At 42.0% G+C, this 118,479-nt stretch overlaps 2 protein-coding genes across 6 annotated transcripts; both read right to left on the bottom strand.

Annotated features, from left to right (window-relative positions):
* Positions 1-2,495: 2,495 nt before the first annotated feature.
* On the bottom strand, positions 2,496-65,086 carry loxl2b (lysyl oxidase-like 2b). Of its 2 annotated transcripts, none has more exons than XM_029511186.1 (14): positions 64,981-65,086; positions 61,637-61,996; positions 61,173-61,348; positions 44,084-44,295; positions 42,580-42,796; positions 39,573-39,756; positions 35,002-35,153; positions 34,723-34,890; positions 7,236-7,401; positions 6,696-6,936; positions 5,807-5,922; positions 5,354-5,490; positions 5,125-5,236; positions 2,496-3,995 (listed from the first exon to the last, which is right to left on the bottom strand). In XM_029511186.1, exons 2-14 carry the CDS (start codon positions 61,983-61,985, stop codon positions 3,925-3,927), a joined length of 2,301 nt encoding a protein of 766 aa, XP_029367046.1. In that variant the 5' UTR covers positions 61,986-61,996; positions 64,981-65,086; the 3' UTR covers positions 2,496-3,924. The 2 variants fall into 2 exon arrangements, with proteins under 2 accessions (XP_029367046.1, XP_029367045.1); XM_029511185.1 differs by lacking the exon at positions 64,981-65,086 and adding an exon at positions 63,292-63,305.
* An 11,590-nt stretch (positions 65,087-76,676) lies between these two features.
* On the bottom strand, positions 76,677-80,023 carry cyb561a3a (cytochrome b561 family, member A3a). 4 transcript variants are annotated; one of them, XM_029510821.1, is made up of 6 exons: positions 79,955-80,023; positions 79,461-79,665; positions 77,473-77,681; positions 77,199-77,353; positions 76,949-77,117; positions 76,677-76,850 (listed from the first exon to the last, which is right to left on the bottom strand). In XM_029510821.1, exons 2-6 carry the CDS (start codon positions 79,645-79,647, stop codon positions 76,824-76,826), a joined length of 747 nt encoding a protein of 248 aa, XP_029366681.1. In that variant the 5' UTR covers positions 79,648-79,665; positions 79,955-80,023; the 3' UTR covers positions 76,677-76,823. The 4 variants fall into 4 exon arrangements, with proteins under 4 accessions (XP_029366681.1, XP_029366678.1, XP_029366677.1 ...); XM_029510818.1 differs by lacking the exon at positions 79,955-80,023 and adding an exon at positions 77,801-79,319 and having other exon boundaries at positions 79,461-79,590; XM_029510817.1 differs by lacking the exon at positions 79,955-80,023 and having other exon boundaries at positions 77,801-79,594.
* Positions 80,024-118,479: the final 38,456 nt, after the last annotated feature.

The following is a 118,479-nucleotide window of genomic DNA, read 5'->3' as shown; positions in this document are numbered from 1 at the left end:
ACTAATAAATCCTCCCGGAAACACATCCATTTTACAGCTATTCAGTTGCAGTTTTTAGCTTGTCTCTTGTGTATTTCAGCCGTGATGAGAAGCAAAACATGATGGAAGAATAACTTTTTAGGATATGGAGGAGCATTTAGTTACTTTAAAAAACTCAAAAATCTCTGTCAACAACAAATACGTAATACAATCATAGCTCTGACTACGAAGTATAGGATGTGACGTTTGGTGAAGCGCATCTGGGAGTCTTCTGGGCCTGAAGAAACAAGGATGGGCTGGATGCGTCTTCCTAAATAAAATTGTATTTATATAAATGTTTAGGACCAAGAACTGTATACCTGCTTGTGAGCAACGGATTAACGGATTAATGAGTCAATTGTATATTTTACTGAATTTATATTTTTTCTTTCTTTGGGTGCTTAATTCAAACACAGAGTGCACCATACAGACTTGATCTTATCAGATTTTTTTCTTATCCATACACAAAGTGATGTGTGAATGCACCTTTTTAATTCTCACAGATAATCAATCAGTGATAAAAACAAATGTCAAGCCAATCCCTGTTTCATGAGCTGATCAGCACAAAATATTTTATAACTGTGTGATTGTCTGAACACACGTCACACACACACACCACAGCAACCCGGGCTCCTCCCATTGTGTGAATAAGCTCACTTTAAACTGCAGAACAACAGATTTCACAAACATTGAGCATCTTGCCAAGCCCCAACATCCACAGTTAGTGTTCTCCTACGGAGAGCATAGCTCTAATTTAAAGACCACATTAAGACTTCAGGCAGCTTACAGCCTTAGTTCTATATGACCCCACTTATGAAAACTGTAATTCATCGACTTTATGGGTTATTGGCTGTACTCTGGCAGAAAAAATATAATTGCACTTTACTGTAAATATCCCTCCCTTGACCAGTTTCTTTGAAAGAAGATCTGTCTGAGGCTGATGTAGAAACAGTATTTGGTATGTTGAGGTACCACTCCTACTGTTTAGGCGAGCCATCTTTGGCTGAACTTTTTGTGTGTGTGCACGTGTGTGGAGGTCTTTCTTCCATAATAAATGCCGGTTTGTGAATCTAAATCTCCAAACAGATAAAGGAGACCCTGAATGTACATTTATCTCCAAGCGCTGTGACTAACCCACTGTGACTAACCGCTCCAGCGGCTTTTCACTGAGACCAAGACAAAGGTTCAGAGACTGGAGAGACAGCTCGACATAAATTGTTACTCACCTTATCTCTGTTAGCTTCTTTGTGACCAATCAATCAATCAATCAATCAATAAATAAATAAATAAATAAATGGAAGCCACAAGAGGTCATTGTTGTATCATTTTAAACTCTTGTTGTTTAACAGAAAACTCCTGGACTTGTATTTTTATTTGAGGGTTAATTTCCATGTACAGTCGCGTTTCTTTTATCCAAAGTGACCCATGCTGATGGACATTATCACTGAAGAAGTCTAGAGTTTTACATGAAACAAATGCAAGAAGAAAATCTGACCAAAGTGGATTATTTGCGTGTGTGAGTCAAAGCCCCGCCAGGATGCCAGCATCAGCTTGGAAGAAATGTTGAAGTCATTCACCTGTAAAACATAGAAATCAGCCAGATAAATAATTATGATTATATTATATTAATATTATGAACATTGCTGCAGATTCCTCAGTGAGTCCCTTTATATAAATGTGGTTTGCAGATACCAGGTAAGTCTGTATAATACACTTTGTTGTTTATATCATAAACTGCTCTCATATTGCTATGCTTTAGTTGCTATGGTTGAGCTTGTTTTAGCTTGTTTGCTACTTAATTCCGAAAAGCACATTTGGTAGAGAATGTTGATCTACAATAAACTCTTTTTATATCAACTCTTTGCAGATATTACACCTTCCCAGATTTGATCTGTATACAAATTCTCATCTTGGGGAAATAATGAAAGAGGGGGTCAAAAATCACGTCTGTTTCAGCGTAGATGCTGTCAAAGATGACTGGTTGTTCTCCTGGGATGAACACATGAGGGAGAAGAGGCTCATTGGAAAGCCACTGTAAAGGCAGTGTTTTAACACAGGACAAATTCAGAGATATCAGCTGATGCCAGCAACGGTCACTCTGTGCACCTTCAAATTGCTAATATTTAACACAACGCTAAATGCAATTTTGGATGAATTTCAACACATTTATCTGAGAAAGCTGTTAAAGAGATTTCAAGTGAAGATTATTCATCCATTTAAAATAACACACACACAAAAAAGAGAAACATTTTTGTAACTATTAAAGAAAAATGATGACCACTGACCATCACAGACTGGCTGCTCTATAACTCTGACCTTTATTATAGTTGAACACACAAAGCACATTATTTCTTACACCTAGTTCAAGTATACTGTTTGTATACATAATGCAGCTTTTCAACATAAACTGCACCCTCAGAAAACAGAGGGCCAGTTCCATTGCACCATTGCAAAAGGACAATAAAATAGGATTCATATACAATATTGTACATTTATTTAAACTGAGAATAAACAAATAAAATGTGACAGAAACTTTTGAACATGTTTATATTTTTAAGTTGTGCAGTTGGAGAAATTATGCTCAGTGTGATGAGAAGGTTTCTTTGTAAAGATGACATGAGTGGGAGGAAATGGCTAAAACACTTACTGCCTTGAGAGCACGATAATCAGATCCACAGGCTTCAGAAATTAGATTCACAGCACCATCCAGTCTGAAGATTCATGATGCACAAAACAAAGGCATTTTCACAGGTTCAAAGAATCCTGTTATTATTAAAGAAGGCAGGCTCTTTAGAGCAGCATCAAAAAAGCCCCCGAACGAGTTGGACTAGTCCACATCACAGGATGGATTGCATTTTATTATCAGTGGCACTACATATGTTTTTATGTCCCACAAATGACATCTATATCTGCCCCACAAACTCCCCTGATGGTTGGTAGCTTATGTAGCTACACTAAGGTTCATGTTAGCAGTGGATTGTAGGTTAGAGTGTGTGTAGTCTATCCTGAAACGGCCAAGGCATCTTTTACTCTTTTGAATATGAATTTTATTCCACAGAAGTTTGATGTTTGGAAAACATCCCATGAATTGGAACTTTTAATCTGTGACATCATCATAATGCATCATCTGGGCAAATGCAGTCACACAACACAGGCACAAACCTGGACGCTCGGAAACGGATGATGATGTTGTGATCACTGGCACTTCCTGGGGCCACTTTTACATCACTAAACATGATAAGATGTTAAAACTCTGAGAAAAAAACTAAATATTCAGTTGCTTTAAGTTCCTCTTTGAAGTTGGATAGTGAACTGAGGGAAAAAAAATGAGGTCCATTATTATTAGCTTGAGAAACAAAATAGTGCTACAAATAATCAAAAGGAAAGTTCATATCAAGACAATAATACAATATCTGCAAGTTAACTTGGCACTTTTTGCTTTTTGAGGATACATTTACATCACAGCTTCACTTTAAGAAGCTGAGAGGGAGAATACTGTTTTGTTTTGTTTTGTTGTTTGTTTTTTTCATAACACAGACCACTGCTGTTATTGATGATTGGTCTTGATCCTCAGGCGATCTGCTGGTGACATCCAGACTCTACAGGATGAACAGTAGGCCTTTGTTAAGGTGCTGCACTTCAAAGAAAATACCTTGTGTAAATTTCCTGCTGCTTCCCAGCAGCTTTATTTCATCTGTCAAAATGTACGAACAGAGAGCTGGGCTACAACAGGAGCCAAGGAGGTCAGGTCATCTGTGGGACCGGGGGGGGGGGTAAGGTTGGGTAAGGAAGTCAGATTGAGCAGGGGGGGGATCCACCACAGATGGAGCAATGTAGTGGTTGTCAAGCTGCAGACGTCTCACAGCAGGAGGGAGCGGCCGGTCAACTGCTCCCTCCTGTTGGTCTTTACCTGTGGGTGACCTGGTTGTTGTGGAGGCCTGGGAACATCTGCTCAGTTTCTGTGCTCAAGGAGCCACCTAGCACAGAATAAGAGACACACAGTTAGCTCTGACACCAGATCAACTAAAAAAGAGAGCTCCATCCTGTTTTCAGGTCTTCAACTGAAACAGAGTGATTTTTGATCTGGGCTGATGGCAGGTATGGATATAATTTCACCTCCTAATGACCTTTAGTTGCAGCTGTAAGCCCAATAAAAAGATAGCAAGGGGACTTAAATTAATTATTTTTAAATTAATGAAATACAGTATTATACTCCCTGTTTATGATAACTTGAGGTAATTTTCTTTGTCATCTTTCAACCAGGCAGCACGGTGGCATAGTGGTTAGCATGTTGCCCTGGCAAGAAATTCAACGTTTCAGTTTCGGGATTTGTGGCCTTTCTGTGTGGAGTTTGCACATTCCCCATGCCTGCATGGGTTTCCTCCTGGTACTCTGATTTCTTCCCAAACTCAGAAGACATGTATGCAGGTTAACTAGTGACTTTAAAATTGAATGTAGGTCTACGTTCAAATGTGAGTAGTTGTTTGTCTGTCTCTGTAAGCTAGCCCTGTGATGGACTGGTGGCCTGTCCAGGGTGTACCCCGCCCTCACTCAATGTGAGCCGGGATTGGCTCCAGCATCAACCGTGAGGGATAAAGTGGAAGAAAGTGAATAAATGAATTATTTCAATCAGTTGTGATAACATTTTACTTCTCAGGGTAATTGTAGAGATAACAAAATTTGCCTGATCAGGTTGACAGGCGTTTAATTCTTTATGCCATCCTGTTCCCTGGGGGGGACACAGCTAGACAAGTTTAGTGATGTTAGCTTGGATAAAATATACCATCTGTGATGTCAATTTTCTTTTCCACATAGAGGTACCTCCCACATCTGACGTAAACAATTCTTAGATTTTATCTAATAAACTGAACAAGAGAATATTATTTCCACTGATGGAGAACAATGCCAAAAGTAATAGAAATTTTAATGAGATGTAGTTTTTCCTTCACAATGTAGTTGGATCACTTAATTCAGACAAAATATGTTTTGCATTAATGTGTATTGTGAATTTCATTGTTTGTTATTCCATTCCACTGCATTAATATTCAGCAGATCCGAATTAGCATCATCAGCAGAAACAAAGAAAACACGCACTTCAGGTCTCACCGTTATGGCAGCTGTACATCCATACACGATGGCCGTCGTATCGACATCTGCATTTCATGACGTTATTGGTGTAGTCAGATTCTGGCACTTCATAGTTTGGATTAATGTTTATCTGGAAGAGGGAGAGCATGGAGAAGCTCAGTGAAAGCCCGTGCTGATGACAGCTGTGATCATTTTATTATCTTAATTTTCTGAAGGAGATGGATGGCTGAAACATGCAAAACCTTACCCGGAAGATGTAATCTCCAGGTTTGATATCAGTTATGTCAACCCACTGGCAGTCAATGTCATGTCTGTAGGTATCCCAGCAGCCCACAGTGATGCCCTGGTCACCAAAGTTAGCACACTCGTACCTCTTCTCAATACCTGCAGTAAGACATTACACAAAATCACTGTAACATTTGTAATATGCAAAACTGATATGTTCTTATCTATATATTGATCAAATAAATTTGTGGTTAATGACTGAGATTGTATTATTCTTTCATCTGAAAAGATCTGAAGATAGAGGGTGGGATTTAATTTTCTTTACTTATTTTTTCAAGCCTGTCGGCTTTTTGTTTCACATTTCCTAAAGTAATTTGAATCTTTGCTAAAATTACATTATTAGTGATGCAGCGTTTTTTTTGTCTTTTTTTTTTTTATATAAATGAAAAGCAGAATATCTTCTTGTGGTTCTGACCTTCATCACACTCTGAGTCCTCCAGGCAAAAACTTGCTTTGTGTCCTTCTGCCACTTTAGTGCCATTGAGACTGAATAGGTCATAGTGTGTAAACACTTCCATGCTGTGATAATGCCTACGCACAGAGACAGAAAAATTGTTTCACAAACTTGTTCAGGCTGAAAATATCACACAACAGAATGTCAAGGCACCCAGAGCCGGTTTTTGTTTACCAGGCTGAGGATCAGAACTAATAGTCTGTCAATTTAAAAAAGAAAATCACAAAGTCAACAGCTTGGTTTTGTCCAGAATGATCTGTGGCTCTGTGAATTCTGCCAAAGGGTTATTGAGCCTTGAAGCCACCAATCGTGAACTGCTCTTTCAGCCAATAAAGGAGCCATGAAAATGGCAAGGTAACAAGGTATCTTGTCCAACTTTGTTTAATTGTTTATTTGTGAAGTGAAGGAATCTATCAGGGACATTCTTCAGTATCACAGCAAATAAATATAAAACCAAATTCATTCACAGATTATTCACTAAAATCATGTTACATACACACACACCTCTCTTACACATAGCCCTCACACAGACACACCTGACCCCCTATTTGTAGAGAAGCAGAAGTGCAATAAGAGGACCAGTAAAAAGTGGGTGAATCTGGCTTCCATCATAAATTAAATAGACTTTGAAATTACAGTAAAATCAATCATTCAGCGCTAAAAAGCTAGCTGAGCCACTGTAACCCATCTGACTAATGAACTGGTGAAAGATATTTAAAGTAAGTCAACCAACCAGCTGCATATTTATCAGAATCATTTCTGCAGCTTAAACAAGGAAACACATGCTTTTTGGTAAATGATTTTTGCTGTGAAAGGACCAGGTGATAAATTCAGCAGCATGAACTCTGACCTGTGACAGTCGTGCCACACCCAAGAGTGTCTGCTGGCTTTTGGCCTGAAGTCCGACTGCCCATTGTTGTGGATCTGGGAGGAAAAGCGTAGGAGGCGGCGGTAGGAGTTGGCAGGAACCTGGTTGGATGTGGAGGCCAGACAGTTCTCCTCATAGGCGCACTGCAGCATGAACATGGGCCTGTCCTCCATGTAGGTGGTCTGCTCTACCACCTGAGGGTTTAACACCAGATCAGGAGCCGCTGAGGACAGAAGCACCAAAGAATAAAAAACAGAACCAAAACAAATTTATACTGTGAAAAAAACAGCCATTTTCCAGGGCAGAGATTCTCAGTTGGCAAAAATAATTAATTTGTATATAGAGTAAGAGTAAAAGCTTCTCAGTGTGAACTTTAAAACCTACCTAAGGAAAGGGTTCTGGTCGAGGTGGAATTAAAAGTGTAAATGTCAGTTCTTCCCTTTACTTTCAGCTATTAAACTGCAGGAGTTTCACCTACATCAACAAATAGGCCAAAACATTGACTGAGCTTTAGCATCTTACTCTCAGAGCAGGAGACTCCGGCAGCATTGCGTCCCCCTCCTCTGGGGCAGCTGAGGTGGGCTCCATGGTGTAGGCAGTGGGACAGAGACATCTCAGTCCCAGAACAGCGAACACCACTCATCACTACGGTGTCTGCACTCACCTCCCCGGGCCAATACCAGGTCTCCTGTGTCACAAAACAGGAGGATGAGTTCACAGCTGACATCATACACCTGCACCTTGCTTGGACGTTTCACTCTATTGGTAATCCCAGTTGACATAATCCACTACAGATATCAAGATACCTGTTATTTTCACTCCACAGTTAGCATAGCCCATAGTTTGCATAGTTTGCAGAGAAAACTTTAGTTTGTCCTCAGTTTTATGTTTTCGTGTAATTATTTTATCGCTTTTTTACTTTTAATTTCACTGCAAACAAAACTCTATGATGAATAAAAAATATACAATCCCATTTTCCTATCTATCCTGATAGATAGAAATTGCTTTTAAATGGATCTGACCATTTTTTCAGCCCAAACATTTTTTTCAACACATAAGATTGAAATGATTGATGGTTCTACCAGGTGCTTATGTCCAGTATTATGCCCTTTTAGGGATGTTTCCCTCCAGGAGCCGAGTGTTTGAAAAGTGTAGGGGAAAGACAGGGTCCAGAGGCTTTGTGTCTGTTCATGCGTCAATATGAAACAAGTCAAAACAATAAGGAGAAGGCACCTGGCTGCCAGGACAGAGAACTACACCACACACACACACACACACACACACACACACAGACACACACACACACACACACACACACACACACACACACACACACACACACACACACACACACACAGTGCTGCACAATCATTATGGTTGAGTGTTCAAGATAAGGGTTAAGGCTATCCACGCAACACACACACGTAACCTGTCTTAGGTATAAGAAGCATGTCACATGTTTTTCTGGTTGATTCTGTCTCTGACTACATTGTTAGTAGGGCTGAAGTGAATAAAGAGATTCACCATCTGACACCTGTGTATAGACAACCTGATTTCCTCTATTCTACCTCTTTTCGCCACAACAGAAGCCAGAGGACACTGATTAATGGTTGCAGTACTGGAGCCACAGGGTGTGATTCTGGGTGTTAGACCCCTTGAAGAAGATCACCCTCTACAACAAAGGCCAGGCTCGCTGGCTGCTATTTAGAACAGGCTATGAACTGATGTTGGCAGGAATTTCACCCTTTAGGATACCAGTGGCTGAAGTCAGTAGGAAAGAGACCAAAGAAAGAGAAAAGTGAAGGGAACACAAGGAAAATCAGAAATTTGTCTGATATGAAGAAGGGGGACTATGGCTGGTTTAATAGTACCTTGGGGCCCTGCACAGATGTACTATTGTTAATGGCCATGTTTCGTATACTTAGCAGTTAGCAGGAATTCTGAGTGAGGGGCATTCCCACTATCGTTTTCAAATCTTTCTTCTGATTATTATTATCATTAGTGGACATGATGAGTAAGAAGCTCTGCCCCGAGTCACTATTGTTATTACTCAAGTTTTTTATTCGGGCCTTGGGCCTGCACAGTCACTGGATCTCTATAGCTAGAATAGTTACTTATTAACCGTGTTTCTTATTAGTGTCTCAGGGCCCTGCGAAGAGCCTATTCCTATTTCACATATTACTATTTATCACGTTTCTTATTCTTCTAATTTTTTTCTTCTTTCACCCCGAGGCACCCTCAAAATTTCTGTGAGGATATTTTCTAGTCATGGCCTCAGGGCCCTTCAAGGAGTCACTGGCCTTTATAACTACCAGGTCCAGTGACTAGGGTGGAGCCCTGAGTCACTATAATTATTGATTGTGTTTCTTACTCTTCTTATTAGTGTCTTGGGCCCCTGCACAGAGTCACAATTGTTATTGGTTGCGTTTCTTTTTCTACTTCTTATTCCTCTTACGTCAAAATTTCAGCTTGCTTTTCCTAGGGTTTTGAAAAAAACCCAGTGAATTATATATAAAAATGTGCAGCTTTGTCTCATCACTGTGCTATGCACATTTCTGTAACAAATACACATTTTTGGTGGTGTAAACATTCAAAAAGCAGAAAATAAATGGGTGTCTATATTCTGTGTATTTGTGTGTAGTTCAACACTCAAAATTTCAGGCTTTCTCAAAACCTTTAATACTTCCCCATACTTTTAGCTACACAACTCCATTCACATTGTTGACAAAATTGACAACAGGGCAAAATTTTCTTCTATTCATCACAGTTTTCATCAATTTCATATTTTTAATGCTTTTTGTGCATCAGCACAGCCATATCTCCATGAAATCCATACAGCATCACTTCTATGACCTCCACGCACCATCATATGTTCCTGCCTGCACCTGTTTTGAATATCCCCTCCGAGCCTGGTGCTGCTCGAGGTTTCTGCCTCTTAAAGGAAGTTTTTCCTTGTCACTATCACCAAGTGCTTGCTCATTGGGGGATCTGTTGAGTCTCTTTAAATAAGTTTATAAAGAGTTTGGTCTAGACCTGCTCTGTATGTAAAGTACTTTGATGTACATTGTTATGATTTGGCGATATACAAATAAATCTGATTTGATTTGATTTGATTTGACACACACACACATTCAGATAACCTGTTTTTAATCCAGGACATGATGAAAACCTGGATGAGGGGCTGTTCTCCATTTCCCAGGAAAAAGCCTTTGATTGAGTGGTTTATGACTATCTTTTTAAACCACTTGATGCCTTTGGTTTTAGCAGTAGTTTTATCTCCTGGATCAAATTTCTATACACTGGGGCCACGGTCTTATTGAAAATGGGGGTGGGCTGAGCAGGCCAGTCGCAGCGGGAAGAGGCATCAGGCAAGGATGTCCCCTCCCTGGAATGCTATATGCCCTGGACACCGAGCCCTTGCTGAGCCAGCTCTGGAGAGGCCTGGTCGGGTCGTTGCTTGCAGAAGACACTGAAAATGCCATTGGCCTGTCAACATATGTAGATCACTGTATTTATAACAAATTACCCTTGGAGAAGACGCTCTTTCATAGAGTGTTACTTTGTTAAACTCCGAAAAGTGTGAGGGGCTTCTGCTGGCAGTGCAGCAGGGAGGACCCCATGCTGCCAGTGGGGCTGCAGTGGAACAGGGAGGAGATAAGGTGTCTGGAGGTCTTAGGAACAGTGACATCCAGCAGAAACACTGTTTTCTCAGTGGATATGGATCTAGCCACAGTTGTCCTAGAAAAGGGTGGTCTTGGTTATCAATAACCTGGCTGCGTTGAAATTCTGGCACCAGTTTACTGTGTTTAAACCTCCTGGTGGAGGGAATTCAAAAAAGACTGGTGTACCTCTACTGGGGAGGACACAATTGGCTTAGGGCTACTGTGTTGTTCCTGCTGGTGCTGGACGGAGATCAAGGGCTGCCTGACCTCTGGAACTACCTGTGGACCTTTCACTTCCAGATCACACAGCTCTTCCTATACTGGAGGAAGCAGGCATGGACACAGATGACATCAGTGCTGCTTCAGAGAGTGGGAGGGTGGAATTCCAACACCTGTTCCTTCTGAACCTCAACAGTGACACCTCAAACCGTTTTTAGCAATCTGTCCATGAAACTGCTGCCATATTTATGGAGACAATGTTGAGGAGCCACTTTTTAATAATCCAATGATGAGCAGCAGGACACTCTGCTCTGCCAGTGTGCAGAGGATCCTGGTAAGGGCAGGCATCACCAAACTCTCTGTCCTGAGGAAGGCAAGGCAGTGGAAGTTTGCTGCTAGGCTGAGCCAAGACACTGACTGCAAATCCCTGTGCCTGCTTGAGAAACTGTTGGAGGAGGTGGCAGGAGGACTCCCAGGTTTCTGTAGGGAGGCCCGGGTATGGAGAGTATGTGTGTATCCAACCAACTCTCCGCGATCACGGCGGAACTCTCCCTGCTCACCACCAGCCTGTCTCTCCAGTCACCCAGCACTACGGTTGCCACAGCATCCCCTCCTGCGCAGTCCTTCAATTTCACCCCCAGTAAGGAGCCCCATATTCCAGAGCCCAAGCCTTTTTCAGGGGACCCTCTAAAATGTAAGTCTTTCTTGATACAATGCATTCTATTTTTAGGACAGAAGCCCTTCACTTACTCCAATAACGAGTCCCAGATATGGTGGGGTGATTACAGGGCAGCGCATTAGATTGTGCCACGGCTTTGTGGGAGGGCTCCCCGTATATCTTCAAATTATTCCCCTTATTTGTCAAAAAATTTAAGAAAGTGTTTGAATATTCTGTTCAGAGTCAGGAGTCAGCAAGTCAGCTGTTGTCTTTGAAACAGGTAATTGCAGTGTAGCAGATTTTTCCATTGACTTCAGGGTGTTAGCAGCTAGTTTGGGGTATAATGATGCCGCCTTACCGGGTGGGTGTCTCTTTAAATGGGCTCAGTGCATTAATCTCACTAGCCATCAGATTAGATAATCGCCTCCAAGAGTGCAGGAGAGACTGTAGTTTCACTGAGTTCACTGTAGTTTCTGCCTCTTGTCCACCTGCTCCTCTGCCCCCAAACTTAATATGCCCCATCAGTCTCCCTCAACTATCAACAACTCTGAGCACGAACCTATGCAGTTGGGGCGTACCCAATTGTCAACGGAGGAGCGAGCCAGGTGAATGTCATCCCAGGAGTGTCTGTACTTGGGCCAAAAGGGGCATTTAATTGCGGCATGTCCCTCACTCCCAAAAGCCTCCTCCACAGCAGGTGAGCACAACCCACTCCTCTACCAACGCTTCCAAGCGTTTCGCCATGTCTACCACTCTCTGCTCCTCCGAGCCCCATCCCCTGTCTGCCTTGGTGGATTCTAGAGCAGAGGACAATTTTATTGACATGATAGTGGCACAACAAGCTGGATTCCCCCTAAAGGCCCTGGAAGAGTCTTGAACTGTCAAAGCCATGGATGGAAAAATACTCACCCGGATCACTCATCAGACCACCCCACTCCAATTAATCCTCTCTGGTAATCATCAAGAATTTATCTCCCTTAAACTGACTCACTCTCCCTCTGCACCCATTGTATTGGGTCTCCCCTGGTTAGTTTTGCATAACCCCCACATTGATTGGTCTGCTGGAAAAATTATCAACTGGAGCAAATTTTGTCATAACCTCTGTCTGCAATCTGCCTTACCACCCACAGAGGGCACCCACACCATGCCACCTCATCTGTCCCGGACCTCTCATTTTAACCATTTATCATGACCTGGCCGGGGTTTTCTGTAAAGATAGTGCCCTCTCACTGCCACCACACCGCCCATACGACTATGCAATAGATCGTCTCTATAACCTATCCCACCCCGAAAGGGAGGCCATAGAAAAATACATTGCCGAGGCTCTAGCAGCCGGATTCATTCAGCCCTCTACTTCCTCCTTGAGAGCTGGTTTCTTTTTTGTTTCCAAGAAAGACAAAACACTCAGACCTTGCATTGACTTCTTTGGGTTAAATCACATCACTGTTAAGAAGAAGTATCCTCTGCCTCTCCTTTCCTCTGCCTTTGAGCCCTTACAAGGAGTCACAATCTTTACCAAACTCGACCTCCAAAACGCCTACCACCTGGTTTGTATCTGAGAAGGGGACAGATGGAAGATGGCTTTTAACACCCTGCTTGGCCACTTTGAGTATCTATTTATGGCCTTTGGGTAGAGCAAGGCGCCGGACGTCTTCCAGGCGCTGATCAATGATGTGCTCAGGGACTTCCTGAACCATTTGGTGTTCGTCTACAGAGATGATATTTTGATCTTTTCTCACAGTAGGGAGGAGCATATCTCCCATGGAGAACCGACTTTATGTCAAAGCGGAGAAATGTGAGTTTCATGCCGAGTCAGTGGTGTTTTTGGGTCACATCATTAAGAGAGGGCAAGTGGAGGCAGAAGATCAGAGAGGTAGCAGAGTGGCCAGTTCCCACCTCAATCAAACAGTTGCAAAGGTTTCTGGGGTTTGCCAACATTTAGCCCTGATTTGTCAGGAACTACAGTACCATCGCAGCCCCACTCACCAGACTCACTTCCCCCAAAAACCACTTCTCCTGGTCCCCTCAAGCTGAGGCCGCCTTCAACCTCCTCAGGGAACGGTTAACCACAGCAACCATCCTCATCCAACCCGTCCTCTCTCGGCAGATTATTCAGGAGGTGGATGCTTCTGATGTCGGTATGGGGGCGGTCCTGTCCCAGCGATGTGATTCCACTCTAAAGCTGCATTCTCCAGCACTTTCTTTTCCCTGTGACTCACTCCCACGGGGCAGAACTATGATGTAGGTAATCTGGAACTGCTAGCGGTTAAGCTTGCCCAGGAAGAATGATGACACTGGCTCGAGGGGGGAGAGACCCCCTTTCTGGTGTGGACTGATCATAAAAATCTGGCATACATCCAATCCACCAAGTACCTCAACTCTCGCCAGGCTCGGTGGGCGTTTTTTTTCGACCGGTTCAACTTCTCCATTACCTGCTGTCCTGGGTCCAAGAACATCAAGCCGGATGCCCTTTCACGACAGTACTCTGCCCAGGAATCCCCCTCGAGCCCTGATACCAACATGCCATAATGTAACTAATTATTATCTAGATGTCCAAACAAATCTCTAAAAGGCCTTCAGTTGATTCAAAATGCTGCTGCACGAATATTAACAGGAACTAGGAAAAGAGATCATATCTCTCCTGTGTTAGCTGCTCTTCGTTGGCTGCCAGTAAAATATAAAGTAGAATTCAAAATCCTTCTTTTAACTTATAAAGCTCTTAATGGCCAAGCTCCATCATATCTCAGAGAGCTCATAGTTCCTTACTGTACCAGTAGGCCACTCCGCTCTCTAGATGGAGGTTTACTTGTGGTTCCTAGAGTCTCCAAGAGTAAATCTGGAGGCAGTTATTTCAGTTATCAGGCTCCTCTTCTATGGAACCAACTTCCAGTATTGGTCTGGGGGGGGCGGACTCTTTAGTAATTTTTAAGACCAGGCTTAAAACTTTCCTGTATGACAGAGCTTATAGTTGAAAAGTTAAAGTCCTGTACTCTTTAGCTATGCTGCTGTAGGCCTAGGCTACTGGGGTAAGGACTGAGCTTCTCTCTCTCTCTCTCTCTCTCTGTCTCTCCCTGTCACCCTCTCTCCCCCTCTCCCTCTTTCTCTCCCTCCCTCTCGCTCGCTCTCCCTTCCTCCCCCCTTGCATGTGCTGAAGAACCATCATTCTTAAAAAACACCCAGTTCTACACATTTATACTGCATTTACTAACCATGTTCTGCCAAAGTCTCTGTCTTTCCCAGTTCCTCTCCTCTCTCCTCCTGTCCTCATCCTGCAGGTGGTAACTCATCACCATCCCATGTTCTTGCAACACTTGCTGGTCTTCATATCTTCATGAATTCTGTACTACAGCTCAACTCCATGACCCTCATGCAGCAACGTGTTCATGCCTATAACCTCCCCCCCAATGCCTATCTCACTCTCTCTTTCTTTCTCTCGCTCTCTCCCACTCTCAACCCAACTGGTCGAGGCAGATGGCCACCCCTCCGAGCCTGGTTCTGCTCGAGGTTTCTGCCTCTTAAAGGAAGTTTTTCCTTGTCACTGTCGCCAAGTGCTTGCTCATCGGGGGATCTGTTGGGTCTCTTTAAATAATTTCATAAATAGTTTGGTCTAGACCTGCTCTATATGTAAAGTGCCTTGATGTAATGTTGTTATGATTTGGTGCTATACAAATAAATCTGATTTGATTTGATTCCTCCCTCCTGTGTATTGGGGGCAGTCACTTGGGAGGTTGAGACCAGAGTGAAAGAGGCCCAACATAACCACCCGGACCCTGTTATTGGCCCACCTGACAGGCTCTTCGTCCCTGACTCCGTTAGGACCCCGGTGCAGTAGGGACACAACTTCCAGATAGCCTGTCATTCTGGGCAAAATCGCACCCTCAAAGTCCTTCGGCGTCACTTATGGTGGCCCGATATGGATGACAGACTCAGCAGATGACCCTTTACATACTGCCATTGCTGCACAAGGCAGATGACTACAAGACCATCAACAAGCTCTAACGAGGCAACTTGCAGGAGTTCAGGGTCTGCAGGAACAACAGAATTCTTTCTGAACCTCTGTGAGAGAGGAGCTCCAAACCCTGTTGCATCGGAACCTGCTGAACCTCCACCAACAGAGCAGCCTCACCCTAACCCACCTGCTCGATATGTACCTCAGTCTCCTCCCATCAAGAAATATGATGGATCCCTAGGTACCTGCCGATCTTTCTTGACCTGAAGACTAAAGATTTAATGGTTTTGTAGGGTTGGAATCCAAGGGTTAAGCCCTAAAAGTCCTGTAACTTATTATTGGCAAAGAGTAGTGAAGTTTGTAGGTCATTTAAAGGATCAGAGGCGCAAACGTGTCAGTAAATCCAGGATAGTTTTACTGCAGAGTGTTTTATTTTTTACTCCGAGAGAGGGATCAGTTTATAGCCTCAAGCTATAAACACATGTAGTGGAAACCTAACGGTGCTAACACAAGCTACACAGCTCACTGAAAAGTGAGTGCAGCTCATTGGGTCAGTGGCTCGGGTGAACTCCATACACACTGACTGGCTCAAGGCTGTACACAACTGAAGGGTAAGTTCATTGGGTGTATGCCATACAAACAAAAAATAATAATAATAATAAAAAGAAGAGGGGGCCAAATTAGATAAAATTTGTTTTTTATAAGGAAGTGCAGGAGATCCCGTAAATACGGAGTGTAAGTGAACAAAAGTGAGAGTGAGAGTGTGAAGAGTTTGGTGATAATTATTCTAGACTCATGATGTCACCGACAATAGGTGAGCAATGGAAACAAGTGAAAAAAAAAAAAAACAACTGATCAGCAGACAGGCAGAAACTAAATAATAAAATTGATGCTTTGTGGGAGGAATGGAAACAGGAGGGGAGAGGTCCAGTAGAGGACAGTAGTGGTAGCTTATTGCAGTTTTTAATACAACTTGAGGCGACTGCGAAACAAGAGCTAGATAAACATAAGAAAAAGCAACCAAAGTTGTTTCAAAAGAAATCTTGGATGAAAGAACTTCTCAAGAAAGATAAAATATGGGCACTGATTCATCAATTAACTCTAGCCTGCATTGTGCTTTATGCAGAAAAAAGGGGCCAAACATATAAATATAAAAAACAGGAGGCCCAAGCCCCTCCGCCCCTCCCACTGCATCTCTCTACCCACTGCTGCCCTGCTCTGCTCCACCACCTTATCAAATGTCATTAGTACCAGTGAAGGGATTGCTTGAGATGGAGGAAATGAATGGGTATTTAAAAGAAAAATATCTCCAGGAATTAACCGAAGCCCAGCTTAAAGAGTTATTTCTTATAAAGGAAAAAACTGTTGAATCACAACAACGTACACAAGAGTTAATTAATAGGTCCAGTGCTATTCAAAGACAACATGGTCAATACATGTATGAAGGTGATAAACTATAGAAAAAAGAAAGAGGACCGTCAACTAGCACTCTACACACAGGATATGTGGCAAACACACTTACGGTGAGAGAGACCATATCTATAACACCTGTAGGCACACAAAAACCTTTCTCAACTAGAATAGGAAGAGAGGGATCTCCTGTGACTCAGACATCGGAGGAAAGTGTAGGCAATGTGGAGGGAGAGATACGAAACCTGGAAGGCCAGATACAAGCACTGCATAAAATTCTATTCTACAAACCATCATGGATAAAAAAGGACCATCTAATAGTAATGAGGGGTGTGATATAGATGTAAGCCAAATTCAGAGTGAATCAGACTCGCAGGAAGATGATAGAGATTCTCCAGACTCTGAAGAAACTAAAAGAATAAGTTTAAAAGGTACAATTCTGATCAAGAAATTGTCTAACCCCCCCCCCCAGAATACACACTTATCCTCTTAGGAACAGGAGAGAGCAGCTCCAAGGATATTGTGGGAAGTCATATAATATGTTTGAATCATAATCTGGTAGTGTAACAGTAAAGCAGAACAGCTTACGCAATCATGGCCTTGAGGAACTGCTCGAGCAAAGCAGAACAGCCTATGTAATCATGGCCTTGAGAAAACTGCTCTGAACGAGAAAAAGGGGGGGGGGCCCGAGAACTGCAAAGACTCACTGTCATTCGAACACAGAAAAAAAACTCCATAATAGGATAATAAACCAGAGCATAGGGGGATCCAGGGGGTACAAAAGACGGGGACCTCTCTTTGTTGTTCAGAGCATTTTCACACATGGCGCTTGCATGTAATGCTCTCCAACGATCATTGAATAAATAAGTGTTTATCCTCACCCGGTTTACTTGTCTTCGCATTAATTCAGACTTTGGGACAGCAACCATGAGAGGAGCATAGCAAGCAGCAATATATGACCCACATGCAGATGCCACTGATGAAGGGAGGCAATGGAGGTAAAGGTTATCAACCCTTCACATTTATTGACAAACTGTTTGCTTGACAAAATGCCGCCTCTCACAGAAGGAGGGGGACCATGGATGAATAAAGTTGACAGTGGGGCAAACATTAGCCATGGGAGATTGGGAAGCACTATTAGGCAGACAAGTTGGTGTATCTAGTTGAAGCTATATCTATACTTTCATGCCCCCTACCCAAACCAGGGTCTGTATCCCATCCCTACTTTTCTCTCCACCTCTTCTATTTCTCCCCCCTACCCAAACCAGGGTCTGTATCCCCACCCCGCTTTCACTGGTGCAGTTGGTGAGAGGTTAGAGTAGTTGACAGTGGTGCTGCTTGAGATAGTTCCTTTTGTGTTTGTGCCTCTTTGACACCATGCGGTTAGTCCAGGTGAGTTGGCCTGTGTTGGAGTGTTGGTTTTGTTTGAGTATAGGACTGTTTAGGTGAGTTTAGTTGCTGAATCTACTAGTGCAGCTTGTATTGCCTCCACCTCCTGCACCCTCTATACTTTCATGCCCCCTACCTGAACCAGGGTCTGTATCCCCACCCCGCTTTCACTGGTGCAGTTGGTGAGACGTCAGAGTAGTTGATAGTTGTGCTTTTTGAGATAGTTGTCTTTGTGTGAGGAGTGGTGGTGGCTGGCATTAGGGGGTGACTCTGGGACGCCAGTGTTCACAGTCTAGCCTTCTGGAGGTGTTGCGGGCCTAACTAGACGAAACACCGGTGAAAGGAGTTTCCCACCTGATGACCCCTAAGACATGATAGCTATCACTGCTCACTGGCCTAGTTGGATATTATCTGTAGGGAACATAGAGCAGGGTGAAAGTTTGCTGCTAGGAAGCTGATCACTGAGTCTGGTCCATTTTTTGTCGCACAAGTTTCTTGTGTTTTTCTAAATAAAATTGACCACTATAAGCAAGAAGAGCCATTTGTTAGATATACCACACAAATAGGGAATACCATGCGTCAGAAATATCCAGTCCCACATGGTGCAGTACACTCTCTGGTGTTTCACATAGATGAGAAAGATGTCCCTTCCTTTTTGATTAGATGCAAAGCTCGGTGGGCTGATGCTACAGGCTCATATCCTGGTTCAGATCCACTGTGGGAGTCTATGTTTAGAAAAGCTGTTATGGACGGTATGCCCAGATCAGTCAAGACAGCCATGGAAGACAATCCTGAGATACCCGGTTGTGACTGTGAGAAGTGGGAGAAGTATCTGCCTCACCATTTAAGACTTCATCGTCTTAAAGTTGCAGTAGGAAATACAGAAATTCAAGTACAATAGGCTCAGTTGTTGAAATTGCCATTGGATTCAACGCGTAAACAGATGGTGCAGCAGCAAGACACGTCTAATGACTCACCAGATCTCTATCCTATTCCTAATTGGTCAACTTGGTCAAATCAAAATCAAATCAAATCAGATTTATTTTTGTAGCGCCAAATCATAACAAAGTTACATCAAGGCACTTTACATGAAGAGCAGGTCTAGACCAAACGCTTTATAAAATTATTTAAAGAGACCCAACAGATCCCCTGATGAGCAAATACTTGGCGACAGTGGCAAGGAAAAACTTCCTTTAAGAGGCAGAAACCTAGGGCAGAACATCAATATTCTCAAATGATAGGAATGCCAAGAGGTTATGTGGGGGAACGGGGGAGGTCAGGCTGGTTCCATGGAGGTTGCAGGGGGATAAGGGGAGGCAACTGGTCAAGGCGTTACGACCCACAGGATTACTGTTACTGCTGTGGACATCCTGGACACTGGGCTAATAGGTGCCCTAATGGATCCAGAGGTCAGCCGAAAGAACCGCCATTCCATCAGGCACCTAATGTTAACTCAGCCCCGGGGTGTCAGTTTCCCACCATGCAAACTTTGGATCGAAACTGAAGGGACCCAAGAGTACCTGCTCATGTAGGCTTGGCAGATCCATACATGAATATGACAGTGAATGATGAAGACATGCCCTTTCTTGTTGATACAGGGGCGAGATACTTCACCATTGCTGCTGAGATGCCATCTGCAGTTTTGTCAAAAGACTCTGTGCATGTTGTTGGATTTTCGGGACAGAATGAAGCTCTGCCTCTCACAAAACCAGTCAGTGGCCAGTCAGAATTTCTATCACCAGTTTGTGAATTCTGAGAACTGTACCGTCAACTTAATAGGCAGGGACATGTTGGTGAATACTGGTGCTTCTGTGCTCTGTAGTCCGGACGGACTATTTGTGGCATTTCCTTATGGTTTTACAACACACTGTTCTATTCCATCCCTTTCCACCACCTCACACATGATGTTGGCTGCCGACAACACTCCTCGAGCAACTTCCTGGGTTGACATTTATTGTGGATTGATCACTGCTGAGGGCGTCCCTGGTTACAGGCTCTCTATCCCCACTCTCCTGTCGCTGACCCCAAACATATCACATTGTTTTACGATAGCGATACCGATGATGTTTACCAGCACACCTTATATAGTGAAGTGGAGGGCATGAGTTGGCATATTCAAGCTGACTTGATCCTGGTTGGGCCTGAGGGCATGGCTTCTGCTGTACATGACACCTGATCAAAATCTATGTTACGAAATGAGTGCTGAGACAGTTCCTCATGTCATTCTTCTTGTGCATGCAGAATCATCAAGTTAAGAATTGGGCCCCATGTGTAAACGTCTCATGTCAGTGTCTGATTGGTCTCCTACAGAAATTCCTGGTCTGCTTTACTCCCCATCTGAGAAGTCATATAAAATAGTGCATGCTACCTGTGACGTTGCTTTGCTCGAACATAGACATATTGAGATTTCATGGCCGAGAGAAAACTGATCATGAGTCATGCCGAGCCCATGTTGTGCCGTCTTGCCTGTGGTCAGGGCCTGACAGATGTTGGTTTCTGTTCATCATTCTCATCCATCACATTTCAACACAGTGCACTTTGACCTATTTGACAGACTCATTATCAGCATAAACCTGAGGCTGCACTGGGCATACAATACACAGTTGAAGGTTTTTTGAAAGTAGGAGTTTTAGAAAAATCTGATTCCAGCTGCAATACACCTATTTTGCCTGTCGAAAAGATAGATGGCACATGACCTCAGTGTCATAAATGCTATCACCACTGCCCCCACAGCTGCTGTTCCTAATCCCTACACAGCCATGTCCTACCGTACTCCAAGTCATCAGTGGTTCTCATGCATTGACCTTGCTAATGCTTTCTTTTGTTTCCCACTAGCAGAAGAAGTGAGGGATGCCTTCTCCATCACTTATCGGGGTCAGAAGCTCAGATACACACAGCTACCACAAGGCTTTATTTTATCTCCAGGCATTTTTGATCAGGCTTTGAAGCAGAAGCTACATCTCAAACAAACATTTGCATATGCTTCAGGCTGTGTTGGCTGTTCCACATTACAAAGAATTGTTTTATTTGGATGTTTCTGTAAAAGCGCAGACAACTAATGCTGTGCTTTTTCAGAAAAAAGGGGGAGGTAGACAGGTCTTGACATATGTTAGTGTTGCACTTGAGCCCACAGAAGAAAGACATCCACCATGCACACGACATGTAGCAGGAGTAGCAAAACTGCTCCAAAAGACTGCTCACATTGTAATGGGACATGCATTGACAGTTATAACAACGTCCAGCATAGTGGTTTATGTGAACCCAGTACCATTCACCATGACATCTCTTAGACAGAAGAGACTCGAAAAAATCCTAGGAGCAGCTCACATCACCTACACACACAAAGATATCAATATGGCAGACAACATGAAAGAAGGACCACCACATTGCTGCGAGGAAAAGGTAGAAAAAGATAACAGAATAAGAGTAGATTTGTCATGCACACCATGGCCAGACACTCAAGTAGAACTGTACACAGATGGTTGTTGTTTCAGGCACCCAGACAAAGGTTTACAGGCAGCTTATGCAGTGATCAGACAGTCAGAAGATGGCAGCACAGAAAAAGTAAAGAACAAGAGGGAAAAGTGTCAAATAGCAGAACTCGAAGCAGTGATCACAGCATTAGAAAAAGGAACAGGAGAAATAGTAAACATTTACACAGATTCGGCCTGGAGCACCGATTAAACATGAAACAGAAATGCAACAGTTGGCAGAAGTCCTGATGAAACTAGACAAGGTAGCAGTAATAAAGTGCAAAGGATACGACAAAGCAGATACACATATAGCCAGTGAGGATTAGATCAGATAATGGCACACACTTCAAAAGTAAAAATTGTAATACAGATAATTGCAATTTGAAGCACAATGTAACTTATCTCACACAAAAACCCCACCATATATCTTAATAAAATGTTTATATACAATTAATTACTTCGGAAAATAGGAGCACCGCACTATAATCGATTTATTGTTCTGAATTAAGTTTATGCGACCAAAGATGAATGTTCTGTACGGAGTTGCGTTTTCAGAAGTAGGAGGAGTGAAGGTTTCCAGTGTTCTCAGTTTGAAGGTTTCTTCCAGATACAAGTTGAGTGACAAGACTTTGAAAACAGAAAGATTTTCTTTTTTGCTTTTCTTTTTCCATTTTGTATAAAAATGGGAGATGTAATATGGAAACAACAGCTGGGATTTACCTGTATTGTTGTGTCTATTGTTCTGCCTTTGTTGTTTTGGGAGGAGGCAGAGAAAAAAGGGGGTGTCTGTCACATGTCCAGAGATCAATGTTGTACAGTGATACTAGCACCGGATGGCTCAGTAATCCGATCCTTACAGGCCATTAGAGCTTTGAATGATGCAATGGCCGCACACACTGGAATAAATAACCCACTCATTGATATTTTTGATTCCTGGTTTGGTAAGTGGCGAAACTTGGTGATCTGTTATCTCCTCCATCATTGCTGTTACAGGATTATTGGTACTTGGTATGTTGTTGTATACCTTGTATTCATTTCTCTATGTCTCTGTCTCATCACTGCCACCATTGAGGGGAAGGAACCTCAGATTCAGCCTCCTCCAAATTAGATGCCCCTTCTCACGAGAGAGATAGTAAGAGAGTAATATGTACACCTTCTTGTCAAATTTGACAGGTCCTTTGATCTTAGTTGACCTTTTGACCCCTCCGGTCTCGACCAATGAGATCGTTTACCGCTCGTAACCACTCCCCCGGTGTTTTCCACGCCCCAGGCGATGAGGTCACAACCAATCAGATCATTCGCGGGCGGAGCCGAGTAAAATGGCGGCAAATTCATTTCGAGGTTGACGGTCAAAGGGGGAGGACGTGTTTTGCTAGAGTGAAAGTGTGAGTATGTATTTAAAAAAAAAATATTCAGACAGAGTGTTTCTTTTCAAAACAATCATCATGTGTTTTATCCGTGTGAAGGGGTTACTTACTAGGGTCTTTTGTAATTTTCGTCCGTTGTTCAAACTTCGGTTGTAATGAAAGGAGAGGAGGACACAGAGTGTTTCTCTTTCTGTACTCAGGATTGACTGGAGAGGAGGTAAGTTTTCACCCACTGATCGGTCCGTAGCCAGCCCTCTAGTGTGTCCACACCCCTGAGGTTAAAACCAATCAGATCATTCGAGGGCGGGATCGAGCAGAATGGCAAATTCATTTCGAGGGTGATGGGCAAAGAGGGAGGATGTGTTTTACTAGAGTGAAAGGAGCACAGTGAGTCAAGGGACAAGAAAGTTTTGGTTATCTATCAGCTTGAGTCTGGAGTCTTGTTTATTACATATCATAAAAAACAGTGTGAATGAAAGGTTAAGGGACTCTGTCTTCACATTACAAGATAGACAGAGTATGTTAAATTAATCTGAAATTTTTGTTTCTCTTTAGGCAAAACTTTCAAAAACATAAAAGTAAGAATAAAAGGTCTTGACATGACAAGATAGAGTGTTTCTCTCCAAAGAAGGCAGTACAAAACAATAGTGTTAAATCATCTGAAAATTTAAGAATCAAAGTTCTGAAGAAGCTTTTTTTCACACGACAAGATAGACAGAGTGTGTTGAATAAGAGTCATTTTTAGATTAATCTGAAAGTTGTTATTCTCTTGATGCAAATCTTATAAAGAACAAGTCCATCTTCTCATTCCAAGAAAGGACAAGACCCTGATTCTAAGGTGTTCACACCTGATAAAACAAAACACAGGGACGGTGAGTCTAGGGACAAGAAAGTTTTGCTTATCTATCAGCTTGAGTCTGGAGTCTTGTTTATTACATATCGTAAAAACAGCGTGAATCAAAGGCTAAGGGAATCTGCGTTTACCATAAAAAAAAAAAAAACACTCGATTGACCATCAATCACGGATGACTTACACCGACGTGACAGGGAGGGTTTTAAAAACCCAAGAAGCACCCAGAGGGCCACAGCAAGCACGGCCTGTATATTGACAAAGCGATCGATTGACAAGTTGTGATCAGCTGACCGCTCGGAGCAACGAAGAAAAGAAATGGTAAGTAATTTTAAGACAACGCAGTTAATTGATTGTTTCTGAAAAGTGTTTTTTTGTGATGTGTATATTTTCTTAAAAGACTTGTTTTTACAGGCGGCTTTTTAGAGGGCGAGTTGGAGTGTGTGACTTTTGATGATTTTCCTGAGGGTAAGTGTGCATTTTTATCGAGATTATATTCACATTATTATTTTTATCTTTACGGTATTTATTCCCGGTAGTTTGTGCGTTAGATCTGGACGAAATCGAGAGAGTTTTCAGAGAAAGTTCTCCCGCACCAGCAACCGCTACAGCCGTGACCGGGCCCGTACCAGAGACAGTTCCAGAGGCCGGAGGGTCCCGGAAAGCCACGGCTGAAGAACCGCAACCGTACGGGGATAAACGGCTATTCCAGGACCCGGAGGTCTCAAGAAGGGAGGAAGCTCGAGGAAAATCTAGGAAAAGATCCAAGGAGACTTCGAGCAGCTCTTCTTCTTCTTCATCTTCTTCCTCTGCCGCTAGCAGAAGAAAATGTACGTTTATTTTTTTCACATCAGCCTGTACTTCAAACTGTGTACCTGCATGAACAGCGAAGCTGTTTCAACCATGTATAGCTCCGTGGGAAATAATTTTATTTATTTTTTCAGACTATAGGAAGGAGAGGAGGAGGAGGAATTTGTGCTCCAGAAGAAGCAGGTCCCCATTCAGGAGACCAAGATCCCCCTCATTCAGGAGACCGAGGTCCTACGAGAGAAAGAGGTCCTCGTCCTATAGCTCAACAAGAAGAATTAGATTGCCGTCGCCAAACTGCAGGAGGATACCGTGCAGACACCTCGATAGATTCCTTGACAGGTTGTATGAACTGGCGTACGAGGTTTGAATTAAAAAAAAAGTGTGACATGGAGGAAAAAGGGAATGCCGATTGTAGGAGTTTTTCAGAGGACCCTTTTCTGTAGATAAACCTAGCTATAGAGGAGTTGAATCGCCCTGAAACTCTGACCAATGTTGTAAATGAACTTCGTTCTATAATAAACAATTTGACTATCGAAAATTATTCTACGACCGAGCCCCCCATCTCTCCTCTTTTCTCTGGGCATGATTCACCTTCTCCACCGGTTGTTTCACACACAGTGTTTGAATGCCATAGACAGGGCCGTACACCTGTTAGAGATTCATGAGGGGGGAAACGCGGGTCTAGTTTCAGGGGTTGAGGAGAGGGAGGGGGACAGAGGGGTTGAGCTAGAGGAGAGGGAGGGGGAGGGAGGGTTGTGATTAGAAACAGATTCAATAATATAGAAATTAGGCAAATTTTTAATTTTCCGACTCCGACAGGCGTAGCCGATTATGGAGAATTTTACGGTACTGTGATGGGAGCCGCTCATGACCTGTTTGAAAGAGCATTCTCGCAAGCGCAGCCTCATGACGTTGTACAGATGGAGTTGAGGGGGGACAGACTGAGTAGGAGCATGTCCTCAATAGTCAGAGCTGAGAACGCTGACGGGGACCTGTCAAATTTGACGAGAAGGTGTACATATTACTCTCTATAGTAAATGATGGCTTCGAGGACCAAACAGTGACGGCATCACAGAGTCTTACGTAATGTATCTTTTTGGTTGATCTCAGAAATGTCTGAGATCAAAAGGGGTATTGTTGGGATGTCTGACCTTATGCTACTTACACACTTTTGTACGATTGATAGGCTGTTTTAACCGAATTAATCACTTGTTGTTTTAATATCTGAGTTATACCTCTTACATGTTTTTATACTTCAGTTATGTTGTTTGGATTTAACTAACTACTTATGATAGAGTAGAGAGTGACACCCACACGAATGAAGTAGCTACTACACAATATAATAAGGATAGCATATAGACATGATTGAAAAACACTTATGAAATATATATATACAGTATATTATAGTTATGGCCTTTTTATTACTGAATGAAGGAGATACACTGGGATTGTGTACTTTTTGTTTTGTGTCTGTTCTCCTTTCTCATCCACAGAAAACAGGGACCTACAACAGACACTAGGCGCTGATCGCGGGAATGGAGCCAGATAATACGAAGAGGAAGTCATACCCACATTCCTCAGTTCCTTTGTATAATCATAACATAAGCTGGACCAGGGAAAGACAGAGCATCAGAATTCGCAAACTGATGCTAGAGTTGTCTCCTGGTTAGGGAAACATAGTCTGGTCCAGAGCTCTGTAAATGATCTCTTTTTATAGTATATTTTACTATTAGTTGTTCAAATAAAATATATGAAATTGATTTGGACGTCTCCTGCATCCTTCATCAAACGAATGTGAGTTAACTTTTGGAACTCAACAAACCCTACTACGTCCCTTCTGAGCATTCTCGGGTGGTGTTTCCTCATAATGTTGCCTAGAGGAAGCAGATAAAGCGTAAAGAGGATTGGTCCAAGTACCAAAACCTGTGGGACTCCATAACTGAGTACAGTGCATGAGGAGGAGCTATTGTTAACATGAACAAACTATCTGATAAATAGGATTTGAACCACTTTAGTGCAGTTCCTTTAATCCCAATTTCATGTTCCAGTCTCTGTAGTAAAATTTGTAGAGGACCCAAGCTATTGTGTCAAATGCAGCACTAATATCTAAGAGGAGAAGTATGGAGGCTGATCCATTGTCTGAGGCCATTAGAATATCATTGGAGAATTTAACCAGTGCTGTTTCTGTGCTATGATGGGCTCTAAATTCTGACTGAAACTCTTCAAGAAAACCATTCCAATTATGTGGTCGTGTAATTGGTTTGCTACTGCTTTCTCAATGATTTTAGAAATGAATGGAAGGTTTGATATGGGTTTATAGTTGGCCAAAACATCTGGATCAACATTCTGTTTTTTAAGATGGGGTTTGATGACTGCTGTCTTAAGAGTCTGAGGTACATAACCCAAATATATGGTAAAATTAATCAGATCTAGAATGAACGACTCAATTAAGTAAAACATCTCTTTAAAGAGGCTAGTTGGTCTAATAGGCAGGTTGATGATCTGGATGATGAGACTATAGTAGCTAGCTCTGAGAGATTCAGAGGTGAGAATGATTCCAGATGTACAATAGGCATTGCAGTTGATTACTGCCACATTGTCCTGGTCATTTCCTGTTTTATTTTGAAAGAACTAACTCTCCTCTCATTTCAGAGCACTTGCCCTTCCTCATGTGTCACTCGTGTGTCTACCCTGATTACCGATTGTCTCCACCTGCGCCCCTATTCCCTCCATGTGGTTAAATAGTCTGTGTTCCCCTTGTCTTGTGCCAGAGTATCTTTGTCCTTCGACCAGCACCTGAGCCCTTATCCCACCAGATGGATCAAAAGCCCGAGGCTCAGCTTCCAAATTACCTCCACTTGGTGCCACGGCAGAGAAGACCAAGCCCATGCAACTCCGTAGGACCCGGCTGATGCCGGAGGAGTGGCGGTGACGACAGCAGGAGGGCCAATGCTTCTACTACAGGGAGTCTGATCACCTTGTCGCTGCCTGTCCTGCCAGAGGACCCAAGCTGGTGAGTCCACCCTCAGCGCCCAACCACGATTTGCAGGCCCTTACATCCGTTGAGGTAACTCACCACACCACAAATTAACTTTTACCTATTTCAGTCACCTTCCCAGACACTGATTCTTGGCCATCCCTGGCTGTGCAGACACAATCCTCTCCTGGAAAACCGGAGAGATCTTAAGATGGGGAGGGGGGACTGTATTGTGAGTACAACCCAAACCAGGGCAATAACGTATCCACTATTAACCAGATTTCTCTCCATGTTGCTACAGACTCAGAGACTGATCTGAAATCCATGCCCCCCTGTTACCACCACCTCTGTGAGGTTTTTAGCAAATTCAAAGCCATGTCACTACCCCCACATAGACCATATGAGTGTGCCATAGACCTGATCTCTGGTACCGCCATCCCCAAGGACCACCTATATTCGGTCTCCAGGCCGGAGAGAGCAGCCATGTCCGAATACATCCAGACCTCACTGAAGGTCGCCCCTCTTGGTCAGCTGCTGGAGCCGGGTTTTTCGTCGTCACCAAAAAGGATGGATCCCTCAGACTATGTATTGACTACAGCCCCCTCAATGACAAAACCATCAAAACCCATCAAAAACCCACTATCCCTCATGTCATCGGTATTTGACAAGATATTCACCAAGCTAGATCTCTTAAACGCATACCATCTTGTCAGAATCAGGGAGGGGGATGAATGGAAAACGGGTTTCAACACCCCTAGCGGACATTATGAATATTTAGTCATGCTGTTTGGGCTCTCTAACGCCCCTGCGGTCTACAGGCCATGATAAATGATGTATTAAGGGACTTTCTTGATCATTTCAAGTATGTTTACCTTGACGACATATTCATCTGCTTGCCCGACCTAGACACTCATAAGAGACACGTAGCAACAGTATTACGTTTGTTAGCTCATAAACTTTATGTAAAAGCCAAAAAAAAAAAAAAAAAAAAAGAGTTTCAAGCCAAAACCTTTATGGGCGGTTCATCAGAGGCTTCAGTGCAATAGCAGCCACACTGCATGCACTCACCTCCTTGAAGGTACGGTTCCCCTGGTCAACACAGGCAGAGGCTGCTTTCCAGAACCTGAAGGCTCGCTTCACCACAGCACCTATCCTTACAATGCTGGACTGCTGCTTTCCTGGTCCGGGGCTCCCGGTCTCTCAAGGTAACACCACAGTCCTCACTGTGGTGGACAGATTTTCCAGGATGGCCAGATTTATTGCCTTGCCCAAACTGCCTTCAGCCAAGGAAATGGCTTAAGTTATGATCAACCGTGTGTTTAAAATTCATGATTTTCTCAAGGACATTGTCTTGGACCAGGGGCCCCAGTTCGTGTCGCATTTCTAGAGGGAGTTCTGTTGGCTCATCAGAGCCAAAGCCAGTCTGTCTTTGGCCTGCCACCCAGAGGCCAACGGCCAGACCGAACGCTTTAACCAGCAGTTGGAGAGTGGCCTCCAATATCTTGTGTTCCAGAACCCGTCAACATGGAGCAAACACCTGGTCTGGGTTGAGTACGTTGACAACTCTTTACCCACCTCTGCCACAGGTTTTTCGCCATTCAAGTGCATCTGTGGTTATGACACACCTGTGTTCGCTGCCCAGGAACCCGAAGTGACTGTCCTGTCCGCGCATGCCATGATCTGCCGTTGCCGACGCATCTGTGCTGCTGCCCAGCAGGTGCTAACCTGCCAAGATGAAAGCAGCGGACCACAAGAGGCAGCCTGCACCTACCTACCAGCCAGGTCAGAGAGTGTCGCTCTCTGCCAAAAACCTTCATTTTCGGGTCCCCTCCAAGAAACTAGCCCCACGGTTTGTGGGTCCCTTCCCCATCACCAAGGTAATAGGCCCTGCAGCTGTCCGTCTCCGCCTGCCTCGTTCCCTCCGTGTCCATCCCACCTTCCACGTCAGTCGAATCAAGCTGGCCAAGGAGAGTCCCTTGTTTCAACCCCTCCCGCCCCCTCCTTCTACTGAGGGTATAGACGGTGGTCTCGTCTACAAAGTCAAACAGTTGTTGGCTGTTTGCAACAGGGGCCGCGGCAAACAGTACTTGTTGGACAGGGAGGGATACGGCCCGGAGGAGAGATAGTGGATACCCACACGATTCATTATGGACCAAAGCCTCATTAAAGACCGTGACCTCCCTGAACAGCCTGGACCATCTGGTAGTTGGTCCTAGAAAAGGGCCTTCTGTCACACCGTGGTGAGGTTGTCTTGTCCTGGTTTTGTTTTGTCCCATCATTTCCTATTTTACTTTGAAAGTTCTAACTCATCTCTTTTCAGAGCATTTGCCCTTCCTCATGTGTCACTCGTGTATCTACCCTGATTATTGATTGTCTCCACCTGTGCCCCAATTCCCTCCATGTGGTTAAATAGTCTGTGTTCCCCTTCATGAGTGATTTAGATTTTGAGCAGTACGTTTAATAGATCATCCGCTTTGTGGTGTGAGTTGTTTGTTTATTTTTATTTATTATTTTTTTTATTTCTTTATTAAATAAAGAAATTAAATGTTCTTTATTAAGTCATTAAGTCCTCACGGAGTGTTTTATGTTAGCCCTGTGCCTTTTGTTTATTAGTCTTTTTCCCTCTGCCTGGAGTGATATATATATATATATATATATATATATATAAAAAATAAAATACATAATTTTTTTTTATTTTTTTTTTTGGGTTTTGCCTTGACCTCAGGATAGGGCTAGTAATTTTCTCAGCCTTTTGTTTTGTCACTCTGTTTTGAGCTCTTGTGTGAGTCCTGCCTGGAGTCCCTGCCTGACAATTCCACACCCTGACCTCCTCCTTCGTCAAGTTTTCCTGGTCACCAGAAGCAGATAAAGCATTCCAGGACCCACGCTGGAGGCTCTCTTCCTCCCCCATTCTCCACATGCCTGACCCCAAGCTCCAGTTCATTGTTGAGGTGGACGCCTCTGACATAGGGGCGGGGTGGTACAGTCCTGTCACAGTGCTCTCCCGTGTGTAACAAGGTACACCCATGCGCCTATTTCCCTAAGAAACTGTCTTCTGCTGAACACAATTATGATGTAGGGAACAGAGAACTCCTACCCATGAAACTGGCTCTGAAAGAATGGTGACACTGGCTGGAGGGGGCTGAGCAGCCCATTGTGGTCTGGACAGATCACAAATATCTGGAGAACATAAGAGGGCCTAAAAGACTCAATACTAAGCAGTCCAGGTGGGCCTTGTTTTTCACCCGCTGGAACTTCACTTTATCCTTCCGCCTTGGTTCTAGGAATATCAAGGTTGATGCGCTCTCTCTCTCAACAGTTTGACTCACCTGAATGTTCCCCTCAGCAAGCTGCAATCCTGCCCCCAACCTGTGTGGTAGGAGCAGTCACCTGGGGTATTGAGGAGCGGGTCTGATGGGCGCTAGAGGGGGTCCAGGTTCCCGAGGGTTGTCCACCCAACCATCTCTTTATCCCTGGTGCTCTCCAGCCCTAGTTCCTGCAGTGGAGGCACTCTTCACAGCTCCAATGCCATCCAGAGGGGAGACGAACCACAAGTCTGCTGAGACAACGTTTCTGGTGGCCCTCCTTAACGGAGGATGTGGGGAACTTTTGTTGCGGCTTGCACTATATGTGCCAGCTGCAAGAGGTCCAGGTGCCCTCCATCTGGTCTGCTGCACCCGCTTCCTCATAATTTCCCTGGACTTTGTGACCGGATTTCCCCCTTCTGAGGGCAACACAGTGGTGCTCACTGTGATTGACGGGTTTTCTAAAATGGCTTGCTATATCCCTCTGCCAAAACGCCCTTCAGCCAAGGAGACGGCAGAGGTTGTTTGGTCATGTTTTCTGTCTGTATGGTCTCCCCCAGGACATCTGGCTCCCAATTTACCTATCTGTTTCTGGAAAGAGTTCTGCTGCCTCATTGGTGCCACTGCTAGCCTGTCCTCCGGTTTCCACCCTCAGTCAAATGGCCAGACACAGGAGATGGAAACCTGTCAGATCCAGCCTGCTGGTTCCTTCCATGTACCTGCTCTTCAGTAAAGTTTTTGGATCTTGGACTACTTTGTGTTTGGCGTGCTCATTCTGCAACTGAGTCTTTGAGTGTCACACCGTGGTGAGGTTGTCTTGTCTGGGCTCACTGTCTCGTCATTTCCTGTCTTATTTTGAAATGCCTAACTCTCCTCTCGTTTCAGAACACTTGCCCTTCCTCATGTCTCCGGTGTGTCCTCCTGATTACCAATTGTCTCCACCTGTTCCCCATTTTCCCCCACAGTTCAAATAGTCTGTCTTCCCCTTGTCTTGTGCCAGTGTGTCGTCGTTTCATGTCCCACACCAGCGTTACGTCCATGCCACAGCCCTCGTCTCTTTGTGTAAGCCTTTTTGATCCTCTACTGAGTGAATTTTCGTTTGTAATTTCTATATCAGTTAGCTCTTTTTCAACATAGCCTTTTGTTTTTTCCTCTATATGAGTGACTTTTTCTTTATAAATTCTGTTGTATAGATTAATGTTCATAGCTTTTGTGTTTTCCTCCTTGAGAGTGATTTTGAGTTTCATAACATTTTCATAGAATTACCTTGATCCTCCGCTTAGTAGCGTGAGTGAGTTTTCTTTTGTTTTATTAGTCAGATTTTTCCTCCCTACGGAGTGTTTTGTGTTGTCCCCCTTTTTCCCTCGTGACTCCCCGTTAAAGTTAATGTTTCATAGCCCTGTTTTCTTTATTCACTTGGTTCTGAGGTCATTGCTGCCGAGAATAAAGTCTGTGACTTACAAAGCCTCTGCTCCTGAGTCCTGTTTGAGTCCTGGCCTGACAGTACACACTGGCCAGTATGGACTCAGCAGAGGCGGCCCAGCTGAGGGCCACACTACGTTCCCAGGAAGCGTGACTGACGCACCAGGAGGCGTTCCAGGGGGCGCTGTTTGCGCGGCTGGACCAACTGTCAACCCAGGTGCAGACCCTGGCCGGACATCCGTGGCAAGCCGTTGCTGGGATCGGCATCAGACTGGCGTCCCTAGAACGATTCTCCGGGGATCCCGGACTTTGCAAGGCGATTTTTAATAGACTGCTCTATTCACTTCGAGCATTCCCCCCGTGCCTTTTCCACTGACCGAGCCAAGATTGCATTTATGGTGTCCCATCTGACCGGGAGAGCAAGGGCATGGGCCACGGCTGAATGGGGTACTATACGACGTATTCCTCTAGGGACTGTCCACACCCATACGGGAACGGCTGGCTCCAGTAGACTTACCCGGGGATCTGGACTCACTCATCGCCCTAGCCATCCGGACGGACAACCGGATGAAGGAGCTCCGCCAACATCGAGAACAGTGGCCGTCGTCGGGGAGGTTCCGACATTTCCAGGGACCAGATATCCCGGCGGCCCAGGGTTCAACCTCGGAAAGACCAGCGGGAGAGTCCGAACCCATGGAACTTGGCAGAGCACGCTTGACACCCGAGGAACGGCAGCAACGACAGCAGGAGGGCAGATGTTTCCCACCTGCGTGTCCCACCAAAGGGACCAAACGGCTGAGTGCGCCCGCAGTTCAGGGCCGCGTCTCACGCGCCCTCACAGCAGCGAAGGTTTTGCACCACGACATTCACACGAACCTTAAAGTACTCATAGACTCAGGGGCGGATGAGAGCCTGATGGACTGGGGGGCTGGTGACCAAATTGGGGCTCAATTCCGAGGTGTTGGCCAAGCCCATTAGAGCTCGTGCCCTTAACGGCAAGGAACTATTCACGATAACCCATGTCACTGAAACCATTAAGCTATACATCCACGGACATCAAGAGCACCTGCAGTTTTTTCTCTGCCACTCCCCATCACAGAAACTAATCCTGGGTTACCCCTGGTTGTGTACCCATAGCCCCCACATTGACTGGAAGACCGGAAAGGTCATAGGGTGGGGGGGGGGTGTGTGGAGCAAACTAGATGTGTCCAGAACTCTGAAATGGTCTTGTCGAATATTAACCATGTTTCTCTCCATGTCATTACAGACTCAGAAATACACCGTACATCCGCCCTGCCCTGTTATCACCACCTGCGGGAAGTGTTCAGCAAAGCCAAGGCCTTTTCGCTGCCTCCCCATAGACCCGATGGGTCTATAAAAAGACCCACCATGAGCAATAAAAAACCGTTACCCGTTATGTCCTCAGTTTTCGACCAGATCCAACAGCCCAAAATATTTACCAAATTAGACCTCCGAAACGCTTATCACCTTGTAAGAATCAGGGAGTGGGATGAATGGAAGACTGGGTTCAACACTCCGAGCGGCCACTATGAATACCTGGTCATGCCCTTCGGACTCACTAATGCACCGGCAGTATTTCAGGCCATGATTAATGATGTGCTCAGGGACTTCCTCAACCAATTTGTATATGTTTACTTAGATGACATTCTTATCTACTCTCCAGATATAGACTCCCACCGAAAGCATGTAACCGCAGTCCTTCATCGACTATTAACTCATAAGTTATATGTTAAGGCTGAAAAAAGCGAGTTCCATGCCGACACCATCTCCTTCCTGGGCTTCATCGTAGCCCCTGGGATAGTACAGATGGACCCGGCTAAAGTTAGCGCTGTGACCAACTGGCCCACACCTGATAGCCGCAAGAAAGTTCAGCAGTTCCTCGGATTTGCATCCTGTTTGAGTCCCGGCCTGACATTCAGTAGCCATAGGCCTTGTCAAGTATACCATAGTTATTGTCTATTTATAGTTTTTACTATCTTGTTCATATTGTAAATAATACTTTTTTTTTTATTCTTTAATATAATTATTATTATTATTATTATTATTATTATTATGATTATTATTATTATCCTGATGTACAGTGTGTCTGCCTGCTGTGATATGAGAATGTCCCAGTTCGGGATTAATAAAGTAAGTCTATCTATTTTGAATTTGGTTTCATGGACAAAAATGGCTTTTTCCTCTTCACCTTGTACATAAACAGTTTACTTCAACCTCCGTTCAAAAAAAAATTCATTTAATTTTATTCACTTCCAAACTAAGCAAAACTCAAAAAATTTAAGCCTCTTCAAAACTTTACTCAAATTAAAGTCTCAAAAATGTGTCACACTTGCTCTCTCATATTTATAAGCTACTTAAACCTGTCAATAAATCTTTAAAGACTTTGAAGATCTAAAGCATTTGCCAAGCATGTGGTCTTTTGTTGAAGGGTTAGGGTTAAATAGAGTTCTCTGCCATGAGCCCTTGTCAGCTGACTCCACAACACCCTCTTCTCTACCTGGAAAGCATTGTTGGCAAAGCCTAGGCCCAGCTGCCTGCAGACCACCATGGCCTCCATGGTTCCCCATCCTTCACTGCAGATGGTCCCCCACACCAGAGAGCCATTCCTCTCTACAAGCACCTCCACACGGCCCTCGTAGGGGTTTCGACCTCCATTCAGGCGGAGCTGCAGGGATGAAAAAGACTTGCAGGTGAAATCCATGGGAAAAAAAGACTCACTTTGAACTGGTTTAGAGAAGTCATTGTCGGGTGTAATTAAACCAGAGCAGAGACTGACCCGCTCCTGGAAGCCCATAGCAGGGACATTACATCTGATTGCTGCATCCTCCTCGTGGCTGCAGCCCAGAGCTTCCTTGTTGAAGTAACACTCTGTGATGGACTTCTCAAATCCAGAGCACTCCACCTCATTCATGTGCACTGGGCCCATACCTGAAACACACAGGCACACTCACATGAAACTATATTTTGGGACATACACTGATTTGATATCATTACTGAATAATCTGAATAATAGCACCGTGAGCAGAAACGAGAGGAATCAGCCTGCTTGACTATGCCCAATATAAAAAGAATAAAAAATCAAATTTTTACCAATGTTTCCCTTCTCCACTCTAAGCTAAGCTAATCTGCTACTAGCTAAACATGTCACATTACCAGAGAGCATTGAAAGAGAGGCACTTGAACAGCAAATGTTCAATAATTCTACCAAACAAGTATAATAACAACATTATATCAGAAAATGTTATGATTAATAAACCTGTTCAGAGCTCATTCTGGTCTGAAGACACAGAGATTTGTGTTGTCACCCGAGCCTGGCTTACAATAAAACTAAGTACTTTAGCTAAAGAGACTTTATTGATCCTTCACAGGAAATTAGATAATTCTACTGAATACAGCAACTCCTGAATCAACTGCAACGCCTATTGTAGATCTGGAATCATTCTCATCTCTTAATCTCTCAGAGCTAGTGTAGTTTCATCTAAATCATCAACCTGTCTTTTAGACCCAGTACCAACTACCCACTTTAAAAACATTTTCTATTTAATTGAGCCATTCATCTTATATCTGATTAATTTGACCTTATCTTTGGGTTATGTACCTCGGACGCTTAAGACCACAGTCATCAAACCCAAGCTTAAAAGTCTGAATCTTGATCCAGATGTTTTGGCCGACTAAAGACCTATACCAAACCTTCCATTCATTTCTAAAATCATTGAGAAAGCAGTAGCAAACCAATTACACGACCATCTGCATAAGAACAGTTTGCTCAAGAATCAGGATTTAGATCACATCAAAGCACAAAAACAGTCCTTTATAAAGTCTCCAATGATATTCTAATGGAGTCAGACAATGGATCAGCCTCCATACTTTTCTTAGATCTCAGTGCTGCATTCAACACCATTGATCATAATATTTTATTACAGAGACTAGTGAAGTTCTTTTAATGCCAATTTCATTTACCAAAGTGGTTCAAATCCTATTTATCAGATAGACATTAGTTTGTTCATGTTAACAATAGTTCATCCTCACATACTGTAGCCAGTTATTGGGTTCCATAGGGTTTGGTACCTGGACCAATCCTCTTCACGCTTTATCTGCTTCCTTTAGGCAACATTATCAGGAAACACAGCATCAATTTTCACTATTAAGTCTGGATGACCCAAAAATTTTTATTCCTAAATTTATTTAGTTTGTGTAATTAGCCCTAAGCACCTCAGAGAAACTGTATCTGATCATCTAATCAGTCTGGATGGCATTAGTTTGGCTTCCAGCTCCCACTGTAAGAAACCAGGACATGTCCTTTGTCAAACAAGGCACTTTTCTTACATCTGAGAAGCATTAGGAAAATTAGAAACATCCGCTCTCAAGACAATGCAGAAAAACTAGTCCATGCATTCATAACTTCTAGGCTGGATTCCTGTAACTCATTACTATCTGGATGTCCAAACAAATCTCTGAAAACCCCTCAGTTGATTCATAATGCTGCTGCACAAATATTAATAGAAAAAGGGATTACATTTCTCCTCTGTTAGTTGTTCTTCATTGACTGCCAGTAAAATTCTGAATAGAATTTAAAATCCTCCTGTTAACATATAGAGCTCTTAATGGACAAGCTCTATCATATCTCAGAGAGCTCATAGTTACTTACTGTCCCAGTAGGCCACTTTGCTCTCCTGATGGAGGTTTACTTGTGGTTCCTAGAGTCTCCAAGTGTAAATTGGGAGGCAGATCTTTCAGTTATCAGGCTCCTCTTCTATGGAACCAACTTCCAGTATCTTTCTGGGGGGGCGGACTCCAGGTTTAAAACTTTTCTGTATGACAGAACTTATAGTTAAAGTTAATTTAGTTCTTAGCTATGCTGATATAGGCTGAGACTGCTGGGGGAAGGACTGAGCACCTTTCTCTCTCCCTCTCCCCCCCTTGCATGCACTGACATATTGGTGACTGGTGACTACTGGTGACTACACATCTACTCTATGTGTAGAGTAGATGTTAATGTGACTTTGCTATGATTTGGCGCTATATAAATAAATCTGATTCGATTTTGATTTGATTTACTGCAGCAGCAAAAATAACACACTGAGCCACACACAGGCATCAAACTCAAGTACAAATCTGATTTTATGCAGTTCAAACCTTCTGGTCCACTGTAATTATATTTTTTCATTCTCTTACTTTGAAGAAAACCCTGAATCTCCTAATGAGGTAAATGTTTCTGATAAACTTCTGATTGTTGTTTCAGAACTTGCACTTCTGAAGCTAAAGAAATGATTTAAAATCCTTTGAAGTCAATCACAGCGGAGGAGTGCGGGGTACCCCCTGGACAGGTCAGCAGTCCATCACAGGTCCAACATACAGAAGCAGATAAAGACAAACAACAAATGACACAGAAAATTTAGAGTCACCAATTAACCTAAACATGCATGTCTTTGAACTGCGTGAGAAAATTGGAATATCCAGAGGAAACCCATGCAAGCACAGGTTAGAACATCCAAACTCTGGCTCAGAAAGGCCCTGGGCCTGGGAACTGAACAACCTTCTTATTTTGAAGCAGCAGTGCTAACTACTATGCAACTGTGCTGCCCGATTTTAAATATCTTACTGATAATTCTTGTAATGTTTTAAACATTTGGTTTAAAAACCTGATTCAAGGTTTTAAGGCGTTCCACTGCAGTCTGAATTTCCCTAATTATTTCCATCTTGAGTTTGCTTTCCTCCAATGATGAAAAAGTATGAGGGGAAATGCTTGTAGAAAGGAAAAAGTGCTCTAGTTTAAATTTTTTTTTATGTTACTCTGGTCAGTGAAATGGGCAGTGATGCACAACGATGTCTTTGTTTTTGTTCATGAGATAGAATATTCCTGTTCAGGGGAATAATGATGTGTATGATTATTGTGGCCCCACCTTAAGATTAAAATGTACTTTTCTATGTAGTTGAGCCTACTAATGGTAAGCTGGGGCATTAAACAGAGGGTGTGTGTAAAAACCTTGGTTTTACAAAAGCCATGCCCCTAAGTTCTGTCACCCCATAAAGTGACTGCTCAGACTGAAGGCCTCCATTCAAAAGAAAGGCGCCAATATAAGGAGGATGTCGTCCTCTGGTCCCATCCCAAACCCCTCAGGAAAGAAAAAACCTGCCCAACGCATTTCAAATGGCAGCTGCCTGTTTCAAAAGTGACCCCACACCCCAACTGGTAAATGGTGGGGGATAATGGTGGTTCATTTAAGTTGGAGTCTTAGTTTTGTCCTTGTAATAAACTGTTATGATGACCTTACAAACCAAAGTAGCTGCTAATGTTTGATTAAACGTCAATGCAGTTATAATGAAAAGATGGGAAGACAAGAGGTTAAAAAAAAGAGGAACAATTGTGAAACTCTGTAAATCTTGGAACTGGACTGTGATCCAGGTCCATATAGCTAGAGTCTCAACAAGATGTCCTCTTTCACTACACTACAACATCATTTACGTATATGGCTATTTGTTCATTTATTGGCTCAATTATATATTTATATTTACATTCATTTATATTTTACTGTACGTGTCACCTAGTTTATTTATTTCATAGCTGTATTCCATATAGTTGGAATTCCAAGAAACAGGATGTCACAATGTCGACCATATGGTGTCTGAACATTGAATTGCATGCTGCGTCAGAGCTTTGTGTTTCAATACAAACGGGTTTCCCCGTTCACACTCCAGCTGAGCGTCGTCTGTTTGTTTTCTCCATCTTTGTACGACACTTCCGAATCACTTCAGAGATCAGTGGAGTGAAATCAGATCAGGACCAAATTCCATTCTCGCTGACCTGGATGGTGTCACTAATTCTGTTTCACCGAGCTAAGTCACTTTCCCCCTCAGGTTTGTGAGCTCATGGTATTCTGCTTAGTGGTACAAAGGGCTGATATGTGGAGGAGGGACTTAAAGCATAAGATTACTGCCTGAAATGTTTGGGACATGCGGTCTTGCAACACAGTCCTAAGCTTCCATCACATGCAATGTAGGCAGGATACATAGATGTTCAAGCATTTAAGGCTGTCTATGTACCAAGCACTATGTACTTAGCCTGGACTGTTTTTAGGTTTTCTCTACATGGCTGTGTTACTCACATTTCTCCCCACGATACAACTGATTGCCACAAAAGAAGAGGAGTGCTGTGCAGACAGTAAAAAGGGACAGCAAAGCACTCCAGCATAGATTTCAGGCTTCAATGAAAAAATTTGCTCAGGTTTAATTCAAAAAGATCCCAAAACCCTTAAAATATATCTTTCCTCTAAGCTTAATGTGCAGCTGGTTTTGAAAAAAGACTTTTTTTGCACATCTAAAATTAAAAATGAAAGCCCAGTATACCTTGTCCCAGGCGTCCTCCAGACAAGGCCTCTTTGGCTGTTCCGAAACCCAGCTCTCGACACACCACTGTGGCAGACAGCAGGTTCCAGTTATCATCACATATGGTGCCCCACTCGCCGTTTTTCAGTACTTCCACCCGACCCTCGCCTACAATGGCCCCACCACGAAGACGGACCAAGGCTTGCTGAGGAGGTAGAACAGAAACGCTGTTAACAGAAGACCATCTTATTGTAAAACCACAGACTTAGCTTCTGTTTTTTTGAAGAAAAAAAAAAAATCTCAGCTGGCGTTTTGGCATCACCTTCTGCGTAATGAGGAAGCTGAGGCCACAGATTGGGTGGCTTCATAACATGCTATTAATGGGGTTCTCACATTAACTGTTCAGATAAACTGGAAATGGTTAATTTTACAAACAAACACATTAGTAGCACAGCTGAATCTGATTTACTGCTTTGTAGCTACACAGTGAAACCTGATGTGTTAATTTGTGGGCTCTGGGTTACCTCCTCATTCACAGTCTACATGGGCAACAGTTCCATCAGAAATATACAAGACATTCATATAAAATGTGTATAGTAAAAACACAAAAAAATGTATTAATTATCGTGTGCCATCAAGTGCCTTGATGTAACTTTGTTATGATTTTGGTGCTATATAAATAAATCTGATTTGATTTGATTTATACAAAATAATATACAGTTGAAGATATTAGCAGATGAACTGGTGAATCTGTTGGTTTCTAATTCACCATAGATGTTTTCTTGAATTTAAAAAACCTCCAGGCTTGTAATCTTGAATATAATGCAAAGGTGCTGTACTCATTTGTTTATGGTGTTTTGGAATAATAATGATAATAATTGACTTAAAGTTTGTGTCCAAAAAGCTTTGTCTCCTGTTTGGCCTCCATTCAGTCTAATCAACAGTGAAAAACGGCAGAGTCATCATTTAATTTTATCATTTCAGTCACTACAATTGCAGGATTCAAGGACAAAGGGGATTATTGGACGGCTCATCCATTCTTTGTCGCATTTTAACTCATTGCTGGTTTTACTCCCCTACTGGTTTCCTGTTCTGGCTCAGAATTTAATAAATAAAATTAAACTGCTCAAATGTTTCAAATATGGTCAATCACTGAGCAACACAAATAATGTTTTACTCATTCACCCCGTTAATTAAACATTGATTTGATTTGAATTGTTTAACGAATCAACAAATACTGAAAATAATCTTTAGTTACAAGCCTGATGTTAAGCTCAATGTAACAATATAAGAATGACAACTATGATGATATTCCAGATTCAGAATCAGGGAAGCTGATAAAAGAAAATAATTATCCTGAGTCACAAACACAAATCTGCATCAGCTTTATTCTGCTGCTCCAAGTGTTTTTTTGTCTTTGGTTTTTTTTCCTTGAATTGGTCATTTACAGACATGATCTTTAGGAAATGTGAAAAATATTGTTTTTCATCTGGTGTTAGTGTCAGTTAAAAAATCCCTTCTAAACACAGTTGAAGTTTGGACAGGAATAGATCTAGAGGGGAATCAAGTGAAAACTTAATTGTGCTTTGCAAAACTCACAAAGATAGTTATCTTCTCTTTGATGGAAAGTCTGAGTATGTGTCTGTCCTGGGTGACACAGTGAAGATATTTACATATTGTACACATGACTATGCATTTATACAATACATGCAGATCCCAGAGCAGGAACCCTGTAACTGATGAACATGTTATTCCAAAATTATGGGGAATTATGTAAATCAAGGTCTTCTGAATTCAGGTTTTGTACCAGAGATGGAGTAGTTGTCAGTCTCTGCAGGCCAATCATGTTCTTTACCAAACTGGGAGACCATGTCTTCTGCTGCCAACGTTTTAGTTTAAATTATTCATTCATTCATACTTCTTCGACTGCTTATCTGTTTCCAGGGGTGCTGGAGCCGATCCCAGCGAACATTCCGATCAAGGGAACAGGGCGCCAGTCAGAGGGGAGTCAGAGAGGAACAACCGCTCATACGCCTGTAGGTATGAGTATACCTACGGGCAATTTAGAGTCACCAATAAATCTAGACTTGCATGTTTTTGGACTGCAGGAGGAAACCGGAGCACTTGGAGGAAACCAACAGAAGCACAGATAAAGAGAACTCCAAGAGAACTCCGCACAGAAAGGCCCCAAGCCTTGGAATCTAACTCATGACCTTTTTGCTGTGAGGCAACAGCGCTAACCACTACGCTACTGTGCTGGTGGTAGTTTAATTTTTCCCAAACTAAGTTAACTCTCAACTACTGGGAACCAGCTGGAAATATGAGGGCTCATAATTTTTCTCCCAGTGTACGAGAATCACACATATTTGTGTTGAGTTGCAGGACACAAAATGTTTTCACATTGCATATTCCAGATCTTTTTTAGGCTCTGTTGAGCTTTGAAGACACATCCCTTCAGCTGTCACTACAATGATGAAAACGCTATTGAAAACATGTCATGACGAAAGAGAGAGAATATTTTCCCCTTGGATTGTAAGATCAAAGTAGGGACTTTAAACCTGCTCTACATGTGAAGTGCCATGAAATGAACTTGGTTTAAAGTCCATAATCTAAACTATCACCTTGACTGTCTTTGTGCAAAATATGACCTAATGAAGCATTTGGTCTCCTGCTCAGGAACACTGCAGGAGAAGAAGCGTGAGCTGACTTTGGTTCAACTCTGTGGAGCAACATGTTTTTCTTCTGCCTGTCCCAGGACTTTTACGACATTATGTCATCTCTGAAATGGGCCAATAATGATAACTCACTGTAAAATGTGTAAAACAGCCACAGCTGCAATTCACAAGTATCACTATTCCTGAGCATTTGTAAACCTACCCTCCACATGTGACCCAGTGAACTGAGCTGAACCATTATTCCAGGGATTTGGTAAATCTTTAGTTGAAACAATGGTGACACAATTAAGGCAAAAAATTATTTTTGTCAGTTACAGTATAAACAAGTGCAAACAGATTTCTGGGGTATTCACCTCTTGTCGGAAGGCTTTCCGAAATCCCACCATGGGGGTCAAGGCGAAGGCTCTGCCGGGAACACAGCTCACCACCACAGGCAGACCCTCAGCACAGGTGCTGTTGGACTTCAGAGACGTATCCTGGCCCAGTTTGCAGCTGGACAAATGGGCTTCGTTGCCCGTGCAGTTGACAGAGAAGTCCCAGTATGAGGGTTTTCTCCTGCGAGCAAACATTCTGCACAGATGGAGAGAGAGGGAAATGAATCATTCATTTGATTAATTAATCATTAATCAGCAAAAAATCACATTTAATAACTTCATTTAATTTAAATGTGCCTCCTCTAGAATCACTCTGGTGAAATCTACACAAGAGCACCACAAACCAGATTATGGAAAACGTGCCAGCTCTTGGCTCCATCTCCATGTTTTGTTTTTTTTTTTGTTTTGTTTTCAAGGGGCTTCTAAAAAAAGCTCAATGCAAGTTTCACAAGTTGAAGGAGGAGCAGGCTGGCACGTAGATGGAAAGTTACTGAGCTGTCATTCTCTTCTGTGGTTACATCATGCCGAGTGAACTTCCTCCTCAAGTAAATCCAAGGTTAACTGGAGAGCTGTAACTTTTATGGCACACCATGATTAACCTGTGGTTGCTTGACAGCAAGCTTGGTATAAGCAAGATTCAGGTCTGTCAGCAGTCACCCACACATTACTTCAGCCTTGTGGAATGTACTGATGTCAGATATACATGTGTCAGTCTGGGTTTCAGTCTTTTAGGACGTGGTGTCAAACTTGTATGATTCAGGTTCATTCCTGAGCTGTATTTCATGTATTTTACTTCTTTGTTGTTTTAATCTTAACTTTAATAGATTCAGTCTACTTTTGGTTTAAGAGAAAAGACTTAAGCTGCTTACCTTCCTTGCAAATTCTCAATTATTTTAGGAAATGGTCTCTTTATAAGACCTTTGGCCTTTTCAAGTCTCAGGTTGAAGTTGAAAACATAAGTTGCTGTATTTTGAGATAATTTCGAGTATGAAACCTGACATCCTCAGTGTTTCTCACAGTTCACGTGTCAGGTGACATGACCCGGCAGGAGCTATGTAGAAAAAATTTATTTCTTATTATTTGGTTGTTAAATGTGGGGTATGCACCACAACACAGGATGAAATTAAATCATTTAGGCTGAGAGCTTAATTATACCTCAATAAATATTGAAAAGAAAAAAAAAACCACTTGATTTTAACATCATTTAGAAAGTAAATGGCATTATTATATCAATTGAATGATAGTAATAGTAATGTCCACAGTAGGTTTTAATCTATTTGAGAGCATTCGTCACACTGAAGGCCTCACATGTTTTGCTATGCATGTTACGTTGATAATTCACATGGTGGTTTTGTAAAGTGATAGAAAATAACAAATCAAAATTGCTCATCCCTACGAAGACCAACAAGATAGCCTCTGAGCCTTCATTTGGCCATATGGGAGTTACCTAGGGCCACATGTACTGAGCTGGTGGAACACTCACTTGTATACTCTGGCGTTGTACTTCTTCTCCCCGGGGAAGCCAAACATGCCACAGATGACTCTGCTGTTAAACACACTCCACTCAGTGTTACAGATTTGCTTCCATTTGCCCCCATCCTTGACCTCTACGTAGCCCTCTGTCACAGGGATCCTCTTACGGTAAGAAGACAGGATGGGACGTATTCGCACGTCCTCCACTTGAATGTCAAGGTTCTGTGGACAATGTAAAGAGAAATTGGCACATTGGTCAAGAAACTTGCTCCACCCAAAGGAAGAGCAACATGTCTAAGCAGTGGACACACTTGAATTTACTGTGTATTAGTTTTAAATTAGACACTTCACATTTGTCCAGCACATCCTGTGTTACATAACATGCAGAACAACTGCCTCTCCCCACCACTTCGAAACTGCAACTAAATTTTTAAACATTTTTAAAGTGCATCCCCTATTAACGCTAAACTACCTTGCAAAGGTTTCTCCCTCTTAAAAGCCAAAGGTACAAAAAGGGTTTCCATGGTGAAATGAGGAACACACAATCGTGTCTTGTTGGTGAGCACTCAATTGAGGAAAAATTGCAGGAACAGAGACAGTGAGCATATAAATGTGAGATAATTAAGACGTTGCCTCATGTTGACATCAACCACAAGCTGGAGTAGGACAAGGTGTCATTTTACATCCAAGGAGTTTTTTTTAATGCAGACTTTACATTACTAGGATTTTCCCTCTGTGTGGGGTCTTGTTATTCTAAATCTCAGAAATGTAACATGGCTAAAACTCCACAAATGACACTAAAGCTGTCAAACATTGCTAGACCTGAACAATATGCGAAAAAAAGAAAAAAATATTACAATGAACAGTTTTCTTGAAATGAGCTTGAAATGAGCAGATGTTAGTCATTAGCTATTCTGTCAGCAAAGCCCAGAGCCTTTCCCCTTTGACTTTTTGCAAGGGTTGAATAAATATTTCTCTTCTTCTCCCGCATTCTTGGTCTACGTGACAGTGCAGGGAAGAGGGAAGGGAGCGGAGTCTGGCTGGGGGGGTTGCGTCACTTCTCTTCACAGATCGACTTGTACAAACCGCTCTTATAAACAGCCAAGAAAAACATACACATCAAATAATAAGAAAGAGGTGTTTCCTGAATTGGCATTTGCATCTAGGGAATGATCGATGCTTCCAGAGTGAAAACTTTCTAACTTTTGTTATTTTCGCTCGTCAAAGGCAACCACGTCTGGACTGTAGAGAACATAAAAGCATACACAGACTGAAATCATGGAATATTATAATGACTGGAAATGTGGGGACGTGACCTTGTCTGGGTTTATTTTATTTACAGTACCTGACTCTGTGAATGTCTGCAGACCAGCTAGAGATTCAACCTAACAGGACACCGAGGCAACAAGAGACATCTCTGTGCTACAACACACACAGACATAATACTCTCTAACGCTTTCCCATTCACAGACCAACACATTACCTCCCCCATTCATTTCAATCCCATTAATTAATTTCCTGTTTAGAGTTTACATCAGTTCAGTCATCATGTATTAGTTTTAAATATAAAATGTCAATTTACTTCATCAGAAAAAGACATTTCTACCATGTGTGCTTTGTTCAGCTCACTCTTGGGAAGGGGAGGCTTTCCTCTGACTCTGCCTGAGCAGGAGGAGAGCTTGCACAGATGGAAAAGCCATTAGTGGGTTGAGTTGAAGAGGAGAAGTGAAGGGACCTCATTCTGTTGCAGCTCAGTCGCAGTGGCTACATCAAGGTTTTTTTTTCCACTCTCTTTTTGAAAACTTCCATTTGCCTATTTCTTGAAACCACAATGTTCAATGTATAAAAAAACAGTAATGTTTTTTCACTAAACACTGAATTTCCTTTGAGAGCAGGAGGCCACAGATGTAAGCAGAGAACTATTCTCCCATAAAATAGCTGTCAAAGTACAAATGGAAAGAAAACAGGAGGAATCAAAATTAAGTAGTTAACTAAAGCATTACAATCACTGTGCAGCTGCACTCACTGTATCAATATAAAGTAAAGGTTAGCCTATAAAGTAGCTGTGTATGTCAGTTAACATTCAGCAGAAACAGAATAACATTCAAATCACTACACAACAGAGATCAGAACATGGCAGGTAATGAATATGACAGTATTATCTGAATCTCTGATGGACCTACCAGAGTGAATTAATGTCAGCTTGTCCTGGACCACAGGACGTAAATATAAAGGGTAATTCACCTAGGAATAATTACGTGTCTTAGTAATAAGTAATAAGACAGTCAGGAGTATTTTCAGTTTCATAGAGCCAAATGATGTTATCCAAATAATGCTATCTTTGATTAAAGAGTAAAAACAGCTTAATTGATGAATCTGCACAGTAATCATCCTCACATTCTCAGGGTGTCATTATATTTGTCATCAAAGCAGAGCAAGACTGTTTCTGTTCCCATCGCTGATGATAGGATGTCTGCTCCTCTGATGAGAACCAAGGAAAAGCTCCCTGTGTTTGGACTCAGTTGACATGCACAACCAAGTCTGAACCCTAAGCGGCCATTTAGCTAAGATAAAACCAGTGAAAATTCTGTTTTCAGGTCTGCTAGTAACAGTATATCATCCACCTGCTCCTTACTCAGAGTTTCTATCTGAGTATTTTGACTTTCTATCAGAGTTACTACTAAGTACAGATAAAATCATGATAGAGTGTGATTTCAATATTCACGCAGATTCCAGTGACATTCTTAGTTCTGCATTTAAGTCATTATTAGACTCAACTGACCTTTTCCAGCATGTGAACATACTCAGTGTCACACCGTTGATCTTGTCTTTTACATGAGGCATTGAAATTTGCCAATTAATATTTCCACACAACCCCTTCTCCCTGACCATTACTCAAGACATTTGAACTTACAGCAATTGGCTGCACAGCATCTGGGAATAAATTCAGCCATAGTAGATGTTTATCTGAAAATGCTGTGGCCAAACTTAAGGAGAGTATTCAGTGGTCATTTGCTAAATTACCATGTCTAAAGTCAACAGACGACTTCCCCCTACGCAGACTGATGACCTTGTGAATAGCTCTATGGCCTCACTGTGTTCAAATCTTCAATCTGTGGCCCCTCTGAAAAAGAAAGTAATGAAACAGAGGAAACTGGCACCTTCGTATAGCCCTCAAATTCATGGCTTAAAGCAAACGTCACAGATATCAGAAAGGAAGTGGCAGTAATCGTATAAAAAAGCTGACAGTGACAGAAGGTCCTACTGTTCAGCTTTCATAGAAGAAAAAAAGAACAGTCCCAGGTTTCTCTTCAGTCCTGTAGCCAGGCTGACAGAGAGTCGTAGCTCAGTGGAACTGTTGTTTCCTTAACGTGCCTTCTGGCTCAGCTCCCTCTTCATCACAACAGTGCAGTAGAGCAAATGCAACACCACCCCTGCTGCTCCGATTCTCTGGCCAATCTCATGCTCCATCTTACCCTCACTTGTGAAGAAGACCCTGAGATACTTAAACTCCTTCACTTGGGGTAAGGAGTCAGCCATTTCACACTCGGCTGCAAACTTGTCCAGTGAGCACTGGAGGTCACAGACCGATGGCGCCAAAAGGACCACATTATCCGCAGAAAGCAGGGATGTAACCCTCAGCTCCCTGAACTGAACTCCTCCGCCACACCTATGCCTCAATATCCTGTCCATGAAAATCACAAACAGGATTGGTGACAAAAAGCACAGCCCTGACAGAGGCCAACCCCCACCAAATTTTACCAGCTCTTAGCTACAATTGGCAGCAGGCACAAATGCAGCAGCTTCTGAGTCAATCGTAACACCTGCTTTGCATTTGGAATCTTTTTCACCTTTAAATCTCTCCGAGCTAGTGTCAGGGTTTGAGTTTATGTCAGGGATTTAGTCCTTATGTTTGTATTCGTCACTTCTTTTGAAAGTCTTAATTCGTCACACTATTTTGAAAGTCTTGTCTCCCCTTTGTGTTATCTATTTACTTCCTAATCTTGTTCTGTTTCCCTCTTGTTGATTGCGTTCCTTGCCCTAATGTGATTCACCCGTGTCTTGTTCAGTTCACTGTATATGCAAGTCCTGATTTCTGTTTAGTCCTTGTCAGATCCTTGTTGTCTTCTGCATTGTCTTTTGTCTCCTGGTCATGTGTCCTCTGATCCATGTCCTCAGCCTCCGACACATTTTCTTGTTTTGGGGTATTTTCATTAAAAATATTCACTTCTCACCTTAACCTGATTCTGCATTTGGGTCCTCACTCCTGCACCCCGTGACAGTTAATCAGTGTCTTTGACACCTGGTACCGACCAGGCTATATAAACATGTTTTCATTACTGTTTTTCTTTTAGTTCTGCTGCCATAGACCTGCACTGCTGGGGGTTGTACTGAGCACCTCTCTCTTCCTCTCTTTTTCTCCTACCCTTCCTCTCTCTGTCTCTTGGTGTCTCTCGCTCTCTCTCTCTCTCTCTCTCCTATGCACATACACAATAGCCTGACTTGTCTCTAACTTTGTTTCTTCCTGTAGTATGTGTTTTGTCCCTCCTGTCCTCATCCTCCAGGGGCTGGATCACCTCTGCTCCATCTTCCCACTCAGTACCTGCTGCTACAATAGTTAGCTGGTACCATAGTTAGTAGTTATTTTCCATGGCATCTTCTCTCCTCCTGCTCTTATTCTTTTTCCATCGCCGCATAAGTTAACAGAAGCTTATAGTTTGTTTTATGTCATTTGTTGCTATTTTGAAATGTAATTTTGATTGACAATACAAGATTAATTGGATGGATTAATTAACAACCTAATTTCGCCATACTGTACATTACATTGTTTTTTTAATTAGCATGATAGACTTTTAACATTAGCTAGCATTAGCTATCACTTGCCAGAACTAGCTATTTCTGGTTGGAGCCATATTTGGGTACCATTTTAGACACATAACAGATTGTAGTACACAACTGCCTTTCCAGTGCACTTTCATGAGTTACAGGTTGCCTGGAACGCAGCATCAGTATCCCCAGTACCCATAATGCATTAAAACAAGACCGATTTGGTCTAATTTGTTTTGGTTGCTTTCACACCAGAGGAACCGCACCAAAGTTAGGGAGATGGAGCGGTCTGTGACCTCCCTTATTTGGTGTGCACCAAAGTGTGGTGGTGTCATTCACACCAATGCAAACGTACTGAACCAAGGGACCAAACTTGTTTAGTGCACACTAAATGCTGTTGGTGTGAAAGCACCCTAAAATTAAGTTTTTCCTTGCCACAGTCACCAAGTGTTTACACATGAAGCAGGTCTAGACCAAACTGTTCAAAGTGCCTGGATGTAACTTTGTTACAATTTGGAACTAAATAAATTGATTTGATGTGAGTGTTGGGGGATGCACTGAGCACCTCTCTCTCACGTGGTCTCTCATTCTTTTTCCCTCCCTCTCTCTCTCTCTCTCTCTCTCTCTCTGAGTGAGTGGAGCGTGCTGATGGTGGCCAGAGCAAATTTCAATTTTTTTGTGTTTTCTTAAAATGTAATTTAATGTAGTTGTTTGTTCAGTGTCCGTGTTTATTGCTGGGTTTTTTGTTTGCCTTCTGTTTGTTTTTTAAAGTTTTCCTGTCAAGCTTTGTCTGGCCGGTTGGCATCCCTCCGCCATGGCAGATGTCGCAGAGACATGGCAATAACATGGTCAGTTGTCCGTACACCATGGAGGGGGTGGCCCTAGCTGTGGGAGAAGTGGTCAGCTTCAAGAGAGTGAAGCTGGCCTCCTGGATGATCACAGTGATCAAGTTTCTCGATGAGGTCAGGAAGGTGGCATAGATGGTGGAGAAAGGAATGTGAAGGGAATGTTCACTTGCTGCAACTTGCAACTCGAGCAAAGAAAATTATGATCAGTAACATCCCTAATTTGGGCAAGACTCCCAAATTCTATTATGTAATATTTATGTCACAAGAGACAAGTTAACATGAACTTGAAAGACACAAGCTATTTTTATATGTGCAAAAACTTCAAATTCGAGCTATTGACATGGAACCTAAAACAATGTATCCGATCAATAAATTTGTCTTGGCGTTTGTAAAAGTGTTTTATGTTTTGTTAATTTGTTTTCCAAACTATTAATTTGTCTCAGATTTTGTAATGTTGGTTTGCACTTCTCAGCCACCATTTTGTCCAGACATTATCACTCACAAATTCAGATGTCAATTTTGATTAACAGATAATGCGTTGCAAAACATAAAATACATATCTAAACAAAAACTAGTTTCACAGGTCTGAAAGCTGGCTAAAAAGTTACTAGCCGGAAACGATGATCAGTGATCATGCCACCAAAGTGTTTGTCAACAGACTCTTATTTCAGTGGTTGCACAATAAATGGGAACATTCAGATAAATGGAAATGATACAAAGTAGCAGTAATATGCAGAAACAGTAGCAAGCTTGTGTATAGGAAGTGTTGCCTGGCAACAGCCGTGTCTCCCTTCCAATTGTGGAACTATTTGTATTGGCCACAAATAAAAAGAAAAGAAAAATCATAATCTCTTGTTGCTTATTACTGTCAACTAATAAAATGCACTTGTAGGACTTTTGTATAAAAGCCATATCACACGAGAGGTTGTGCTGTTGTGATTATCTGTGGCCTCGTGCCTACAACCGAATCACACCAGCATCAACACAACAGCACTCCCTCTTGTGTGATATTGCATAAGTGTCCTCTTCTAATTTTACTCATTGTTACCACTAGTCTTCTATTTCTTCCTCTGTATCTCCCAATAGCCAATCTATTTTGTATTGTAAAAAGTGCACATGTTCCTATTGAAAGTTTTGTAAACATTTTTTAAAAAATTTGATGGAATGCTTGAATAACAATGGATAGTGAACGAGTGCTGTTTCGCCTGTTTTGTTGAAAACTACTAACTACTAAAGCAATAATTGCCCTTCCTAATGATGATGATGATGATAATGAAATCCATCCTTGCCTTAACTACTTGTGCTTTGAGTGCCTATTAGAGTGTTTTTCACCTCCATCATGGCCAACGTCAATATTGAATCTTTTAAAAACAGAAGCCCTCACTCCAAGGTCCTTTCATGTTCATTTATTCACTCATCTTCTACTGGTTATCTTCCATGTCATGGGGGTGCTGGAGCCAATCCCCCCTTTCCACTCCTTCACACTCACTATCACTATATCTTTCTCACTGTCTTTGTTTCTCTTTCTGTCTCTCCCCCTCTCTCGTTTTATGTCTCTCTCTGTCAACATAATTAATCGAGGCAGATGGCTCAGCAAGGTTCAGCTTGCTCTAGACTTGTTCTGCAAAGTGCCTGGATTTAATTCTGTTATGAATTGGGGCTATATAAATCAAATTAATTTGATTAACAGCTTACCCAGCTTCACGTTAAAATTTGATTAAGGAGGTTGTTTCCTCCGGTTACGGTAAGACAGATGACAAGAATTTCCCCTCTAGTTATCCCAGTCAGACAGAGGGGAGGATGTAGCAGTCGTAATGAACAGAAGACAGGTAGGCACAAGGGACAGGGAGGAAAGCCAAACCAGCACTTTCAGGAGCTGAGCTTGAGGAAGGAGTAATTTCTACAGGAAAGAAGAGTTTTAGTAGTTAATAGTCAGTAGTTTAATAGTCAGATAATGAGTATGTTACAACAAGTAAGCGTCCTGATGAGGTACGCTGTGCTGTTGACACAATTTAGTCTAACAGTAAAAGAAGTGACATTAGCACATTCTCTTTTTTCTCAACAACAATCTCAATTTATAACGTGAACACTTTAAATAACCAGGACCAGCTACGTACCAGTGGACACAACACAATTTCAGTGGAATGGATGTGGAACAAAACTGCTCTAGTAGTCTGACACAATACAGTTTTTTTAGTTTGTGAAATGGAAAGAATTATTTCCCCAGAATTACTGTTTTATTTTAAGTCTATTAGGTCTTGTCTGAGTTGCAATAATAACTCTTTCAGATTAGAATCCCCACTGAAGTTCCCTTTTCTCGCATTCAAGGTCATATTATTAGGGTTAGGGGTGTCCTGGAAAAAGCTTTTAAAATGAGCACCCCAAAGGACAGGGTCCTGCTTGTTTTTTTGGATAAGACGTCTCTGAGGGGACAGTCAATGACCAGAGGACAAATTCTTGGCCACATCACAAGTCACTGGATGCAGCTTTCATTAACTACTGTTCACAACATATGTCCCGTACTGTACACAGTAAAGACTTTGCTTGCCAGAAAAAACAAAGTGCATTAATCTCAGAAACACATGGTTCTAATCGAGCTGGTTCTTAAACAACTCTCAGCCAGAAACCACCTCACATCTGCAGCAGAGCAAGACTCTAGTTTCATATACAGTGTGGTATTTAGTAACAAGTCTTTTCCTGAGAATCTGAGTGAGCCCACAATCAGTTTCAGCTCTGTTGTTCTCTCTTCTCTACATTCCACATCCTGAGGAATACATCTAATACAAAGTCCATTGCAGTAGTAGACTGTTCTACCAGCTGTAGCACACATTGGAGATGATGTGCTAACACAGGGTTAAGAGAATGCAGGAAATTTTGTGTGTGCATTTTCTCTTCTAGCATTGATAAAAGAGCCTTTGTAAACAAAGTGAAAACAGATGTTTTACAAAATCATGACAAACCCTGAGCTGAGGAGCAACTCCTGAAGACTATGGTTTACTCAGACAGACTGGGTCCTTTTATAGGAAATTAAGGATAAAGCAACATTAAAACTTATCTGCCAATAAAGACACAATGGGGAAAAACTGGAGATCTGGTTTATGGTGCCATTTGTCTGATTTAGTATATCAAATTAAGTAAATCACAAACTATTGAGCTGATAGAGTTTACAGAGGGAAGCCAGCAGCTTCAATTGATTTAGTAATATACAGAATGCACCACAACAGAATAATCCACTGAATTAGATATCTGTTTAAACACAGCTAAGGCCTTGAAATTATATTTTTTTTTACAAAAATTAGAAGAGCAAATGAAAGTTCTTACCTGAGTGTGATCCTCCATTCACACGGATGTCAGACTTAATTTTAGATTTTACAAAGGGAATAGATCTGCCTGTGTTGTGTTGTGGGAATGTGAGGCCTCTGGCTGAAATCTTTTATATATGCACAGAAACATTTTACAGCTATATGTGAAAAATAATTAACTAGTTGAAACCATGTTTAAGCCTGTGGCACAGTATCATTCCAAGTTCCAAGTAGAACAAATGTGCTGAAAGGCTGAGAAAGTTTCAGGTTTAGAGTGGAGGAAGTGGAAGATTTGACTTTAAGGCCTCAAAGGGGAAAAATTTATTTCAGAGGGAAAAATGGGAGCTCTAAAGTCTGCTTGTGGAGAATTCATGGCTGGTTCTAACACCATGGAGAAAGCAAGCAGGGGAGAAAGAGAGGATGGAGGGAAAATGAGAGAAAAGCTGCAGTACTGTAAAAAGAAAAGACAAAGTGGAGATCTTCAGTTCTCTTAATCTGCATAGTCAGATTTAATTTCTACCTGTTCAAACATGCTGCCCGCTGGATTTTTCATAACAGGAGGAAATCAGAGGGAAACTGGGAAAAGCACCATGGGATGTGGCCTGTTGGCATCTGTTATTATCAAGGTCATAAATTTTGCTCTGCTGGTTCTCTTCAATACCAAGGCTTCGCTGTAGATTCAGTTTGAGTCTATAATTTTACAAGCTTATAAAAAGCACATTCTCATGACACTGAAGATATCTTGAAGTATTAACACTTGAAATATGGACTATAGTATTGATTAAAATAATTTTTTTCCATCTTCACCTGAGCAGCTGTGTCCCTTCCTGGCTCAGTTTTGATTGAATACCTCTGGAAACTTGACTTTTCACCAGAACCAAACAATCCTGCACACATCTGCCATTTCCACGTTATGTTTTAGAGCAATATTTTAATATCTGGATCGTCCAAATTCGGAGCCCTACGCATCATTATATGGTATTATTTCCCTCCTGAAGTTCATGACCGTATAAAAGACATTTTCACAATCATTTTTTACCATAGTTGAACCTTCCCAGGGTTAAGAATGAACAAGCTAAACATTTCCAAGTATCATTTTAAGAATTGGGAGAAGTAGAAAGGATTTTAATTTTGGACATTTCTATTTGCCCTTCTGCAACATGATGCCAAATATTCCTCTTTGTTAATTTTTCCTCAGCTGTTTCTGGCTTCTTTTTTCTATCCCTACTCCTTACTTCACTGTTCACATTATTTGGAGAGAGGTTGGGCCACTGTGGAAATGGCCACTGCCAAACATCACATTTCACAAAGCCCAGACTTTCTCTTTGTTGATGTTGGTATAAACTGGAATGTCATGCACCCCAGAAATTCTCTGTATAGACCAAAATGCTAAGGCAAGGCAGCAAATCTTCTCAAAGCACAACAGGAAGCTATAAATAAACACAGGCACGATGCCACACTAAATGCCCAGATACCAAACACTGGGAGTCAATCTGCAAGAAACTTTCCTGACAACATGATCACTGACTAACAGATTCATAGATGTTTGTTTTCTGGGTTTTTTTCTAGGCATTTTGTAAATAAACAGGGTGAAAATGCAACACCTCTCCTTTTATCTCAACAATATGAGAAGAAGCAGCTTAAGCTCTGAAGGACATGAGCTCACATGTCAACAACACATGTCTGTAAAGCTTCATATTTGCCCTCTCTTAGCTCACGCTCTGGGCATTTCCTCTATGTGCGACTGGCTGGGCATTGCACCAAGGCTATGATCACCTGAGAAAGTAGAGCTGCCTCTGCATGCAGGCTCCCCAGCAGCCTACTAATCATTCCGGACCACAGAAACCCCAGCAACATGTCGTCATGGCACATATTATACACCAGATTGTGCCTGAATCACCATATTACCACTTCCAGATGATATAGCCAGGGCCCAGCTGTGCAGCAGCAGGAACTGGTTGGCTGTTTAACATAAGTTAATAACAAAGATGAATGGAAACACTGAGTTTTTTGTTTTTTCCCAGGCACTACTCCAGCTTGACTCCAGACATCTAAAGGTAAAGGTAAACTTCACCAATCAAACAAGGATCTGTCTATGAGCTGAGAGGACTTCTGCATGTTGGGTCTCTTTAACGACTCCATAAAAAGTTTGGTCTACACCTGCTCTATGTAACTTTGTTATGATTTGACGCTATATAAGTAAATTAAATTTGATTTGATTTAATGTGCGACCAAAGCTTCAAGATTATGAAAGTGAAATAACTTGAAAAAGGAAATCTTGTCCCTGATTTAAGGTCAGTGCTGCATTTCTAGATTAACACACTCAAAAAACCTTTTCAGTTAATAACCATAGTAACACCGTAATAACACCAGAGTGTTGCTTTTTGTTTCTTTCTTTGAGCCTTCTTGTCCTAAGGAAACACAGGACTGCATTTACCAGCTGGTTTACAAAACAGCCTGGCACTAAGAGAGCAAAGACACAAAAGCAAAACTCTGACCTCTCAAGCTAGACTGCAAAACAAAAAGAGGAAACTCAATGGACAGCTCCAGAAAGTGCAAATTCTCTGTCAGGGTACCATTAAGATCAACATCTTTCACATCAGGTGAGTGAAAATAGAAAGATTAGAGAAAGATTAATCAGAAAAGGATTCTGCTCTTTGTGGAAGTCCAAAAGTCATTCAATTGTTTTAACCCTATAATGCCGTGTATACCATGTTTAATACATACATTTATGAGACCATGCCTTTGGCAAAGTTAAAGAAAAATAGAAAAAGACAGCTGTTTGGAAAAAAAATTATTATGCAGATATAAAGATACAGATGTTACAGATGGGAAAGAGAAAAGGTTTTGTTATTGCCTGAATTGGGTGTGCTGCCCAATGTATGATATAAACTAAAAATATAAACTATATATATTGTTAAAGGGCCAAATGAAGACTTCAGATTAAAAAAAAATATTTCCTGTCCATTATTTCTCTGGTCATTATAGGGCTACATGCAGCAAACTGGCACTGAAACAGACTTTTTGAATCATGCTCTCCTCACTTTGACACTAGAAATACAGACATAGTTTTTCTGTGTTTTGTGTGATTGATGCTCTTTTCAGTGTGCCATCTTGCTGCCACTTCTTCTTCTTCTTCTAGAGTCAGAGGAGGACACAAGATGAGCTCAGGAACTGTTTCTGTCCAAGCTAATCAAAAAAACCACTAAATCTTATCTCTAGACTTGAGTAAAGTAAAGAAAACCTCTACTGAGCTGTCCGCATGTTTTGAGGGTTCTATTAAAATGCTATAAAAGTTTTTAGGCTGCCAAAAGAGGAAGAGGAAGTGAAGTGAGAAAAGGAGAGTTTTATCTGTGCAGTTTGCGTATAACGTTGGAATGTGGATTCATGAGGCCCTTGCAGCAAGCACAAAGATAACATGCAGCTTTTGGTGGTTCTTAAAGGTCTTTCAGCTACAGACAACTCTGGTAATTATTAGGTGTTGTTGTGTAACTGTCAGTTTGACTTCACATTCCCTGACACACTTGCACTGTAGGCTGTTTAGAGATTGGTATTGGTCAAACAAAGAGTGGGAGGGGTTATTCTTACTGCCAAGAAGAGATTTATTATTTTTAAGACCTGCTGAGCCTATGCAGATGATGTGTGAAGAGGCTCAGCTCTTCCATAAAAGTCATGTCTTCGAGGTTATCTCTTGCAGTCCATTAAGGTCTGTGAGATTGCATCATGGAGAAAAAAAAAACCCAAAACATTCAGCAGTTGCCCGAGAGCTTCCCAGCTACTGCAGCAGCAGGAGCAATGGAGTTGACTGACTCTGATGGTACTGACTGAAACTCCCCAAAAGAGGGTTAATTAAAATTAATTAAGTAATTAAAAATTACTTCATCTTTACTTTTTCAAGTCTTTTAATTTTTCTATATTTTCTATATTTAAAGAAGGGGATTGACTTGAATTCAATTATTTATTATTATTTATTTATATATAACAAGCAAGAGGTCAGGCAACAAGAAAAATTAAATAACAATAAGATAAAATAAGATAAAATAAGATAAAAACTGCTACAACTATGACTTAATACAGTGAGTCACAGATCAAGGTAATAATTTCAGTCATGTGCTCTATACTGTGAAAAAAAAAGAAAAAAAAAGAAGTTCTTTCACACAAATTTACTGTATTATCTTCTTCATCTTCATCCGCTTATACGAGGCTGGGGTCGCGGGGGTAGCAGCTCCAGCAGACCCAGCCACATTTGCCAGCTCTTACTGGGGGATCCCAAGGCGCTCCCAGGCCAGTGTAGAGACATAATCTCCCCACCTGGTCCTCGGCCTGCCCCGTGGCCTCCTCCCAGCTGGACAGGTCAGCAACACCTCCCGTCCCGGTGGCATCCTTATCAGATGTCCAAACCACCTCAACTGGCTCCTTTCCACGCAAAAGAGCAGTGGCTCTACTCCTAGTCCCTCCTGGATGGCCGAACCTCTCATCCCATCTCTAAAGGAGACTCCAGCCACCCTCCTGAGGAAACCCATTTCGGACACTTGTATCCGCGATCTCGTTCTTTCAGTCATGACCCATCGCTCATGACCATAGGTGAGGGTAGGAACAAAGACTGAGCAGTAGATAGAGCGCTTTGCCTTCTGGCTCAGCTTCCTCTTCGTCCCAACAGTGCGGTAGAGCGAATGCAACACCACCCCTGCTGCTCCGATTCTGCGGCCAATTTCATGCTCCATCCTACCCTCACTTGTGAACAAGACCTCGAGATACTTACACTCCTTCACTTGGGGTAAGGACTAATTTCCTACCCGGAGTACGCATGCCACCGGTTTCCTGCTAAGAACCATGGCCTCCGATTTAGAGGTGCTGAACCTCATCCCAGCCGCTTCACCCTCGGCTGTGAACTTGTCCAGTGAGCACTGGAGGCCACAGACCGATGGAGCCAATAGGACCACATTATCCGTAACCCTCACCTCCGCCACAACTACACCTCGATATCCTGTCCATGAAAAGCACAAAAAGGATTGGTGACAAAGTGCAACCCTGGTGGAGGCCAACCCCCACCTGAAACAAGTCCGACTTATTGTCAAGAACCCGGACACAGCTCTCGCTTTGGGAATACAGAGACTGGATGGCCCTCAGGCTTTGGGCTTTGCCACTGTGGAGTTGTTCAACTACCTCAGTGACCTCATCCCGGGAGATCCAACTACCTCCTCAGTCGAGGTCAACAGTGAACCATCTTTGTCATAAATGGCTTGGATGTTCCCCGCTTTCCACTCCTGAGATGCCGAATGGTTTTCCAGAAACACCTTGGTGCCTCCCGAATATCCTTCTCCATGTGTCCTCCAAACTCCTCTCTCACCACTGAGGCTACAGCTCTTCGGGCCTGTCGGTACCTTGCAACCGCCTCAGGAATCCCCCGGGCTAACATATCCCAGAAGGCCTCCTTCATCAGTCGGACGGCTTCCCTGACCACTGGTGTCCACCACAGTGTCCGAGGGTTACCGCCCCTTGAGGCACCTAAAGCCTTGAGGACACAGTCCCCACGGCAGCTTCGGCAATAGAAGTTTTGAACATTGACCACTCAAGTTCAATGTCCCCAACCTCCACAGGGATGCTAGAAAAGCTCCGCCGGAGGTGGGAGTTGAAGGTCTGTTGGACAGAGGCCTCCCTCACTACCAAGTGGTGATCATTTACACAGCTCCGCCCCTCTCTTCACCCGAGTGTTCAACACATGAGGCCTCAGATCAGATGACAAAATCACAAATTCGATCATTGACCTTCGGCCTAGAGTACTCTGGTACCAAGTACAGTTATGAGCATCCTTATGCTTGAACATGGTGTTCGTTATGGACAAACCACCGCTTGGGTTGAGATCAGGAAGGCTGTTCCTCCTAATCACGCCTCTCCAGGTGTCTCCATCATTGCCCACATGCACATTTAAGTCCCCCAATAGGACTATGAAGTCCCCTACCGGAGCCCCATTCAGGACCCAATTCAGGGTCTCCAAGAAGGTCGAATACTCCAAACTGCTGTTTGGTGCGTACGCACAAACAACAGTCAAAGCCCCCCCCCCACAACCCTGAGGCAGAGGGAGGGGACCCTCTCGTCCACCGGGGAAAACTCCAACGTAGTGGCGCGCACCCAGGGGCTTGTGAGTATAGGTGATATAAGGTGATGGCGGTGATGGTTCTCCGGGGGGTTTACTGTATTATTTACAGTTTATTGACGTTTTTTCTACATTAAGTATCAATGCGATAAAATACTGTAAATTATTTCTATTACAAATATTTTAAATAAAGGCTGTAATCTGTATATTCATATAATCGAATATTATTAATTTTTTAACATAATCATTCAATATTTTTATGGTCTTGAATGTTAAATTACATTGAATTCAATGTAGGAATACAACAAATACACATCCTATTGCTGAATGTAAAATTAAGGCAAGTTTATGTTATTTCATAGCAAAACATTACATTTAATAAAAAAATTAAATAAATAAAGTGTAAAAACTCTGGCAGCAAAAGTTCCCAAACAGTTACTGTTAAATATCAGTAAAGAAAAACTTTATTCTACAAAGAATTGTTTTCTAAATCCAGATTTTTATTGTTTTTATTTTTATTGTAATGGAGACTGCTCGGTCTAATTGTACTCCATGTTTACTGAGTGTTTTCTGAATGGACCAAAACAGTATTTCTCCTACAATAACAATGAGTACCCCTGCCAGGCCAAAATATGTTTTTTAATGCAAAAATAGTGCCAAATATGCAATAATTCTGTTCTGATAAATGAGTGGGAAACTCTTGGTAGCGTAGCTCCGTTAAGGAGTATGTTCATGTAGCAAGTGGGAAAGAGACTAGCAGGAAGGTGACAGTAGATGTGATCAGAGCAGCGGACAAGGTTAGCAGTAAGTTGTCAGTCTGGCAGTAAATGTACAGTACAGACTACAGTGTGTTTGTTGTTTCCCCAAGTGCTGGAAAAGTAAAGGGGGTTAGCAACAATCAGTTAGCCCTGGGGTCTCCAAATCCAGGCCTGGAGGGTTACTGCCTGCATGTTTTAGATGTTTTCCTGCTCCAACATACCTGATTCAAATGATAAGCTAGTCATCAAGCTCTGCTGAGGTCTGATAAGGAGCCACTCATTTGAATTAGGTGTGTTGGAGCAGGGAAACATTTAAACTTTCAGGGCAGTAGCCCTCCAGTTGCTTGCAATTACTATCACAACTTTCTCAGTTCATTGCTTAAGAAAAGCTGCAGACATTATCAGATGACATTACTAAGCAAAGCACATACATTACTTGGAAATGTGTGTAGAAAGTTGCTTTTAAATCACTATAAAATAATGTTTAAATAAAGAAAACCCTGTAAACCCTGTAAAAAAAAAAAAAAAAAAACGCATGTAAATATATTGGAATGCTTGAAGTGAAAAAAACATTTACCAAGGATTTACCTTAAATAGATTGGATAATCATGATAAACAAAAACCTAAAGCTCTCAAGATACCATTGATGGGCATTAAAGTTTAAAGTTTAAATGTAACTTTACAGAATTTTTCTGAGCTTTACATCCACAGGTCTGTCCTTTGATGGGGGGTTCTTGTGGATGGATTGGATAACCATATGAATTTACCAAAGATTACTGTATAAAAACAACAGTCTTGATTTAAATGAGCTTATTTCAATTTATTTCCACAATGTTTTTCATTTTTTGGGCAGATTTACACATTTATTTAACATTATAGCAATGTTTTAAAATTAGATTGCTTTTTAATCTTAGTTCGACCACAAAAGCGAAGACAATGCTCACAGTAAGTATAATAATATATTTTTAAAAGATGTCACTGTAGAATAACAGAGTTTTTTCACAGTTATTTCACAGTTTGGCAACTTTTGCTGCCATACTTTTTACAAATGTTTTCAGGCTTTTTTTTTTTACAGCGTACCTGATAGATGAAAGCAACAGTGTTATTAACTCCATAGTTTGAACAGAACTTCTGTTGTGTTTGAACAGACTTTTTAAATCTGAACAGATCGTAAAGTCCAGCTGTCAGTAGCTGGTAAAGTGTCGGCTAACAAATGGACAGAGAAAGATGGCCTAAAGCTCAAAAGGTGTTAAAACTGCAGGTTTACCTCAACATGGTTGGGGAGGGTGTTGACAAATTTAAATCCTGGTATCCTCTTGTCGCTGCACACTACGCCAACATCTTCACTGTGCTTGCAGTCTGAAATACCAATCCCATTGGATGGACAGAGCGACAGTGTCTTTTCTCTGCCAGTGCAGTGGAGATTGTCGAACCAGATGGGTCCTGATGAGACAAGAGATTCATCAGAGCTTCAGTGGAGTTAATTTTCTCTTCATAATGGAAACAAATGACAAAAAGAAGGTGAAGCTGCTTCCAAGAACTGTTTAGTTCAATCAATAATATTACAAATACCTCATGAATTGATTGATAAAAAGACGTTGCACAAAGCCAACATTAATGTGTTAATTTATACCTTGATGATACCTTGCTGGATCATTATTTGTTATATTTTCACGTTTCCTCCCAGACAATAGGAATGACATGGAGCTAACGCTGCTTCACTTTACCAACCTTGTCCTCTTCCATATTTTGAGGATGGAGACCATGAGACAGCCTCCACATACCCCAGCTCACGGCACACCACCTGTGCGGAGTGGAGAGTGAAGTCGTCATCACAAACAGTTCCCCACTCGCCGTTATAAAAAACCTCAACGCGGCCCTCATTGTGTTTCCTCTTATCTCCTGCCAGTCTGAGTTGAACCCTGGGCGTGTCTGGCATCAGCTGTGGGGCGGTGTACTGCTCCAGCTCAGGGTCAGGGTAACCCGGCGGGTACCCCATGTGGTCATATTGGGCCAAGGTCAACTTCAACAGCACTAACAGAGTGACAGTGCATTGGGGCAGGTAGTTGGTGGCCAGCATTTTGGTAGGTGCTGGTGAAAAGATGAAAAGACAAGTCATTAAAATTTCTTGGCAACCGCATCTCACAATGACATTTTTACAAAGGAATCAAACTGAAAATGGAGAAGAAGAAGGACTGTTTGAGCGAAAGTTCATAACAATCTGTGTTTGAAACTACGACATGACAGTTAAAAATGGGCACATAATGACACTATGAGGTCTATCAAAATACATTCTCAAGCTGCATGATGGGAAATGTAGGAGACTGTCGTTTTGATCCATTTTAGGGAGTAAAAGTCAACACATTTCTTCTTTTTTCTTGGTTCTTGACATTTTTTTGTCTTAACTTGTCTCCTGTCAGGAGACTTCAATAGAGAGACAGAGAGAGAGTACCCCTTCAGATGGATATATGTTAATAATATTATAGACTCTCTCCAAGTCTGAACCTGGACTCTCTGGGGAAGGGGTACACCCTGGACAGGACGTCAGTCCATCACAGGGCCAACACACAGGGACAGACAGAGACAAACAACTCAGATCTACAGGAAATTTAGAGTCACCAATTAACCTAAGCATGCATGTCTTTGGCTAGCACTGAAGTCCAACGGCGGAGGGAGGAAATGGAGTACCTGGAGGAAACCCTCACAGGCACGGGGAGAACATGCAAACTCTGCATAGAAAGGACCCAGTCCAGGAACCGAATCCACAATCTTCTGATTGTGGGGCAACAGTGCTAACTACAATGCTGCCATGGTGCTCATGATGCTCATGCTGCCATGAGCACACCAGACCATTTGAAATGGCTTGTGATCCAGTAGAGGGAGCTTTAAAGGTTTTCTATCAATCAATCTATTTAACTGTCAATAAATCAAGATAATGTTACTGTTTTAATTACAGCTCATTCAAAATTTGTTTGACCATGACTTTTTGAAAAAATAATAGTTGCAGTATTTAATGACCATCAGGCGGGTGATAGAACTGAAGAAGTCAGACTGTATTGAAGTCTATGGGAAAATGCTCCTTTTTCTTCCCAGGTTGATTACCTTCTTAAGCATTTTCCTGATGAGTTTATGGTCTCAGTCTCTAGTTTCAAGTCTTCAATACAACATGCTTTTCATTTTTTAAATGATGCTCCCATTTAGAGTAAAATAATCTTGGTTTTTAAGGAAAAACAAGATTGAAACTTGTTTTATAAACTGGAGGTTTCGGACCAGCAACTGACAGACCTGATGACGTGATGTCATAGGTGGTTGATACTCAATATCAAGTCAATGTCAGTGAAACCTTTCAGAGAGGGAGAATAACAGCTGAGTGGTAGGGCAAATACTTTGCATGCAGAGGCCCGGGTTCAAACCGCAGCCACAGGAAAAACCAGTGGTAGGCTTGTGCCGGTCCCAAGCCTGGATGAATGGGGAGGTTTGCAGCAGTAAGGGCATCTGGCGTAAAAACTGCAGCCAAATCAAAAGCAGAAAGGAGGGGGGAGTGAAGGTGTTGCATCAGTCAGTATCTTTAAATTCCAGTGGATTTATTTACTTTTTAAAAACCTTTTCTTCATTTCTGAGGTCACAAGCTAAATTATATAAAAAAGCTTAAAGTACATTTTCATGAAGCAGTGGTGCAGTTATTCAAAATGAGAAGAGAACATTTCAGTCCAAAAAAAACTGGACTTGAGATTGAAACAGATACCTGCAGGCTGACAAGCCCCAACCCCCTACAAGTAAATACTGATCTACATCCCAACAACTTTTCCCAGCTTTAAGGAGGATGATAAATCACAGCTAAAACTACATAGTCTCAGACTCAGAAATATGCTCACAACAAAAATCCCTCCTCAAACAGTTGTACTTCAACAAATCAAAATGTTTAAAGGTCATTTTTGGTTTGGTTGTAAAGATCTGGCTGATGATTCATCTACTTTCCCCTTTGTAACGTGGCAGTGGCTACACAAGCTAGGAACACACTCATTATACAAGGAGCGGGGGGGACGAAGCCCACAAACCCTGGTCTGTGCTCAGTGTGTCAGGACCAAAAGCTATGTTGTCATTAGCCCAAGAGTCACATGGACAGAAACAATGTGGTTGTGCCGAGGGGCAAAGTGAGAGAGGAACTGACTGTTCAGAAAAACAGGCAAGCTTGAAACTAAATGTCAAGAACTTTCCTGAATCCCTGAACCCTTGAAATCTAAGTCATATGCTATCCACATCCACAATAATTGTGTCCCCCTGTCTGCAATACTGATAATAAGGAGATCTTTTGTGGGCCACATTGAGCAGATTTCATCTTCATGGCAGTCAGGCGGTTACCACCTGCTGGTGTAGGGAATCTATGCACTGCTCAAAAAGGTCAAAATGTCACTTGGGAGAATGACTGCTGCTTCTTTGGCCCTTTTCTGACACACTCATACAGCAGCATGCACACAGTGCTAAGCTTTACATCTAAAAGCAACTGGATATTGTTTCAAAATCATTCCACCAACAAAAGAATACCAAAGGGCCTTGTTTAAACTATGTTGTAGCTACATAAAGACACAATCAAATAAAAAGACATTTATGCAGCTTTGTTCTGATGATGTAACAGAAGTGTTTGCTAATCAATTAAACCCTCCTTTATGTTTCACATACATTTATTCATCTATAATCAATCAAATGACAGAAATAAACACTGTGGAAAATATTCAGATTAAATCTGTCACTTTGTTGCTTTGACCAACGGTTTAGGACAAAACATATTTTACCTACCACCCAATAAGACTAAATCAGCAGAGCAGAAAAGTTGGAATCTGCAAATGTTGCATCTTGATAAATGACGATTAATTGATTATGAAAGTTAGTGATTACTTACTTTCTAATGATAAACTAATATATGAAGTTCTTAATGTACTCTCTTCTTGGTCATGTAAAGAACGAAACAGACCATCAGCTGAAGGAAATTACTGCAGCAACCTCTCTGCACATCAACACACACTGTACTCCAGCAACAGCTCAATAACCAGACCACAGATTTGCAGCTCACTTACTTGTGTGGTCTGCTGGGGACGGTCCTGGTTATCCTTTTCTCAGAGCTGCAAACAGTCTGAATGCAGACGATGAGTCCAGATCAGATCCCCGACTCAGCTGTTTTTCCTACTTCTCTCAAAACTTTCACTCCCTACCATGCAAATCCGAGCTGCGCTGGCCCCGCCCACTGCCACCTACCTTTACGATGACCTCAGCGGAGATGGCCGGGGAATTGGAAAGAGCAGAAGGTGCTGCTTTCAAAGAGTGTGGGAAAAACTGAAGTTAGTTGGATTATTAACGCCCCTTGAAGAACAGACGTAGAGAGTAGTAGAAAATCTATTTAATTATATTTTTTTACTATTGGGATGGAAAAAACTCAGTTCTCTGAGTTAGTCTTTTAACAAATTAAAATGAAAAATTCAAAGTGAGCTACAGCACTAATGCGACAAAACTCAGTTTTGGAAGTTATAGATTTCCCATTACCCCCCAGGAGCAACAAAAATTACTTGCTATAATTTTTGTGTGAGCTATGAGTTTATACTTCACGATGGACCAAGGCTAAAACAACATTGGTCTAGAAACAAAATGCCAACTTCATTTATAAAGAACAATAAGAGCTTGGCCATACCATTATTTAATTAGAAACAGTTAAAGCCCCAGGCAGGTGCCAGTCAGCACTGAAGTCAGTGCTGAGCATCAGTCAGCAGCTAGAAACAGATCATACCTGTTTATGTATCATTAAAACATGACATGAAAAAAAAAAGACCACCAAACCATCTGGAGACAGAGGGACAGCAACATTTTAATGTTGTATTCAAATGCATTTGTTTTATGATACAATATCCAACATTTTTATTAAAACACTAGATACATCATCTGTCTACATCTGTCTTTTGTCTACAGCAGCTAGAGAGGTGGAGAGAATATTGGATTTCCATATTCATAACAGCAGCAAAATGAACCCAAAATTTGATCCAACCTCTCTGACTATGTTAAGAGGCACCAGTTTTGATATATGGTAAAAAAGAAAATAAATGTTTTGTTTACAACAAATTTCTAAAAATCTATAAATTTCTGTTTCATGAGGTTTAACGCAATTTTAGATTGTAATTACTGATGATTTATTCCTCACTCACAAATTCTTTCACAAATTACAAAACAGTCTTCCGATGAATCACTGATAAAAATAAATGTGATATAATGTCCCAAAGCAATAAAACGTTTGCAAATTCCTTTCCTCGTTGGATTTTTTTTACTCTTCATTATAATCTGCCAAGTTCCAGTATTCCAGTATTCATATACCAGTATTCACGTACAGGAACTAATATTTAGGCAGCATGTTTTGAATGCCTTGAATACAATAATATAGATTTTAGTTTCTGTGGTGGTAAAATGGAGGGAAAACAAGGAAAGATCTTTTTTTTTGTGTCACTCTCAAAACTTATTAACAAGAAGACATTATAAAAAATATGGTTTGTCAAACTTTCAAGTGCTTTTAGTTGGAAGATGAAAATCAAGCTGGAGTACAATATATAAGTGTATTTCATGTTAATATAATGAAGTGATAGCTACAAGACGTACAAAGGCAACACCGAAGTGTGGTGGGAAGACATTTGTTTGCAAAGCTTTTTTTCTGTGACAGTGAATATGTGCTGTACTCTCCTTATTATTTAATATGATAGGAACCCATCCATCGCTAAGTGTGCCAATTGGACCTGACATGGCTCTGCTGCCACCTGGTGTGAGAAGCAGGCAGACCGTCAACCTGTCTATTAGACCCCAGTACCTACGAGCCTAAGAGATCTTTTATTTAATTGAGCCGTTCATTCTAGATTTGATTAATCTGACTTTATTTCTGGGTTATGTACCTCAGGCACTTAAGACTGCAGTCATCAAACCCCAGCTTAAAAAGCCTAATCTTGATCCAAATGTTTTGGCAAACTATAGACCCATATCGAACCTTCCATTTATTTCTAAAATCATTGAGATAGCTGTAGCAAAACAACTACACGAGCATCTGGATGGGAACAGTTTGTTTGAAGAGTTTCAGTCAGGATTTAGAGCCCATCATAGCACAGAAACAGCGCTGGTTAAAGTCTCCAATGACATTCTAATGGCCTCAGACAATGGATCAGCCTCCATACTTCTCCTTCTAGATCTTAGTGCTGCATTCGACACCATAGATCATAATATACGATACTCAGCTGTACCTATCAATGAAGCCAAATGAAGCCACTCAGATAGTCAGACTGCAGGCATGTCTTGAAGACATAAAAGTCTGGATGACTGGAAATTTTTTACTTCTCAACTCTGACAAAACAGAAGTTATTGTACTCGGTCCTAAGCACCTCAGAAAAATACTATCTAATCATCTCATCAGTCTGGACGGCATTACTTTGGCTTCCAGCTCCACTGTAAGAAACCTTGGAGTAATTTTTGACCAGGACATGTCCTTTGTCCCTCACATAAAACAAGTTAGTCGGGCAGCTTTCTTCATTAGGAAAATCAGAAACATCCTTTCTCAGGATGATGCAGAAAAACTAGTCCATGCATTTGTAACTTCTAGGCTGGACTACTGTAACTCATTACTATCTGGATGTCTAAGCAAATCTATGAAAGTTTTTCAGTTAATTCAGAACGCTGCTGCACGAATATTAACAGGAACTAGGAAAAGAGATCATATCTCTCCTGTGTTTGCTTCTATGGAACCAACTTCCAGCATCGGTCCGGGGGGCGGACTCTTTAGTAATTTTCAAGACCAGGCTTAAAACTTTCCTGTATGACAGAGCTTATAGTTAAAAAGTTAAAGTCCTCTACTCTTTAGCTATGCTGCTATAGGCCTAGGCTGCTGGGGGAAGGACTGAGCTTCTCTCTCTCTCTCTCTCTTTGTCTCTCTCTGTCTCTCCCTGTTACCCTCTCTCCCCCTCTCCCTCTTTCTCTCTCCCTCCGTCTCGCTCGCTCTCCTTTCCTCCCCCCTTGCATGCGTTGATCAGAACCATCCTTCTTAAAAAAACACAGTTTCACCCAGTTCTAAGCATTTATACTGCATTTACTAACCATGTTCTGCCAAAGTCTCTGTCTCTCCCAGTTCCTCTCCTCTCTCTCCCTGTCCTCATCCTGCAGGTGGTGACTCATCGCCATCCCATGTTCCTGCAACACCTGCTGGTCCCATATTTCATGAATTCTGTATTACAGCTCAGCTCCATGAACTTCATGCAGCAACATGTTCCTGCCTACACCTACCCCCCTCCAATGCCTGTCTCACTCTCTCTCTCTCTCCCACTCTCAACCCAACCGGTCGAGGCAGACCTGAGCCTGGTTCTGCTCGAGGTTTCTGCCTCTTAAAGGAAGTTTTTCCTTGCCACTGATTTGATTTGATTTGATTTGAATAATGTGGCAGCTGGGAACTGAAGGATGACAAGCAGAACCATCATTTAACAAAATCATCATAGGTATACAAGGGAGGGTTTTGCCAACAATAACAGACAACAGAGATAAAACTGATTGCCAAAATCAAATCAAATCAAATCAGATTTATTTGTATAGCGCCAAATCATAACAAAGTTAAATCAAGGCACTTTACATATAAAGCAAGTCTAGACCAAACTCTTTATAAAATGATTTAAAGAGACCCAACAGATGCCCCGATGAGCAAGCACTTCATGACATGGCAAGGAAAAACTTCCTTTAAGAGGCAGAAGCCTTGGGCAGAACCAGGCTCGGGGGGTTCAGCAGTTGGGTTGAGAGTGGGAGAGAGAGATACTCAGTCCTTCCCCCAGTAGCCTAGGCATATAGCAGCATAGCTAAAGAGTAGATGGACTTTAACTTTTTAACTATAAGCTCTGTCATACAAAAACGTTTTAAGCTTGGTCTCGAAAATTGCTAAAGAATTCGCCCCCTGGACCAATACTGGAAGTTGGTTCCATGGATGAGGAGCCTGATAACTGAAAGATCTGCCTCCAGATTCACTCTTGGAGTCTCTAGGAACGACAAGTAAACCTCCATCTAGAGAGCAGAGTGGCCTACTAGGACAGTAAGGAACTATGAGCTCTCTGAGATATGATGGAGCTTGGCCATTAAGAGCTTTAAATGTTAACAGAAGGATTTTAAGTTCTACTCTGTATTTTACCGGCAGCCAATGAAGAGCAGAGATGTGATCTACTGTTTCTCCCTAAATGATTTTTTTGAAGTTCACCCAAATTTTCCCACAGAGGTATTCCTGATATAAAAACTTTCAATCCAAACTCTCCAAACATCCAAACCTCACAAACTTCTTTCTTACAAATTGTTTGAATTTTCAGCGCCTTGTCCCGTTGCCCATTGTCTTGACACTTAATCAACAGTCTTCCATCCCACAGTACCTTTTGCTATATGTACCTCTGCTATAGTCCATTTGTCAATACAAACCAAACCAAACCAATATTATGATTGAATTCTTCTTTAAGACAACAATGTAAGGTTTGTGTTTTACCATGACATATTTTGGCTGCATCTGCAGTCTTCCTTACGTGTGATGGTGATGTGTGTCTTCTGACGTGTGATGGACGTCTGATCAGCTGATTTTATGCAGCTTGGCCGTCCCAGCAAAACTGTCAAGTCTGCTGGGACGGCGACGCCCCCGCCGTATGTTGGTCTCTGGAGGAGCGAATCCCAGGTGTATTGAGCATGTATGTGCCCTCGTCACGGTTGATGGTGTTGCCATTTAAGTAGGTTATCTCGTGGCCAAGTGTTCTCTTTTTTGGAAATCAAAATATGTCCACCCTACCCTAAAACTACCCTACCCTACAAATCAGCAATAAAATAACACAAGTTACCTCGTAAGGAGGAGAAAGACAAACTAAGCACTGTAGTAGTGATGTGTCGTTCATGAACAATTTGTTCATTTTGAAAGAATCTTTTGTATGACTCGAGAGTCAGGTAGTATTGACAGTGATCCCTCGATCACTTTCTCTCGTGCAGGGGAGGAGAAATATGGCACTGGTTATTGCGACATGCAGCCGCAGTGTGTGAGGTGTTCATTTGTTTGGCTGTGTTAAGTGTGTTTTAAGTGTTTTACTCTTTTAACCACTTGTGGAAGAAAATGGCGGCAGGGAATAACATTAGTTTGGGGGCCATTCTCTTATTTTTAACACTTTTATGCCATCTTTTACTGGGAGTATGTGAGAGTGGAAACCCTCACCAGTATAGCCTTGACTTCTTACATCTGCTCCATGACTCCAGGATTGGCTGTGTGGATCCCTTGGCTGCGGTTCCCCCAGAGATCAACTGGCTGAATCCCTTCGCAGAGAACTGGGGCCGGTGTGTCAACCAATTTGGTTCCCCATTGGAATTGCTGTTCCCCCTTGAAAAGCCATGTTAACTGATGCCGCCACAGGACAATTGGTTTTACGGAACGCAAAGTGGTACAAAATAATTGATGATTTGTGTGAGATTGCAGCGAAAATGAGATTTCCCCCTTTTAAGTGCTCAGTGAATGGATCAATGATCTTCGTATAAATCATGCACTTACTTGGAACTAATGTAGAGCATAACCTAATTCCCAGCCCAGTTTCCCAAGGAAGCAAAGTTGATACATTTGGGTGGCCAGGGTGCACGTTTGTAACGTGAATGTATGTTCATGCCAGTAAAATGGAACAAGCTCATGAATTATAAAAAAAAATATTGACACTATCCAGTGGGTATTTCCGAGGAGCAGAAATATGTAATTCGCAGGCGCTCAGTCCGTTTCCAAATGAATGGTAAGTAATAGTAACGTTATACATCAAATATAATATAATCAGTTCATCAGTTGAGCATGCTAACTAGTAAGCCAGCAGCCCATTTCGAATCGACTAATTAGTGTAAGTGATCTGGCAGTGAGGTTTACTTAGCGTAGGCTACTCTCGCACAGCTAGGCTAGCTGGCATCCATTTACACAAACATTGACAATGATGGCCTAACAAAGGCATTCTCAATTTATTGTTCTAATGTAATAAATAACACATCAGTTACACATTGGTTTGTCCCATTTCGCTTTCCATACACCCAGCTGTGTTTCTACTTGCGTTTCTTCATTAAGTACGTACAGTAACATAGCAACGACACACGACTCAGCAATACATCAGCGTAAAGGGGAACAGGAAATCGGGGGAACCAAATCGGTTGACGCAACCAGCAAGTCACTTGGCAGGGGTGTGTGTTTCTACGTCAATAAAAACTGGTGTAATACAGTAATTGCCAGGGAGATACTGTGCACCAAAGACATTGAACTATTGTCTGTATCCCTGCAACCATTATCCTCATTCATTCCGTACTACAGCATCATTTCCATGAACTTCCTGCAGCATCATGTTCCTGCCTCCACCTGTTTGAATATCCCCCTCTCCTGCTCTCATTCTCACCCTACACTACACCCCCTGCTTTCAACCCAACCAGCCAGCCCCCCCTAGCCTGGCTCTGCCTGAGGTTTCTGCCTCTTAAAGGAAGGTTTTCCTTGCCACTGTAGCCAAGTGCTTGCTCATTGGGGGATCTGTTGGGTCTCTTTAAATAATTTTATAAAGAGTTTGGTCTAGACCTGCTTTATATGTAAAGTGCCTTGATTTAACTTTGTTATGATTTGGCGCTATACAAATAAATCTGATTTGATTTTGATTTGATTTGAGGAATAAGAAATAAGGAATAAGGTTTGCAAGACATCGGAAGGTGCAAGCTGGTCAGCACAGTTCCTAAGAACACAGAGATATTTACTTTTATTTTTCTATGTCACTCCTGCTTCACAAGGTCCCCTCACTTTGGAAGTATTCCATTATTGTTCCAGTCATTCGAGAAAATTGTTAAGGAAACACTTCTGACCTGTGTTCGAGATAACCTGGACCCACTGCAGTTTGCTTATAGGTCAGGCGGTGGTGTCGAAGATGCTTTAGCCACTCTTTTAAATCTTGTCTTGACTCATCTTGAGGGAACCAAGACTTTTGCCTGTCTTTTATTAAATGATTTTTCCTCTGCATTTAACTGCAAACAGCCATTCATTCTAGCAGAAAGATTAAGGGACTTCCACATCGATCCTGGTCTGATAGTCTGGCTTATGGACAGAAATACCACGTGTAAGGATCAATGGTGTTCTATGAGACACTCTTTTCTCCTCCACTGGATCACCTCAGGTCTTTGTTCTCTCACTGTTACTGTTTGTTTTATACACAAACGAGTGCTGTAGCCAACATGTGGGGCGTCACATCTTGAAATTTGCAGATGACTCAGTAATCGTGTCCATGCTGAGCAGTGACGACCCTGACCATGGCCCTGTAGTGAAGGAATTCACAGACTGGTGCTTGTCATCCTTTGTGTCCATCAACAGGTCAAAGACTAAAGAAATGCTGATAGACCTTCGTAAACATCTGTCAGTCTCCCTTCCTCTTCTCATTGAGGATCAAGCTGTTGAGCTGGTCAACAATTATAAATATCTTGGCACTAACATTGATGACAAGCTATCTTTTGATTTCCACTTTAATGCTGTTTGCAAAAAGGCATATCAATGAATGCATTTTTATCGTAAACTGCTGAATTTTAATGTTAACAGCATTTTTATGTTAATTAACCTGAATGACCTTACAGGTATGTACAAGCTCAGAACCCTAAGTAAGGCCTGCTCACTCCTCACTGACCAGAGCCATCCCTTGGCTGCTGAGTTCAAGTTGCTCCCATCAGGCCGCAGGTATGTCTTGCCAAGCTGCAGGACAAATAGACTAAAGAATTCTTTTGTCCCTGCTGCCATAGGTCACCTAAACAAGTGATTGATTCATCTGTTTGTTCTATTTATTGTTTATAATAAAGAAACCTTGAACCTTGAGGGTAACAAGTCATCCCAATGAGTGATTCTTTTTTTTTTTCCCTGGTCCAGACATGCGCACCACAGGCTCAGATTCATTCACAAATGGGTCTTTCCGCCGCATGTTCTCAGTGCAAGAATGACTGATTTGTTCACAACTTATAAAATAGGGTCTTCAGGTCTGAGTCTCTCTTTCACATGTTACATGATCTCAGCGCATTTTCAGTGAAGGTGCAACTGATTCGTTCACGACTCAAAAATACGGGTCTTCAGGTCTGAACTATGTGAGGAAATGGCATATCACAGGAATTCTGTTACACAGAAAGATTTTGCCTTTCGCCAGATCAATCAACTTTAACTTTAAAGCTGCATCATATGCGTTGCTTTGTTTGTTTTCCATGATAAGGGTGTGTGCATGAAGCATAAAATAAATGACTGATCTGAAGAATTTAGTGTGGGTGCATTTAATTTGATTCAAACAACTTCATTGGTCCACTGTGACCTGTAAATTCATTGGTCTGATGTGGCGCTTAATGTATTGGCAGCATGAAGCTCGTTAACTGTAAAAATCCATAAATTAGCCACATAGTTGTTTAAGCCACAGGGTTCAAAGCATGTGAAAAAAGTAGCAGCATACAATCCGGAAATTACGGTAGCTCCAGGCACACCAAACACCTTGAAATGTATACATTAACACTCTAAGTTTGCAGATCTGTGATTGTCCTGAAACACGGGGCAAAAAAACCCAAACAAAGGTCATTTGTAAAATCTTGTATTGACCAAAGTTTACAATTTTCTCATATCTCACCATTTATAAGTGGATGGCTCACTTATTGGACTTAATTCTGTCTTTACAAGTAAGTGAAACATGTGAATCATAATTGGAATCTTTTGTGTGATTACTAATCATCTTGAAGAGATCTCGTCTACATTACATGGAAAGCACCAAATACACTGTAATTTAAATGTTAGCTATGAAGCTATGGGATGGATGTTTAATTTGCCTTTCCATTGGAATGAATTCCTACACTAAAGGTCTTCAGTGACCAGGTAGGCGAAAGTGAACAGCCATCATAGAATAAATTTTTTTTTAATGATAGGTGGAGCGCTCTCCTACTGGGAAATTAAATAACCGGTAATTTCAACTTCAGTTAGCTATGGCCCAAAAGGGTGCTCTATAGTTCAACAAAAGCAAGCCTGTGCATTATTTGCCAAGTAAAGTAAACCATATTGCTCTTCAGTGTTTGAAAGCTGTACTTTTTCAGTCATGAGCCAAATGACAGCGACAGCACAACACTGGTTCCAATGAACGAATGAATTGAAAAAAAAAAAGACTCATTCATTTTACTGAACCATATTAAAAGAGATCCGAATTTGCCATCACTACACTGGTTGGGACTTCCACATGCTTCGCGCTGTGAAGGCGAAATCTGTCCAACTTGTCCTTTCCAATGTAATCCCAATTTGAGCGATGCGGGACTCCACAATGTTGTTGCGTCCTCCTGACTCCCATTCCGTCTGCACAGGTTCTTCTCAGGTTGAAGCTGGTGGCGTCGGTGCGGTGTGCAAACACGTAGGGACAGAGTGAAAAAACTAAAGCTGAAAAAAATAAAACTGCCCTGTAGAAATAGTGTATCTAGTTGTGGTGGGCAATTTTGGATATTTCTGCAAATTTCTTAAAATTTAATTATTTCACAAAGAAAAAAAAATTGATCTTGAAATTCTTTTTTGATGCATTCTTTGGTTTACTTGTTAACCATATACTGATTTCTATGGTGGTATAAATTACTTAGTGGAACGAATTGGAATGACATCACCAACACAGCACTAAATGCTCCAAAACTTTAAGTACACTCAAAACAACTGAGTTATTACATCAACAATCAATTTAATTTTGAGTTAGTTCATGGGAATGAGTGACTTTCTTCTTTTATTAACATGTACTGTTACTTTTTAGAGTATATCAAATGTTGTGTTTAGTTCTCAGGTGTGTTCAGCTGCCTGGTCTTCCCAGATTTCTTGCTCCTAACGTGGACCAGACAGCTCCTTAGTGAGTCTGTGGTCCAGATTTGGCAGTGTTTTTTTGTTTTGTTTTGTTTTTGGAATCAGGAGGAGGAACTCAGACCACCACAGCTGTTTTTATAACATACACAGATAAAAAAAACAAAGTAGTTTGACTTGTGGTGTTAAAATGTCCAAGAGATTATGTTGACAACACTGTGTGTGAAGGATGGACTAGAGGGAGCCTGGTTTGTGTTTGTTTTTTGCTTCTGTTGTGTTACCCCTCATGTTCCATAAGACAGGTGTCTCAGTACTTTTAGCTTTGTGTTTTATCTGGTATCTGATCACATATTCAAGGACCTTCACCCACCACTGACCCACCAATATCCCTCTTTTCTTTTCTCTACAGATGAGTGATAACCTTGGTTCTGACGATTTCTGTCATCATGAACATCACACCTTAGATCAGTTTTCATTGAACTGTATCTTTCATTAATGTGTACATATATCTCAAATCAAATCAAATCAGATTTATTTGTATAGCGCCAAATCATAACAAAGTTACATCAAGGCACTTTACATATAGAGCAGGTCTAGACCAAACTCTTTATAAATTTATTTAAAGAGACCCAACAGACCCCCCGATGAGCAAGCACTTGGCAACAGTGGCAAGGAAAAACTTCCTTTAAGAGGCAGAAACCTCGAGCAGAACCAGGCATATCTAGATATTTTTATGCAAAGTACAATATTTTTATTTGAGTTAGATATTAGTTATTCGTTGAATTCACAAGAGTTTTAAGAGGAGATGCGAAACTACTCTTGTGTTTCTTAAAACTGCAGATATATCTTTTTATGGATATCAACACAGATAAAACTGTAAAATATTGGACCTGAAAGTTTTACCATCACATGATTTATCCTCATGTCCTCCCTGGTTCCTTCTATCTGTGAGCTATTTTCTGTGTTTCAGTGGTTTTATCTTCACAATGTTTTATTGAACCATACGTTCACTGCAGAGTTCCCCTAGATTCTTCTCTACTTCTGTGTTTTGTGGCTTTGGAAAAACCTACTACGTACTTCAGCAATATTTTGTGACTGCCTGGGCCATAAAGTGTGTTAGGAGGAAGTCTAATCACAGATAAGCATTCATGTTCTCTGTTACCACTCATTGCTCAAGCTCCAAGAGAAATCTGCAGTTAACTATAAAGTGGAAACCTTTTCACAGTGTGACAACATAAATGTGTAATTACTAAGCATACGACCCCAAATTTCCTTTTCCCCAGCCACATTGGCCAGCTCTGACTGGGGGATCCCAAGGAGCTCCCAGGCCAGTGTGGAGATATAATCTCCCCACCGTGGCCTCCTCCCAGCTGGACATGCCAGGAACACCTCCCTTGGGATGCGTCCTGGTGGCATTCTTATCAGATGCGCGAACCACCTTGGCTGTCTAAGGGAGACTCCAGCCACCCTCCTGAGGAAACCCATTTTGGCCACTTGTACCACTTGTACCACTTGTATCCAGCTTTCCAGCATCTTGGAGTAGACTTTCCCAGGGAGGCTTCCACTTCCACACAATATTGAAAAGGCGTTTCAATCACGACAGCCCCTCAACACCCAGAGCTTTCAACATTTCCGGATGGATCTCATCAATCCCTGGGGCTTTACCACTGTGGAGTTGTTCAACTACCTCAGTGACCTCCATCAGATCAACGCTGATCCTCCATCATCCTCCAGCTCTGCCTCCACCCCAGAGGACGCGCAAGTTGGATAATAGGATAATACCAAACTTTGTATTTAGGCCCAGGTACGGCGTGACTGCACCTTTTTAAGAACAACAGTGCATGATTGGAGATCTTACATACTGCAAGGAAATGCCAAATTTCTCATGAAAAACATTGTTTATTCTTTTGGAAAAATAATCTTAAATAAAATTTCAAAAAATATTTTCAGATGCAGATAAATTTCCTAGTCAGTTTCCTGGCAGAGATTCTGCATTCAGAGGAGAAATTTCTTGTGATGTTGAACTGATATTGCATGTCATGCAGTGAGCCACTTCCTTCAGTCATTTTCTTCTTGAGGCAAAGGCTATGGAAGAGAGCAGATATGGATTTTAACAAAATACTTGGTAAATTTAAATCCTCCTTTTTCTTTGAACACATATTGACCACACTGATGAGTCTCACTGTGTAAGCCGAATCCTCTGGTCGAGAGTCCTGTCTCTGCCAGTTTTGGTTGGATAAGATCCTTAGGACAACCAAACCAAAGGCTACAATCAAAACTCCTAATGAATTTCCCAACAAAGCCTCAAGTGGAAGTTTAGAGTAGGGTTGTGTTCCATTGATGGTTCCTTTACTGTAGAAAAAAAAAAATCTGAAAATGTTTTGACATTTGATCTGACATAAGAGAATAAAATAGACAGAAAAACAGACTTACAGGACAAAGAAGAGTTTTTCATTAATCCCAGAGATGCAGGCGACAATGCTGAGGGACAGGATGCTGCCTCCCATCCACACGTGGACAGGTTTCAGAAGTTTACGTAGTGATACGGGGGAGCAGGGCAGAAGGAAGCCAGCCACACCCACCACCCACTAGACCAACCAATGAATGAACATTCACAGATAGAGAGAACGTAAAGGAATAATTTGCACTGAAGGAAAGGAATCCGGCTCATTTTACTGCTGCTGTCTCAGTGTTTAAACTTGTATACCTGCAGGGCAAAAAGAGCTGTAGCAGCAATTCCAATCCAACTGTGCAAAGAATATAGGTTGGAAATGTTGTTTGCATTGTGGAAGTCAAACACAGCACAGAGTCCCACGATAGACAGAACCAGGGTGATGAACATCAGGGCAGCATGAAGCAGCTTCCAGGGCAATTTATTCTGCCCCCAGGTCAGGGGGATACGGTACAAGACGGCTGCTGCACAGGGAGAGGCAACAACCAAAAAGATTTATTGATGTTTCTGCCTTTTAGTTTTGTATATGTATTTTGTATATCTACATATCTTGTTTGGCTTTAGGGGTAGATGAGAAAATTACCCTGTTGTACTGAGGACTTATTGGAAATTGGGCACATGGAGGAAAATGAGCTGCTAGTCTGAAGGCTCCAGTTTGAAACTTCTTTGGAGGAGAAGGTCGAGCTGAGAAGAAGTGAGGGCTGGATCTGACCTGCTTTGTACTCTATGCTGATTAGATGGTGCAATCTGTCAGTCAACCAGTGACCACACCACTTAATGGGCCTCCTCATTATGACTTTGACTAGAGTTGTTTATTGAGTCAAATAATGAAAGGAGGAGGAACATTTTCCCATCAACTTCAATACAATCTTCCTCCTTTTAGAAGAGTTCCTTTTACAACAGTCGCCCCCTGATGGCCATTAGATAGAATGCAGGTGACTAGGCTTTTAGTAATTGCTATGTGTTTCAGACCAACAGTCCAGTCAAGGTATTTTTGGTGATCTCTTCAACTTATTTGATCCATGTCCTTTATCCAGTGTGGGTCAGGATCAATGTTCATGTGCATGTCTGACTGTGAGGATTTTAAATGAACACTAAGTGTCTGTTGTAACTGCCTGTGTGGAAGACACAACTCCATAAATATAATTTTTTTCTTTCATTTTTTAACGTTTTTTTTCCTTGTAAATATATTTTGGTGTTTTACCTGCCTAAATGGTAGGTGTACCACTGCTCAGTGGTAAAGCGTATGCTTTGCATGCAGAGGAACCAGGTTAAAACCCCAGCCACAAGAAAAAAATCTGTGGTAGGCTTGCACTGGTCTCAGCCCCACATAAATGGGAAGGGTTGCAACAGGAAGGGCATCCGGCATAGAAACTGTAGCCAAATCAATCATGCAAGTCAGAGATGGAGCTGACTTGTCAAATAAAGAAAAGGCCGAAAGAGGGGGGAAAAAATGCCTGCGTAAATGCTGGAGTTGTATTTTGAGCTCTGAGCTATCTCTGAAAGCAGTTAGCCAATGCTCAGTCCTGTACCCTGAAAACATTCTGTGCAGACACAGATGGAGAAGTAACACTGAAGCTGCTGCTCTTAGATCGAATCAATGACATTTCCATTGAGCTTCAGTGACTTCACAACAATCTGAACAAGCACCACTCACTATGAATCAGATAAATGATGAATATGAAATCAGTATGTGCTTCTGCCAGTCATGTCCAATTCAAATCAACTTTGTCATATCATTATCACAGAAGCCTAATTTACAAAGATTTAAAAACACCAATAATTCATAGACACTTGTCACCATACACTATATATAAACCTAAAGAGATGGGGAATTAACAAATCTAACTTCTTTGCTCAGGTTTCACACGTTCAAATGTAAATTCTATCAGCAAAACCTGAGCTGATCTTCTCACAGGTGAATTGGCAGAAATGTGAAGTTCCCATCACTGTATATTGACATGAATGCATGGAAAGAGAACAGTCAAAAGCGTCATGATATTATAAAATAATATGCTCTATGAAGATGACACATTACAGCTCCTCCCTGAAGAGCTTTTACTTCATTCAGTTTTTACTTAACACCAGATGAAATGCTGTGCCTGTAATCACAGAAGAGAATCACGTCACCTCATGTTTAAGTCACTGAACTGATCTGTCAAAATATACTGTGTGACAGCTGGAGGAAAGAACAGAAGTGAGAAACAGAAATGAAACTTGTCAAAATATGAAAAGTCACTCACCAATTCCATACACCACCACCAGCCCTGTGACCATCAGTACTGGGTGCCAGTTGAACTGCTGTGCCGTCCCATCCCAGGCAAACCCACCTCGCCAATGGCTGTTCCAGACACACACACAAATAATACAGGCTAGGCCCAGGCCCACGCACAGCAGGAAACACAGGTAGAAGACCACCACGGACCTCATCTTGGACAGATCTGTGGGCTGAACACAGGAGAAATGGAATGGCAGCTGGATGGTGAGACAGGCAGAGACAGAGTCATGTTGTGGTTCCCAGGGTCACATTCTGCTGCCAGATAAGAGCAGAGCTGGTCACCCCTCCCTTTTTAATGTAAAATAAACTAAATTAATACAAAAAGGAGAAAAAGGCTCAAACTGGACAGAGTTAATGTCAATTATTTTTAAAAACCTTTTTACCTATCACTGTTTTTTTCAATTAACAATTTTCCATTAACTGGAGTTCTGTCTGTGAGAACTGCTCAGTGTGTCTTACCTCATGCACAGCAGCTGTCCAACTGACTGCACTTCCTATTCTACAACACTGAGCCAAAACGGTCTCATGATTTCCCTGTAAACCACTGACTGAAATAACTGAGTTGTATTTGCTTTAACTTCTTGTTTCTGTGGTTGAGCAGAGTTATTACTTCTATATACAGCTGTGTTGGTGTGTCTGAGGGAAAAACAATGTGAGGAGGTGGGGGAGTAGCTGGGAGGCCCTGCCCCCCTCCCCCCCGCTGCCTCCGCTGCCTGGAGATAACATGGACAACAATCTTCAGGAACATCAACTTTCTACTGCCAAATAAAAGCACCACAACTTTGTCTGTCCTAACACAAAGATTTTAGGTTTTGTGTTCTGTTTCCAGGTAAAGTATATGTTGGAAGACCAGCAGAAAAAAGCAAGCCCAGGAGTGATCAGTCTGATCTAATCATTCATCATTATTGAAAGATTCTCTGTGTCACTAAAAGGAATAAGTCTCTGTCGAGAAAATCTGATAATATGCACTACGACATTTATCTGGACAAACGAGTAATATTAAAACATACAAACAGCTCATTTAATCATAGAATCATCTTCTAATTAATTCACAGGTTGGGGGGGGCGCTGGAGGCAATCCCAGCTTATGTTGGGCGGGGTACACCGTGGACAGTTTGCCAGTCTATTGCAGGGCCAACACATAGAGACAGTATTGCTGGGTGGTGGAGTGGTGTAGTGGGTGCATGTTTTTCCTCACAATCAGAGGGTTCTGAGATTGAACTCTTCATGGGTTCCTGTCAGATACCTTCCACAGTCCAAAGGTATGCATTTTATGATATCTGCTGGCACTACAACTGCATGTGTCTTCTTTCAGCTCATCCCTATTTGGAGTTGCCTCAGCAAGACTTGCATAATTAGATTTGGCTACAGTGCCCTTCCTGACGCAATCCTCCCGATTTATGGCCAAAAGTACCACTGATTTTATGTGCGCCTTTTTGCTGGGGTTTGGTTCCTCGTTATAGAATCGGACCCCTGTTTGCCATGTAACAGGCGGAGATACTATCGAGCACCACATAACACTGCAACTATAAATGTAATTTGAAAATTATAAGAACCAGCTGAAAATTTGAGTGTTTCATTTGACAGTAAGACACAGATGATCCCAGTGGTAACTGCAGCAAGAGCAAACCCAATCTGACCATTTCAGACAATTAGATCATACATAAAGATCTACTTTTCTTTTCTTTTTTAATTTGTATTTTTTGTTGTATCTGTTCTCACTGAATAGATGTTGCAGTCACAAAAAATGGTTGTAACTCAGAAATCAATAAGAAGAAGAGGAACATTATAAGGGCAGCACAATTTGGATGTTCTCCCTTTGCCTGTGTGGATTTCCTCTGGGTACTCTGGTTTCCTCCCACTGTCCCAAGACATGCATGTTTAGGTTAACTGGTGACTCTAAATTGTACGTACAGTCAAGCCCGAAATTATTCATACCCCTTGCAAATATTGACTAAAAGTTACTTTTATTCAACCACAAAGTTTTTTCTTGATTGAAAATGAAAAGGCATCTCCCAGAAGAATGCACAAGAGCCATGATTGTGGAAAAGAAAATCACAGCTAGTATTTACATTTTAACAAAAAGTGACAAAAGTGTGAGGAGAGAGAAGAGCATGCATGCACAAATAAGCTGTGATTCCTAAAGAACCATCATTTGCAAAAGCCCTCCTAGTATGGTTTTGCTTTTTTGAAACTATTACATAGTTCACTGTCCTAAACATAGATGACAGAGACCCCATGATTGGTACATACATGAACCGATTGACAGAAACTTGTATGTGCCTGTTCTCTCCCTCACAATCCCAGGTTTCTCTTCAATACTATACCCAACCTGACAGAGTCATAGCTGAGTTGAACCATTGATTCCTTTAGCTCTTAGTAGCGATGAATTGCTGGGCCAAGTCAAAGCCAAAATCCACTAACTCTTATGTAAAACTATATATAATATTTCTGTCGCGTAAATAAAATAAATATTACTTTTTTTTTTTTTATAAAAGCACAAGGTAGCTATAGACATGTTCTATCGGAAAATTAACCTTAAATGACGTCTGTTATGATCTGGCGCTGTATAGAAAATTAAATGAACTTGACCTTCTAGTGGACGGGAGGTGCAGTTGGGAGGGCAGGGCGCCCCTCTAATATGATCAGAGGTGATCCTGGCTAGTTTAGCACCCTGGGTGAAACATCCAACAGCGCCCCTCACCCCTTAACCCATTCCCCCCAACATACAAATACAGGAATATATTATATTATTTATGCTATTTTATTACATATGTTAAGTACAAAAGTTAACAAGAATAGAGAAACAAATACTAAAATAAGATAAATTAATTAAATAGAGTATGTAAACACCAATATAACCAACAGATCCTTCATCACCCAAATACACATGAATAAAATATAATATAAAAAAACACTACTACTACCACCACCGTAAGAATAACTACTGCTACAAATGAATAAAATAAATAAATAATACTAAAAATATAATAATGAATTTTTTTTTTTAGAGTAAACACAAAAACTTGTGCAACAAAAAATGGACCAGACTCAGTGATTAACTCCCTTACAACAAACTTTGCCCTGCCTATGTGCCCTACAGACAATATCTAACTAGGCCAGTGAGCAGTGATAGCTAACATGTCTTTAGGGTTATCAGGTGGGAACCTCCTTTCACCTGTGTTTCGTCTAATTATGCCCACGACACCTCCAGGAGGCTAAACAGTAATCACTGGCGTCCCAGAGTCACTCCCCTAATGCCAGCCATCACCGCTCCTCACACAAAGACAACTATCTCAAGCAGCACTACTGTCAACTAATCTGACCTTTCACCAACTGCACCAGTGAAAGCGGGGTGGGGATACCCTGGTTCGAGTAGGGGAGAGAAATAGAAGAGGTGGAGCCAAAGTAGGGATGGGATACAGACCCTGGTTCGGGTAGGGGACATGAAAGTATAGACGGTGCAGGAGGTGGAGGACAAGCTACACTAGCAGATTCAGCAAACAAACTCACCTGGACAGTCCTATAATCAAACCAAATCATAAACAAACATAATCTAAATTCAGAATTCAGATTGTAGCAGATTTTTCAACCTGGGTCTTTCTTTTCAGGTAGTGCTTGACCACATGAAAGTACAGGAGGAAAGTGCAATCTAAAACCTGATGTTTCTAGCCTTCTTTGATGCAAAATCATCAATTACATCATCATACAAAATCTGTTGTGCAATTGTATGATTGATGCTGATGATTGCAAGCCCAGAGAGACGCTCCCTCTGACATTGTGGACCTCAGGTATGTTTTTATAAACTACAGCTTGGAAAAACTCCTCTCTGCTTCAGCTACTGTCTCTGGAAGGGTCAAGCCAATTCTGAGTGCAGTCCACAGATTAGGGTAGATTTCTGCAAGCTCTTTCTTGTGGATGATTTTTACATTTTCACATAACCCAATACATTACATGTAGCTATAAATCCTCTATAATAATTTTAGGAATTAAATATAATTTATTTGGAAGCAGAAATTTGTGTTGTGTGGCCTGGGATCATAATAATGCAGAGGTCATCTACCCCCCATCCCCTCCCTCCCCCTTCCTTCCTTTTCCTCTGCGAGTGAGACTGTTCACAGCCTCTGCAGCGGCAAGTTGATCCCCCACACCCACCTCACCCTTGCCTTTTGCCTCTTCTGACACGGACACACACAACTCGTATGATTCTCAGCAACAAGTCGATGTGATAGTAGGGGCATAGCAGCGCACACTGCACCAACTTGACGTGGAAATGAGCGGCATTATTCGAGAAATCTGGCTACTTTTTGCGCCCCCAAAATGACTGCGCCCTGGGCGGTCGCCCACATTGGCATAGCAAGAACCGGCTCCGAAGATAATAGCAAGGGAAACACTGTTCTCCATAGCCTGGCGTCTTGGCATCTGAGCGTTTGTGGCGGTTTGGCGTGTTACTTGAGTGTGCTGATCTCTCTGTAAGCGCAAGGTAGGGACTTGTGCTATTGCAGGTGTACATATTTTGGCTCTGAATGCCGAGCTATATTGTTGCAGCTTTCGCTCCAAACCTGCACTCCACAAAACCCTGTGTTGAGGTAGGCTGGCATGACTCTGTTTAATGCATAGCTGGTTTCTCCCTTGGCTTTAAGTGAATGTGTGTAGCGGCCGTGAGTCTTTCCTCCCCTCATCCAAGCGAGTGGAATCCGTGCTCGCTTTGTGGTACGTATACCTGCGGTTTATTTCAGTACTTTATCTCCCCCCCCCCCTTGCATGCGCTGACATATCAATAACCATGTTTTTCCCAAATCCCTGTCTCTCCCAGTTCTAAGCATGCGTGCTGTATTTACTAATACATGTTTTCCCGAGGCCACTGTCTCTCCCTCTCTTCATCGTGCAAGTGATGAATTATCATCATCCCATGTTCCTGCAACGCTTGCTGCTCCCTATCCTCATGAATTCCATACAGCATAATTTCTATGAACTTCATGCAGCATCGCATGTTCCTGCCTACACTTTTTCTGAATATCGAATATCACCTCCTCCTGCTCTCGTTCTCTCCCTACTCTACCCACCTTTGCCTCCCCAGGTGCCACCCCCCCAGCCTGGTTCTACCCGAAGTTTCTGCCTCTTAAAGGAAGTTTTTCCTTCCTACTGTCACCAATTTATTGGGTCTCTTTAAATAATTTTTAAAATAATTTGTCCTAGACCTGCTCTATATGTAAAGTGCCTTGATCTAACTTTGATTTGGTGCTATACTAATTGTTAGTAATTTTCGATTTAATTCTGTAGGATGTAAGGCCAAGCAGCACACCAAGTGTAGGGCATGTGCTTGCGTGTCAGCGTTATCAGCCACTGGCGCAGGCTGCTGTTCCATATATTGATCCTGTTTGATCCATATTGAACAATTTGACTGCTCCGGACCCCTTGGCTGGAACAGGACTGTTCTGTTCAAACTAAACTTTTTTCAATGCCTATAGCGTGTGATTCTACATCAGGCTGACCATATTTTATCATACACATTTACTCGAGCTTGAGTGTTAATTCACATTGTCTATTGTGTTAAGTTTATTTTCTGTTAACTTGCTGGTTTTATTTAATTTTCTTTTCCTCATTTCAGAGTGGTTAGTTTGGCATACAGGCCACCCACCCTTTGTAAAGAGCCTTTTGGTTGTAGATTTAATCTGATTGTTTCCTTTGCAATTGTTTGTATTTTTTCACTTTATCTAGGGGACTTAGTTCAGATTTTTCGGCACTTAAGGTGCCTGTATTGACTCTCTCTCTGGGTAGGAGCGGTGGGGTGTGAGCTGACTCCTGATGGTGGTGACCCCTTACTCATCCCTCTGTGTGCTATGGTGTGGTCTTTCTTACTTCACATGTGATGTATATTTGCTTTGTTTTGGACCCCTCTCTGCTTCCTTTTTGGATTATTAAACAGTGAATTTTAACGTTAGTTGCTTGTATTTTTATAATTGTCATTTAAGATAAAGAATACAACAATTATTTCATAAACTTTTGTACATTTTGAATCAGTCTCTGTCATTGTTTAGTTGAACCTGTGTGACCCCTTCCTCTGTAAAGGGTTGAGTATAATTACCTGGGTGCAAAATTCCCTCAGGTGGCCACATTATTAGGCTCCTGCTCAGTCCCACCTGCCACACATGCGCTTCAAAAAATGCAGTCAGCAAGGTGCTCTTATCTTCAGTCACACATATTGCGTCCACGCCCCCTGGCAACGGGCTTACAGAAAGCAGCAGTTCAGCACACCTGCGTGAAGCTGGCCCCCATGTGGTTTTGTATGTTCCTGCACATTTGTCATTCTTCAACCTCCTGGAATCCCACTGTTGACAGATAAACTTCAGGTTAATTTGTTATACTGTTGTAGCTTGTTTGCTAGCCTACAGAAAAACTTTCTTGTTACCGTTTTCACTATTGTAACCTTTGTATGAATACTATTTAGTATGAACATAAAATTTCTTTAAATGTGTTGTTCCCTGTTTATTCATTTATTTTCTCAGCATTCATTAAGCCCCACTCAAAAAAGTGAACTCTGTGAGTTGTTGAATTAAATAAATAAACCTCTTTGGCCTCAATATACCTGGCTCTCCTATGTAAATCTGATGATGTAAAGATCTTTGGCTATCACAGATTATTTGAGCCACTACTCCAAGATCTTGTTACCCTAGAGCAACAGGGTGTTTTTGTCTCACATTTGGGTACATTTGTGAAGGGGACACTTCAGAGTGTGGTAGCAGACAACCTTGCAGCACATGGAATAGCTGGGTTTGTGGAAAGTTTCTCTGGCCAGTATTTTTGTAGATTTTGCACGGCTCAGCGGGAAGAAACTCAAGTCAAAGAAGTAAAATCAGAAACAAAGAACTTCAACACTTACATGTTAATACTGCACAGGCAAAAGGAGGTACTTTTTTTGGTGTGAAGAAAGCTTGTATTTTCACAGAGAGATTTGCCCACTTCTGTGTCACATCAGGGTATCCCCCTGATGTTGTCCATGATCTTTTTGAGAGCATAGTCCCTGTTGAGCTTGCACTGTGCTTGGGACTTCTCATTTCCAAGAAGTTGTTTTCACTTGTTGACCTTAATAATCACATTAAAAACTTTCAATACAGGTGGGGTGACAAAAAAAATCGCCCTCACTTGGTGCCACATACTTTTGCATGTCGCAAAACAATTGGCGGTAACGCACACGAGAATTGGTGTTTGTTAAGATTGTTACCATTTATGATTGGTCATTTGATCCCTGAAGATGAGCCAGCCTGGAAAGTGATTCTAGACTTAAAAGATATTGTTGAGCTGGTGGTTGCTCCTGTCCACTGTGATGAGTCTGTGGCATATTTAGAGTATGAAATCTCAGAGCACAGACAGCGATACCAGGAGGTATTTCCAGGTCACAGACTCCTACCAAAACATCACTTTCTGGAGCATTACCCAGAAATGATAAAGCTGTTTGGCCCCATAGTAATGTTTTGGACAATGCGTTTTGAGGCCAAACACAGTTTTTTCAAACAGGTTGTCAGACACACAAAGTGTTTCAAGAACATCACACTGTCTTTGGCAAATAAGCACCAGCTGATGATTGGCCATCACATCTATACAGGGAGTTATGCGAGATCAGCCTTTGATGTGACACATGTCTCGTCAATTCCTGTAGATGTCATGAAAGAGGATGTGGCGCTTCATCTATGTCAAAAATACCCTGATCTCACAACAGTTACTCTAGCACAGAGTGTCTCTACCAATGGCATACAATATAGAAATGGAATGATTATTGTGCATGGATCAGTTGGTGGATTGCCTGAATTTGTGGAGATACTTCAAATGTGTATATTGGAAAACACATTGATCTTCATATGCAGAAAATTGGCATCATGGTACAGAGAGCACTACAGGGCTTTTGAGATACAAGCATCCTCAGCAACAGAGATTGTGTTGGCTGAATTAAGTGAACTAATTGACGACTATCCCCTGGTTGACTACAAGTGTGGAACCCGCTGAATGGTAACCCTTAAAAGATACATACACGTGTCTGGTAATTATTCTTGATTATTTTTGATGTTGACCGTGTTTATGGGAATACAGTTAAAATGATACACAAGATAACTCTTCAAAGACAGCTATTTTTACACAGGAACATGAGTGCCTTTTAATGTGTCAGAAGTAGAACAAGACTTTTTGTGGCTTCAGGAGGAGGTTATTTGAGCCAGAATAAACACTACAATGACACTACACTGCATCATAAAATAATGTTGATGACGACTTTGTAAATTTATATAAAATCAAGATTCATAATAAACAGTAAGCTAATTTAGAAGCAAGTGTCTGACTTTTGTGCGTCATTCTGAGGGATGCTTTCTTTACACTATCCCTATGCTTTTAATCTCCATGATAGTCATACTGATGATGAATGAATGCTGTCTGCTCAAACTTCTGTTACATATGGTTTTAATCATTTTTTTCTGCTTTTCTTCAGAATAACCTGTCAAGCAATATGGCTACATCGGCAGTGCTTCGCATCATCCTTGGACAAAATGACTCTTCCAAAATAAGCCTGCCTTCAGGAATACCTGATTCTGTTGAGGAAATAAAAAGTGAGATAAAGAGACAATGTGAGGTGTCAGGAGACTTCAGACTGCAATACAAGGACAGTGACTTTGATGAGTTCATAAACCTGAAGTCCACCTCAGACATTCAAAACAAAGCTACTCTCAAAGTGATTTACCTCCCAAGTGCTTCGTCTCTTACTAGCCCTTGCCTGTCTTCAGTGGAACCCAGTTGGGATGACACTGCTTCCATTTCATCTGTGGACACTGACATTCTCTCATCTTCTAGCTCACCATCATCGTCCCTCAGATGTGAGCCATGGCCAGACGTCTTCCCTGTGCCTGAGTTCGGCTATGATGTCGAGCTCCAACTCCAGCGTGCTAATACTGACTTTCAAAATAATGGTATCCTCTTCAGTCCAAGTCCAAGAATGAAGTCAGACATTCTTGAAAGTTTGGCATCCCAGATAATCAAATATAAAGCTTATCCGTACAATGCTGAATTTGATGCAGTAGCTGAAGCACTCGTGAAGAAACACCCATGTTTAAAGGAGCAAGGTTCTGTTTCTGGCTTTTATGGGTGGAAAATAAGCTTGAAATATAAAATGGCAAACTACCGCACAAAACTGCGCAATATTGGATGTTCTGAGCTGAATGTGAATTCCTTCAAGCGTAAACAAGGTGATCCACGCACATCTCCAAATCAAGTGAAGAAAGCTAGAAGAGCAGAGGTGAACTATTGTCCAGATTATCCAACAGGACAATCCCAAGAGAGCTTTGAGGAAGAGAGACTGGCATTATTGTCTGAAGTGAGAAAGAGCAACAACCAACAGGTGGTTAAGGAGAAAATGGAAAAAACATTTGCTTACAGGCGGCATGAAGTGATTGAACAAAAACCTTTCATTGCTGAATTCAAAAGAAGGTGGCCAGCTCTTTTCTCTGAACATGAGGTCAGTCATAACTAAGTTTTTTACATTTTAGGGGGTGAAGGGATGACATTAAAAGGAATCTTCACTAGGGCTGCAACAACAGATTATTTTCATCAATTTGATTATAAAAAATTATGTCTTCAAATGTCTGTTTATTCGCAACACAGACACTCAGAGTAAGAGGGAAACTGGACAATTTTGGCATTTTTTTGTCTGCAAAAAAATCTCAAGATTATTTGCTGCTTTAATCTTCACCCAAAGATGAAAATTAGAATTATGAATTTAAAAGAAAATCATTGTGTCAAATTTGTTGTACTGCAAGCATGTGGTGGTCATTGGAACTGGGCAACAGAATCATATCTGTGAAAATTATAACTTTTGAGATATTTTGAGAAATAACTAAGGGATATCCTTGTTGTAGTTCTATATTGCATTAATGAAATGATTCACACAGTACCTGATCATGTGACAACATTTTAATTTTAGGAAGTCACAACAACATTTTGTTGGTCCGGTAATTTGATTGTTTTCTTTGACCTGTATTGTGTTGATGTTTTTATACTTTCTTAAATGTCTGTAGGTAGAAGCAGAGTTTACTCGCATCACCAATGTACCACTGAGATTGAAATTCATGCAACAGCTGGATCATCATTCTACACGGCTGATGACAATCTTCAAAAGTAAAGGAGGAGTAGCAGAGCGGAAAATGAGGACTATCATGGCAGACTTGGATAAGGTACTTTTTATTTTATTTATTTTTTATGATGAAGATTAACCAGCTGGCTACTGTAGGGCTGAAAATTAGTAGTCTGACCAGTTTGGCTGAACAGTGATGATCTGTAGTGGTAATTGCTGCACAATGCAATACCAATATAACCTCTCTTACACACTTCCCTTGTTCTCTGCTGCAGAATGATGCTGTTGAAACAAGAAGAGCCTGTGTACTGAAACCACTAATGGTTTACCTCAATGAAGACCCTGAAAATCTCATAAGAGAGTACATGGTGAGTATTTTGGCCTTTGATTTCCACTGTACTTTCTCTCTAGAAACTGAAAATGTGATTCTTATTTTAGTAGTTTTTGACAAGTCTATCACACAGAAGAATAAGATACCATGCAGGCTTAGGGTACAAATACAAAACTTCTTAGTTGGCAGTTCTTTAGTGCCTTGGATCCAAACATGATATATATGGACAACAAGAAAAAAGCATCAGATTGCCTGAAGGCTGGATAGATAATACATGGTGTGTATGTTGTAACTGAAGGTGTATTTGTTTTGTGTTTGAGGATGTTGAAGACAACCAGGAGGCTATGGACCAGACAGTCCTGGGAATTTTTGCCATAAAGATGGAAGGTGCAGAGTGTACAGATGGCCTGGCAGATGCTGGGATGATCATTGAAGGTGTGGAAGTGCTCCATTACCTTGATAACATTGCAAATGCAGTCGCCATTTTGTTTGGCCTCATGTACTCACTGGACCTGAGCTACCCAAAAAACCTGAAGTACACATTTGAGGTTCTGCAAAAACTTGTGATGGAACTAGATGGCAAGAAACAAGAAGGCCCAAGTGCTAAAAAACAAACTACTTGAAGGAACATTTTAGACAAGTGTAGTGCTCCTAAGCAGCACAGATGAAGCTTGGAGGACAAACTCCATCTCAGACCATCTGGCATAAAACTGATTTTTGGATCTGCATGTTGAACTGTGAACAGTGAAGAGTGGATCAGATGCACTGAATGTTAAGTTGTTAAGTTAAGAAAATGTTTACAAATAGAAGAGACAATAACAAAATTGAAAAACACAAACGAGAAGTTTGAATTCATGTCAGTTGCAGAAGTGGACATCAACAATGTGAAATGGAGAGTGATAGGTGAATATTGAATGTTGTAGCAAGGAGGATGAGAGAAACAAATGGAAATCGTGTTTATGGTGCTGTGATCTAATGTTGACCAAGTTCCCGTTCATAGGATTTGGTACTGTCTGTTGAAAATGTATGTTGGACTACTTTTTTTTTCCTTTTTTTCCCTTTGTGGTTTAATTTTAGAAAACACTGCACTGATTTGTTTTTTTTTTTAACCCCTACAATGCTGAAGTGGCAGGGAGGAAAAAAATATTTTTGAAGTATTTTTACTTGACATTTGTTCACCCTATTCATGTAGATGGTTCATCTTTAAAAAATCAGTATCTAATGTTTCATCGTACAGTGTTCAGTAATTGTGAGGGGGAAAAAGCCATGTTTATTCACCCTGCTTCTTAAAGAATATAGCTTTAAGGTTTGGTTTGGTTTTGTAGGTCCTGGAAGAGACTTTTGTTTTCATTGGGCATTTTATACAAATTTAACTGTAAACAAAACAGAGTACTTTATAGCATAAAAAACATTTTAATATAAACATTTTTATTTAGAAATGGGGAAATAAAAATAAGCTATACATGTTGAAAAATTGTTTGTTTGATATGCAGGAGCATGTTTAAGGTATAACTCTCGCAAATTCAAAGTTTGTGGTTTTAAATTTGTTTGTTTGTGCTTGTTGGCAATAAATAACATTTTTCTACAGAACTAATGTATTGTAATTTGAATTTACTTAACTACATTGTGTGGAAATTGTTGACATAACTAGGTTTAGTAAGTCCAACGCTATTCACTAACTTGATAACAATGAAAACTGTTTAAGTACGGATTATTGAAGTTAGTTAAGTTGGAACTACAAGGGGTTGTTCAATTAGTGTTACTCAATGCAGCTGAGTTACATTTACATTAGTGAGTTGGGTCAGTGTTATGAATACCTGTTTAGTTAGCTGAACATTGCCTGATCAATTAAGGCTAACTTGACCAGATAATATTGAAATTACTTAATACAGTCTTGTTGGTTTCACATAAGGTTATTATTTTCTCTGTAATAGTAGTATTAAATTAGTTTGAACACAACACAGTTTTGTGGAAATTGTTGACATAACTATATTAAGTACATTGAACAAATTATTTTTTTGAGTGCATGTAATTATTTCAATAAATACATATGTGGAGTCGACAGCATGAAGAAGAAACTGAGGTTGGAACAATGACTTTATATGCCACTGTGTGATAGCACTAATATCATGTTTCTCTGACAGCATTTGCACCCCTGGGACACTATGCTGTTATGCCCTGTCTGAACACCCTGATAAAAGAAGATATTGCCAAAAAAAGCCATTAGGTCTCACCAGTTTAACTGCTGAGCCAGTTGCATGAAAACATACTTTTGGGAGAGATTTTTCGGATAACGTCTTGTACATATGTATTTGCATGCATTTGTCCATCGGTTTCTCTGCCTGTGATGCCCACCATACATGTGGTTCCATCCTGCCCTCAGAGTTCTTTGGCTATCTGCACACGCAACTGTTGAAGCAGGTAATCACCTCACGTCAATTAAAACTTGACGCTTTGCCAGCACAAACATTCAGATCAGAAGGGGGACTGGGTGACGTCACCACCAGAAATTAAATTGTGGAATAAAACCAAACACAATAAAAACGAAACAGACCATTTCCTCGATATTTTTGCGTGGGGTGGGGGACTAGCTTTACGCAGGTGTTCAATATGAGTCTCTGTACAGTAACTTAATATCAAGAAACACCGGTTGCGGGTCGCGAGTGAAAAAGAGGACTACCAGTGAGTAAGTCTAAACCCTCTGTACGAGTGGCAAGTGTATAAATTCAGTAAAATTTACCGGCTGAGTGACATGTTTTTTAGTGCCAAATTTAATTACCTTGAGAGAGTAATATGTACACCTTCTCGTCAAACTTGACAGGCCCTTTGATCTTAGTTGACCTTTTGACCCCTCCCCTCTCGACCAATGAGATCATTTCCCGCTCGTAACCACTCCCCCGGTGTTTTCCACGCCCCAGGCGATGAGGTCACAACCAATCAGATCATTCGAGGGCGGGGCCGAGTAAAATGGCGGCAAATTCATTTCGAGGTTGACGGTCAAAGAGGGAGGATGTGTTTTGCTAGAGTGAAAGTGTGAGTATGTATTTAAATTGTTCAAATGTTTTGAAATTACATTTCAGGCCCGTCATATAGAAAAAATTATTCAGAGTCTCAAAACAGACCCTCAACGTTTTGTGAGTTATTACGAAAATCAAGTAGGGGGAGCGCTGCCCGGCTTTTACGGGTCCCCGTGATGTACGGGAGAGGTATAGGCTCTGTATTTAGCAAGTTATTTCGTTTTGTAGCGCCTTTGGTGAGAAAGGGCTTTGTGTTTGCTAAACCTCACATCAAAACGGCGGCCAAAAACATAGCCTCCGAAGTGTTTACCCGCACCACGGGTAAATTATCCGGCGGCGGTGGGCGAGAGAGCCCCGGATCTCAAGAGGGCGCCGGAGGTATCATGGTTTTGGCTAGAAGACCTAGGAAGAGACCTCCCGGGGAGCGTGTTGTTTCGGGAAGGCCGAGGGTAAAAAAACGCAAAGGAGGCCCCAAGAAGAAACTGTCCTAAAGGGAGGAACTCGCGCTCCGGAGATATATTTCATTCGGATATAAATTCGAATATAAAGGATGGCCTTATTACACCACAAATCGAGCGAATGCAGTATGGCGGAGCTGGATTTATTTTCAGCACCCATGACCCAGCTATCTATTGATCAAAAACTCTATACGGAGGTTTTGCCTTTGTCCGCGATTATGGACGGCGGCCCCATAGAATTTTTTATACCGGGAGACGGTGACAAATATCTAGATCTGAACGACACCTTGCTGCACCTGAGGTTAAAAATCACCAACGCGGACGGTATGGACTTGGCCAACGACGCCCGCGTGAGCCTGATCAATTACCCGTTGAATACAATTTTTAGTCAATGCGACGTTATTCTGGGAGACAGATTGATATCGATCCAATCCAGCACTACTCACCCGTAAAGGGCCGTGATAGAAACCTTATTAAACTATTCGGAAGGCGCCTTAAAAAGTCAGTTCAGCGCCGGGTTATTCTACAAAGACACGGCCGGTGCTATGGACTAGGTGGTGGTCACCAACGGGCCCAACAAAGGCCTGTGCGAGAGGGCCGCTTTTACCTCCGAGTCCAAAGAGGTTCACCTGCTGGGACCTCTCCACGCTGACATATTTTTCAGCGAGAGGCTTCTTTTGAACGCGGTGGATTTGCGAGTCAAGCTCACCAGAGCCAGCGACGCCTTCAGCCTAATGTGCGCCGGTGACGCCACCTATCGTTTAAAAGTGCTGGGAGCCTCTCTGTTTGTGAAAAAAGCCACCGTGGCCCCCGCAGTGCGTTTAGGACACGCCGCGGCCTTAGCAAAGGGAAACGCTCTCTATCCTTTGGCCCGGGTGAACGTGAAAACTTATTCCATCCCAGAGAATTCTCGAATATGTAACCAAGAGAATCTATTTCTGGGGACCATGCCCAAATACGTTGTTTTGCCTATGGTGCACCACGAGGCTTTCACGGGGAGAAGAGACTTGTCTCCGTTCAATTTTATCCACAACGACGTAGAATACATGGCCTTGTGTCGTGACAGCTGACAAATTCCGGGCAAAGCTTTTCAACCTCAATTTAACCAAGGCGTGTCCGTCAGAGAGTTTTACAACATGTATACCGCCACAGGGAGACATTTGAAAGATTTACCTCTAAGCATCAACAGGGTAGAATTTGAGCAGGGCTACTCTCTGTTTGTCTTTAACCTCAACGCCGCCGAAGACGCCGACGCCTTATCCCCTGTTGTTTTTGTTGCCGTCTCTTCTTCTTCTGCAGCGGCATTGTGCGCAGCTTGTCTCTTCACCACCCCCTCTCTGTCATCTTGTTTGACAAGGGTGAGATATCTTTGCAATAGGGCGTTGTATTTTTTAATTTTCTCGTAAGAGGTTAGTCATGTTAGTCACTTGTTTAATACAGCCCTCATTTTTTCATCCAAATCACTTTCAGCCTCACATCTCATGTTTTGAGCCGGAGTTTCAACACCCAGGACGACCGTGGGGCCTGACGTCTGCTTCAGTTGGCTCAGCTGTTGAGGGTTCAGCAGAAACATCTTCTGGCTCGTTTTCTGACTCATGATTTAGTTTTTGTGAATCAGACCGCCGAGAAGCTGACCGAACATGGGCACGGCAGAGGCAAAAGAAAACCTCTGGTCTGTTTCATCAAAACCCCTGGTTTCTCTTCAGACTTGTTTTTTTGTCCACTAGCAACCAGTTTTTTTTATATTGACAAGTGTTCAACGGCACGGTTCCTTTCAGCACGTTTAAACAGAGCTCGCTGAGACACTGAAGAAAGTCTGTGGAACAGTGAGTGCTGGAGAATGTCTTTACGTTTCAGCGGCGTGGCTCAACTCAAGGCCCTCAGTAGAGGAGCGTTCCTTTTTATACGCGCCGACATACTGTTTTGTTTTGTTTTGTTTCCTCGAATATGTACATGATTTCACTTTGTTTTAGGCAAATAAACCACTGGCCACTGGCGAGGTAGTATACCTGAGTCTGAATCTTTCTGGACAGGGGGGTGTGAGGTCCACCAATAAATAACCGAAAGGATCTTGAGTAGCGTCTTCAAAACTTTCAATAAAAAAATCTTTTTGGGATATATTTGTTGAGCCAATAAGTTGATTTGCAATTTATCCCGTGGGTTTTTAAACAGCACCAGTTAATTACTGTTTAAGCTGATGGTGCGACTGTATTTATCTTTGTAAAATACATTTCGGGTTAGCAGCATCACGCTCAAATTTTATGGTGTCTGTATTGCGTGAAAATTCTTACCACTTCCGGATGATCTGCCGCTTGTAATAACACGTCGTCTTCACAGCGTCTTGAAAAGAATCCGGCAGTCCTTCGACAAATTTAATATTTTTATTTTTCTTCTGCAGTTCTTCGTACATGCTTTGATAAGAAGTATAAATCCATACAATATTCTCAGGTACACGGGTCATCACATGTTGACAATTTTCCAATACATTTCTGTACAAAAAAAGTTTTTCCACAACCGCTGGGCCCCACAACCTGGCATGAAAAGGGCAGGACCAATCTAGGATCTTGTCACACCTTGTTGAAAAATGTCACACCTTGTTGAATTTCTTCAACAAGGTGTGACATTTTTTTTTTTAAACCAAAAGGCAAAGTATGACCGGTAGGCAGCAATCGTCTCTTGTCAAACACAACGCGAAACTTTTTCTGAAATGAAGAATTTTTTAAGAGAAATCCATTTTTATCCCTTTTTTGAATGAACCCCTCACCCTCCTGCTCCTCCCCACTCTCACCACGCTGTCTCACATAGCTCTCCACCAGTCGTTTGACGCTGTCAAAGTTGACTCTTTGACAGCTGTCATGCGTCTGCGTAATACCTTTGACTTTGAGCACCGCTTTTTTCTTGTTCCTAGTTTGATAAGCGTAGCTTTTAGGACCGGCTGCGGCAAATTCTTGTATGCTGTCTCCGTCTAATTCGTCGGTCAATTCTCCCAGGTAGTTGCCCAGAGGCAGTGTGTTTTGGCCCTCTCTAGTGGTGTAAATGAGGCTGTCTGTGTCAAAGTAAAGAACTCTGTCCTGCATCTGCTCCAAGTAACTGTACAATTTTAATCTGCCGTAGGCCGTGGTGAAAGCGGCTACAAACACATCGTCTACCTTGTTGGGAGGGGCGATGTAGCGATGTCCGTGCACCCACTGGATCAGAACTACTCTGTCGTTGATGAAGTTAAAGTATTTGACTTTGTGCTTTTCTGAAAACATAAAAGAGAAAAACTCTTCGGGTTCTGTGATGAGAGACGTCTAACAGAGGTTATTTCTCTGAGCAAACTTTCCCCAGAAGCTGTTGAGACACAATTTAGAAATTTGTCTTTTAGCCGGATTTGGTTTAATTTGGGAAGCGTCCAGCAAAATGCCCTGATGCGTCTGATAGTCCCTGACAGAGGTCAGAGCGGGGTGACAGAGGCTGAGGAGCGTCGTAACGTCTGAGAAAATCTTTCACCCCCTTGTATGTTTTTTTCATCTTCGCCCACCTGTGCTCCCTCGTGACGACAGGTGTCACGCAGTGCTCCGAACGCAACCTCTCTAGTCTCCTCAATGTGCTAGAGTGGACCCCGTCCCCGTGGTCCCCGTGAGAGGAGAGCGTTCTTGAGGTTGAAAGCAAACCTGGCATCCGTGGAAAAAACAGCCTAAATATTCAAAGACGTACTTAACGCCTCCTGCTTTTGCATAACCGTCTACAAAGTACTTTCCCAGCTGTTTTTCACCAGCAATCAGAGCATGCTGTATAAAGATGCCGCGGGTGTTTGAAACCCATTCTAACCACTGTATGCTGTCGTGCGAATAAGATTTAAACTGACGTTTGTAACAATCGGGCGGAGGAATGGCTAAGGTTCTGGGCTTGAGAAAATTTGTGAGAAATACTTTCATGCAGGCCGAGGCTATGGTCGACCTGCTGAAAGGATCCAGACCCGTTTCCTGGATGTAACCATTTCTGAAAACGGTACAAGCCTCAGAGAGAATGTCCACGTCGTTTTGACAATAAAACAGCGCTTCTTTTTCAAAGTTAAAGACTCCGCCCCTGACCGTGTCGTACCAGGCCTCAAACTCCCTCTCACCCGCGGCTGTCATGCAGTCTGTGTAGTAATCCTCAGCTCGAGGATAAGGGCCTTCATACTTCTAACGCTGCTCAGAGCTGAAACCATGAGGAAAATAGCCTTTGGTTTTATCAGCAAAACCTAAAGCTTTGGGCATGGCGGAGAGAGGCATGGCCAGAAAACTCAGCGAATCTATGTATTTATGACCGTAATTGGTTTCTGAAAAACAAATCACTTTGCTACCCTGCATGACCAAGGAGGGCTTTATGCCCAGCTCAATCATGGCGTTGAGGACCAAGTAGCTGTCAAAACCTTTAGCATTATGCGCTATAATGACAGCTTTCTGATAAGAGGCCGTTCTGAAATGTTTGACAAACTCTAGAGCGCATGTCACGCCGTGGGCGTTCCATCTGACGCCCTCTAAGGTTTTTGTGCACACCAGATACGACACGTGCACGCCCTGCTCGTTCGTGAAGGTTTCAAAATCATAAAAGACTATTTGCTGATTATGATCCGCGTCTGCCTGTAAAGACTGCATGTAACACAGATGCTTCCCTCTCCCTGACTCCTCCTCCTCCTCCTCACCGGTGACCTCCCCACATATGTTGCATTTGAATTTTTGACACACGTGAGGTTTGCTCTTCCCATTCATAGCGACGTACCACAGTCTGTGACATTTTTCACACTGCTTGTACATCTCACATTGACTGGCGTACGAACCAGCACCTACCCTCTCAACAGGCTCCTTGTGTTTACTCAGACAGTAAGTGGGCCGACACGTTCTGTTACAATCTACACACAGGACGGGCTCGAACCTGACTTTACAACACGAGCCGTCCAGACAGACGGAGCACCGCCCTGAACAATGGTGGCTGCAAACGCTGTCGTATCATGTGTAACAGTACTCACACACGTGACGGGCTCCTAGAAAAGATTGTACATTTTTTATACCGTAATAGTGATTCTGGTGTAAAAACATAAACACAGTTTTGTCTTTTCTAGGGTTAGGCTTAAGGAATTTGGAGAGGGCTCGTGTGCCTTTGTTTCTATAAAACACTACAATTTTACAATCCAAGGCCCTCTCAAACTTTGAAACATCATCAAACGTCACCTCCGTCTGATCATCAAAACCTACAGCCGTCTGAAACTCTCTGCCCTTTCTCTCAGCCTCTCTATCGCAGAGATGGGGATGCAGCAGGTGTGCCAAATTAATAGCAAAACACATTTTGTTGCGGAGATTTTCCACCACATACAAAAATCATCTCCTCTTTTTCAAAACCTCCTCGTCCAACATTTTATCTATGCTTCTTTTCCCTTTGCCTTGAGGGTTGCGTATCAACTGCACCACTAATTCAAGACCGGCGTCCGTCATGACAGACATGTTGGACTGAACCCGTTCGTCCAGGAGATTCTGAAAGGCGGAGAGACCCCCGTCAGCGTTCTCAACTCTGACTATTGAGGACACGCTCCTACTCAGTCTGTCCCCCCTCAATTCCATCTGTACAAGGTCACGAGGCTGTGCTTGCGAGAAGACTCTTTCAAACAGGTCATGAGCGGCTCCCATCACAGAACCGTAAAATTCTCCAAAATCTGCTATGCCCGTTGGAGTCGGAAAATTTAAAATTTGCCTAATTTCTATATTATTGAATCTGTTTCTAATCACAACCCTCTCTCCCCCTCTGCCCCCCTCCTCCTCTAGCTCTGCCCCTCTACCCCCCTCCCCCTCCCTCTCATCTAGCTCTGCCCCTCTGTCCCCCTCCCTCTCCTCAACCCCTGAAACTACACACGCGTTTCCCCCCTCCTGAATCTCTAACAGGTGTACGGCCCTGTCTATGGCATTCAAACACTCTCTGTGTGAAACAACCGGTGGAGAAGGTGAATCATGCCCAGAGAAATGAGGAGAGACTGGGGGGCTCAGTCGCAGAATCATTTTCAATAGTCAAATCGTTTATTATAGAACGAAGTTCATTTCCAACATTGCTCAGAGTTTCAGGGTGGTTCAACTCCTCTATAGCTAGGTTTATCGCCAGAAAAGGGTCCTCTGAAAAACTCCTACAATCGGCATTCCTTTTTTGCTCCATGTCACACCTTTTTGAATTCAAACCTCATACGCCAGTTCATACAACTTGTTAAGGAATCTATCGAGGTGTCTGCACGGTATCCTCCTGCAGTTTGGTGACGGCGATCTAATTCTTGTTGTTGATCTATAGGACGAGGACCTCCTTCTCCTGAATGAAGGGGATCTTGGTCTCTTGTATGGGGACCTGCTTCTTCTGGAGCGCGAATTCCTCCTCCTGCTCTCCTTCCTATAGTCTGAAAAAATAAATAAAATTATTTCCCACGGAGCTATACACGGTTGAAACAGCTTCGCTCTGTTTCACTGTTCATGCAGGTACACAGTTTGAAGTACAGGCTGATGTGAAAGAAATAAACTTACATTTTCTTCTGCTAGCGGCAGAGGAAGAAGATGAAGAAGAAGAAGAGCTGCTCGAAGACTCCTTGGATCTTTTCCTAGATTTTCCTCGAGCTTCCTCCCTTCTTGAGACCTCCGGGTCCTGGAATAGCCGTTTATCCCCATACGGTCGCGGTTCTTCAGCCGTGGCTTTCCGGGACCCTCCGGCCTCTGGAACTGTCTCTGGAACTGCCTCTGGTACGGGCCCGGTCACGGCTGTAGCGGTTGCTGGTGCGGGAGAACTTTCTCTGAAAGCTCTCTCGATTTCGTCCAGATCTTGCGCACAAACTACCGGGAATAAATACCGTAAAAAAATAAAAATAATAATGTGAATAATTTAGATAAAGAGGCGACACTTACCCTCAGGAAAATCATCAAAAGTCAGACACTCCAACTCACCCTCTAAAAAACCGCCTGTAAAAACAAGTCTTTTAAGAAAATATACACATCACAAAAAAAAACACTTTTCAGAAACAATCAATTAACTGCATTGTCTTAAAATGACTTACCGTTGTTCATTTCTTTTCTTCGTTCGCTCCGAGCGGTCAGCTGATCACAACTTGTCAATCGATCGCTTTGTCAATACACAGACCGTGCTCGCTGTGGCCCTCTGTGTGCTTCTTGGTCCCTGTCACATTGGTGTAACTCATCCATGATTGATGGTCAATCGAGTGTTTTTTTTTTTTTTTAATGGTAAACGCAGATTCCCTTAGCCTTTCATTCACACTGTTTTTTTACGATATGTAATAAACAAATTATAGTCCATCCAGACTCAAGCTGATAGTTTTTTATCCCCTTTATAGATAAACAAAACTTTCTTGTCCCTAGACTCACCGTCCCTGTGTTTTGTTTTATCAGGTGTGAACACCTTAGAATCAGGGTCTTGTCCTTTCTTGGAATGAGAAGATGGACTTGTTCTTTATAAGATTTGCATCAAGAGAATAACAACTTTCAGATTAATCTAAAAATGACTCTTATTCAACACACTGTCTATCTTGTCATGTGAAGACAGCTTCTTCAGAACTTTGATTCTTAAATTTCGGATGATTTAACACCATTGTTTTGTACTGCCTCTTTGGAGAGAAACACTCTGTCTATCTTGTCATGTCAAGACAGATTCCTCAGACCTTTTACTCTTACTTTTATGTTTTTGAAAGTTTTGCCTAAAGAGAAACACAAATTTCAGATTATTTAACACACACTGTCTATCTTGTAATGTGAAGACAGAGTCCCTTAACCTTTCATTCACACAGTTTTTTACGATATGTAATAAACAAATTACAGTCCCCCCCCAGACTCACCATGACAGTTTTTTATCCCCTCATAGATAAGCAAAACTTTCTTGTCCCTAGACTCACCGTCCCTGTGTTTTGTTTTATCAGGTGTGAACCCCTTAGAATCAGAGTCTTGTCCTTTCTTGGAATGAGAAGATGGACTTGTTCTTTATAAGATTTGCATCAAGAGAGAAACATAACTTTCAGATTAATCTAAAATGACTCTTATTCAACACACTATCTTGTCATGTCAAGACAGCTTCTTCAGAACTTTGATTCTTAAATTTTCAGATGATTTAACACCATTGTTTTGTACTGCCTCTTTGTAGAGAGAGAGAGAGAGAAAGAGAGAGAGAGAGAGAGAAAAAAAACACTGAATATTTTTACTGAATACATACTCAATCTACTCCTCTCACTCTAGCAAAACACGTCCTCCCTCTTACCCCGTCAACCTCTATATGAATCGAGCGCCGTTCTGCTCGGCCCCGCCCTCGAATGATCTGACTGGTTGTAACCTCAGGGGTGTGGACACACTAGGGGGAGTGGTTACGGACCAATCAGTGGGTGAAAACTTACCTCCTCTCCAGTCAACCCTGAGTACAGAAAGAGAAACACTCTGTATCCTCCTCTCCTTTCATTACAACCGAAATTTGAACAACGGACGAAAATTACACCCTAGTAAGTAACCCCTTCACACGGATAAAACACATGATGATTGTTTTGTACTCCCTCTTTGTAAAGAAACACTCTGTCTGAATATTTTTTTAAATACATACTCACACTTTCACTCTAGCAAAACACATCCTCCCTCTTTGACCGTCAACCTCGAAATGAATTTGCCGCCATTTTACTTGGCTCTGCCCTCGAATGATCTGATTGGTTGTGACCTCATCGCCTGGGGCGTGGAAAACACCGGGGGAGTGGTTACGAGCGGGAAACAATCTCATTGGTCGAGAGGGGAGGGGTCGAAAGGTCAACTAAGATCAAAGGACCTGTCAAGTTTGATGAGAAGGTGTACATATTACTCTCTACCTTGCTAACGTTAGCTGGAGCATTTGCTATTTAACAGGCTCTTTGACATGATAAATCCAATTACAAGAAACCAAATTACATTCAGAATTCCTGAAATTCAGTATGGCTTTTGGTTTTGATTTTCAGTGGCCCAATCTGATCACCCATATTAAAAATTTCTGGAGGCGCCACTAACCTCCCATTCCTGGTGAAAGTACGTGCTTTTTGCCTCTTCATTCGTGATGAAGTGCTTCTGTTGTGGAGGGGAGGGACACATGGTTACGTCCTGTCCAGGGAGTGGTGACCTTGCTCCGCCCGGTCCTGGGGAGTCTACCAGCTCAGTTGGGGCGGAGGAGCATTCGTCGTGGCTGCCTACTGCTGCGGGGTTCTGTCGCCTCGTCCAAGCAGCCGATTGTAGCTCTGCGAAATAGGAAAGGTGCCAATGTGTCCGACCTACAGCACGAGGTGAGCAGCACAGGCGCACCAGGTGTCAATGTGAATGGTTGAAAAGAGTGGAAACAGTGTGAGTGGCACAGGGCAGAAGGAAAGAGGAGGAAAGGACATTGATGGTGTCTGCACAGATGGGAATGAGAAAACGAAGAAAGTGCAGAAACACAAGCGAGGCAAAAAAGCAGCAAAGTGTTGGAGGAAAAACGCAATTCAGATTATAAAATCGCATTCAGATGACAGTGAGAGTGATGAGTGGGTGTCAGACAACAGTGACATCCCAAACATGAGTAACAGCCAAGAAAGAAAATTGTACAGTCCTGAAAAAAAAATAAATTTTTTTGCTGCGAACAAAACACCAACATGAAGACCATTTTACAGACATTGGTCTGTTTTATTTATCAGCGAAGGCCAACATGAGCAATCAAGAAGAAGCTGGAATAACTGATCAGGAAATTCAGACTGAAGAAACTGATACAGAAAACAAAAAGCATAATGTTAGATAATGGAAAAGGCAGCTATGTTGGTTTTATGTGATTTGCTTGTTTTTACCCTGTTTTTATCATATTACCCACCATGGATGTTTTAAACTAGATTTTTATGGTGCAAGAGATGCAAGAAAACAAGATTTTTTTTCTTTGACAGTGTTAGAAAAAAAAAAAAAGATTTTGTTTTTTAATTACAAGAAACCCACAGTGATTTTAAAAATGAAGCTGAGTGGAGGATGGAATGGGGAGGGGAGGTGGTTTTAAACCACCGCACTTCTGTTAGTGGAGGAGTGGCTTTCCTTTTCTCCAAAGCTTTTTAACCGAACTCCTGGTTAGGGTTAGAGACTGAAATAGTGGTGCTTGAGTCCACAGAAGATCGGGGGGGGGGGAGGCCTTAGCCAACCTGTTGAATGTTGAAGGACAGGTTCCGGTTCCAGACTATCAGGGAAATGGATGCTCCTTCTGGCTTCTTCAACCTGGAGAAGAAGAATGGACAGGGGAAGGTAAAACACACACTGCTTCCTGACATGGGGCAGGAGATCATGGAACCAAGCCAGATACACAAATGATAGTGGAGTTCTACAAAGATCTCATGGAGGAGTTGTGCAATGGACTTCCTCAAGTCTCAGTGGAGACCAACTTGTGCAGGAGCTTCATGCTGCACTAGAGGGCATGCAAGGCCAATGTGCCCCTGGCATTGATGGTCTCACTGTTTCCATATGTAAAGTCCCTTGACGTAACTTATATATATAATATAATTTGGCACTGTACAAATAAATCTGATTTGATTGTAGAGTTCTAAAGAGCCTTTTAGGACATCTTAGGAAAAGATGTCCTGGATGTTTTTAATAAATATATATGGCCTCTGGTTCCATGTCAGTGTCTTGCAGGAGACCATTGCTCACCCTGCAGCCAAAAAAGGGGAACCTGCAGGACATCAGGAAGTGGCGCCTAGTGTCATTACGCTGTGTGGATAACAAGATTCTGTCAAAAGTATGAATCTCCAGGCTGGGGAGTTCTATGAAGGAGGTCATCCACCAGGACCAGACATGTTGTGTGCCAGGCAGGACAAAAGTGCATTATGTCCATCTAATTCGGGATGTTTTGGATGTCTCTGGTTCATTGGGGTTAGGCACTGGTCTGATTTCCCTCGACCAGGAAAAGGCTTTTGACCACATGGAAAACAACTTTCTATGGAAAGTAATGCACAAGTTTGGGTTCAGCGCTGCTTTTATAGCTAAGATCGAGCTGTTGTACAGTGAAATTGAGTGTGTTGAAGTTTAATGGAAGTCTGTGTGCACCTTTCAGGGTCTATAGAGGTGTCCGGCAGGGCTGTGCCCTGTCAGGAATGCTGATCTTGAAAATTGCTAAAGAGTCCGCCCTGCGGACCGATATTGGAAGTTGGTTCCATAGAAGATGAGCCTGATAACTGAAAGATCTGCCTCCAGATTTACTCTTGGAGACTCTAGGAACCACAAGTAAACCTCCATCTAGAGAGCATAGTGGCCTACTAGGACAGTAAGGTGGAGCTCTCTGAGATATGATGGAGCTTGGCCATTAAGAGCTTTTTATGTTTAAATTATACTCTATAATTTACTGGCAGCTAACATGGGAGAGATGTGATCTATTTTCCTAGTTCCTGTTAATATTTGTGCAGCAGCGTTCTGAATCAACTGAAGGCCTTTTAGAGATGTGTTTGGACACCCAGATAGTAATGAGTTACAATAGTCCAGCCTAGAAGTTACAAAAAAGTTACATGGACTAGTTTTTCTGCATCATCCTGAGAGAGGATGTTTCTGATTGTCCTAATGTTTCTCTAGTGGAAGAAAGCTGCCCTACTGACTTGTTTTATGTGAGGGACAAAGGACATGTCCAGGTCAAAGGTTAGTCCAAGGTTTCTTACAGTGGAGCTGGAAGCAAAGTAATGCCATCCAGAATGATTAGATGATTAAATAGCATTTCTCTGAGGTGCTTAGAGCCAAGTACAATAACTTCAGTTTTGTCAGAGTTAAGAAGTAAAATATTTTCGGTTATTCAGACTTTTATGTCTTCAAGACATGTCTGTGGTCTGACTATCTGACAAACTTCATTTGACTTCATTGATACGTGCAGCTGAGTGTTGTCTGCATAACAGTGACATGGATGGTTTAGATGATGAACCCATAGAAGCTAGCTCTGAGAGATTCACAGATGAGAATGATTCCAGATGTAAAATAAGTGTTGGAGTTGATTAAGGAGTTGCTGTATTCAGTAGAAGATTATTGTCTAATGTAGGTAAGAGCTGATGAATGTTCTTACCTCAACATTTGAAAAATTGTCAATTTCAATGTCATATGTTAGAACAAGTTCAAGGATATGATTGTAACAGTGAGTTGGTTCATTCACATGCTGGGAAAACCTTTCCACTTTGAGTGGTAAAGACTTAGAGTGAGACTTCCAAAAGACCTACAGCCAGATTTTGGTCTAGGGTTGATTAATAGGCTTGATTGAAATATTGCAGCCACCACCCCTCCTTGACCTGTGGTACGAGGGATATGAAAATTAACATGAGTGGGGGGTGTAGCTTCATTAAGTCTAGCATACTCATCCTGCTGCAGCCGATTCGATTCAAGAACAATCTTAGTACAGTACACAATAAAGTGCAACCAACATTTCTTCAGGTTGAATTAACAGTAGGTTTACTTGCTATTTCTGCTGTTGTTTTCAACATAAAAATAATACAGTTTTAATCTCAATAATGAATTTAAACTAACATTTATTCAGGAGAGGTGCCTGGACTGTCTACGTTTTGTTTAATCCCATGGCCTCTAAGTCGATGGTTGGAAGGATTCGTCGTGGTTTATTATTTGGCTTCTACATATTCTACAAACAGTGACCAACTTATTTAGAACACCCCCATGCACAGGATCGAAAAGGTGGCTTGTAAATTTCATTCTCGCCATCTCCTCATCTGTGTGTTGTTGTCATTCTGAGTTTCGCGCTGCTGTCGGCGCGTGCCAATGATGTCACAGACAGGCAGACTGAATTGGGTAACGTTTAACATGTCTAAAGTGCTAAAAACAAACAAACGCATCCATACAATTTTTGTGCTTAAACCCAATGTGCAGATTCCAAATATCAGTGAATGCAGTCATAACAGTGGAAGTTGATGCTGTGTTTGGCTTAAGTGCTGAAGAGTTGGAACTGGGGTTGTTCTTGTTTTCTGCTATTAGTGCTGAGTAATATGAACTTCAAGCACTGTGGAGAGCTCTTTTATATGTTTTTAAGCTACCTTTCCAGGCTCTGTGAGACTCTTTCGGCTTAATGGAACGCCAATTTCTTTCTAATTTCCTTGATGTTTGCTTTAAGGCATGGATTTGGTAATTATACCAGGGAGCCAGCCTCCTCAGATTAAATACTTTCTTTTTGAGAGGGGCGGCATCGTCAAGATTTGAACATAGTGTGGCCATAGTGCTAATCACAAGGTCATCAACCTGCGTATGGGAGAAATCCTCATTTGAATTTAGATATGGCATTGTTGGTAATAATGACCGAATGTTCTCTTTAAATTTAGCCACAGCATCTTCAGATAAACGTCTTCTATAGCTGAATTTATTCCTCAGTGCTATGCAGCCCATAAAAATAAACTCAAATATCATAAGGTAATGGTCATACAGGAGAGAGTTTTGAAGAAAAATTGTTCGCTTCTCAATTTCAATGCCATATGCTTGAACAGGATCAAGGATATGATTGTAGTAGTAAGTGAACCCACTTACTACACATTCACATGCTGGGAAAAGCCAATTCAGTCTAGCAGGGAAAGAAACCCAGAACTAAAGATGTCGACTTCTACATCTACATGTACATTGAAATCTCCCAGGATAATGATTTTATCTGTGCTGAGTACTAACTCTGATATAAACTCAGAAAACTCTGATAGGAATTTGAGTATGGACCAGGTGAATGGTATACTGTAACTAACATAACTGGTTTTTCATCTTTCCAGTTTGAGTGGGAAAGACTAAGAGTGAGGCTTTCAAAAGACCTGCAGCCAGATTTTGGTCTAGGGTTGATTAATAGGCTTGATTGAAATATCGCAGCCACCCCCCCCCCCCTCGACCTGTGGTACGAGGGATATGAAAATTAACTTGAGTGGGGGTGTAGCTTAATTAAGACTAGCATACTCATCCTGCTGCAGCCAGGTTTCTGCTATACAAAATAAATCAATAGGATGATCAGCTATGAGAGCATTAACTAGTAGAGATTTTGATGATAATGATCGAATGTTCAACAGTCCACATTTGATCGCAGTGTTATTTGAGACTAAGTTTGTGGCTGTTTTAATTACAGTTAGGTTTTTGTTTTTAGCTGCTCTTCTGTTTAATTTGGTTTTAGTAACTTTTCTAAATTTAGGTGGTCGGGGGACAGCCACAGTTTCTATAGACCTAAACATAGACAGAGACTATTCTATTCTCGGCAGGTGACCGCTCTGACTGAGGCGCAGAGGAGCATCTTAAACTGCGGCTCTGCCTCCTGGTCTCAACCTGGGATTGTCAGGGTTTTGGATTTCTAATAAAATCAGCCATATTCCTAGAAATGAGAGTGACCCCATCCATGGTGGGATGGACACCATCTCTCCTAATCAGACCAGGTCTCCCCTAGAAAGCCTTCCAGTTGTCTATGTAGCCCACATTGTTTTCGGGACACCACCTCGATGGCCAACGGTTAAATGACGACATGTGGCTGTACATGTCATCACTGGTACAATTGAGGAGGGGGCCGGAGAAAACTACAGTGTCCGACATTGTTTTAGCAAAAGTACACACCGATTCCACATTAATTTTTCTGACTTCTGAAGTCGGGTGTCGTTACTGCTGACGTGAATAACAATATTCGCATATTTACGTTTACCCTTCGCCAACAATTTCAGATAACACTGGATGTCGCCTGCTCTGGCCCCCAGGATACACTTCACTATGGCCGCCGGTGTCGCTAACTTCACATTCCTCAGAATAGAATCGCCAGTCACTAGAGTCGACTTTTCAGTGGGTGTGTTTGTGAGTGGGGAGAACCTGTTGGAAACGTGAACTGGTCGGTGGTGAACCGGGGGCTGCTGCCTACGACTATGCATCTTGTCTCGACAGTCACCCAGCCGCCCTGACTAGATCCCGGCTGCTCGGGAGCCACTGGGGTGAGGAAAGTCTCTTGGCTGCTGTAGGAGCTGGTCTAGGTCGGCCTACAGGGGGGACATTCAAGAAGCATCCAAATTTTTTCAATAACTTGATTTTTTTCCCCCAGATATTAATTAAATGGATGTGTTAAAAAAACAAAAAACTTTCAATTCAAGAATTTCAAAGAATTTTTTAAATGCCAGCTCTCAAACATTTTTGTTCATTAATTAGTTTTATTTTCAGGTTTTCAAAAAGAAGGATTTCAAAATGTCACCATTATTTCATGAAGCACAGCAAGTGAAATAGTTTTTATGGCTCCGGAAGGTATTGACATCTCTTCCTGGCTTTCATTAATTCATTCATCTTCTACCACTTATCCATTTCTCAGTCTCCAGAGGGTTTGCTGGAGCCGATTCCAGCTCACACTGGGCTTAACAGGTCACCAGTCTATCGCAGGCCCAACACACGGAGACAAACCACCACTCACACTCATACCTTTTGACAATTTAGAGTCACCAAGTTAACCCAAACATCCATTTGGACGGTGGGAAGAAACCCGAGTACCCGGAGGAAACCCACACAAGCACAGCACATACAAACTGTGCAGAAAGTCCCCAGGCCCGGGAACTGAATCTGTAACCTTGTTGTGGGACAACAGCACGAACCACTATTCACTATGGTTTTATCATCTAGCAACACCAATACCGTATTTCCTCAGCAAATGGGCACAAACTTTGGTTCACACATTCATGATTAACAGATTATAAATATTCCCATTCCCTGAAATTTAGAATTTAGATCCATCAGTCAATATCACTCAATATTTTAAATGGTACATGATCTGCAAAAGGTGTAAAGCAGCTTTGTTGTTGAGCAACTTGTTCCACAGTCTATCATTTATCATAGTTTAGAAGGAATTCAGATATGAAGCATGTGTACAAAATTTATATTTTGAAAGTTAATTTACTTGTACTTGTATCTCTTTGTGCTCTGGATTAATTTTGTTTGAAGATGTTAGAGAGTTATTTTCTTGTGTTTTCCTTTGATGCTGTGTTGGACTTAGATTTTTAAAAAAGTGTTGTGTATAGAGATTTATTTTGAACTTGGAAAACTGAATGTAGAAGACAGCGCTATTACAGTGACAGACTGATTTCCATTATCAGTGTATTTCATGTAAGAAAGCACAATATGGCTTCTGAGCAGTGCAGCTCTTAGATATTTAATAGATCTGTACCTCGCATCGCTTTTCCTGAGTGGCAATTTGGCTGGTTGACTTGATGGTTGCAACAAGTTGTTTTATAATGTTCTCACTGAGTATTCATTTATATAGATAGATGAGAGTCAGAAAGCTGATGGATTAGAAACTCCACGAGCAGAGGCATCATTTAGCTGAGCGTTTCTGTGGAACTTCTATTAAATGCTTTAGTTGCGAGTCCACACCACAAACCCAGTGTCTGATCAGAACAACACAGTAATTCCATCAACCTTGATAATGTCAATGTAAGCAAATGAACAGAGATCCCCAACAAATGAGTAATGAAGGAGAAAATGAGGTAGCAAATGGGGCCTCTCCATCCTCCACTCTGTCCACTTTCACCCACTACGCTACATGTCGCACTAAGACGATAAGATTCTGGATCTGTGTTATGCCAACACCAAGGAGGCATACACTTCATCACCCCTCCCCCCACTGGGAAGATCTGATCACAACCTGGTTCATCTCCTGCCTGCATACAAACCTCTCGTGTGCAGGCACCCAGCTGTGTCTCGCACAGTGAAGAGATGGTCCATAGAGGCTGAAGAGGCTCTTATGGACTGTTTTGACACGACTGTGTGGGAGGAATTCTGTGATTTTCACACGGAGGACATTGACAGTCTCATAGATTGCATAACAGACTATATTCATTTCTGTGTGGAAAACACTGTACCCACTAGGACTGTGATAATTCCTAGGTTCCTAGGCTAGGTTTTGAGATTGTGTGGAAATATCCTTAGATTCTGAACTTGGATTCTCTTTGACAAAGGAGATGGTGAGCAACAATTGAACCGGATCAACTCCTTCTCCAGAGGAGTTGGACTGAGATCATCTTTTGCTGAGGTGGTGACACTCACTCCTTCTCCATCATTCTGTTACACTAAGACATTGTTCTTTTATTGTAAGCGAATTTGTGTTACTGTTTATTGTTATTGAATGTAAAGCACTTTTAAAAAACAGTGAATATTGCACTGAGTGCATTGATTGAGGTATCAACAGTTGATTTTTGGGTAACCTTTTATTTTATTCTTTGTCCTCACCAATTTAATTTAAGTTAAACTAACTTCTGGCTCCATCTGCTGATTTGTGTCTGCAATTTTCTTTTTCAACTACAACTCTTATGATCTTAGAGACTGGTCCAAATTACATTTAACTATTCTCTGTGAACACTAGGTGGGCTACAGAGAGAAGTCCAATTGGCTCATGAAGACTTAGTCACTTAAACTACAGGCTCTCCGAATATCACACCACCACACCACCCATGGGATGAGTTCAAACAGTTTTCCCTGAAATGAGGAACTGTCCACCAACCTTTGCAGGTTCAGGAAATGCTATATATGCAAGCTCAGCAGCAAACACTGTCATAACTTGTTGCAGCTATTATCGGAGCCAAAAGGGCAGAGCATTACTGCATGAAGCTCTTGCTGTGTCACCCAGAACATGACTCTCTGGTAAATGGCACTGTTGTTAAAGTTGGTTGGCTGAGGTTGTTTTTACATGTGCTACAGAAATAAACGGACTTGACTCAAAGTGTTATGTACAAATATGCATAAATAAACCTTACCCTAAGGCACATTCAGACACAGTTTAAGTAGCGCTGGGGTCAGAGTGATGAAGATCATGTCCTGGATCCAGCAAAACAATTTGACCTGAGGCTGAATTCAGTTCCCAGAGACAGATTTTCTACTCAGAAATAAATACAATGTGGTATTTGAACATAATTAAATTCAAAATCAGTATTAGGTGTTATATTTTACAATGTTATAGTAATTACTTTACACTTTATCTCTATTTTACTATACCTACATTGATTGTGGTATCAGTTTCCATTCACGTTACTGTTGTTGCCGTCATTGATGCTACCCCCTGTCAACAAGTGCTGTTCTTGGTCTGAATTAGTTTCACCAAGACATTGACATAACCTGCTCTTTCTTTCTTTCTTTAAGAAACCTGGAGTTTCTACCCATCTCCTCCCACACAAAGTGAGCTGTTATACATGGATTGCCCAATTGATATCGAAGCCCAACTTATTCGAAATACTTTATGTGGCGAGAGAATCTTCCTACCGAGATTAGATGTCCTATCATTTCCAGAGGAGTATCTGTTCAAACGCTACGGCATCATTTATCTCAATATCTCATTCTCCGGCCATACATCAATGTCACACACTGTGGACATGCGCTCACAACACAGCAAATTTAGCGCAAAGTTTTTTTTGCAAACAGTAGTTTTCTTTACAACATCGGTGATGCAGAGTATTATGGAAAGAACAGTGTGTAGAGCTGTGAGAAAAGTAACTCTTGCACTGAAACGGCCGTTACCAATGATGGTGTTCCCGAGACACAAACCTGGAAATCATATATTCTACTATTTTAAATGATATACATTCTGCTGCTCTCCCTGTGGCAGCAGACAGCGCTTCTTCTTTATCATTGTCATCACCATCATCACCCTTCTCCTGTGATGCAGGAAAAGATACTGTTTTAGAATACTTTGAACAGCAATCTGAGGCAAGATCTGAGGATGTGTCCCTCCATATATGCAGCTTTGGCTTGTCCCCCCCATGTTGGTCTGCTCCACGTACCCCTCCATGTTCGCCTTGCACAGGGGGCAGTGTAGTGTAATTAGCTCTTCCTCAGTGACATCTGGATCCTGGGACCAACTTGTGTAGTAAAACATGTCAATTCTCAACTAGATTTGTGTTCACTGTAAATTACAAGAAAATTGTGGGTCTCCTGGATCTATTCAATTTCTACACATCTGTACTCTAATTCTTTGTGACTGTAATGATAACTCAGAATATAATATCACAGTTTGAGCTACAAACATTTTCTTTTATTTTTCTGAAACAGACCATTTCTGTGTTCACTGTAAATTACAAGAAAATTGTGGGTCAATTGTGGACCAATTCTATGGCAGCTGTAGAGGTATGTATCCAGCCACTTTGCATCAGGTTCTTGTATCAGAGTTTTTTTTACACAATAATGACCAGCTCCCTGCACACTATCCCTTATATACTCTTTGGTCAGTGCCCTGTTCTGATGCTAACAGCCTAAATAAACTCACCAGGAAAGCTGTTCCTGTCCTGGGAGTGGAACTCCAGTTGGCTGTGAGAAAGGAGGAGGAGAATGCTGAGAAAACTCTCAGGATCATGTACAATTTCTCTCACCCCCTGCATGCCACACATGCACATTAGTCCCACTATTATTGGCATTTACTCCATTCACACTATAATAAAATAATCTGGCATAAAAATGTCCTTTGGGAATAAAACAGTTCTATCTCATTTTATTTATAATTGCTTATAGAGGACAATGACAGTACTCAGGAGGGGGGAAAAAAAAAACAAAACAAAAAAACACAAGAAACTTCTGCGACAAAAAATGGACCACACTTAATGATTACCTTCCTAGCAACAAACTTTCGCCCTGCTCTATGTTCCCTACAGATAATAGCCAACTAGGCCAGTGAGCGGTGATAGCTATCATGTCTTTGGGGTCATCAGGTGGGGACCTTCTTTTACCGGTGTTTCATCTAGTTAGGCCCACAACACCTCCAGAAGGTTAGACCGTGAACACTGGCGTCTCAGAGTCACCCCCTAATGCCAGCCATCACCACTCCTCACACAAAGACAACTATCTCTGAAACAGCACGACTGTCAACTACTGACCTCTCACCAACTGCACCAGTGAAAGCGGGGTGGGGATACAGACCCTGGCTTGGGTAGGTGGGAGAAATAGAACAGGTGGAGAGAAAAGTAGGGATGGGATACAGACCCTGGTTCAGGTAGGGGGCATGAAAGTATAGAGGGTGCAGGAGGTGGAGGGAATACAAGCTACACTAGCAGATTCAGCAACTAAACTCACCTGAACAATCCTATATTCAAACAAAATCAATACACCAACACAGGCCAACTCACCTGGACTAACCGCATGGTGGCAAAGAGGCTCAAACAGGCCACACCCTCCACTTAAATACACTTCCCCTTCCTGGATTTCTTCCTCTGCTTTCCCTAGAGTCCGTCTATCTTGAGAGCTCCCCCTGCTGGGGGAAACAAAGTGTGAGGATCTCACACTTTGTTTGCGCCTTCTTTGTCTTTCTGAGAAGTGTAGGCTTGTAGCCAATAGCATGGAGTTTCTCAAGCTGCGATGCCACAAGATTGTATTATCAGTTGAAAAAAAAAAAATGGAATAGCAACTACAAACCTAACTAAACATATTGATTATTGACAAAAATCTGACATTACCGAGGACAGCATCCACACTAATACCATTTAGGATGAGGATGATCTGACTTCATGGTGAGTTTTACTTTTGCATAATAATTTATGTGCAAACAAGAACATTTCATGAAGTATATACAAATAGTAACAGGGTATGTATATGTATCACATATGTAACACTGATTTTTCATTAGATAACTTGAAACTGAAGCATCATTTGAACCTGAGTGGTCAATGTTTCTATTTCTGAAGCTGCCACGGGGAGCTGTGGCCTCAAAGTTTTAGGTGCCTCAAGAGGCGGTAACCCTCGGACACCGTGGTGGACACTGGTGGTAAGGGAAGCCGCCCGACTGAAGAAGGACGCCTACTGGGATATGTTAGCCCAGGGGACTCCTGAAGTAGTAGTTGTTGCAAGGTACCGACAGGCCCAAAGGGTTGCAGCATCAGCGGTGAGGAAGGAAAAGCAGCGGGTGTGGGAGGAGTTTGGAGAAACCATGGAGAAGGACTTTCGGGAGGCACCAAGGTGTTTCTGGAAAACCGTTCGACATCTCAGGAGGTTCACTGTTGACTTCAACTGAGGAGGTAGTCGGAAGGTGGAAAGGGCACTTTGAGGAAGTCCTGAATCCAATTTGCACGTCCTCTGGGGTGGAGGAAGAGCTGGAGGATGATGGCGGATCAGTGTCAATCTCCCGGGAGGTAGTCACTGAGGTAGTTGAACAACTCCACAGCGGCAAAGCCCAGGGATTGATGAGATCCGTCTGGAAATGTTGAAGGCTCTGGATGTTGAGGGGCTCGGCAGATGACCACTCTGACTGAGGCGCAGAGGAGCGTGTCAAACTGCGACTCTGACTCCTGGTCTCGACTCGGGATTGTCAGGGTTTTGAATTTCTAATAAAATCGGCCATGTTCCAAGAAATGAGAGCAGCCCTGTCCACCGTGGGATGGACACCATCTCTCCTAATTAGATCAGGTCTCCCCCAGAAAGACTTATAGTTATCTATGTAGTCCACGTTGTTTTCGGGACACCACCTCGACAGCCAGCGGTTAAATGATGACATGCAGCTGTGCATGTCATCACTGGTCCAATTGGGGAGGGCGCCAGAGAATACTACAGTGTCTGACATCATTTTAGCAAACGTACACACCGATTCCACATTAGACTGGGTGTCGCCTGCTCTGGTCCCCGGGATATATTTCACCATGGCCGCCGGTGTCGCTAACTTCACATTACTCAGAATAGAATCGCCAATCACTAGAGTCGGCTTTTCAGAGGGTGTGTCGCAGAGAGGGGAGAACCTGTTGGAAACGTGAACTGGTCGGTGGTGAACCGGGGGCTGCTGCCTACGACTATGCCTCTTGTCTCGGACAGTCACCCAGCCGCCCTGACTAGATCCTGGCTGCTCGGGAGCCTCTGGGGGGGAGGAAACGCTCTTGGCTGCCGTATGAGCTCGTCTAGGTCGGCCCGCACGGGCTACAGGGGGGAGGCTAGCTACACTGGCATAAGTTGGGCTAGTGCAGAGCCGTGATTCTAACTCATTAATTTTCGCTTCCATTTCTACCATCATCCTGCATCTATGACAAGAGGCGCTATCATAAAAGGAGGCAGAAGAATAACTACACATGAGGCACACAGAACAGGAGAGGAGGAGGTGAAAGAGGAAAAGAGAGTGGAGAGAGAGAGCTAAAGGTCCTTGCTAATCAGGTAGTTTGATTAGCGGAGGAGCAGAACCAGTTATAATCTTTGGAGAAATGAGGGATATTGACTTTTAAACCTAGTATTGGTGTGACAATAATTTGCTGTCGGATTAATCAAGTGAATTAGGAAATAATAACAGAAGAACAGTGGAAACAATACACAAGATGACACATAGCATAGCAGAGAGCACAACTGCCAGTGACCAGAAATGACGCAACACGCTTACCGCCAATCAGGATCAGTGTGATAAACACTGCAGTTTCCAGACTTCAGGACCCTGCCTGGCTTGGGCTCGCTTTATGTTTTTTCTGCCCCACATGATTGGCCAGCTCCATGAGCACTGAGCAGGAGGGGAAGGGGTGGGAGCTACACACAGCCAAGAGAGAGAATGGGCACTAGCACACCCACACAGAGATGCTGGAAAGAAGTGGGAATTGAAAATGAGTGGCAGGGACAGAAGCCAAGTTTTGATGCATTTCAGTTTCATTGATCAAGCAAAGGCAGAATGGGTGACTAAGGCTTCAGTCTACCCACGCCTTGCATGTGAGATGGCACAGACACCGTGTATTGTGGTCACAACTGTCCCCTCTGAGCAAATCTTCTAAAAACAGGGCAAATAATTACAGAGAGAAGGAACAGAAGCACCCTCTCAAAGCTGAGACACATGGCCTTTCTCAATACGAATCTTTTCTAAAGACTAGCTGAAACAGTTGCCTGTTTTTCTTTTATACATTTTTATTTATTGTTCATTCATTCATTCATTCATTCATTCATTTAATCGCCTTATTCGTTTCTGGGTCGCAGGGCTGCTGGAGCCAATCCCAGCTCACATTGGGCGAGGGGCGGGGTAAACCCTGCATAGCTCGCCAGTCTATCGCAGGGCCAATACACAAGGACAAACAGAGACAACCACTTGCACTCGGATTCACACCTACGGTCGATTTAGAGTCCCCAGTTAACCTATACATGCATGTCTTTGGACGGTGGGAGGAAACCCACGCAGACACGGGGAGATGCAAACTCCACAGAGAAAAGACCCAAGCCGGGAACTGAAATCATCACCTTCTTATTGTGGGGCGACAGCGCTAACCACTACGTTGCTGCCCACTTATTTATTGTTTTGTTCTTTTTTTTAATTTATGGTTGTTTCACACTAAATAGTTAAACAATGATAAATAAATAAGTATACAATCAGAGATTGTACCTTTTGTCTAATTGAGAAGGGTCTTTGTTTTTGTACTTATTTATACATTTATTTTTTGTAGCACTCTGGTCAATGTTGAGTAAAATAAGCTATATGAATATTAAACATTTGATATAATATAAACACCCAATTTTACATTGTATATGGTAATAAATTATTTTAGGCAACAAAAAATCTGAGTAGCCACCTGAGAGCCGAAAGAGTTGTTTATTTTTAGTGAGCCGTGCCAAAAGAACCGGTGCCCTAAACAGAGCTAAACAGAATTCCCATCAGTATTTCCCGGCGGGTGGGGGGGGAGGGCCTGAGAAAAATAGGACACTTCCAAAATAATAGTAAGACAAAAAAACTACATTAAAATAATGTCAGATGACAGTCTGTGGTACCTTAAAAAAACGACAAAAAACGTAATGTTAACTAGATCATAAATATGGGATGAAATGACGCAAAATATAGCACTTGATTCTTACTGGCTTGACGTTACATTAAAAACCGGAAAAAAATACCAATTTCAAATCAATACGACACGAAATATGATAAACGAGGAATATCTGATGATTTTCATTTGCTGTCAAGGTTCAGAAATTTAATAAAATCCAAACCTTCACTGCACCGTGGCATATGACTATCGTGCTTGTACACACGAAATGAACTTCCATTTGAAATACATTAGTATGAAAAATGTTCTGGCTAGCACGAAAAAAAAGGAGAAAATCGTGCTGCTACGCACGAAACAATAGAATAAAAATCGTGACAGTTTCACGATTTCCTGTAAGACTGGGTTGGGTCGTTCCAGTTCCTTAGCCTCTGTGGACGTGGGAGGGCCTCTTGACGGCCCTCCACCCGTTTTTGGGGGCCTCTGCCCTCTTTCTGTTGGCTAAGCAGAATTCAAATGTTAATCTTTTTTTTTTCCCCTTCTTAATTAGTAGATGTCAGTGGGCTATTAAATGAGAAGACGTTAAAACAAAATTTTATTAGGGGTTTAAATTATTACTTGAATTAATATTTACTTTGTTTAATATCTTAAGTCAATTAAAAAAAAAAAAAAAAATCAAAGTGAGGTGCAATCATAGCCCACCAAAATATGCCTTACCTTTTTGAATGATGTTTTTATATTTCCTTTTTAACTGCTTCCAAGTACGCTTCTCCCCTGACGGATTGTACCTAAATGAAAATCAGATTTTATTTCTATTTATAAATGTAAACTGCAATCTCTTACGGTTAAATGTAAAAATCAATGGAATAATATATTCAAACATACGCATTGACTCGGGTAGCATATTTTTCCCATGCCGTTTCTCCTTCGTTGCTGCAGCGGTGTTACATTTACGGCGAAACACGTGCTTATACTCTCCATAGGCCTTCATTAAAACCGCCAACTCAATCGTGGTGAAATAAGTGGATCGCTTTCTCTCTGTTGTCATGGTGACTCGTGGTATCTGGGCTCTATTGATGATGGCTTTTTATATTGGTTGTGCACGCACGCAACTCAAAAGGTGAACATATCCAGAGTTGATTGAATTATCTCAGATCAGCCGTTCTGGAACTGGATACTCAGTGTTTCCCCATCTCAGAGTTTGCTGAACCTCCTACCTGGAATAGCCCTTAGTTGTCCTCTGTAAATAGTGGAATAGCTGCCGTGTAATAATTCTCATCCTGGTGTCAATAGACATTTGCCCCATTTTACCAGCTTGGCATGAAGCAGCAAGCAGTGGCTGTTGTGGCTCATGAGGTTTCTGTGAATTATCAGAGACTAAAATAGCAGTAAAATGCTCTTTTTT

The sequence above is a fragment of the Echeneis naucrates genome, chromosome 9 (genome assembly GCF_900963305.1).
Source record: "Echeneis naucrates chromosome 9, fEcheNa1.1, whole genome shotgun sequence".
In the NCBI taxonomy this organism is placed as follows: domain Eukaryota; kingdom Metazoa; phylum Chordata; class Actinopteri; order Carangiformes; family Echeneidae; genus Echeneis; species Echeneis naucrates.
This window is presented reverse-complemented; position numbering and strand designations above follow the sequence as displayed.

What these genes read in the sequence shown, in the direction of transcription:
- cyb561a3a (XM_029510817.1), bottom strand. Translation starts at nt 78,008, where the DNA reads ATGAGGAGGCCCATTAAGTGGTGTGGTCACTGGTTGACTGACAGATTG. An exon ending in CAGCTCTTTTTGCCCTGCAG is followed by an intron (nt 77,354 to 77,472) that starts GTATACAAGTTT and finishes TGGTTGGTCTAG; the next exon opens with TGGGTGGTGGGTGTGGCTGG. An exon ending in CAGAGGATTCGGCTTACACA is followed by an intron (nt 76,851 to 76,948) that starts GTGAGACTCATC and finishes TCTCTTCCATAG; the next exon opens with CCTTTGCCTCAAGAAGAAAA.
- loxl2b (XM_029511185.1), bottom strand. An exon ending in TGGAGGACGCCTGGGACAAG is followed by an intron (nt 35,154 to 39,572) that starts GTATACTGGGCT and finishes TGTGTGTTTCAG; the next exon opens with GTATGGGCCCAGTGCACATG. An exon ending in GGACTCAGAGTGTGATGAAG is followed by an intron (nt 5,491 to 5,806) that starts GTCAGAACCACA and finishes GTCTTACTGCAG; the next exon opens with GTATTGAGAAGAGGTACGAG.